The sequence below is a fragment of the Prosopis cineraria genome, unplaced genomic scaffold, assembly GCF_029017545.1.
Source record: "Prosopis cineraria cultivar Desert tree isolate PC_DT_omini unplaced genomic scaffold, ASM2901754v1 PC12, whole genome shotgun sequence".
In the NCBI taxonomy this organism is placed as follows: Eukaryota; Viridiplantae; Streptophyta; class Magnoliopsida; order Fabales; family Fabaceae; genus Prosopis; species Prosopis cineraria.
Genome location: NW_026555343.1, coordinates 38,061,175 through 38,199,896, shown reverse-complemented (window position 1 = coordinate 38,199,896; position 138,722 = coordinate 38,061,175). Strand labels below are relative to the sequence as shown.

Sequence of the window (138,722 nt, the reverse complement as noted above, 5' to 3'; positions counted from 1 at the left end):
TGAACTATCATGACTAGTGAACCATTTACCTCTGTGACTTGTATTTTTTTTTCTTAATAAACAATGCCAATGTAGAAATCTTTGAGTTGGAACTTAGTAATGACTAGTATGCATATATCTCCTTTCAACATATCTAATTGAAATTTTCTATTTGTTTTCCAGATAAAGGAAGATGGAGATAAAGCAAAGACAACAGTAAAGAGATATACCGTATCATTTCATACGCGCTGCTCTCCTAGCCAATTTGGTGAAGTAGCAAAGTATATTAGAAAAATGAGAAATTAAAAAAAAAGGTTGAGAAGCTAGGATTCCATAGACTTCTTGATGTGTCTTGTAAAAAATTCAAAGAGATATTTGTAGAGAGTTGATGCATGCCTTTGACCCCTAACTTGTGAAATATGCATAAGGGAGAAAATCAAGCAAATAAAGGCCAAAGATGTGAATGACTTAATAGGCTTACGTAATAAGGGTAAGCAAATTACTAGGGATGTCAATGTGGATGATAGAGCTTTTAAGAATTCGAGAAATACTTACTATAAAATGCCTTATAAGGAAATAGCTGAAATGATTATATCTAGAAAGGAGGTAGCTAAATTTCAGTTACTTTTTGTAATGTCTACATTAGAAACCTTGCTATTGCCGACCACAAGTCTTGAGTTAGCGATCATATATTGAAGGTCGTTTATGAGACACAAAAGAAAACAAGCTCATATGATTGGGCTACATTCATTTTCAATGAACTTTGTAAGGAGGTAGAAGACTACAAGAAATAACTGACCAAAGAGAAGGGAAGGATGAGGAAGAACATTAGGGGATGTATCTACTTTCCAATAGTAAGTGTGTGTTCAATTTACATTAATCTAAGGTGATAGCCTTTCAAAGTTTTCTATGTAAAATTTTTATGTTTATACTGATTTGTCAAGATTTTAGGTATAGGGCTTCCAAAATTTTTCAGTTGGCCAAGGTTGTCTAAAAGCCATAGATGCTCTGAACTATTAGGACGATGATAAAGTGAACGCAAGAGTAAAGTTGGAGAAAAAGAGCAATCAAGGCATCTTGCATAAGCTAACTACTGTAGATGGTAGTTCATTTACTAAGGTGTATCAAGAATCGGCATTTGTTCACCCAGTATGTATAAAATAGAGTACAATAGATAGATATATACGGTAAATTTTACATTATGTTTTTTATTTTGTTTTTAGCCATACTTGTGGGGTGCACATTATGACATGATTACAATCATGGGATAACACTGCGGACAAGAATGGGTATACGATGCCAACATATTTCCATATATGCATTCTTCGCTTTACATTTTCACTCTTTCATGTACTACATATTTGTTGTTGTCTCCTATAAGACTTGTGGTGCATGATGACCTTTATAAGAAGAAGGTAGAACTCTTATGGTGGTTACTGAGTCATCGTAACAACATGAAGGAGCCTGAAGCCATATCCTTGTTAAAAGAATCGCAAGCAACGAGGAAGAGGAAATAGAGGATTTGATAAAAATTTAAAATCTAATTTTATTGATAATCATATCCTTTTGTATAGTTAGCCCATTTGTATAATTAATCTATTTATTAATGCTGATTACAAGTTTGTAAATATGGCTGTTTTATTAATTGAATGTCGACAAGTGGTTATTACTTTATTGACAAGTGTGTATAAGTATATTGACAATGTAATAATTCATCATTAACAAGTGCTAAGGCACTGGGTGCTGTCATTCCCTTTGAAAATCAGCTAGTTAAAAAAACTCATTGACTACTTGGCGTTGATGATTGACAAGTAATAATAACTATATTAATAAGGTAGTAATTCGTCATTGACAAGTGTTAAGGTAGTAGGTGCTGTTATTCCCTTCAAAAATCAAAAAGGTGTAAGAAGTTGTTGACTACTTGACATTGATAGTTGACAAGTAGTAATAACTATATTAACAAGGTAGTAATTCACCATTGACAAGTGCTGAGGTACTAGCTACTGTTATTTCCTTTAAAAATCAACCAAGTGCAAGAACCTGTTGACTACTTGACGTTGGCAATTGACAAGTGGTTATAATTATATTAACAAGCTATTTATTCTCCACTGATAAGTTCTGACACACTTGGTGCTGTTATTCCCTTGAACAATCAACCAGATGCAAGAACCTGTCGACTACTTACTATTGGCTATTGACAAGTGGCTATAACTATATTGACAAGGTAGTAATTCTCTATTAACAAGTGCTGACGCACTTGATGCTGTTATTACCTTTAAAAATCAACCAGGTGCAAGAACCTATTCACTACTTGGAGTTGGTGATTGACAAGTGATTATAATTATATTGACAAGCTACTTATTCTCCATTGACAAGTTCTGACGTACTTGATGCTGTTATTGCCTTCAAAAATCAAACAGGTGGAAGAACCTGTTCACTACTTGGCATTGGAAATTGACAAGTGGTTATAATTATATTGACAAGCTACTTATTCTCCATTGACAAGTTCTGACAACTTGGTATTGTTATTGCCTTTAAAAATCAACCAGGTGCAAGAACCTGTTAACTATTTGACATTATTCATTGACTATAAGGTATCACTTCATTTACAAGTTATGCATTTGCCATTGACAAGTGCTAATACATTAGGTGCAATAAATAAAAAAGTCAACAAAAAACAAATTCCAGATACATAAACAAAAAAATACACTTGTTGGTAATATTTTCTAGCATGGATTAGGATTCTTCCAAGTCTTAGAGGTATGACCAATCTCATGACATCTTCCACAATGATAAACCTTTTTATTTTAGAATTGAGATTTTCTTTTTTTTTACTCTTTAGCCTACCCAGCAGCCTTCTAGTCATTGGTGACTCCAAGAAGGTTTGGGTAAATAAATTTGTCACTGTCAATACTTATAGACGTGGACAGTCATGTGTAGCTACCGACTTCATGCTGATAGCATATATCTTTTATTGAGCAGTAAACTTGTAATATTCGTCTACAAAATTGTACACATTGCCATGAACTAGCTTAATTACTGGACAAATATGTGCACAAGGTATTCCACTCATTTGCCATGCTAAACAAGAGCATGTAAATGTTGCAAGATCAATACTCAAATGTATTAGTCTACTAAGTGATATAGTTTGCATAGAGATCAAATTTTCTTCATAAATTTATACATGTAAATTTTCAACTCTCACAACTTGCTTCATAACTTTTGCCTCAACATTAAGCTCGACACCGTGTTTCCAATTTCCCATAGCCGCTTTGCTAGCAACCATCTTCTTTGCCAATTTCTCTCTATGCTCATGTATCAAGACATCGATATTATGTTTTCTCTTTCACAATCCAAGCATTAAAGGATTATGCAAGATTAGTTGTGATGTTATCCTATCATTTATACCCAAACTTACATTGAGCCCATCGATCTATATCCCCTTAAGTTTCAACCCATTATGCCAACCGTGGACAAAACATTCTTAGATTTCTTATTGCAACATTAAATTCAACCTCATGCCTTACATAGGAAATTGCATCAAGCAATTTCAACGCATCATCTTTCATGTTGCTTGAGATATGCCTCTTACCTCTATTGATTTTCATAAATGCTGTGCTAAAATTTTCTTTCACATGATGGTAGCAAAATGCATATCTCTCACCACCACCAAATATAGCTTGTACGGCATAAATAATTGCATTATTCTGATCAGAAACAATTATTAACTCCATTGATCTTGTTATGTCTTTGACATTTTGAAAAAACCAATATCAATCTTCTAATGTTTCCCCACTAATAATGACATATGCTACCAAAAATAAGTTATTATCAGCATCATATGTACATGTTGACAGCATTGTTCCCTTGTATGGACCGTTTAGATGACATTCGTCTACATAAAGTATGGCTTGATAACCTCTTAAAAAACCAGATATAGAGCATCTGTAAGTAATGAATAGCCTCTAAAATCTATTTTTTGAGGCATTCCATTTTGCAACTGTCATCGGATCAGTTTTCATTAATCGATCACAAATCCAAGGGATTATACTATAAGAATCTTCTACATGACTATGTATTTCCCGCAATGCTTTTTCTCTTCCCTTATAGGCTTAACTATAGTTCAACCGCACACCATACTCTCTATACAAGTCTCTTGCAAGTTTATTGGCACCTTTATCTATATTAGACGTTAGAGCATCAACCACGATTGATGATGTTAATTTTGACCTTGTCGAATGTAAACAATTAGGTTGTCTTGCGCATTATGGGTGTGACTGTTGTTGAATTTTGTAACCCTTAAAATCTCATTATCTTTCCCTATTGAATATGCTGTAATGTTCCATTCACGGCCCTCCACCTTATGATATGCAATGATCTTGTCTTTGTTGTTCTTCTTAAACTTGTATGAAAACTTGTAAGAGATGCTATACTTGTATAATGCTTGTCTAAAGGCATCAATATTAGGAAAAAATTTCCTTTTACCTACTAATAAATCTTTCCATTTCATAGAATTCATTTCAGGTATTGGTGTAGGTACCATTTTTATAGTGCATGCCAATTCCGAGTTTTCAATCTCAGGATAGATACTTGGTGGAGAGAAAGAGCATCCATCTGAAACTCTCAATAAACTATCAATCCTGCATTTAATAACAACATTAGAATTGTACTTTTTAACATTATTTACATTAACACAAAATTTTACACAACTTACACATGTTGGTACTCTAATGGGCAATCTGTTGATGCTTCTATGGTGTCATTCCTATTTGCAACTACATACACATGTCTACTTTATTTGTTATACTTGATTAAATATTCTACTCCATCATCATCAACTAGATCTACAAGTGTGCTTGCATCAACATTGACCGTAAATTTTAACTAGATTATATTGCTTTTATTCCCTATAATTGATGATATCATTCTTGTCAACTTTTCATATGTTGTCCCTTCCTTTATTGTTCTTGTTCTAACACTCCCCCAATATATTTCATACATCTTTGGTCATCATCTTGAAAATGCTCGCCCATATGAAAAGAAAACATAATATATGTTCTTCAAAAGAACTTGCTATCTTACAAGTCAACCTGTACCACAGACTGTATATTGATAAATAGACAAGGTGTATTGACAACACATTTATCCAATATTGACAAGACGCAGTGTTGTTTAATAGCAAAAATTTTTCAACAAAACAAGTTTACCTCATATGCTTGGAAATAATATATAAAATGTCCTATATAAAAAAACATAACATAATATATGTTTTCCAATAGTACTTACATTCTTACCGGTTAGCCTGCACAGTACATTGTATTGACAACTATTTATCCCATATTGACAACACGACAAAACACTATTAACAATATGTAGAGTTATTCATATCAGATATTTGTCAACATATCAGTGTTGCACCAGATTATTTCATATATTAGCTATGCAAACTAAATGATCACAGGTTTACCTAAAAAGCATTATCCTACCCTTAAACAATAATGAAATTATTAATGCACAAGAAATCGCTTACCCAGTTAACAATGGATATGCTACTATTAATCAATAATTTATGTAATCGTTTACGGCCAACAATTGTTTACCTAGAAAAATTATTTTCTGTCAATCAAATGTTGCTGTTGTAGAAGAAACACTCCCAACTCACTTAGATAAAGACAAGGGCTGTAATCATGGATATGAGGAAGTGAAAATGATCCTACTGTGATCAATAATCATAAATATGCAGCAACTTTTAGTATTGCTGATCATGGGTTTTGTGATACGTGCGCGTGTAAGCAAAATCTTCTTTTCAATGCTAGAGGGCAAATGGGTAATTTTACTTTTATACTTATTCACCCTTAGGTCCCTAAAAACCTGATAGCTATTTCTTGAATTCATGGGACCTCAGCGTATTTTAAATGCTTTCATGGGACCTTACACTGATTTTTCCTTTTCTTAATAACCAAAGGAACAGTAAAAGACAAAACAAGAAATAAACTAAAGGCAGTCAAAACCAAAGACTGAACAGCTGTACCAGCCAGGCTCTAACTCCTTATGCAGACAAACAGCATACACGCCATGGAAAATTTCAAAGTCATTATCTTGCCCCAGAGCAATCATGGCCAAGGAAATCAGCGTCTCCCTTTTTCTGTTTGTTAATCTTCACAATTCAACCTGCCAATCCCTTTGCAAAAGTCCTCGGATCTCCTGAATTAGCGCCGAGTCTTCGTGCATATCAGAACCATTCAAACTGATAAGCTCCATTGCCGTCAAGGAATCACACAATATAACCATTTAAAATAATAATTATCATGTTCCGTGGTACTCAATTATCATTTTCATATTTGAAAGGATTTTTCTATCATTCTCCCTTATTTTTATTTTTGTTGTACTACATACACCTAAAATTGAGTTGTATGTTATACATAGCGTAACAAGATTTGTTTTTTTGGCCAAAACAAACGAAACATTTTACACCCGTGCACCGGAAAATAGAGAGGTTGAGAGATTTTAATGAACTCCATTTAAAAAAAAATTGAACGAGTAAGGTTGAAAATTTTTAATTAATCTTTTTACAGTTTATCTCTATTAAAAATTTTCAACCGCATTTCTCAATTTCTTAAAAGCCAAACTCAAAAAAATATTTCCTCCTCTCTGTCCCCTTTTAATCAAACCGATAGATGGCAATTCCTCAAGTCGTATGCGAGTTTGATTCCATCACCTATATAGTCAATCCTCACCTTTTAAGATTTTTCTTAATACCTTATGTTCTCTACTTAATAAAATTGCATACATCTTAATTTATATAGTTATACTTAATATACTTTTATTTATATAATTATAATTAATATATTTGCTATGGAAAAAGTATATAAGTTTTTTCTTAAAACATGCTACACTCCATTCTCATATAACTAATTATAAGGCATGAAAGCGAAGATAAAGGTGGTTCGAATTATAAGTGGCATAACCAAATGTTTGAAGTATTAATTTTTTTTTTTTTCAATAATACCTCTCAATCCCTGCTATGCCATTAATTCCATATTTTAAAATAAGAGAGATAAATTATTCAAGTTAACTAGTTAGGATCATTAATTTAATGGTAGCATTAAATCAGTAAATGAGGCATGTTAAGAAAATAATATTGATTTATGAAAAACCTAATGAATTTATTTTTTAACCATTTTTAATACCAATGTGTTAGGTACTAACGACTTGTATTTAAAATAGAAGATATTTTTTATGGCTTAGACGTGTCTTTTTATTGAAGGTAATTATGTTTAAAACACACAATCTAACACAAAATATAGGCATTTTTACTAGAAAAAATTCTAATATTAATTTATCACGTTATAAGAAACCAACCAACCCATCCTACTAAACTCAACCTTATTTAATTTGATGTAAACAGAACATTAAAAGCTAGTGTAGTTTATTCTTCAAATGCGATATATAATATCTGGTTTAACTTCAGGTAAACGTATCGTCAAAATTACAAATCTACATCCTCTTTAAGAGGGAAAAAAATGAGAAAATAACTTCAAATATAAGCTTGTATGCATAATATATATATATATATATATATATTTAAATCCATATATAGCAAAAAAACTTGGATAATTATATATAGGCCTTAGATAAAAAAAATTAATTACTTACAAGTCTCATTTACTTGTAAATACTGACAATTCACATGTAATGTAAATATAGAAATTTGACTTACTGTAAATAAACTAAAAAAATTAATTTTTTATTTGGGACCCGATTATAAATTTTCCTTGAAACTTTATGATATTAATAAGAATAAGACCTAAACGGAAAAACTTACAAATAAGATATTTTGAGAAGAGATGGATTTTCATGTGGTATTCTGGTTTTAAAAAAATATATAATGTGACTTTGGAATATATTGGATTATTTGTCTAAAAATTCTAACATATTTTATTATAATAGTACTCCCTCTGGTTTTTTTACACCACAGAAAAGCTTTCTAGTTCTGTTTATAACATAGAGTAATTTTTTAATCATATCTGTAAATCATGTTATTAAATTTTTAAACATTGGTAATAGAAAGTGTATCATCAAGGTATATATATAATAGGAATAAAATTTAAAACTTATTAAATTTTTAAAAAAAGTTAATAAATTTTAAAATTTTTCTTGATTCCAAATAAATTTTAAAATTTTTCTTGATTCCAACTAAATATATTAAAAGTTACTTATAAGAAGATCACACAAAGTATTATAAGGAAAGAGAATTTCTACATAGACCTGATGCATCACGTTATATCTGTGCTCCATCTAACAAAATTGTACCAATTTGATTAAATAAGATCCGATGTGTCATTATCTAAAATGACTTTATTTTTAAAATAGAGTACATGTTTAGTCTCTTTAATTTCTATTATCATCAATGGCAAACTCAATTTATATTTAAAGTCATGAGAATAACATTTTTTTATTGGATGCAATACAGGTGGTGCACCAAATAGGTCCATTCAAAATTTTCTTTGTAAGGAAATTGGAAAGAAGGGTCATGCTATTAAAATTATAACCTTAACTTATTGAAGCACATTAGTCCCTTTTTTTTCAAAATAATTTAATTTTCCCAAGTATCATTCATGACCATAAAAAACATATAATAACAACAACAAGTCTTATTCCACTAGGTGAAGTCAGTTATATGAATTGCATGATATCATTGTACTCTATCATTAACTAAACTTTTAAGAATATTGCTAATTAAGAAATCTTATTCAACAACTTTCATAAGTATTATCTTTGGCCTTTATCTATCTCTATTTACAAAACTCAAGATTATCCATTCTATTTTCCTTACTTGTGCCTCCCACGACCTTTGCTATACATATCTAAACCATCTCAAATAATTTTTTATCATTTTTTCTTAATAGATGTCACGCTCAATTTTTCTCGTATTTGCTCATTTTAAATTTTAGCTTTTCACTTATACCCCCTATATCTATCTTAATATTCTCACATCTGCTACTTTAATTTGACACTCCTCTTGTCCCTTTGAAAACTAACATTCATTACCATGTAACATAACTAATTTTATAACAATTCAATAAAAACTTCTGTTTAAATTTATTTGGCACTTGTTGATCATAAATAACTCTTTTATAACTCATATCTTATGTCTAACATCCCATTAATTTCTCCATTATGTCAATTAATTACTTTCAAATATCTAAATTTTTTTACTTAAAATATAATTTGATCTCATAATCTCAATTTCAAATTATTATTGAGTGACATCTAATCAAAATTATAATATAAATATTTATCTTACTCATACTCGAGCGGAAACTTTTCGGCTCCAAAATCCTCCTCCTTCATAACTTAAATTTGTAATTAATTTCTTCTCTTATCTCCACAACAAGAACTATATATCATCCACAAAAAACATGAATTTGAGGATTTTCTCTTTAATATATTCAGTCAAAATCTAGAACCAATTCAAACAAACAAGGAATTAAATGTGATCCTTGATGTAGTGTAATTTTTATAAAAGAAGTCCTAGTTGTTACCCCTCCATACATCTTGTATAGCTCTAATATAGGTTATTTAGACTTTCTTTCGCAGCAAAAGACCCCAAAGGCTTTTATAATTTTAAATACGGGCAATTAGAGGGTAAAAAAGGGTAAACTGCAAATGAGAAATATCTGGAGGTGCAAGTAAATAAGTCTTCATCCATAAAAAGAAAAAAAAAGGTAAATGACAGATAAAATATTTGTAGAGGAGGTGTAAGTTTCTACTTTCTAGATTCCCGGCCAAAAAGGAAAAACATGAAACTATGTGAAAATGTGAATTACAGATAAGATATTCCTGGCAAAAATAAGAAATAGGAAAAAGATATATTAAGATAAGCATAAAAGGCCCTCTAGTCCGTCTTGCGGATTTCTCTTCAGAGCCTCGTGCGTAGTGTTTGCTTTTAGCGGCGGCATCGAGAAAAGCAGGAAGACATGCCTCGCAGCTGTGTAATAATGGGTTTTCTCTCTCGTCCTCTCTTTTGTTCTTTCAGTCTCCTGAGATACAATAATGCGGAAGAAGAATCATCAGAAGAAATGGGCAAACAGACTCGAGTTCCCTCCGCTCCACCATCCCTTCCCTCTTCTCAGTATGTCGGCCCCAACTTTCTAGATATAATGTTTCAATTATTTTATTAAAATTTTAATAAATCATCATCAATCTCTACGCTATAAATTTGATATAAATAGTCTAATTCTATATTAATTTTTTTTATAAATTTTACAAATCAAGTATTTATATTATTAAAATTTAAAATTTTTAACTTATAATTTTTTAAGAGAAAATTAACTCAATGACATCAAAAAATACAACTCTCATGAATTATGAATGAGAGTTTTGAATATTTTGAAATATGACCCATTTATAAAATCAATTAAATGTGTTTTTCTTTTCTTATCCTTAGGATAAATTTATTATTGAAACAGAATATATCTAATTTAATTAATCTTCAATTGATTGGATCTTTCATTTTTATCATCAAAAATCATATTGTACATGATCCCTCTCTAATTTATCATTTCTAAATATTTTCTTCATGAAATTGTTTGATCTGATTTTCTTGGATCATCATATTCATCTCTCGTACAGTGCTTTTCTTCACCAAAATTTTTGATCTGATTTGCCTAGATCACCATCTTCATCACAGAGCTTTCCCTCTCTCTCCCTCTTTGTTTTTCTTAGATATTACAAAGAGAACATTAGACATTGAAGAGGAAACTCCATTACTGATTTGCGATACTACATCATTGATATACAGCTGTATATCAATGATAAACAAATTGATTAGTTTTTGCTGATATGGCTTATATATCAGTAATATATAATAGTATATCACTGATATACTATCGTACATCAACATAATCAGACAATCAAATATAAATTTGTATATAATTAATGTACAGTCATATATTAATGATGTAGTATTACAGATCAACAACACAAAAAAAAATACATAATTATTTACTCAAAACAAATCAAACATAATCCACAAAAAATTTTCAACTCTTAGCTTATCATAAGGAATCAAATACCTAAGATAATAAAATAAAAAATCATGAATCTGTAGCTCCATTTTTCCGCTAGTGTCCTTCATTCCGTTGAGTACCATTGATGTATCTCACCTTGCATTTGTCTCTCGCCGTCGTGACTGTGGCTCACTCATACTGCTACTATCTCGCGTTTGTCTTTCTCGCATCGAGTTTCATCTTTTCTCTCACATTTGCCTCTCTCGTTTCAGATATTTCTTGTGTTTTGAATCTGTTAGTATTTGAAAAAATAGATATTAAAAAGAAAAATTTTACAAATTAATTATAATCTAAATATTAAAAAAGTTATTTTTAAAATTTAAGAAATGATAAGCTATTTCTTTTACATGGTCTTATAATGTGGGTTATACGTGCAAAAGCTCCTTTTTTAAAATTCTTTTAGAGAGTGCACGCTTTATTTTTAATATTGTATTATAAAAATAAAAATTTATAGAAATTATAAAAAAATTAGTTCTGCTATGCCTAGATATTTAATATATATATATATATATATAGAAGTTTAAAATTTTTTAATACTAAATTCTAACCATTTACATTAAATTTAGAACCTTTAGGTTATTAGTGAAATTTATTTAAACTTTTTATTTTAATAAATATAAAATAAAAATATTAAATTTTGATGGTTCAGGAGCAAGGTGAGATTGAAGGGGCAGGAAGTTGGTTTCTCTTCATTTTTTTTTTCTTTATTTTTTTTTTCATTTTTTCTTCACTTCTCATCTCAACTATTAAATTTATTTTTAAATAATTGAAATGAAAAATGAAGAGAAAATAAAAAGAAAAAAAAAAATAGAGAGAAATCAACTCCGGGGTAGAAGAGGGACGGTGGAGTGGAGGAGCGTCGTGTATATGTCGGAAGAATTGCACAAGCAACTATCAAGAGCTTCTTTGAAACCTGAGCCATGTCACAGGATGTTGTCTGTACGGATTCGATTTTCGTTTTAGTTGGTGGATTTAAATTGAGTAAAGAATTAAGAGTCAAAAATATTTTTAAAATACGCTCAAAAAGTCAGAAATAATCTTAAACTTGATTTATGATCATGTTTACCTCTTAACGTATAAGATTCTTTTCCCTGACACCCTGTCGTTATCTTGTCCTGATGTCCGTTAGTGTGGGCTAGGATATTCACGGAACAGAACGGAACCAGGACACCCGCGTCCCGTGTCTCGTCTCAAAAAAAAATTAAGATTAAATTTTAGTCCCGTATCCCGTCCCGTTTCATTAAGAGTCGAGACGGGATCGGGACAAGATCGAGACGTCCCACCGTCCCGATAAATGGAATAATATCGAAAAAAATTTGAATAATAACGTTCATTAAAATTTTAAATCATATAATTTATTTAGTTTAAAATCAAAACAACACAAGCATATAAATAACAATAATTTAAAATCAATTATTGAATTATATTAATCATAACTACATATTATAATAACAAATACAAGTGATTTTTATGCTATAAGATTAGCAACAACAGGTAAGTCAAACACAACATCAAATCATTATTCTTTTACTTTAGTGAAGATGTACTAAGCTAATTACTCTTCTAAAAATAAGCAAGAAATATGTTATAAATAAAGGTTATTAAATAGATAGATATAAGAATAAATTATATTAATATAATTAATATATTATAAAGAAAGATATCGTCATATTTACTCCATGCCATTAAAATTATCAATATAAAAAAACTTTAGTTTTAAATAAGAATTGCAAGTATTAAAATTATAATTAATATAATTAATATAAGTATAAATTATATTAATATAATTAATATATTTAAAATAAAAAATAATATATATAATATTCGGGACGGGACGGGACGTCCCGATGGTAATCCCTTGTCCCAAACCCCTTTTCTGTCCTGTTTCGATTATTTTCGGGCTGAGATAAGACCCGTCCCGATATGATCGGGACGGGTACCAGGCCAATCGGGACGGGTCTAGGCTGAACACCCCTAGTGTGGGCCCACTTTTAAAATTTTTAATATTTTTATTATAAAATATTACTTGCTGCCCCGCATTAGTTTTTAACATTTTTATCCTCTCTCTCCTCTCCTTCTTTTTTTCCCTCCTCTGCAACTCGCCATCTGCTTCTTCATCATCCATGCTCTTCTGCTCAGCCATATGGCGAATGTCCTCATTAACACACTCAACAACGGTGGGGGAGATCCTGTTTAATAATTAAGGAACCAGTGGGAGTAGTCGAAGTTGTGAGCTCCGCAAAGGGTGATGACATCAGTGCCGTCAAAGTTTTGGGCATTGAAAGCGCTGTGGAGGCTGCCGGTAGAGCTGAAACAGTCATCCTCTCCACCATTATTCTTTTGAATTCTGATGCCACACTTCATGATGCCGAAGATGGAGGTGGTGACTTGTAAATGCAGCAAGTCGTTTCGCTCATAGAATCTACGCCTACCTCTGTCTCTTTCCACCAGTAAAATAAGAAAATTAAAAAAAAAAAAACCAGTGTTTTAAACCACCATGTGACACCATTGTTTCTTCTCTATCTCTCTAGAGCGATTTATTTGATACAGGGTGACGCTTGTAAAGTGCCTTCATCCCTGGAATGCTGTCGATCATCCCTCACTCGGGTCCATGCATGACTGTGTGTTGTGGTTTACCAACTGCCTTGCACCTTAGCCCGTCTCTGTTTCGAAGGGAAAAAAATAGGGGAGAATAGAGATGCTTCAATTCTTCACAAAGGACATCAGCTCAACAATAGCACATGCATGTAGGGTCCTTCACGTGGAGGAGAAAGAAAGTGGGGAGAGGAGAGAGAGGGTGAAACTATACTCGGTGGCTGTTGGAGATCGTTGTTGGAGGAGAGAGAGGAGACGGAGGCAGAGACATGATTATGTGATGATCAATGGATACTGTCACCTCCTACACAGCTGCCTGAGCTAAAATTCAAGCTTTCAGGTATGAACACGAAACATTTCAAGTGCCAAACTGTCTGAACTAAAATCCAAGCTCTCAAGTATGAACACAAAACATTTCAAGTGTCAAAGGTTCAAACACCTTTACACCAATTACAGTAATGGAACAGCATCACTAAACATTAATTTAAACCACAAGGCTTCTTCTGCCATTCATGTCGCTGCAGACAAGACATCGGCGAGTGGAGGGAAAGACAAAAGGCTTACAGAGGCATTAAATTACCAAGGCTTACACACGTATGAAGACACTCAGATATGGTGGTGGCGTCTTTGAACAACTTGTTGCAAAGTAGGCAGGTCATGCATGCTACAATCGTTTCCCTCTTCACTTTGACTAACTAATTCGCCATGATTTCTTTATTAGCACAATCTGTCCTCTCTCGTCCATGTATCATCCACTCAATGCATGCTATTGGTACGCGCATACGCAGCCAAAATTTACTTCCATCTCGTTATAATCACTTGCATTAACCTGAAGAACACAATGACCCAGAAAGATAATGAGGGACGAGAAATTTAGAATATAATCCATCTTGTCCACGTATAAGATTGCCTTATGCATCCCACCACCAGCATCTCTATCACCACCCCATGCGGCACCACATTGCTCGCCTCGTGCATGGAGTCTGTGCATGTGCGAGTAGGGAGTATGTGCTGTGAATGAGAGAGAGAGAGAGAGAGAGAGGAACTTGTTCTGTGAGGAGTGGAGGAGAGAGGAAGTGCGTGGAGGGGGGAGAGAGAGAGAGAGAACTAGTACAATTAACGCCGTTGTGTTGACTGTATGCAGATTCACTGAAGGACGAGGAGGAGAGAGAGGGCGGGAGAAGGGGAAGGATAGAGAGATAGAATTTTTTATATTATTAAAAATATGAAAAAATAATAAGACCCACTAAATAATATTTTATAATAAAAAATATTAAAATTTTTGAATGTGAGTCCCACTAATACAAAAAAATAACTAACAAATGGCAGGATAATAGGACAAAAAATATTTAAAATTGAGAGATATAAATGATTTATAAATGAGTTTAAAGTTATTTATAACCTTTTGCGTATATTTAGGGATAAAAATGACCCTTTATTTTTTAATAAATCTTTTTGAATTTTACACTTATCCAAGATGAATTGATGTTAGGGTTTCTTTGGTGACGGTTAATCGGCTTTCATTTTTATTTCCATGTGATTAATTCTGAAAAATCATGTGGAGAAGATTGATATTTATATTTCCTACATACACCAACACTTTACTGCAGAGCCAGTTCTTAGTCCAAAATCTTATGTGTCAGCTTCATTTGAAAAGCTGCGGCAAGTTTCTGGGGTAAGATCCCATCATTTTCGGTGATGTGAATGCTAAGAAGTTCAGGTTTAATAATTTTAATTGTATTATATTCTTCATAATATTGTCGCAAATCAAATCATTCAGTTTTTGTGATCAGATCAAATCCAGGATCTTAGAAGTTTTGTGACCATTAAAACTTGTCCTTCCGTGAGACTTTGTTAGAATTTTTTTTATTGTAAACAAGGATCTTTTTATTGGACATAATATATTCAAAGCATGCTTATTTATTAAATATGAACACAGCTTGTCTTGAAAAGAATTCAAATCTTATTCTGACATTATAAATGAACGACTTTGCTAGCTTTTTCTTTTTTTTTTTTAAATAAACGATTTTGCTAGCTTTTGTTTGGAGGTTTCAGTATTTTGAAAAGCTTGTTGTCATCTATGCGATGATGTACGTACGACACTCAATGTTTTTAGAATTTTGTACATATAATTATAAACAACGTCTATGTCACAATGCTCACTAATGAGAGAATGCAAACTAAGCTTATCAGTGAAAAATTGTGCAGTCAATGAGAGAATTATCTGTAGTATTGTGCTTGTATTTGAATATTGTGATATCAATTTCAAGCTACTGAAGGGATTGAAAATAAAATCGAATACAACTTTTGATTATTAGATAACTACACATAAAAGTTGAGAATAAGAGCTCAAATTTAAGATCTTTTATTAATTGTTAGCACTTTTTTCACTACCGAAGCACACCTAAATCTATTGGCTTGGATTTTCCCCTCTCCCTAATTAACCAAAACAGCACCAAACATGATTAAAAAGAAAGGAAAATTTATATCATGTGAGAGATCTTTTTAATTATTAGTATAAACCTTTATTTCCAGTTTCAACATTAATTTCTCTCTTTTGCTGCAACATCTTTGAATTACCAAACCAGATTGCTCATTAGCTGTAATTCATGGACTGAAGCATTGCATGCATTCCCATATCCAGATAGTTTCAACATATATAATAAAGAAAATGTACATTGATGTTTTCGTTCGTCATGATTTACTTTTCATCTCCAACTTCAGATTCATTAACAACAGAACCTAAATGTTCAATGAAGGATTATAATAACGTGATTAGTGTCGCGCCCCAAAACTTAGGGGTAACTGGCACAGGACATGAATATAAATTCACATGCTTTAAGTCTCAATTCAAGAAAACTCTAATTTCTAAAAGTAAATGCATGTATGATATAGGACAAAATTATTACATATATCTATAGTTTGCATGCTAGCAAAAGTCATAAATTTTATAGAAATTTCAATAGAACTTCAAAAAATTTGACTTTCTGAAAGTTCTGTAACAACAATTTGACAACTAAAATGACAATAGAGATCTTGGTTCCTATCAGTACACTAATAATATAGGTAGTAAATAAGGATTCTCACTATAGTTTATATGGAGCACCTAAAATAAAATAGAATTTACAAAATATAGCATATAGATTTAAGCTTTATAGTGAATAGAGATTAACCAAAATAATGCTCCAACTCTAACTTGGTAGTAAACCCCTCAATAATCATCTGAAGGTACAAGATCAGCTACATTATTTGAAATTAAAAATTTTTAATGAATAACATCTCAATTACAGTTGATAGAAATAATGAAAAATACATCAAGGAGTTTTTAATAAACTTAATAATAATCAATTGGAAATAATATAAGCACATACCTCATATATATATATATATATATATATATCAATAGTTATGTGAACATAACAACTATGAATGCATGAATTCAATCATAATTTATTAAAAATTTGAGTTTCATTTTAAACATAAACATATGTTTAAACACTTTAAGAATGATTTAGCTCAATATAAAATCCAAATGTGTTAAAAATAACAGTTTGCTTTAAAAGATCAAATTTTAAGAAAACTTAAGTTTCCAAAATTCACTCTTTAGTAGAGCTTGATCAAAATGATTAACAAGCGTGGACACACAATCTATGAGGGTAAATAACTAATAAGTATAGCTTAAAACTATGGAAACAAGCGTGAGCAAAAAGCCTATGAAATCAAGTGCAGGTACAAGACCCACGAAAACAAGCGTGAGTACTATACTCACAAATAACCATCCCTCCATTCCACATGTGTTAACCATCGCATGGGGCTAACACCTCATAAGCACCCTACTAGTTAGGTGTACCACAATGCGTCAAGGGCTAATGGTACTACCGTCAGCAACCAGTGTTTTGATTCAATCCCACATTTTTAATCAAACAAGCATGGATCGATAAAATCAATATATTACCTCTTTTCAACATTTTTTATCGTACTCAGTATAAATGAATTCATCTATATGTATATCCCATACATGAATCATGATAGTTAATCGTTCTTGAAACATAAAATCAACATTTCCATGTATGACAGCTATTAATAAAATTAAGATTATGAACCATAATAATAAATACGTAAATTAATAAATAAATAAATTAAAATACTCTATCATTTGTTCTTATGAAATAAAAATAGTTATGTAAATAAAAGAGAAGGCACATGAATATGTTAAACCAATACTTTTATAAAAATGAATTGCTAAAGAGTCGTTGGAATGCTTTTTACTTACCTGAAATGTTTTCAAAATTCAAAATTCACTTCTTATAATTTCAATTAAATTTCTTCTCTTCTAAACACCCTATAAAATATATTAAGGTTTTAATTAACATCGAACAAGTTTAAGAGTTTCCTCCCAACATTACCACCCCTAATTATAATAGACTTGAAATTTTAGAAATAAGACTTTACACATAAAAATTACTCAATAACTAATGCTAATTACTCCATTAAATTAAGATTTTTGTTAGGACATCAAATGTGCATTATTTTCAAACCACCCAATAAAGTCTTTTAACATTCAACTAACTACACACATACCTCCACCATCACTTTATTGTTTAATTCTTTTACAATACTCAAGTCAGGTTCAATAATCATTAACGCTCAAATTAGATATATTTCTTATATGTGAGTTAGTTAAATTCCAAAATATATATTCAAACAAAATTTCTCTTATCAAACATTTTATCAAACACTTTATAAGCATTAAGTCATCAACTATTACCGACTTTTCTCTCATCAATTCCAACTCCCAAAATTTTATAATAAATGTATTTAAATCCATCAAACTCCAAAACTATATATGCCTCAATAGAAAATTAACTTCAAACACAAAGAAGTCCCAATCACGGTTAAAGGAAAAAAAAATTAAAATTCCACGACTTAGCCAATAACACACGCACGGAACAGCAAAAGGGAAGAGAACTTAAACTTCTATACCTCATGTTACCAACCAGAGACAGAAAATTGAAAACTCTTACAGCTACACCAGAACAGCAACAACGCAGAACAAGGAGAAACCTGAACAGTGAGCATCGAAGAGAGGTGAAGACCGATGGCAAAACAGAGGAAGAGAAGAAGGCTGCAAGAACCCGTACTCCGACGGCAACGATGGGCACGCACAGTCACCGGTGGCCGCTGACTGAACGATGGAGGAAGGGTGACGACTCGCAGCTGCTTGAACGGTAGAGGAAGATGAAGTCTCCAGCGCGCGCGCGCACGGAAGCCGCTGTTGAAGGGAAGAAAGTTGAAAGGCTGAACACGCAACATCTTCACCACTTCCAGCAGCCACTCACAACGGCGAAAATAGCTCAAGTCGACGGCAACCAGGAAAACAACAACTGGACTAGAGAGAGATGGTTCAACGCTGAAGAATGAGAGATTCTATGTCGGTGAAGAGGAGGAAGAATGAACTTTCTGGCGATGCTCTGTTTTTTCGCACGAGTAGGAGAATAAAAAGCTTATGTAAGAATAACTGAAAAACTTACAGGAAAGGACCCTAAACTTTTTCTGTCAACTAAAAGACATGGGGCCATGTTTGGTAAATTTTTCTAAAATTAAAATGAAATGAAATTTATCTTTTGCTCCAAAAAAAAAAAATTGAGCCCTGTACCTTCAAGCAAACTACTATTATGAGTTTTATTAGACCACCACTTTCCATTTTTTTTATAAAACAAAAAAAATTAAATAAAATATAAATTAAAAGAGAAATTTATTTAAATCAAAATTTAAGCTCTTTATACTTTTATCAAGACTAAAAATGAAATAAAATCCCTCTCCTTACATTAATAAGATTCGAACTTGAATTTAATAAATGATTTACTGCCTCATATATCACTAGGCCACAATTTTACCTTGTTACATCTGTTCCAAAATTTTTAAATAAATACATAAAAATTTTATTATTAATGTTAATATATATATATATATATATATTTTCAAGGCTATTACAATTAGATTGATCTATAGTATACATAATTAATAAATAAAACAATGATTACCTAGTGGCCCAGAGAACTCATAATTAACCAATATTAGTAAATAATTAATTTATGCAAAAGAAGATTTTCGTAATTAATTTTCGTAATTAACCATGGAACTAACCCAATGACTTATATGAGTTCTCTTATGGTTTCTTGATATGACTGGTAGACTTATGATTATCTCCAAAAGAACTACTCCAAAGCTATAAACATCACTTTTCACTATCAATCTGTTTGTTATGTAGTACCTATGAAACAGAATACAGAATAACTTAGAGTACATTTGTAACATAAGAATAATATTGGATTAAAGAAAACATGCACTTATAGAGTTTGTTTATTATATATTGAATTTGGCGGTTTCCAATGTGAAACCAAAATGCACTTAGAATAACTTATTCTCATTATCGTTTTTTTTTTTAACACAAGAACAAAAAAAGATTAAGCAAGATAATTATTGAAGGACTTACTCAGGGTCTAGATAACCAGGAGTACCAGCAACAACAGTTGACACATGAGTTCCATCATCAGTTGGGATAGTTTTAGATAGACCAAAATCAGCTATTTTTGCTTTGAATTTTTCATTCAACAATATGTTTGAAGATTTAATGTCTCTGTGGATTATAGGTGGCTTGCATCCATTATGTAGATACTCCAACCCTGGGCCAAATTTTATAGCAAATACCATTCACTTAGAAAGATTTTAGAAGTGAAAATTGAATACACAATAATTAATTAACTTGGTTCATTTTCTGACCTAGTGCTGCATCCAGTGCTATAGAAAGTCTGTCTTCCCCCAGTGCTATACAAGGTCTGTCTTCCCAAGTGAGAAACTTTGATTTGCCACCTTTTCCTGCAGAATCGAACTCCATAACTTTCTATACTTACTGTTATCCATATTCAGACTACTATATTGAAATTGATTTCCACCAACAAACCTGAGAGGCACTCTCGTAGGTTACCATTAGCCATGTACTCATATATAAGCCCCTTACTGGTTTCTTCATTGCAATACCCAATAAGGGAAGTCAGATTTCTGTGATGAACTCTCATTAAAAGTTTAACCTGACAAGCAATTTCACAACCATGCTTAATTAAAACATAAATACATATATACCTAACGATTTAAAAATCATGTGGTTTTGGTACACCGTTAATTTTTTTTTTTTTTACCTCTGCTTGGAATTGTTTGATGATGTAGAGAGCATTTTAACAGCAACAGGAGTTCATCGATGTAACCTAAATAAACTGCTCCGAACCCACCTTTTCCAAGAATTGTGCTGAAGTTATTGGTCATTTTGAGGACATCAGAGTATGAATATTCTCCATTTATGACTTGCAGAGATGTGTCTTTTTGTTCTGCAACTTTTTCAGCTAGCTATGAGGTCTCAATTGGGCCTGTTTAAAATTTGACATCACAAAAAAAATAAAAAATAAAAAGCTTTTAATGGCTGGTTCTTTCACATGAACAACAAAAATTGTGTGTCTGTGTGTGCATATGCACATATGACTGATAATTAAAGACAGCCTCACCTCTTGATTTTCTCCTTTTAAGGGTAAAAAATATTGCTGTTGAGGCTATCAGAAGTATCAGGACTCCACCAACTGATGCCACTATGGGAATAATAGTATTGTTCTTTTTCTTCTTATTGCATGGAGGAGATTCACATAGATATGGATTTTGTCCAACACTAGCATGGAAAGTCAAAGAAGTTATTATGTTCATATCTGTCAATAAATCTTGCAAGTATTCTATAGCTCTATTTAGAAGACATCAACAAATAACTAATTAGTTGATTCAGCTTTGCATTAAATGGGGGGTGGAGATCTAATGATCTGTTAAGGAGAATATGATATCCTGAGAACAAGATGACAAAGTTAATTCATTACTTGAAACACTAAAATTAATGGCATATTTCATATTAAGTTGATTAAAATACATCACGAATAAAAGCCAAGTGTGGAAGGTTTAGTGAGGAACCGAAATCCGTGGATAAACACAAAAATTAGTGTCGGATAAATGTCGTAAGCCATCACCATTTTGTCAAGAATTATATGTTTATATGTCACTAAATTTTATACAGTGATAGATTAGTAGTGGCAAAAAATAATTAAACTGATCAAAATACTTGTGTAAAAATGTAAAAAAAATTCACGTTATACATATAAAGATGCACATAAAAAATTCATAACAATTACTAAAATAAGAATATTGAAAATTTTAATATAATTTTAAATTAGGAAATAATTACTTGAAGAATTGATTGTATAAAATGATATATATTAATTGATATTTATGTTAATGCGTAATTTAATAATATATATATATATAATAAATTTTGAATAATATGCCCGTAGAGGCTGCGGTTTTATTATAACTCTAGTGAAAAAAAGTAGTGCACCGAGAGATGAGTAGCTTAATTGACAAAAGATGATAATATGGATTATGGCATAGGAGCTACAGGTGGTGGCATGAATAGAAGGTATATGTTGAGATGCACAAAATGAATTTCAATATAATACTAGAATAAAATAGTGATGGGAAATTCCAGCACTAAATGAGTGATGCGATAGTTATGAAAAAAATTCATCATTAAATTCAAAACTATTGACTGATTTTGTCGTCAATTTTTTAGTAGTGATTTTTTTATGTATGGAGATTAAGAAATATGAATATTTATGTGCTAAATTCATTTAAAACAACTTCTAGGATATTAAGATTTTAACAAGAACCATACCTTAGTGACAAAGAACCTTTCTTTGATTTTTCAACCAGATCAGAGGGAACAACACCTGTGAAGTTGTTGTTCTCAAGATTTCTGGGGGAAAAAAAAATCGAACTATATATATAACATCCTTTTCCATTTTATAACCCATGAGATCTGATTATTAATGACAAGCAACTTACAAGATCTTCAGGTTTTGTAGTTGAGACAAAAAGCTAGGCACCGGTCCATTTAAGCTATTGTTTGATAAATCCCTGAAAATATTCTCCCCCTTAAAAATGAGATTTTCTTTATTGTCAAAGAAGAAAATAGGGGGGAGTTATAATTCTAGGAAGAAAAATTCTCAAAAATAATAAAAAATTACTATTTTTGAACATTTTCCTTGCTAATAATCTCACCCTTCATTTTCCTCATTATTCAAACCGAATATGAAGGGAACCAAAGAAATTATGGGAAAAAAAATCAAAAAGAAGAGTAGACCAAGCTAGTATAAAAAAATACTCACAACATCTCTAACATGGTGAGATTTGAGATGGAAGGAATTATCTGTCCTGGCAATCTACTTGAAGACAAATTCCTGTTTGGCTTTTCCAATATTATTGGAAGTTTCTGATTCAAGTTTCATGAAGTAATAACATTGATTTTGGGAAAACAAGCTCATAGGGTTGTGATTCTAGGGGAATTCTGGCCATCATGAGTACAATTTAGGCCTTCCCAAATGTAGGCCACAGGACCACATGGATCTCCTTGCCAATTTCTTGTCACCCCATAAGAAGACTTGATTGTTGTGATTGCATCAACTGTTTCTCAAAATTACAAGTTAGTCTATATCATGTCTCTTCTCTACTAGATTATTTGAAAAACTAAAGAATTCTTAGGTGAAAGTCAATCTATAAAAGAAAAGTAGTCTAATTCAAGCACATGAAGAAACAGAAAAAAATGGATATTATCCCAAAAAAAAAAAAAGAAACAGAAAATATGGGCCTGTTTGTTTGTGTTTCCATTTTTTTTAAATTGTTTTGCAATACAATTTTAAAATTTTATTTCAAAATAAAACAAAAAGAAAATTTGTTTAATTTTATTAATTTACAAACAATTTTAGAATTAAAAAAATTGGTGGATAGTGATGATTGTTGATAATTAATGATACTTATTTATGATAATGATCGGTCACATTGACCGTATTTTTAATATTCAAATGTAATATGTTTTGAAAATAAAAGAAATAAAAACAGTTTTAAGATGTTTCCATTTTTTAAAAAATAAAAACTTTTTTGAAAGCAATTAAAATCAAAATGCTTATTTAAATGATTTTTTAATTTTTTTTAAAAAAACTATTTTTAAAAATAGAAACCAAACTTGCCCTATATATCTCTAACACATCTATTCTTGATTCTACCAGAGAGTTCATTCTAGAGTTTATATTTGCAGAACATACCATCTCCTTCTTCTGTTTCTGGTTGTGAAAATTCTTTAACTGAATAAATTTCAATGGCATTGAGAATGGGAGGGAGGGTTGAAATCTCAGTCTTCTGAAGCAAAATCCGAATTATTTTTCCCTTGGTAGGATACCTGCTGAATATAGTGTTTGTGTAATTGTACTTAGGTACAACATCAGCAAAAAAGAGACCATCATTTAGGGAAATGTTGAATGATCTTGTCTGATTCTTTTCTAAGACTTGCAGCTCTGTAAAATGCATGTAAACATAGAATTGGTCTGTCGCATCTTCTGGCTCCCACAACACTAACATTGGAGCACTTTCATTTAGTGGCGTGGCTGCGGTACTCATAACAGTGGCTGGTGGTTCGTAATGAGTTTGAACTAAGGAATCTGCAGTAATTGAAGCACTTATTTGCGTCCAGTCCGGCTTGTAGACATTATAATACCAGAAGCAATCGTAAACATCATCACGATACCTGTGGCAAAGTAATTCTCTTATCAGATATTTTTTTAATATGTAAAGATGGAGTAAAGAACCACTAGTTTAATCTGCTAGTTAAAAAGTTGATTTAGAGCATACTAATAATTGCTTATTTTTACTTTAAAAAATACCCTTAGCCTTTTTTTTGTGTTTAGAAAAACTAATATAAACAATAGCAATAACAAAAAGCCTTATTCTACTGATTAGGGTTGGTTATATAGTTTGTACAACATCATTGTGCTTTATCAACAAATTAAAGTAGTATAACATGTTTGGATACTTCAGAGGTTAAAATCATGATTTTGTAAAAATATATTCAAACACCTCTATTACATATCAAAATTAATTATGAAATCAAAACTATTGTTTTCTTAAAAATATCCAAACACTCTTAATATATGATAAAATTAATTATAAACCCAAAATCATGGCTTTCTTAAAAATATTAAAACACCCATATAGATACCAAAATTAATTATGAATTCAAAACTATAATTTATAAAATAAAGCTTATATGGATTTTGGATAATTTTTTTATGAAAGTATAATTCATTTTGGCATGTATATAAGGGTTTTTGTATTTTTCTAAGAAAGCTATAGTTTTGGGTATAATTGATTTTAACATGTAATAGTGGTGTTTGGAATTTTTTAAGAAAATCACAGTTTAGAGTTTATAATTGATTTTGATATGTAAGAGGAGTGTTTAATATATTTTTTCACAAGACCATGGTTTTATAACCTGATTTCAATTACGCTTTTCAAATATACTTACAATCAATTTTATAAGTCAATTATACCATCTAACCGAATTAATTATATTCAAAATTAATTATGTTAATCAATTTTTCTATAATTAATTTCATATAACGGATATACAAATGCATCCAAAGTAATGTTAACATGTTCAAAAACACCGATTCTCAAGAGTACAACTGAAAAACTCTTTTAGATGTATAAAAATGGGATAATGAAATTTTTGTTTCTCAAATTTGCCTTTAGTTATTGATTTGATGTTTGAAGTTCAGCCTTTATTAATCAAGTTTTTAAAGTTTCATGATCACGTACAATTAATCCTTATGGTAAGGAGAAATAACACGATAAGAATTATTTTTGTATGATTATGAAACGTTAAAGAATTTCCAATTGATAAAGATTAAATTGATAATTAAGATAAACTTAAGAAATTAAAGGTTTCATTGTCCCTATAAAAATCAAAGTAAGGATATTTACCTGTAAACTTCGTTGCTGGTTGAGCCTAAATTCAACCTCAATTGAAGTGACAAGGGTCCATCAAACTGAGTAACATAAGTATCATTTATCAAAGTCCTTGATTCTATGGCAGACATAAATGGGGTTCCAAGGCCTGTGTCCACCAGACAGATTTGAATGTAATCTAGTGATGGAAAATGTATGATTTCAGGGATTACTAATTGAGATGCATTTGTTATTTTGACTGTTTCCCACAAGTTAGGCCCAAGATGAAGATCAAAACTTGGTAACTCATTCAGGCCATCATAATTCCCATAAAGAAAATTAGCCCTGATCAGATATTTAGAGCCCCTTGTGATGTTTATTGTGTAACAGTTTCTTGTTCCTTGAGGAAAGCTTCTTAAGTTCCAAAGTTGCTGTTGATACATGCTTTTGAGCTCGCTGGTTATGGAGTTACTCACTCCAGAATTTATGAACTTGTCATCGGATATGTAATTTATGCCTGTTGTCTTCTCATCGTAGGTGGACTTGGCAGGTGCCCCACAATCTATGCTTATGAATCCTGAAACATAGAGGCAGAGGTTAATTAATTATTCTTGTTATTAAATATATGGTAATGTAATCAAGTTCATAAGTTTTTTTTTTTTTTTGGGTGGAAAATTACCTGACTGATCCTGAGATTGAACCAGAACTGCAAAAACCAGACAACCTGCAAGAAAAGAGAAGAAGCTCTTTGTCATTCCCATAACTTTCTGCATATTCTCTTTTGCTTAATTAGGAATGCAATAACGCGAGCGACATTTGTTGTTACTTATACAATAAAACTATGTTAATTATATGTACACTTGTGAAATGGTCAATATATAATAATGTCATCATCACCCTAGGTGGCATAGGGCTTACTTCTTTTAAAAAATCTTAAATGAATTTGCTCAAAAAAAAATCACAAGTACACGCACACCTATAATAAGCACTTTAAAATAACAAAACTTACGTACTTGAACATTTATTTTAATCTATGCTTGTGTATATACCCTTGAAAAAATGAGTTGTTTGCATTCAATACAAATACATAACATGACATTTACACCGGCAATTCAATAGAAGTTTGTTTGGTGAGAGTTGTATTATTTCATTGATTCTTTCAAGAAAAGTCATCAGCCAATTTGATTCCATCCCCATAAAATTGCATGGTTGATGAAAGAATGGAATGAAAAATCCCAATATCTTGATCGATAATTAAGAAAACGGACGTAAATAGCTCACTTGCTAATAATCGACATAGATTAATTGTGTTATCTACCTCAATGTTTTAACCAGTGTAAATTGCAGACACGCTACCACGCTCTTATATAATATTTTCCTCTACTAACTGATGAAATTAAATATTTGAACATATGCTAGGAGATGTTAAACTTGAAAATTGAAAGCAATATTAAGTATACAAGTTGACGTTCCAAAGCAGCTCATACTCTTGATGTTTACTATTATTATTTTTTTATCTTCTACTGATCCTTCCTCAATCTACAACAAGTTGATTGATCGGCAAACAAAATATTTTATGTCATCTTTGTTTGCCCCTCCCTTACCTATATGCCTATATGGCCTACCTTTTTTCATTTGAAGAAAAAAAAAATTATCGGCATATGACAGAAGTGCCTTGATTAAATTAAAAATAGTTATCATGTTTTTTATCAAGTGGTTAAGTTTTTTTTTCTTTTAAAACAAATTGATCAACTGTTTAGTACGTTTATTTGATGTAGTATACGTTTGGCCAAAAAAGAAATATGTAATATACGTTAACGTTATTGAAGAAGAATAATTTCAAGGCGTTCGTGAGTTTTTAATGACTAAAACTAGCTGCTTGATAAATTTTTATGAGGAAGTGCTGGCATGTACACTACATATGTAGTAATATAGCAATTCTTTAATAATTAAAACCATGTGATTTCAACAAAATCTTAAGAGGAATTTGTCAAATATTACGATAGAGAAGCTGACTTGAGATTAAAATGCATTAGTCAATTTCATTATCGCCATCTAATTGAAAATTTCAATCGATTAATTGTAGTTTATTGATGAAGTATTATAAATATGACATAAATTACAAAATATTTATTAGGCTATAAGAGCAAATAGGCCTCTAAACTATAGGGTTATAAGTGTTTGAAACCCTAAACTCATTTTTTATATTATATTCTCTTTAAACTTTTGAAAATGATATAATATAACACCAACTCTTAACCAAAATTAACTTTGACCATGGGCTGCAAGAAAATAATGGAAAAGATCTTAAAAATTATAGAAAATAACCAAAAACTTGCAATAAAGGATCCAAAAATTATAGATAAGAATCAAAAAAATTAAAGGATTGAGAAAATTTTATTGATTGTTTAATTTTGTAATTTTTGATATTTTTTTCTGTCATTTTTCTGGGCAAACAAGTCCTTCCACCAAAAGAGTTGACCTTTAAGGAGAATTAATATTGCACAAAAAATAAGTTTAAGGTCTCTAGACCTATAAGGAGTGGCTTTGCTCTTTTATATACCCTATTTATTAATAAGCATATTGTTAGCTAAAGAAGACTAGGAATCACATCAATCTATTAAATTATTGAAAACTTACTTCCATATGAATAAAAAATAACATTTTCTGGCCCTTGCTAATTGCTACTTGTCATGTGAGACATTTGCAACATAAAATATTACTCTCAAAAACAACATTAATGCAAGTTGATGATCAATTCATAATCATCAAATAATAGATTTTTACTAAATCACCAGCTTTTCATAATAACTAATTTGAGCCTTAACTTATTCAACCTGTAATCTGTAATCATTCGATCCATTCAACCCATTTTAACAACTACTATAGTATTCACATTTTACTATCCCACAAATTAAAACATATTCAACCCATTTTAACAGCTATAGTATTCATATTTTATTATCCTACGAACATATGCTTGATCTATAAATAAAATACTCCCTCTTTCTCAAATTATAAAGTACTTTTAAACAAAATCATATATATTAATATAGCTCATTAAATACACTTTACACCCTATTTTTTTCAAAACAAAAATATAAACTTTTGAAAATATCATTCATTTAATACTCCATTTGTTAAAGAGTATTAAGGAGAGAGAATATATGAGAAAGGTAATATTAAAAAAAGATCAATAATAAAATATTATTGCTGTCAAAGTGTCTTATATTTTAAGACGCCGAATCTCCTCCAAAAGTGTCATATAATTTAGGACGGAGTTAGTATTTAAAACTCATACCATATGTGTTTCATTGACCATGGATTTCATGTATATAAATATGAAGTTTCAAATTGATTTGATAAAATCTTGATTAAAACTTCTGCAATATAATCAATTATACATAAGTAATGTATTATAAATACCACATTGCAATAAAACAAAATAATTATTATCTACTTGAGCAAATTAAAATTTGAATTATTCAAACAAAACTTATAATATCTTGGATTTAATTCCTAGATTAAGTTTTGATTGTGTGAGGGCAGTTAGAGATACTTAATAGGTTGATTGATTTTGGCTTTAGCATTTGGATTGGATTCAGAAATAAATTGGGCCACTGGAGCTCAAATTGAGAAGAGAAAATAAGAATTTGGCTCACTTACAATGTGGCATAATGCATTTACATCACGGCATAATGTCAAAAATTAGTTCTTTAAAAACACGCAAGAAAGCAATTGAAATAGAAAGATAGAAACAAGAAATAAAGAGAGGCCGATGAAAAGAATATTTTCTCTATTAGGGTATTAACATTTGTGCATTTTAGAGGTGATTAGAGCTTGATTTTACCTATGTATGCCTTCCTTATCTCTTTAACTTCTCTTTTCACATTTTAGAAGTAGGATTTAAGGTTAGGTGATGATGATTTTCGAATCTAGAGCTATGGGTCTGAACCCATTAGTCTAAATGAGATTAATAAGGCTTGTTTAATCTTTCTATACCTAGATTTGAAGTTTTTATAAGGTTGTAAACTTTGGGTCTAGGGTTTTGGACAAACCATAGACACTTTGATGACAATTTTGGATTGTTTATGATTTAGTTGATATTATTTAAGTTAATAGGAGCTAAATGGAGTTAATAGGAGTAAATAAACTCATTGAATATGAGATTATGCTTATAGTTTAGAAGATGAAAGTGGTGTTTATGTGTAATGTTAGTAATGATTGTTGTCATAAATTGTAGATTAAGCTAGTTGTACACCATTTGAGCCCAACCCTAGGTCGGAAGCAAGTGGTATTAGGGGTAACCTTTAACTTCTCAAAAGTTTGAAATAACCAAGGAAAAATCTAATTAGTATTATTGCTTACTAAAAGAAATTGTAGGCATTTGTGAACTTGAATTTATGTTTTCTATATATATATATATAACTCTATGAATTTTCAAATTGTTTGCATTTTGAAAATATGTAAGTAGGGTTTATATATAAAAGTAATTGTCAAATATTAAAATGATGATTTAAATAAACTCTTTAATTTGGGAAAAGTTATTGATGAAAATCAACATGATGATGATAATTGAATATGCTATGTGATAAATTAGCTCGTGATGAGTTTGCATAATCATATTGATGGCGAGAGTTTACCTTAGAAAAGCAATAATTTGTGTTCGTGGATCGTACCAATACCATGACGCCTCAATGTTTGGTTCTTGACTTTACCCTTAAACCCCACTTACTGAAGGTGGTAATAGAGATGACCCTCAAACCCTAACTAGCGAAGTTAATAATAGGGTTTTGTGACACCCTGTATTTGAGATAGGGGAATCTATGATCAAAGCCTTAGTCAGGTCACCTCTCATGATTGGAGAGCTTAGACTAGCCTAATCATATGGGTCTAGCTCCTGATTATTTTGTAGCTTATAGATTAAGTAAGTAATAATAGAGGTTTGGTGAAGATTGATGATCATACATTGCATTAATTGAATAATTTATGACTAGCGATGTTTTGTTATCTCTAATAATTGCCTACTTTACATGCCTATGGTTATTTGACTTGTATGAGTATATTTTAGACTACAAGGAATACTAAGTAGTTGTATTTAGGGATGTTTAGCTTGGACTCATCCCGATTGGCCCATATCGTCTCGATCATATTAGGATAAGTCTTGTCCTGGCCCGAAAATAATCAGGATGGGACAAGAAAGGGGTTTGGAATGGAACAGGACACGGGATCACTATCGGGACGTCCTATCCCGTCCCGAATATTATATATACATTATTTTTTATTTTAAATATATTAATTATATTAATATAATTTATACTTAGATTAATTATATCAATTATAATTTCAATACTTGCAATTCTTATTTAAAACTAAAGTTTTTTTATGTTAATAGTTTTAATGACATTGAGTAAATATGGTGATATCTTTTTTTATAATATATTAATTATATTAATATAATTTATTCTTATACCTATCTATTTAATAATTTTTATTTATAACATATTTCTTGCTTTATTTTCAGAAAAGTAATTAGCTTAGTACATCTCCACTAAAGTAAAAAAATAATAATTTAATATTGTGCTTGACTTGCCTGTTGTTGCTACTCTTATAGCTTAAAGATCACTTGTATTTGCTATTATAATGTGTAGTTGTGATTAATGTAATTCAATAATTGACTTTAAATTGTTGTGATTTATGTACTTGTGTTGTTTTGATTTTAAACTTAATAAATTATATGATTTAAAATTTTAACAAACGTTATTATCCAGATCTTTCTCTGATATTATTCGATTTATCGAGACAGTGGATGTCTTGATCTTGTCTCGATCCCGTCTCAACTCCTAACGGAACGGGATGACTTTCAAGATAGGGTAGGACACGGGACTAAAATTCAGTCCACATCTTTTTTCTGGGATGGGACACGGGATGGAGGTGTCTTGGTCCCACCCCATCCCGTGAACTCCCCTAGTTGTATTTACCTCTCATTTCACATTTTACAAGCACTATCTCTAGACAGGACAATGGAAAGCCTCCTAAGCCTTAGGAACTGATTTTCTATTGTAATGCCTTATATTTCTTTTGGATTATGTGTAATTATTACAATATTACCAACTAGGACTATTATGTGAATTACTTGCATCATTTACATGCTTCTGTGATTGGTTAGTTATATTTTGTGCCTTAGGTAGGTCAAAATGTATGTGCTTTTAATGCCTAATTAGGACCAAAATACTTGTATAAGTATGTTTATGATAAATTGATGGTTGTAAATGAGTATTTTGATGATTTGAATGATGAATACCTCTTACTTTTTAATGAAACCAGAGATGAGGAGTGAAAATGAGATTTATTTAGACTGTATTTATGTGTTATGGTGTGTTGCACCAATTGTTCTAGGTCATTTCAATATGGTCCAATTAGTTATGTGAGTTTTTGACTTAAAATGGGTTTTAGACACCCTATTTGTGAAAAAGTGTTTAAATGTGGTTGGTTTGTGTTTGGGTGTCCAATCTCATGATATGATATAATTTGAGAATGAAATCATGCCATTACCTAATTCATAGAATAAACTTTTTATAAATACTTAAATTACCTCAATCGAATATCGGATAGAGATTTGGGGTGCATCAAAAGTTCAGTCAAAAAGTTTGTGATGACAACATATTGCCAGCATTTAAACACCATATGCTGCCATGACTTTGCTGCAATGGGTTCTACATTTTACACTGCAATGTAAAATGTGTATGCTGAGGCATAATGTCAAAATGTTGAAGTATGCTTGATAATGTGTCATATGCTGTGGCATATATGCATTATGTCACAGTGTATTATGATAGAAATATTGTTTTGACTTTTTTTATTCTAATTTGATTTGTTATCTTGTATAATTTACATGCTCCCTATTATTTAAATACTCTAATTTTTACAAACACATTTTAAAAATGATTTATTGGAATCTCAATCTTAAATGATTTTTAAATAATTTATTTAACCATTTTTCTTTCATATTGAATTATTCGGAATAATTAGCTCCTAAATATTTTAAGAGTATTCTTGATAATGTCAAACGCGAAAATCATAAAACTTTTTTCCTAACCCACGCATACAACATAGTCAATCCCAAAGTCTATCACCTAATTAACAAGAATGAGACAATTTCCACGTAAGAAATTGCACACTACCCCAGCATCAGAATATATATATATATATATATATATAAACAAAAAAAGAGAAATTAGACTTTTGGCATGAATGAAGAATCACTTTTAAAAAAGTGTATATTATACGAAAAACACTACTAACACTTGCAATAAAAGCATCTGGGAACAGTGTTCCCAATCGTTGACATTGATACTGTACGTGAGGTAAATAATGATTTTTTTTTTAAATACGTGAAACCAGAAAAAAGAAAAGAAAAGAAAAGAACAGGCGACTGGCAGAGATAAAATATTTCTGGTAAAAAAATTCCAACATAATATAATCTTATTATTCCTGAAACATAAATATAACTTATTTATTTTATTTTGTAACAGAAAGACCCCACTAGCTGCTTTTATAATTTTAATTTGTGCAACCAGAGGAAAAACAAAAGGTGAATTACAAAAAAGATATATGTGGAGGTGTGTTAGTCAGTCCTTATCCATATATATAAAAAGAAAAAAAATGTGAGACCATAAAAAAAAAAAGGTGAAATATTACAGATAAGACATTTCTGGAGGACCCAGGTGTGAATGAGTTTCCACTTTCCAGCCCAAAGAGGGAAAAAAATTGAAAATTTGAAAATGTAAATTACAGATGAGATATTTCCGGCTGAAGATAAATAAAAGGTAAGATATTTCTGGCAAAAATGAGAAACATTTGTCGGGGATAGGTGTGAGTTTCTAGATTCCGCCCAAAAAGGAAAAACATGAAAATATGTGAAAATGTGAATTGCAGATACGATAATTCTGGCAAAAAAGAAAAAAGAAAAAAAAATAGATGGAGATGGGTATAAAAGGTTCTCTTCCATCTCGTGGATTTCACTTCAGAGTCTGGTCCTAGGGTTTGCTTTCAGCGGCGGCTTCGATAAAAGTAAGAAGACATGCCTCCCTCTATAAATAATCAGGCTTCTCTCTGGCCCTCTTATTTTTATTTCTCCGATATACACTGCAGAAGAAGAATGAGAAGAAGAGGCAAACACACTCAGCTTCCCTCCGCTCCACCATCCATTCTCTGCCTCTCTGTTGTATCTGGAGTGTTCATATTTAATATTTTAATTTTTTATTTATTAAAATAAATTTATAAAAATTTTAATAAATTTGGTAGTCTAAAATTTAATATGGATTATTTAAATTTAATATTAATTTTTTATATTTTTTATAAATTGATTATTTAGATGCATGGTTCAAACTTAAAATTTTTAACTTGTAATTTTTTATAAAATATTTTTTTTGGAAAGAGCATGTGAAAAGATTATCTTTATTTTTAATATTTTATTACCAAAATAAAAATTTGTAAAAATTATAAAAAAATATTTAATATGAAATGTGCTTTGTCTGAATAATCAATTTATAAAATTTTAAAAATTGTTAACGTTAAATTGAGGCCAATTATATTAGATTTGAACTATCCAAATTAGTGAACAGATTTAGTATAATTTTTAGTTAAGTTTTTATTTTAATAAACAAAAAATAAACATAAAAATTAAAACAGGAACGTGCAGAGTGAAGTGGAGGGGCAGAGAAGGGATAGTGGAGTGGAAGAAAGATGTGTATATGTCTGAAGATTTCCACAGGCAAATGTCAAGAGCTGCGTCTTTGAAACCTGAGTCATGTCACAGGACGTTGTCCATAAGGATTCGATTTCGGTTTTATTTGGTTGATTTAATTTCAACAAAATCTTTTTGAAATTCTTTTATTATTTTTTTAATAACAAGGGTACTCCATTAATTGACTTTTATTTTGATTTCCATGCGATTTAATTGTCTTTAATTCTGGAAAATCATGTGGAGGAGATTGACGTTAGTTAGGGTTATTTCAAATTCGCGACAAAACACACACACATTTCCTACGAACAAGAACACCTACACTTCACTGCAGAGGCAGTTCTTAGTCCAAAATATTTATTAGTGACATAATATATATAAGGAAAAACACACTTATCAATCCTTATAGTTTCATCGTGTTTTGCTTTTAGTTCCCATAGTTTTTTCAGTATTTTCAATCCCTATAATTTTAAAAAGATTGGATGATATTTATTTTTAGGTTCCTATAGTTTCAGTTTTTTCACACTCTTTAGTCCCTATAATGACTAAAAACACTGAAAAAATTATAGGGACTAAAAGCAAAATTTAATGAAATTATAGGGATCAAAGATTATGTTTTCCTATAAAGATTGTGTTTGTGTGTGTGTGTGTGTGTAGCAAAATTTGATGAAATTATAGGGATCAATGATTATATTTTTCTATAAGGATTTTGTGTGTGTGTGTGTGTGCATGCGTGCGCTTAAGGTACTCCATTATCCAGCATGACACGACTTTAATTTATTTGATTATTCTTAGCATGTTCAAATGTGGTAGGTTTAAGAAGTGATATATACATCAGATATACTCCGTATGGTACTTAATATAGGGTGAACTTAACCAGTTTTATTCTTATTAAATAAGAAATGATAATTATATTCTTAGAGTTGCTTAATATATATATATATATATATAACTTTTCAATTTTGTCATTCTTTGCAATTAATAACCATGTTAAATTGTTATCTAAAAATTCAAATGATAATAAATAAATCAGGGGTAATATAAAAAATATTAATTGCTTTAATTTTATCTTATATTAACAACTAAAATAGCTTTCAAAAGTTGCCTTGTATATATTAAGAATAGGATGTAATAGCTAGGCTAAATAAATAGGACTATATAAGAATAGAAGGATTCATAATTTAAAGTAAAGTACTCCGTAGGCACAACTTCCAAATATCAATATCATAAACTCGAAAATTTGGGCTTCATAAATATGCATAAAACTTGAGCTATGACCTTTTAAAATGGAAACTTACAGAAAGAATATAACGCAGCAATTGGATTTAGTTCATGCTATATTGGATCTAAATGAATGAAAGTAGGAGACATTGATCAATGTTTCCCGATTAATTATTATCTTTTTTTTAACCAGATGATTATCTTGTTTTAAACTTCTAATCGTCACTTCCACGGATTATAAAATTTTAATGTTTTTTATTCCAGCTCGATGTCCTGGAAAATCTAGGAGTTAGGCTAATCTAAATACTCACTGTATTGAACTATTATTATCAATAGTGGCCTCACAAATAACTCAAGGATACTTTTGTCATATTTATTTAATATGACTACATATTTCAAAACTCAAACTTGAAACCTCATCATAAGCAAATTCAGTTACCTCAATCAAAATACCTTTAACATATTTATTTATTGCATATTAATTTATACTTTTATATATCATGCATATATGCAAAATTCTTGTATGGACATGATTCATCATGTCATCCATGTTTATCCAATAAAATTGCACCAATGCAATTAAATAAAATCTTGCATGTTATTATTTTCAATGACTTCATTTTTGTAATAGAATGTCTATTTAATTTTTTTATTTTTTCTCCTCTACTATGATTAATGATAAAATTAATTTATATTTAATGACATTTGAATATCATGTCTTTATTTAATGAAACATGGATGATGTGATGTATCAAATCCATACAAAAATTTATCATGCATTTTAAGTTTCCAAAGGGATCGGATATCAATTTTTAAAAGGAATAATGATAAAGAGGTTTCAAAAGAATCAATTAATTTAAGTTAGGTCTCAAGTGTTAAACTCTAAAAATTTGCAGCCCAATCTCTTAATTTTGCAACTACATTGTGAAGAATTTGCAACTTATTTTTCAAATCTTAACATAGTTGAAGAATAAAATAATTTATTTTTTTTGTTAAAATTTAAGATATAAGTTGTAAATTTATCACAAGGGAATTGCAAAATTGAGAAATTGAGTTACAAATTTTTGAAATTTGACACTTAAAACATAACTTAAATTAATTAGTCCTTTTAAGACCTCTCTTTCATTTTCCCTTTTCAAAAAGACTATATCATACAAAAGGCTGGAAAAAATTTAATCTCTTAAAATGAAAAATAATAATCACAATAATAAGTATTAAAAATAAAAATACGAATTCATCTGTGCAAATTTTTAAAAAGAAAATTCATTAAGTCCATAAAAAATTAGAAAAAGCAACAAAATCAACTATTTAAAATAAAAATTTAAATCTAAAAAATAAATTTTATAAAAAAAATAAGTTGCAAATGTAGATTCAAATAGTTGAAAATTCAAAAGTTTAAATTATGAATAATACATTTAAATTTTAAATTAAACTCCCAGTTTTAAATTAAATTAGAATTTGTATATTTACAATTTATTTTTCAAAAATTTTTATCTAGACCCGTCATTAATTCTCTTTTGGAACTTTCTGTCATTTTTTATGAATAGTAAAGCAATAACTGCAATTCATATTACTATCATTTAACATCTTAATTAGATAAGCCAAACGGATATAATTGTACAAGAATATTTATTCATGTTCCGGCGAAAATACATCCCACCTAATTAATCGGTGAATTAAATGAGCCGAAGACATTGAATACTCTTTGATATCAATAATACCTTGAATAAATTAAGGCAAAGTAATATACTTCCTTTCAAATTATAGGGCAGTTTTAAAGGAATTTTTTTATCCTAAAAAATAAGAAATTTTAATTAGATTAAGGTTTCATTAAATATATTAATTTTAATAAAGTATTTTTTGAAGTTTATATTTTTATTTTGAAAAGATAAAATTTTTAAATGTATTTAATGAGATTTATTGATATGTAAAATTTTATTTAAAAATATCTTATAATTTAAGATGAAAAATCAGACACAACACTAAGCAGATATTTTAAAAGGATATAGATAGATGGGATCCTTCACGCCTTTGATCGTTTCGTGTTTGATAAGTCTAAGCAATTCTACGAAATTTTCAAAAGGGTCAATTCATTCTTCTCGGTTTCAGTGTCCTGTCTAGGGCTTTACTTCTTCACTCTAATCAGCAGCTCTTACAGTAGAAGTAGGAAAAAGACTGACCCAACCATGGCCAGTCTCAAAATCAAACCGCGCAGAAAAGCTCACCAGCTCGACGGCGGCTCCGGTGGGAATGGGATACTCCGATTGCCGGTGGAAATTCTGCGGCACATTGTCTTTTTCTTACCCGTTGGAGATGCAGTATCACTGTCAGCTTCTTCAAAGACGTGGCGAAATGTCTGGACTTCTCTTCCAGTCCTCAACCTCAACTTCGATCATGACGATGATGTCGTCACTCTCGACGACTTCGTCGCTTCAATTGACAACGTTTTGTCAACCTTAAGATCTCGCAGCGCCATAATCGAGGGCTTCTCCTTGACGATGAATCCGTATAAAGAAGAGGGTTCGAAATTGGAATCGAAATTGGAATCTCACCTTGATGATTGGCTGTCTTTAGTTATGAAAAATTATATCAAGGAGATCAATCTTAGGGTTTCTGATTCTTCGGACAATGTCTTCTACACTTTACCCCAATCAGTTTTCACTTTGAAATCTTTAGTCAAACTTCAGCTGATAGGTTGCAAATTCCCGCCTAACATTTCGTTCGCTGATCATGATAATGATAAAAAATCCAGATTTCATGAATTTAACTGTCTTAGAGAGATAACCCTGGAAGATGTTATTGCTCGTGATGATCAAATCCAGGACATTGTGGATCATGCCAGGGACTTTCTTGAAAAGCTGACTATTAAAACGCATCCTCCCTTAAAATTTCTGAGTCTGGAATTCTTCTCGAAGCTTGATTTCATTGAAGTAAACGTTAAGACATTGCTGTTAAATCATGCTATGAATCTGGATACAGTGATTCTATATGGGATTCGTAGAGTATATGCTTTTGGGGTATGGAACATAAAGACATTAAGATTCTTAACATGGGACACCAGTGCCTACACATCGATCAAAACATTTATCTCCAGCCTCCCTCTTGTGGAGACGATACAACTGTTTATGGATCACAATGAGAACATACAGATTCAAAGTTCTCATCTTCAGACTTTGTTTTTGTATGAAGGTCAAAGGTTTGAGGAGCCTATAGTGGTGGAGATTGAAGCTCCTAAACTCAGCAAAGTCCATTTCACTGGCTTTTCTTTTCCTATGATTACATTACTGAGAAGGACTCAGAAAGTTGAGCTTCATCATTTTGGTCATCCCCTTGGTGGTATTGATAGCTCTCAACTTTACAGGCTTGGAAAGTTTTCACGAAACGTGATGCAGCCAATGATAGAAGTACACTTGCATCGGATTTTTATTGAGGTATATATGTCAATTCTTTTGCTTTTGCGTTAATTGGTGCAACTTTTATTAAGAGGCATTCTTGCACATAGCTTCAGCGCGCGCAGCTAAATCATTTTTCTTTCTATTCTAGATGTTGAATCCCATTCTCTAGGCTTGCTGTGATCTAGTCATGTTGCCAATTAATTTACAATATTCATTGTTGCTATATTATTGCGATCAATATTAATGATCTATCATTGTTACGTTTCTCCATAGAGATTTATTTGATATATTTAGAACTAACGTAGTTGAATTAGGAGAATCTCTAAGGATCCCATATGATGATTTAACGTAGTTATTATGATATGAGCCAAAAAAGTTATTGTTCTTCCGCCTTATGTTTAATTTGTGTGTCTGAAGAATTGGAGATGATAAAACACATATATAGCTAGCAAATTAAATTCTAGCTCGGTAAATTATTAACTTCAGTGATATGAATAGGTTTACCTTTTCCTGGAATGTATATTGACTTTGATACAACTTTGAATGGACAGAATCCGCTAAGTTTGCAAGAGCTAAAAGAACACGCAGTGGGCTATCATCCAACAAATGTGACCATGGTGGTCCTGGAATGCATTCCACCAACTTCAGATTATTCATATTTTCTCGATGCCTTGTTCTGGACCTGTCATCCCACTCGTCTAATGATCTTGATGAATAAAGAAGAAACCATAAAATCACCTCACAAGGCCGGTTTCATTCGAGTAAGTGATGCCAACTTCAGGAAAAAATTTTATACATACAATGGTATTTTATATCCTTGTATTTAGATTTCATGAATCAATATATAGTTGTGTGGTTGCATTTCAATTAAGAAAAATTGATCATGGCAACAATTGATTAACAGAATGTGATGATGTTTGGATATAATATTTTGTGAAATTGATTTCAATAAGATAAAATTGAAAGTGCATGTTTGGATGCATTCAAATAATCAATTTTAAAGGTTAAAACCATGATTTTGTAAAATATAGCCAAACACCTTTATTAGATGCCAAAATCAAACAAGAGCCCATAACAATAGTTTTCTTAAAACTATCCAAACATCACATACATGTCACAATCAATTATGACCCAAAATCATGATTTATATAATAAAATTTATATGATTTTTGGTAAATTTTTGTGGAAGTGTAATTGAAAAGCTAAATTAAAAATAAGTAATAATAGCTTATGAGATAACTGTGGTTTTAAGTTTATAATTGATTTTGGCATGTTTAGGTATATTTTACATATTTTTAGGAAAATCATAGTTTTGTGTTCATAATTATTTTTGACATATAACATGGGTTTGGATATATTTTTATAAAATCATAATTTTACATATTTTCAATTTTATTTTTCAATTCTGCTTTTCAATTTGGCTTAGAATCAATCTTATTAATCAATTTTATAAATTAATTATGTACCACATAACATAATCAATTATATTGAAAATTAACCATGTTAATCAATTTTTTCATAATTAATTTTTTCTAGTAGATATCCAAACACTCCTGAAAATATTTGGATGACTTTTTAGAATCAATTTTGAATAATGTTGAGGGCCCATTTAAATTTTAGTTGGGTATAATTGATTATAAAAATAATTAATTAATATGATTGATTTCAATTTTAATTGATTATGTTATAACACAATATATTTAGATACTATTTTTTTAAAATTAATTTTAACGATATAAATTATTATAAAGGATATTGCTTTTTCAAGATTAAATTATGGATAAAGGTGTAGTTAATATTATTAAATTTGTTAAACTTTATTTAAGAAGTAAAATATTATTTAACAGTAAAATTGAATTTAAAAGCAACCTACCAAAGTTTATTTCAAAATGTGGTTCTGACTCAATAATTAATTATCAAATTTTTTGATTGTTTAGGTAATTTTTTAAAAAATTGATTATTTGCCCCAAAAGTTGATTATACTATCAATCCAAACAAGTTGTAAATATATTTGATAATAGTCTAGTCCATCAAAATAGCTAAAATCATTTAGATAGACATATTCTAAACTTTATATAATAATCTTAACCTATTTTCTAATTACTTGATGTGTAACTTTTTTTATCTCTATATTCACAACTCCTACCAGTTATATTTGATTCTCAAAATAGAGTTTTGAAAGCTAAATGGAGTTTGAAAAAATTATGGGTGTTTGTTTACTCTTTTCTCTCTCAAAACTTTAGTTTTGGACCCATAATTGATTATTATGGGGTATCCAAACAAGTTCTCTCCTTGAAAAAGTAAACTCAAATTTGAGTCGCAGATTTTCTATAGTCGAAAATATTCAAGTCTATCAGTTTGATATATGTGTGTAGATTAATTTATGTATTTGGGAAATCATGATTGGCCTAGAAAAGTGTGATTTATGTGACCAGTGGTCATGTGGCATCAAGCTCCTCTAGTTAGTGGAAGGTCACAGGTTCAATCCCATTCCTCTTAAGTAAGCTGTTAACTTTTCCCCTTTGTAAGAAGAAGGAGAGGACAAAAAGTGTGGTTTATAGTTTTTTTGGTAAGTCAATAAAATAGAACTAATAGAGTCTTTTAGAGACTTTGTATAAATAGGGCTAAGTGATTAGAGATGAAGGTGAAGAGGAATATCAAAGAAAACATATAGTAACAAAATCTCCCAGTATATAATATAAAATAGCTTTTGTGTGAATCTCTCCAACAAGGTGGTATCAGAGTTGAGATTTAATTAATGACCCAGGTTGAAAGAGTAGAGGGTGTGAGATCTTAGATGAACAGGTCAGGCTACTGTAGTAATAGCAGCTCAAAATCAAGAGGATCAGTGAAAGTTGTGATATCTCTGCATTTGTTCAAAATCAAATCCTTTAAATTGTTTCTCCAATTCAAGAGAATATGTTGATCGAGTATGTGCGTGTGTCGATCGAGTGACAACACCATCTATATATTATAACCACATCCAATATAAGCTATATATACTTACTCAAGGAATTTCTGAAGAAACTGAAACTCCCTATATTGAAGTGAAAAAAACAGTCCAGACGATGAGCCACTTCTTCACATGAACACTTTGAGCACGGGGATTTCAATTTCTCCAACAATTCCCTGAATATTACGTTATATTGAAAGATCACAACAACAATATGCTCTTCTTCTTCCAAGCCAAGTTGTTCCCTTATGTTTTCCATCATGCTTCTTTTTATGAGTCATAAATTTCTAGGTTTGAAATTAGATATATACGTGAATCCTTTAATCTTTGTTCGTGTGAATTTATGTTAATGGGGCAAAGTAGTTAGAGTTGAAGGTGGGAGAGGAATACCAGAGAAATTGAACTGAGTGAAACATAATCTCCCGGCAGTATATATAGTATAAAATTGTTTATTAGTATAAAATCCCTCTTCTCAAGTATTATTGTTTCTCTCCTTCCAACATCTAAATTTCTGAAGCATTAATTAATATCTCAAGTGTCCTGTGTCATTCAAGAGAGACGCATAACATATGTAACACCGTTTAAGTGTTAATTACTTCATACTCCATAATTATAAGAAGTATTGTATCATGAAGCTTCTTGTCTTGTCACATAATATCAACTAGTCTCCTAGCTTTATAGGTAAATGTCATGCCATGGAAGGAAGTCTTAAATAATATTACAGTATCCTATGCTATCCCCATTTTGTTATAACAATTCTAGAAATTAAAATGAAAACTATTCCATACTATAGTTATTGTGCTTTTGTTATCTACTTACATACAGATAGAAGGAATATCTCACAAAATCATTGTGTTTTCATCCTATACAAAAAATATTTGAAATTTATTCCCATATATAAACAGTTAAACACAGAGTATACAAGAGACATGAAATTATAACTGTATCTTCTGCATATTCATCATTATGAACATATATAAGCAGGTTGGATGTATAATATTCTGTGGCATTGAAATTTTGCTGATTATTTGCTTAATTTGTTGGTGATATACAATAAATGCAGTACCTTGTAGATGAGTTGGTGAAGAGGGAAACGAATCCAACATGCTGTGTTGAACGTAACAGACCCAAATGCTGGAGGCATTACATAGCAGACGTGAAGTTAGAATTGTACAGAAGCTCGCGTGAGTTTGATGAGGAGGAACTCACAGATATACCAGTTGAAATGGCAGAAAACGGCACTTTCTCTATTGTTGAAACCACTAACAAAGGAATTGTTGTCCAATTTAGGCTTCTCTGGTTGGGATTTCCAGTTTAACAATTTCCTTGTAAAATGGGTAATAAACTAGTGGGGTATTTAATATATATATATATACACACACACACACATCCTCTGCAAGTTCAACTAGTCATGAAGATATATATATAGCTCGCATGTGTTTGTGCGTAACATTTGTACGTGCATGGCTTAACTTTTAATATTGAATTAGGGTGGAAGTTTGTGACATGATTTAATTAATCTGCTAGATTATTATATTCAGGTTGGATTTGGGTCATCATTCATCATCGAGAACGTTTTTTTTTAAAAAAAAAATGTGTATATTACTTCTTCACAAATTTTGAGCCAACATATGGGAAATTGTCAAATTGATTTAGTTTTTTAAAGACATATTGTACTGTGGTCAAAAATTGATGAGAAATGTGATGACATTGGATAGAACAGATTCTCCCTTTTGATGAAAGTGGTGATGATTTTTTTGTTGTTGTTATAATTAGTATTCTAATTTTTCATACATATGTTATTTTCTAACAAAATTATTTTTATTATCTTGAAAGAAAACGCATGCAAGATTGAAAACATAACCAAAAAATTCAGGGAAAAACAATGGCATTAATATACTGAAGTTCTAATTGTAAAAGGTGCCAGGTTCAACACAAGTGGAGTACTAAGAAGTAAGAACCATTTAAGTCTTTTATAATGACATTTTTATTCCTATAATGTCAAACTAATGCTATTTTTTCACCTACTGCACAAATAAATTTTTATATGGTTGAGTTTTGAGGTTTAGGTCAAGGATTTGGTGGAGTCCATATTAATTAACAATATTGAAGATCTATCCAAAATTCTCAATCTCTGTAGACTTTATTATATGTAAGACATCCTAATCAGTTTAAATTAATGGTCAATATCGATAAGAAAGCATAAAGAGCACAATATTTTATTGGACACCCACACAACGGACAAACAAAAAAAAAACATTAATCCATAAACAAAGCTGAATAATGATGGAGAACAAATTAAGGAACTAGCCACACATTAATCTAAGTTCCGATCGATTTCTCTTCTGAATACTCATGATCTTTTCTCAATGCTTTGTTTTGGATATGAAATCGAAATGTTCTGGCGCTCTCAATATATGGCCGCAGAAGAAACTATAAAATTAATCCGTTCAAACGGATTTTAACATGATTCTAAACGTACTGGAGGAAAAAAATATTTAAAATTTTCGAATCCAAGGTAAAAAGAATTAGAACGCTGTCATTTTATTTTATTATAATTATAGGATCAGGTTGTCGTGATTAATATTTTAGGTTTTCTATATTTTTGCTTGATAACTTCACTTGTATATTAATTTGAGAAGAAACTATATATAACTTCACGTGCATGGCTAACAGAAGAAACTAGCTAATGGCTCAGTTTGAATCAAAAAAATATTTTTCTAATTGATTTGGATTGGATCCGAGTTGAGTCGTCATTATTAAAAAATGCTAAAAAGCTTTAAAAAAGAAAAATAAAAAAACCACCTGTATTTTTAAACCCTTCATAAGGATATAATATTAGTTGAAAATACTTTTCAGCTTTTAAGGAAGATGTTAATAATAAAGTTGGTAATTCGAGTCGACCCAAAAAAATTTAAAGTCAAACTTAAAAAAAATTGCATTTTTTTTTATGTTTGGCCTTATTAGATCCAGCCCAAATAGATATTTAATTTTTTTTAAATATATAATAAATGTTAATAATTTTTTTATTTTTTGCTTATCTTATATTTTGACCATATATTAGAGTACATTCTGATAGATATTTTTTTAAAAAATCTTAATGTTTTTAATATTTTCTTATTTTTAATCTATAAAATACTTAAAGTAATATTTGAAATATTTTAATATTGATTTTTAAATTTTAAGACCCACAAAAAAAATTTAAAAAATTTAAGTTTTCTAATTTTTCAAGTGTTTAAAAAAGTATATTTTATATTATAATAAAAATAATTAATTTTAAAAAAGGAAAAAATGACAATTCGGATAATTGGGCTAGCTCAAATAAACCCTAATGTATTTGGGCAAGGCTTGCTATATGGGTTTTTTCATAAGTTCAGCCGAATTGAACTTAACTCAAATAAGCTCGACTTTCCTAAATTACCAGCTCGAATTAACAATGATAAGTACAAATATAAATATTTTTAAACCTACTCGTAACTGATTCAATGAAGATCCATCTATGTTTAATAAGTTATGAAATTATAATTTATAATGTCGCTTATTTATAGTCATGTGCTGCTATCTATTAACAACTAGACATTTTGTGAATTTCTTTCTTATGTATGTGTGCGTGTATTATATAAATATTTTATATTATCTTTTATTTATTTATCATGTTACTGGTTTAATTATCGATATAATTGGTCAGACCATAAAAACCAAGATCTACCAACATTTTTGGATAAACGTACAGTTCAGCTTTTAAAACATTGCTTAAAACAATTCATCATATAAATTAGGCATACTGATTAACTTTCCAAAAAATAAAACGGGGCTTCTCCCCCTGAACGAAAACCATACATAATGAATAAATGCTAGTACCTTTACTGTGTACCGGAAAAGATCAGATTGATACTCACACATACATGAATAATGCTAGTACCTTCAACAACAATTAATGAAATTAATGCAAATTAAACTAGTATCAAATAAAAGAAATTAGTGATATAAATGCAGTTGCATTCATACCTCTAGAAAAAATACTCCCTCCATTTCAAATTATAAGACATTTTTAGATAACATTGCATATAAAAATAAATCTTATTAAATATACCTTATAACTTTATTTTTTTGAAAATAAAAATATAAACTTGCAAAAAAAAACTTTTCATTTCATACTCCACCTATGAAAGAATATTGAATAAAGAGAATATAATGAGAATGGTAATATTTAAAAAAATATAATTAAAAAAATTATTCTTATCAAAATGTCTTATATTTTATATGATCAAAGGAAAGGAGGTATTGCATGTACATCATATGAATTGCGTCTATCATTAAAGACAAATCATATAATGATGAACCAAGGAAAAAATGAAGTCAAAGTAAGTCATTTAGAATTTACAAGAAAAAATGGGAACTTATTATTACTAATATCACAACGGAATAATACCCCCATTTAATTAGTGAATAAAAAAATCAGGATAAATATAACCTTATAGAATCATTTCTTTCATGTACCATGGTCAATATTCATCCCACCAACTTAATTGATAGATTAAATAGGTCTGAAGACATTGAACTATAAACTGTTCTGTTATATTGCTGATAAGATGAATCAGTGAATATTGCAAAAATACGCCAAAAGCAGGGGGGAAAAATGATTAGAATGCAAATCAGATATTTTTATTTTAAGTATATATATTGGATCTTTCACGAGTTTGGTAAGATAAAAAAAGTACTCTGAATTCTAGAAACTCACTTCGTTCTTTGCATCAGTTTCAGTTCCTCGGACTTTGCCCGGTCTGTGTCTGAAGTCTAATCCAGGTTTTCAGACATGCCTTCTAAAAGCAGAAAAAGACTCAAGCTGAGCAGAAACTCCAGAAAAACCACCCTGCTCGACGGCTCCGATGAAATATTCCGGTTGCCAGACGACATTCTTCAACATCTCTTTTTTTACTTGCCCTTTGAAGATTCAGCATCCTTATCGGCTGTTTCAAAGACTTGGCGACGCATCTATAATTCGCTTCCAGTGTTCGAATTTAGCTTCGATCTTGAAGAACATGGCACTCTCGAGGACTTCGTCACTTTAATCAACAAATCTCTGTCAACCCTAAAAAATCGCAGAGCTATAATTGAGAACTTTTGTCTGAATATGGATCTGTCGGGAGGGAAGGGTTCGATGTTGAAATCCCACCTGGACGATTGGCTTTCTCTGATCATGAAAAATTATGTGAAGGCGATAGATTTAGGGGTTTCGAATTCTTCTGATAATATTCACTTCACTTTACCACATCAGTATTCACTTTCTCGAAATCTCTAGTCAAACTTCACTTGAAAGGTTGCAAATTTCCGACCAACATCTCACTCACCGGCGGCAATGACGACGACAAGAACGATGATAGAAAATCCAGGTTTAATGAATTCAACTGTCTCAAAGAGATCTCTCTGGTGGATGTCGTTGCTCGTGACGATCAAATCCAGGAGCTTGTAAATCTTGCAAGAAACTTTCTTGAGAACCTAATCATTGCATCGTCTTCTCCAATGGAACTTCTTGGGCTCGAGTTCTTCTCGAAGCTCGATTCTATTGAAGTAAATGTTAAGAAAGTGTATTTAAATCAAGCTAAGAAATTGGATAAGGTTGCTCTATATAGTCTCAGAAGAGCATATACTTTTGGGGTTGACAATATAACATCATTAACGTTCGCGATAGGTAACAACAATTGTGTGTTCAGATCAATTCAAGCACTTGTCTCAAGCCTCCAATTTCTGGACACTTTAGAATTGTTCATGATGCGTAGTCAAAGGATGAGGATTCATAATCGAAATCTTAAGACATTGAAGCTGTTTGAAGGTCAAAGGTTTGAGGAACCTTTGGAGGTTGAGCTGGACACTTCTGAACTCATGAGAATCGATTTCTATGGATTTTGTATTCCCTTCATTACAGTGTACGGAGAGAACCAAGCACTTGTGTGTAATCATTTTGGTGGTCATCACTCAAAGGGTGTCGCTGGATCCCAACTTCACATGCTTGGCAAGTTTTCACAGAACTTAATGCAAGCAATGGTAACAATACGCTTGCATCGGATTGAGATTAATGATGAGGTATGTTCATTCTTTTGCTCCCCCCCCCCCCCGTCAATGCAATTGATTTAAGAGCCATTCTTGTATATATATGCAGTGCTCATACAGTCTCATGAATGATTCACACATAAATGTAATCGAGAATGATAGTTAGATTCCAAAACTCTAAATTAATAAAAGTCAACAAAGTTTATGAAAAAATTAATTGAAAATATTGATCCAGATAATTATAAATCCAGGTGTTTCAATTACAAAAAAAAATATTTACATATCAAATATAACTCTTAGATTATAACAGAAATTTATGCTTGTAACTGTTTGAATTGATATTTATAATTTATTTTGTAAAAAAAATTGTTAGAGACTTAATTATTATTAATTCAATATTTTACGACCTAATTATCATTCTACTATGTTTAGTGTCTATTATACACGTCATTTTTAATTAAGGGATACGTGGTTGTTGGAAGGACATTACATGAAGTGAATTGATAGAGAATAAAATAGATTGAAATGATCAAGGTCATCATGATTGATCAGATGGATGTGGGAATGATAGAAAGAGGAGCACGAAGTGATAGCTATACGGAGGTGAGAATGGAGGTTAATGACTATTCATGTCAATTTATATTATCGACTACTCTTTATCACTTCATAGTTCTCTTCTCTTTGTATCATTATTCTTTCCCTATCAACTTAGAACCTTATGTTAGTTTATTTTATTGATCTACTCTATCAACTCATTTCATTCTACTTCTTCCAGCAACTAAATTTAACAGGCACTAAGAGAATCAACATATGTAAGTTATATATAACTCTAATATGAAACTTTTTGAATCTTATTTATTGTGTGAACTTATGGTAATAATCATCAATTTGTATCTTGTAAGCTGATATGGGCTGTGTCTAACTTAAGTTTATATCGTATTGTTGATCAATCTCATTCACACACCATATTATGAATCTCATTCATTTGCTATTATGATTCTGTGAACTTTTTTAGTCTTTCAAGAATTGAGGGAGAGTTGCAAAAATAGTACATTATACTGTGTTTGTAATGATCATTTTGTCTTTACGTACGTGATTGAGCATTTCTATTGCATGCATGCTAGCTTATCTCATGAGTCCACTCTTCCATTTTATTTCTATATAGCTAGAATTTTCACATGTTGGGTTTACTACAATTAAATTTGATTAGCTCCGTGCAAATACTTGTGCCCTTTAATTAATACTATTCTAAATTAAACTTGATGAACTTCTCCCTTAGGCTTGGCTCTGTAAGCGTATGGATATGTGCGTGTGTGTGATGGTAATAAAGGTCTTCACAAAGAACTGAAAGTAGAAAGATTGGACATAAACTAAATTATTCCTTTTCAGTCTAGCTAGCCAAACAATCAATCCAAAATGAATTCTGCAAGAACTTTGTAAAATGCAGATAAACCATGATAGTAATGAGAATCAAAGCAAGCAAATTGAGAAGCACCTTAATTAGGTTTCTAATCCCACTTTAAAATAATTCAATTTCTCCTCATCATCTAGTATAATATAAACTATAGAATTAATATTTTTCGTTAGGTATAAATGCCTTTCAATTCATTCATACCCCTATGTTCTAACTTAATTCTATATCTCATATGAAAGGTTAAGATTCAAGTATGCACAATCCTTATCGTGATTACCTAGGGCTAGGGCCATTGAGTGTATTTTTATCACAATTGCAAAATTAGACAAGCTCTAATTCTAGGTTACTTAACCAATGGTCTGCTTGCAATTTTCTTTTCTCAAGGGCGCATCCCAACACTTAATTACCCACACACACAAGAGTTGGCCAATCACTAGCGGGAGAAAGATAACCTAGATTAAACATATATAAAAGCATCCATTAAACAACAATAGTCAAGGAAAAATCCAATCGCAATGCTTAACATATAGATTCATACCCTAGAGTTTACATAAGTCTAGCCACACATGGCTTGAAATACACGAAGTTAAACTCAATGAAAATCTCAAAGATAGAATACATATAAGAAGAAAAAGGGCAGCATAAATTATCACTCAAGTAGTTTCCCAAGACTCTCAATTCTCCAAATCTAGCCTCCAAATTAAATTAAAGGCATGAGATCAGCTTCTCACAATGCCTCTTCAACCTTAGACAACTCTCAAAATGTCAAACTACCTCAAACCCTAGCTTCCTCTGCCTTTTAAAACCCAAAAATAATAAAACTTATAGCTTTTGGGTATGTGAAATTAAAGCCATATGCTTCAGCGAAAGAAATTACCATGGGGTTTAGAAGAAGTGTGCGGGCGCATATGTTCTACACTGTTTCTATTTTATAATTAAGCTTCCTGTATTGTTACCGTCATTATTGCCAATTAACTGATTTACATTCATTTTCCGCATTGTTTAATCTCCATTAGAATCTCATAATATTTATATATTTCTTTAAATAGAATCGCACGTAATTACTAATTGCCCTTAAGAGAATATAGATATTGGAAGCTTATAAATTTTCCATCCGTCTCAACAACAATATAGAGACCGAGTTGGTAGTTTTAATTTTCTAAGATTCTTAATATGATTAAGGGTAAATTAATTACTTGCAACGTTGTTGTTTAAGATGTGCATGATCATATTTTGACGAAATTAAATCTTATTCTCTCCCATAGTATCATTTTCTTTGAAGATATCTTTAATTAGGTGTATGTATACGGTCAACAATTATAGTTCAATAACTTGAATGTCATGAATTTAACAAGTGATTTTGTGTTCTGACTTGACTTTGAAACGAGTTTTAGAATGGACAGAATGTGGTAAAAACTCTGGAAGAGTTAAGAGAAGAACCAGTCGTGCACCGTCCTTCAAGCCTGAAGATGTTGATACTTGATAATTGCATTCCAGAGGCTTCAAACTACACTTCTTTTCTCAATGCGTTATTTTGGACTTGTCATCCAAGGACTCTGGTTGTCTTGATGACTTCGGAACAAACCTTAAAATCCCCTCATAGGGCTTCTTTCATTGGCGTAAGTCATAACATAATTTATGCTACGTACACTGTTATTTTAATTTAATCCTCGTATTTACATGTCAGATGTATGTGTTCCTATTATTCCAAGGTTTCTCCATCATGCATGATGCGCATATATAAAATATAGAAGACACTTTAAATATTATAATACATTCCACTTAAAAGGTCGTATTATTTAATCATATCTCCATGGTGCACCTTCTAGTTTTGCCACCAAATGAATATGAATTCTCTCAACTTTACTATCATACGATGCATGGAGGAAAATCTCGAATATTAGATATATAATGCCCCTTTTGGTTAATTATGACAACATATAGAAGAAACTAGCTAGACATGTTATTTTAGTACATTACATCACATCAGGGACAGCTCTAGCTAGGGGGCAAGCACCATACTTCTCTTTGAAAATTTTTAAAATTTTCTTCACTAAAATTGCTAAAATTGATTCTAGCCTCCATGTTTTATGTTATTACAAAATTTGCCCCCCATGTATATCATGAAGGATCTGTCCCTCCATTACATAGAGTTTGAAGCACAGGATAATAAAGTTGTCACGATGTAACCTAGTGCTCACATGTTCAAGACATGAAAATAGTCTCTAGCAAAAAATGTAAGATATATAAAGCTACATAATAGACCTAAAATGATCCAAGCCTCTTGAAACTAGATTTGAATTCAATAATTGTACTTAGTATTTGTATAATTTAAATCATTAAAATCCATATCAATAATTGTAAATTCATATTCCATTAAGATTAATAAATAAGTCAATTTATTCGAATCATTGATATGGATCAATGACTTAGATAGTACAAGCATTCAATGCTTAAAGTCACCAAATCCAAATCTATTAAAATATAATCTTGTATTTACGTGAAGTCTTGGGAGAGTAATACTATTCATAGCTTATAAGTAGAATGGTAAGCTATAGATTCTACATTATCTATAAATTGATTCTCTTTGTACAAAAATCAAAGTATATAATATTTATTATATTCCTGTCATCTATCAATCTAAATATACAAAGACTGGTTTTATCCCTAAAATCACTTTTTTGCTCTATTGATGATGTATGAGAGAAGATAATGTATTGAAATTGAAATCCGTATACGTTCACGCATTCATACATTTGAAGGTCCATCATAATAAAACTATGTATAAGCCCACATCATTTTTTTTTTGTGTCTCCGATCTCCTCTCTCTCTCTCTCTCTCTCTCTCTCTATATATATATATATATATGTATCATCTCTATGTCATCCATTTTTGTGAATGTAAGGGAATCTATAATTAAGTTGTGTAGGCATATATACGTACGCATGTATTGGACATAGTGTGATTAATTAATAATATTGCTCAACTTGTTGGTGCGATTTACAATGTATTGCAGGACCTCGTTAATGAGTTAGTGATGAAAAGGAAAAAGAATCCAACATGCTGTGCCGAGCCTAACAAACCCAAATGCTGGAGGCATTACGTAGCGCAAGTGAAGTTTAATGTCTACAATTACAGCATGCTGAAGGAGTTTTATGGTGAGGAACTACCATACCTCGTACCTGATCATGATGATGATGATCAAACGTCAGAAGATGACGAGATGATGTCTGAAATGTCAGAAGAAGATGATGATGATGAGATGGTGTCTGAAATGTCAGAAGATGATGATGAGATGATCTTTGGTGATGATGTTGATGCCACAAACGAAGATGAAGAAGAGGTAGAGGATGAAGAAGAAGACGAACAACTTGTTGTCGAATTTAACATTGTGTGGGAACCATATCCATATCACTGGTAATTAAATTCGGTAACTAAGTTCAGGTTCGGCTTGAAGACAGATGGCTCTTGCAATTACATAATACGTTGTATGTCAAACTAGGAATATGTACTGTGCGTTAGTGTTCGTCAATGCTCGTGTTCTTCTTTTCGTGATCTGTTGTCTTCGTGTGTCTTCAAATTGACAGTGATCAAGTGTACCGTTTATACTTGTTATGAACTATTTGTGTGGTTTGTTTAATGTTAAATCAGTGTGAAAGTTTGTGACATGGCCTTCTTTTTTTTTCTTTTTTGATTGATGGGCGCATATTATTTTATCCAGTTTTTTCTTTTTATTTTGATTCTGACTTCTCTTGATGAACACAAGCTATAATGCATGTCTATCTAATTATAAAGAATCTAGAAGCCTGGAATTAAAAATGAAAGGTGCTTAGTTTACTGGTCGAAAGAGTGACAATATTTTATTCTGAGATCTCAAGTTTAAATTCTACGCATCTGAGTTAGATAAATTAAAAATGCTAGATGATGGCATCCCAAAACATCCAGAGAAATTTGATTTTTGTTAAATGGTTTCGTTTTTTGTGAATGGTTGTGTGCTAATAATAATAATGTGAAATAAAATGTCTGTCGTCGTAAGTAGTTAGCAGTATGAATGGCATTTCTTTAACAAATGTAATTAATATTTTTTAAAAACTAAAACTTAATATATTTATAAGACATTCTTTTGGTTTAGATGTTAAAAAAAATAAAAGACATTTTAATGAATGATTAATGAGTTTTTTTTTTAAATACTTTCAATAAATATACCACTTAACTATTCACCTTTAAGGAAAACACACTAAATAAAGGCAGACATAGGAAGAAAATATTCATTTAAAGATAATTAATTAATTTATTGGGAGGTATAATTTGGTTTAAAATATCTTAATTTTTTTAATGGAGGAAGTAACAAAAGTAATGAAAATGAAGAGAAGGAAAAAAAAGTGAAGAAATGTGATTTCATTTTATTATGGTTGGCTAACTAAAAGAAAATATAATAATATTTATTTCAATAATTTTTTTTTGACAAACTAAATAACTTATCTTTTAAACAAGTGTGTAAATACTAAATAGAAAAGCATGGCTTTGCGCTGTGGGCGTGAAGTGTGTCATGCTATAAGTCAAAATTTAGTCTTCTGATTTTGATATCATAAAATTTTAAAATTAATTTTGTAAATCATTTTTGGCCCATTCACTTATTCGTTTGAAAAAAAATAAAATTTTTTTAAAATATATAAATAATAATTTAATTATTTAAAATGTCATAATTTTTTAAAAGTTTTTAAAGACTTTTCTTTCATTAATAAATTTATTTAAATTATCAAATTATTTTTATTAAAAATAAATAATTTATAACTTTTTTTATATTCGTAACTTTTTTTATTATATCCGCAGCAATGCAATAATAAATTTTTTATATTCACAACAATACAATAGTAAATAAAAAATTTAACATGTAAAGTTATAATTTATTATTGCATTATTATGAATAAAAAAAAATTACAAATATAAAATAAAATTGTGAATCATTTATTTTTTATAAGAATAATTTGATAATTCATATAAATTTATTAATAACAAAAAAATACTTAAAGATTTAAAAAAATTATAATATTTTAAAAAATTAAATTATTATTTATATATTTTAAAAAAAATTATTGTCGTTTTTTCTATTCATTTTTTCATGTTCTTATTTTTTGGCCCATTTCTTGCGTGGCATGTGTGTATTTATTTATTTATTTTAAGTTCGCGTCTCGAGTCTTGACTCTTGACGTGGCGTGTAAAATTTTTTTTGACACGTGACGTGTGGATTATTTCGCTACTGCGAAACGACACAGTTTCCGCGCAAACGCCCCTGACTCGTTACATGATATGGAAGCTGTGTCAAGCAAGCGTGATCATGCGCTGCGAGGCCGCGATGGCGACACCTCCGATGGGGCTGCCGGGAAATCCATTGTTCGACGGAGCTGCGCCGCCGCCCCCACAACCGCCGGGGACTGACATGACTGGAATATGCTTCCGAGATCAGCTCTGGCTCAATACTTACCCTCTCGATCGCAACCTAGTGTTCGATTATTTCGCCTTGTCCCCTTTCTACGACTGGACCTGCAACAATGAACAGCTTAGAATGCGCTCAATCCATCCTCTCGATCCGTCTCAATTATCGTAAGATACATACCATCTGAATCCTCATCGTGTAAGTGGATCTGTCCGCATGATTCACTCGTTTACTGAATGTTGGGATTAACTAGGGTTTTAGGAAAAGTGGATGAGACACTAGTTGGGAAATGAGTGGTGTAAGAATCTATGTTTATTGAGGATAACATTCTTGAACCTGGAATTATTCTTGAGCTAGTCTATTTGCAGCGGAAATGTGGGAAGGAGAAAAGTCGGAAGCTTGAATCTTCTTTTTTTCTTTTTTTTTTCTTTTTTGCATAGATAATAATATTTTTTGGGAGTGGTTCTTAGATGTTTCTGCCAAAAGACATTTTCCTTTCATCAGAAGAAACAAAATCACTCTGATCATCGGTGGTCTGATTTAAAGACTGAATTCTGATTTAAAAATCACATAGCACTCTTGGAGGCAGCAACACGAAAGCTATAGAACTGTCACTTAAAGATTTCAAGCAGAATATATATGAAAATTCGAACTAATGATTTGCATATGTTGACGTGAAAGTCAATTCGGATGTTTTAAGATTCAGAATGCTCCTTTTCGTGACATTTGTGCTGGGGGAATTTTAACTCAGACTAAATCAATAATGAATGACCATAAGTCTTGTTAGACATACGTTAAGTCTGAACAAGACTGGCAATAGTCCTAATGCAATTGTGTCAAACATATGTTTCATTATTCACCCTACATGACTGCCTAATGCAAAGACAAAAGAGCCAGGAGTGAGATGGGGATCATGGGTCATAGACGGCTGTACATTGTTCATTTATTTGGGATAAAATTATGCTGTTCTTTTTGTTATGATTATTTGGTTGATTTCACTTATGCATTTAGCCTCTACATGAAAAGAAATTTAATCTTGCTCCTTGATTCTAGAAAATATTATTTGGACTAAATCATGACTGTCACGCTCTTCAGGAAAATGACAGGCATAGAGTACATGCTCTGTGAAGTTATGGAACCTCACCTTTTTGTTATTCGCAAGCAAAAGAGAGATGGCCCTGAGAAAGTTACACCGATGCTAGCATATTACATCTTGGATGGTTCAATATACCAAGCACCACAACTATGCAATGTCTTTGCTGCTCGAATTGTAAATTAATATTTTATATTTGATTATTAGAATTAGGAATGACCTTGACATGTGATTACTTATTTGCAAGAAAAAGCGGATATTGGTAATTGTGAAAATTACAAATTTCTTTTGTCAATCCTGAAATTCTGACTTCTGGTTTTTCATACAAAAGCAGCAATAGCCTATTAGGTTCTGAATCTGGATGTTAAAAATGTGGCTTACCATTTTAAATTTTTTGTGACATTACAGCAACAATATATCTATTATGCTTTATCCAATCAACTCAGTGCAGTTTCCTATCTTTTTCTCTTTCTGTTTAAAACAAATTGAGAGAAAAGGTTTTGCTCAAATCCTTGCTGTGCTTGTTCTTGCAGGGAAGGGCACTATATCATATACAGAAGGCCTTTAGTACGGCTGCATCAAAGTTGGAGAAGATAGGATACGGTAAGTAGAGTTTTGTTGTTTTTTTTTTTTTTTTAAATGGGGTGGGGGATTAATGTCGGACTCTGTTACTCACTATGATATGTATGCTCCATTGATCAGTCTTAATTTGTTCTGGCAATGAGCTATTGCAATGCCATTTTATACCCTCTCACCCTCAAAACTTCTGTCTTGCTGAAGAGAATAAACTTTTGAAGAGTTTGGACTATTGGGATATTTGTCTATGGATTACCAGGATAAGTGTTGTTAGAATGCGGCATTTAAGCCATGTGAGGATTTACTATTGCAAGCATCTGAGGAAATGCGGCTAGCGTTACTTTGCCATCCAGTTTTCTACACCTGTCATGTTCTGCCTGCCTGTTTACCATTTCTTGAAGTATATAACCATTTAACTAGTTCAGTGCTGACTTCTGTGAATGTTACTTGAATTTTGTTTCCTCTTTCTGCTTCAGTTGATTCTGAAAATGAGCCTGTAGTGCCAGAAGCAAAGGCTGGTAAAGAGACAATCGACATAAAAGAAGTTATGCGGGTGGATCACATTCTTGCATCCCTAAAGCGTAAGGTACGTTGAAATGATAGGGGTTTTCCATGCTTCCTTTGTTGAACACCTCTTTGCAGGTGAATGTTAAACAAAGGGAAAGGCTTAGGAGAAAAAATTCATGTCCTTATTATCTATGAAATCAAGTTGTGAAATAATATGAAATGTGCATGCTGGTTATCTTTTGTTATCTTTTTACCCTGTTGGTAATGTCTCTTTCGGGCTGTTGTGAATATGTTGAATGATGTATACATTTAAATTTCAGTTGAATATAAGTCATCTTTGTTCTGAATTGGCTGATAAATGTCATGTCCCACTTTTAATATGGAACGTAAAATTTTGGTTTGTCTTGACTTGGATATTATTAATTTGCCGTTCCAGCTATCTCCAGCTCCACCTCCACCACCATTTCCTGAAGGTTACGTTCCACCACCAACTGCAGAAACTGAGAAAGGACCCGAAGGTCAAGAAGCAGGAGAGTCGCAAGCTGCTCTTGTTGATCCTATAATTGATCAAGGACCTGCAAAGAGGATGAAAGTTTGATATAACAAGAGAAAAACTGCAATTACTATGGAGATATTGGTGCAAGAAGAAGGTGGTTATTATTAACGGGGTGGCCTTTGCAAGAACACGATGGGCTTCGCGTGACTGTATGTGTTTAATCCTATATGCTAGATGATGTTCTGGCTTCTGATCCTCACCATGGTTAATAGTCTAGTAGACATGATCAGCTAGGCTCACTGTAATCTGAGAATGCATTTCGGCTCTAGACAGTGCACTAATTGATAGTATAGTTAGAATCAATCTTGAGTCCTGGGTATTTGTGCCGAACCAAAGAGGAAAAGACCAAGTTTGTAAAAAATATAGTTTTTTCCATAGAAAATTTTGTCACCTTGGCACTCTGCCGTCTGGAAGTATGGTTGATCTCAGTGTAGCTGCAGGGCCGTTTCAAGTTTAAAAAAAGGCCATGGGAATTTTTATTCGGGATTATTTTTCAATGAGCACTTAGCATTTTAAATTATTTTATACCAATTTTGTGCCTAAAGTAATTAAAGCTTAATATATTTGCTTCTCATGTTAACTATCCCAACATTGACCATTAAGAATTTTGATTGAGATTTAAATTTGATCGAAAGTGTTATCTCTCATGTCAATTAGATTTAAGTTATGATGCATTATCATTTATTTTAGGAACAAAATTGCTATTAGCAGAGAATGTTTTAGGAAAATAGTGTCATTTAATTTTTGAAAAAAATTATGGGAAAGGTATTCTTTTTTATGCAAATTTGGGGCATCGATATTTTTGGTTTGAATTCTTGGATCAAATGAGCTCAGGTGTTTTTTTTTTTTTTTTTCTCTTTCCTTTGGAGCATATGAAATCACGTGGCCCGAAATAATCCACTTGAAAAGTTGAAAAGACGTTGGAAGTGTGAGTGGGAGTGGATGATAAGCTGTAAGCCAGGAAGCAGCATGAGAAATCTGGGATCTCAGAGCTGCTGACTGGTGGAAAAAGATCGTTGGAGGCAGCTGGACATTGATTTTTAATATTTATATTGTTTCAATTTAGTATTTGAAAAATAAAAAAGTAAATTAACTTTTAAATTATATGTTTAAAAATATTTGAAATTTAAAATTTATTTTTTATATAATATTTTCTTTTAACTTGTGAGAGTGATCCATTCTAGCTCTAACCATAAATAAAAATTAAATTTGACCTTTAATTGACCAACAAATAATTGAAGAAAACATCAAAATTATAAAAAAAATGATTAATAAAATTGTATTGATCTTTTATTGTAATTTTTTATTTTTGTTTTTAATGTTTAGATCATTTACTTTTATTTTTTCTTTTATTTATTTTTAAGGTTCTTTCATGTTATTTTCAATTAATTAATGATTAAAATTAATTTTATAAATAATAATAATTATATTGTATCGTTTTTGAAAATTAAAAAAATATTGAATAAAAATAAATTAAGTCATCCCCAACTTATAAATTAAAAATCAATTTAGTCAATATCCTTTAAAAAGAACGGTGCCTTCTCATTATGCTTTGTCTTTTGCTTCTGGTTAGAAGGCAATCAGTAGTAAGTCTAGTAGTCATAGAGTGGGAAGCAGTTTTTTTAATCTCGTGTTGATGATTCCCTCAGCCCCCACATGAATAAAATACTTCTAAATCCAAAGATATTTTTATCTTCTGCTCACCCCATTGCTGGATTCAAGATTTAATAACGAGCAAGTCTGGATTGATAACATAAATTACAGAGGCCAAAAAATGCATATCACATATATAATAGTAACACAATCGGAAAATTAAAAGCTTAGAGGGTCATGACATGACTCTCACCAATCCTGCCTTTCTATGAAGTGGCTCTTATATAAAATATACTAAAAGCACATGGCACCACAGCAACGTCTCTATTTCTATATGTTATCTTGTCTCTTGAGGCTGCTGCTTGGTCATCCCTCATCCATCTCTATTCCTGTAATTTATATTTCTACCAGAATCATACGACCATTTTGTCAAATGTGCCAATGCTCGCTTCTCTCCAAATTTCTTTTAAATTGAAAAACATCCATTTTACCACTGCTAAGAGCATCTGGATCAACTAGTAAAGGGTTGTTTTTAAGTTATCTATAGTGGTTTTAAGGCCGAGTCCTGAAAATATAATAGCATTGAATCTACATGGTAGATCCCACACCACTTAAAAGGGTCTACAATGCTCCATCTAAATTAGTCTAAGATTCCATTAAATTTCCTTAACTCGATTTGGGGCAGATCCAAAATATCGTGTGTGTGTGTGGGTGTAAAGAATCAAGAAATGAGAAGATTGTATGAATATTTTGATGGAGTTGGGAGAGGAAGTGGACAAAAAGGAATGCAATTTGGTGAGGCATCCAGCCTGGTGAAAGAGACTCCACATCTACGAAACTGCTGAAGTCACTTCCTTCCTTCCATTACGTCCCTTTCTAATCCACTTGTTTTCTTTCATTTCACTTTCCTTCTGTTTTTTCATGTCAACTTGTTTCTATGTCAAGCATTTCAGCCACTTCTTTATGAACTTGTATCTTCCACTGATTAATTTATAATAACAACTTAGCCATTAATCATGATTTATGGGAGTTATTCAGTCTTGTATGCTTGGACAAAGCATATGTATTTGATTCACATTTCATGTTTGTTTAGGATATGCTCTGATAGGGGCAGAGTCAAAAAAATTTATTAAAAAAAGCCAAGATAACAAAGCATATATAATAAGCAAAGAAAATTAAATTTATATATATTATTAACATAATATAAATATTTTAACGTATATATTTATATTTTAATTATATATATAATAAAAATAAATAATTTAAATATATTATTGAAATTTAAAGTTCTATTTAATCTAAAAAACTCTATATTAACATGGTAACGATACTCAATTGTTACAAATTGTTGTATGTTGATGAGATCTAAATATATCATAGTAAAAACTATTCATATAATAAATTTCAATAGCTTGATTGTTACAGGAAAAAGTAATTTTTTTCTAAAAAAATATATCTTAACCATAACCTCTTAACTTTTGAATAAATAATTTTATGGTAGATATCAAGCATATGACATTCAATATACCTTGGGATTTTTATTGCAATTCTTGACAAAGTTTGTTAATAATAATTCTCATAATTTCTTTCATCAAATATAAAATAAAAGTAAAATTAAATGACATTAATATTTTAAGAGCAATTGTAACATTATCTTGTTAAAAATAAGTGAATTTTATGACAATTATATCTTTAAACTACTAAAACAGTTGGATTATACATGCGTAAAAGACTATTATATGATTGAAATAAAAATTGTATTTAGTGTCTTAAAACTTATATAATGTGCTAATTTATGGAGGTCAAAAATATATAACTCTTATATTTTATTAAAAGAAATTAAAATATTAGGGAGGCCATGGCCCATGTTGGTCCCCCCTTGTCTCCACCCCTGTAGCTCTGAGATGATCCATTTTACATTTCGTGTTATGTGGAGCATGATGATCTCAATTCTTACTCTAACTTGGGTTTTCATAAAACATACTCTTTCTGTTAAAAAATATAAGATATTTTTTGAAGGGTCAAATATTTAAAAATGTAAGATCTTTTTAACATTTTAAGATATAATTATTATCTTCTTTTCAAAAGTATCCCTATTAAATAAATCAGTTTATATTTATCTTAGAATAAAATATCCTATTAAATATGATTATATATGGAAAGACAGTGTTGGGTTAAAGAAAAGTGAATACTTTATTGAAAGATAAGATTTGATTAAATATATTTTATATTTTTTAACAGAGGAATAATCATCTAGATTTTAAATCTATATCTATATATTATCTACTAAAAACCCCATTAGTTTTTTATAAATTTATTATTATTTTTTTACAAGTAGAAAAGTTTTGAGAAAATTATAATAGAATGTGGGGCCCAAAATACAGCCTTGATTAAAAAAAGTAAAATTAAAAGTAAAAAATAAATAATAAATATGACAGTTGCAATGAAAAATGTGAGTATTGATATACAACAATAATAATAAATGGTAAAATAAAATACAAAGCTAAATAAAATGTATATTTTTATAAACATAGAAAAATGTTACATATGAGAGAGGAATTATTTTTAAATATGATGTATTTAATAAGAATAAATTGATTTTTTCCTTTTTTAGACAAAACTAATTACTTAACTCATTTCTTTAATTATAATGAGGTGGTTAAATTAAAAGTGACTTACATATACAACGGGAGAAAGTGCTATAATATTATATATGCTATTTGTTTAATTTTAAATCATTATTTGATATATACATAATTTCTATTTATTCTTATTTTTGGCTATAATTGTAATTTATGAATACAATTGTAACATAAATTATAGTATAGCATTTATTATGGTATAAATTTTATTTTTTTCGGATAATGAATGAGCCAACAAATTCTGGATTCAAGATTTTTTTTAATATACATAAGACGCTTAAATAATTACTCTTATGATAAGGGTACCATATTGCAAAATAGAAATTACTACCTAGATTTTAATTTACACAGGACAACCATGATGGATTCAGAAATATTTCTTGGGGGCAAATTTTTTCTTTAACTAATTACGGGGGAAAACTTAATAAAAAGAATTTTTTTTAACTTGATTTCAAAATTTTCTCACATATTAATCAGAGGAAGAGTACAAATGTTTTAGCGAATTGTGCACTTTAAAAAAAATTAAATAATTAATTTTTTTTAATTTACATGGGCAAAACTATTTTTAATATAGAATAAATTATTATTTAAATTTTAATTTATTTAAATACATTAAATAAGATATTTTGAGTACACAAAATAATTTATTTTTAAATTTATATATTTTATTTTTATTTTTTAATATTGATATGCGTGGCACGGATAATAAATCTAGCCTAATACACAGCAAAGTTTAACGGGGTTTACTGTTCAAAAAACTGGAATTTACTGTTCATAAACATTTTTTGAACAGTAAAACTCTATTAATTTTTTTCGCATTTATTTTTTATTTATTTATGGGTGGAAATTTTCTTAGGAAATTATAAGAATGTGGGGGTGGGCACCATAATTAAAAAGATGGTTGAGGGACCCTTGGTTAAAAAAAAATAAGAGTAAAATTAAAAGTAAAAAATATGAGAGTTACAATTAAAAATATGTAAGTATTGATGTGCAACAATGACAATAAATGATAGAATAAAATACAAATTTAAATAAAAATTTATGTTTTTATGAATATAGGAAAATGTTACATATAAGAGAGAAATTATCTTTTAAATATGATGCACTTAATAAGAATAATTTGAATTTTTTTCTTTTTTACACAAAACCAATTATTCTACTTATCTCCTTAATTATAGCAACATGATTAAATTAAAAGTAACTTATATACAGGATAGGGGAGAGTACTATAATATTAGCTATGCTATTTGCTTAATTTAAAATCATTATTTAATATATACGTAATTTCTGTTCTTATTTTTTGCTATAATTGTAATTTATAAATACAATTATGATATAAATTATAGTATAGTGTTTATTATAGTATAAATTTTATTTTTCTTATGATGATGTATGGTTTCATGAATATTTTTTAATATATATATATATATATATAAGGTCCTTAAATAAGGGTAATATATTGCAAAATAAAAATTATTAGTTTGATTTTAATTCATGCGGGACAATCAATGATGGATTCAAGAATATTTGTTGGGGGCAATTCTTTTTCTTTGATTAATTATGGAAGAAAATGTAGTAAAAAGTATATTTTTTAACTTGATTTCAAAATTTTCTCACACATTAATAAGAGGAAAAGTAGAAATGTTTCAGGGGATTACACGCTTTAAAATAAAATAAATAATTATTTTATCTTTAATATATATGGACAAAGCTATTTTTAATATAAAATAATTATTATTTAAATTTAAATTTATTTAGATATACTAAATAAGATATTTTGAGTACACAAAATAAATTATCTTTTAATTTATATATTTTATTTTATTTTTATATTTTAATATTAAAATATCTCATGTATCGAATGGGAATGAATCTAATGTAAACTAAAAGTATCTTTAAAATTAGAATATTGTCAATATAAAATTCATCATTTAGCAAGGCATAATAATTATTTACAACTTTCTTAAATAAAAAGCTTGATTCTTTGATTCTTGTGTTAAAATTAATTTTTAAAAACCAAATTAAATAATAGACCGAAAAGGTCAACAAGTCATAGTTCTCATAATTTAATCAGTGATCGAACTGATGACATGTTAAATAAAAAATAATATTTATATACATATATGACAATAAAAATACTAATAATACCATTTTCAATTTAAAATTGTTCAATCATAATATATTAAATTTTAGTTTTTTCATTTTTTTTTCATATGTATGTCTTTTTAGTTATCTTATTTGTTCCTTTAAAACAATTGAGCTTTCAATTTTCTCTGCGCTTTCATTTATATAATGCCAATAAATAAATTTGCACTCAAAAATTTTCTATAATAAAATATAAGTAGGACAACATTGATATTTTTAAAATGAATAAACAAATTTTATTAGTAAGATAAGAGTAAAAAGAAAACAATGGCTCAAAATAGGCCATTCATTCCGAGTTTCAAATTTTTGCCTGGTTTTGGAAAGCTGTCCGGATCATTGTAGACTAACTCAAACTAACTATTAAAATAAATTAAATGATTGAACTTTACTATTCATTTAGGTTAGTTCAATTCTCAAAATATTGGTTAAAAGAAAGGTCTCTATGACAGTTGCGCGCAAATAATATTGGTAAGTTGAACTTATAATTCATTCAACTAATAACTTGTTCAATTTAATGAAATATTTTATTTATGATTAATTTAAGAAGATTCAACTAAAATTATGATTTTAGCTCTTAAATAAATATTTTGATGTGTTCAATGATAAGTATGATTTTTAGTACTTGATGAATGAGACTCGCATACGCCTCTGAATGGAGGAGATAAAAGTCAAAGTCCTACAAATAGAAACCAAATAGGCTCATCCATCGTACTTCGTACGTGTAGAGATCTGGGGAATACTATCACACGCGCTAGTCGTGGATCGTGACACGTGTCCGGCTGCAAAGGCCGCGTCGGTTCCTCCCTTCATGGGTCTGGCAGCAAAAATATCAAGCGTCATCTGGTAACAACACGTGTGGGATCCAACTTTGACTTGGTGCCACGTCACTGGGCCCCACAAATCCTGGATATTATGAGATCCAACGCAATGCTGACTCAGACCTGATAAATAACAAGTCCCCGCGGGCCCCCACATTTGAGTTTGAATTTCTGCTTGTTTAGCATGTTGAAAATCAGTAGCCAATAAATTCTTTCATTTTTTTTATTATTTTTATTCTAAATAATTACTCCCTGATTCTATTTATAAAATAATGAAAGAAAACTTTTTTATTTTATTTATAAATTATTTTATTAAATTTTTATTATAAATTTTTTTATTTAACTTTTATTGAATGTTGGAGAGAAAAAATATATTATTAAAATATGCATATTTAGTAAGAATAAAATTAAAAAAATTTTAAATTTTCAAACAAAATTAATAAATTTTAAAATTTTTTTTGATAATAATGAAACGTATTGAAAATATCTTATAAATAGAATCAAAAAAGTATATAATTTAAATTAAAATTTTATCATAAACGATCTAAAATAAAATTTATATATAATTTGAATTAAAATTTCTATCATAAACGATCTCAAATAAAATTTAAATGAGGCAATGATAACATTTTAATTGCTTAGATTAAATTTTTATTATCAAATGCAACATATATAAATATACATATATACACCTTTTGCAAAATTAAAAACTTTTTTTAAAAAAAAAAACGTTGATATTTTAATTTTCTCATATAAAATTAGTAAATTACAACATTGACCCATTGATAATTAGATATTCTTCAAAGTTCCAACCTTTGACAAGATTCGCAATCTCAGGCACAACCGAGGGTAAATATTAGATTTCTTTTAACTGACTAATTATATATATATAAGGTTTGAGATTCGAATTCTTAGTTACTTACTTAAATAACAATAGCTCTCATCATTCACACCAATTTTAATTGATCATTTATTTATTGGTTGAAGAAGTGGCTTAACATTTTTTCCCTCATATAATTATCTTACAGTTTGAGTATAATCTGGGCTCATTATAAGCAACTCTAGCAAGAAAATTAATTCATAAAATCTGAATCATCACAGTTAATGAATATAGAATTTTAGTTGATAAAATATGAATAATGTGATGCATTGAGTTTATATAAAATTTTTTCAAATGAACAATGGTGTATTCATTTTTTATATCTATAAATGAATGTTCTATGCATACTAAAGTTTAAAATAAATTCTTTTAATTGTAGTATTGAAATCCAGTTCAAGTCCATTAGTTAAACCGATAAATTGTTAAAATAACATTTTGAAATGTTTTATTAATGACAATCTGATTGTGGTTGGACTGATATTTTGATCATTAATTGGTATATCAATGACTTGGCTGGTTGATCATTCTGATTTTCATGGCATTTTGCGCCAAAAAAGCTCTTAGAAAGAGAATAATAAACAAAAATAAAAAATTACGAATAATAAGATTGCATTTGACATATGTGAAATATATTAAGATCTCAAGTCTGAATTTGCAATATCTGTGTACTTGTTGTGAGGCCAAAATTTTGCGGGGAACAAAACGGTAATAAAATTATAAAACACGACATAAATGTTCATGACATAATAATATATGGCAGAGTTTTTTTTTTGTAATTTTTTCTCCCTCTAGAGGGAAGGAAGTTTTGGAGATTTTCAGGTGAGGACTCGGGAACTTCCAAATCTCAGGGAAGGACTTCCGGCCGATTATAAATAGCGTCGATCAATCTCTTCCATATCCAACCATTTCCTTCATCGTCTCTTTCCTCTTCTTCTTCCTGCTTTACTTTTCTTGCCATTTTCTCTCTCTATCTCAAGATGACTATTCTCATTGATCGTGACGATCTGCTTGGTAATTTTTTTTGTTTTGTTTTTGCTTTGAATCTCCTCTCTTATTTCTTCGTTTCGTCTTTCTGAATCTTTCGTTTCAAAGAAAATTATGCACTGTGTAACTGCAGATCGTTCTGTTCTGTTCCTGGAATTTTTGATTCCGATCAACTGGATCTTTCCTTTTTTAAGATTTTCTGTTTTAACGCGTTGATTTACTGCGTCTGTTTCCGTGTTCTTTGGAAAAGTAAGCCGATGAGGCGATGATTTTGAAATGTGAAGTTTTCCCGGAAAATGGCAGGAAACGAAGCAGAGCAAAAGAAGGCATCCATAAATGAGAAAGAAGTGGGATTTGTGGTTCCACAGAGAAACTCATTTGGCCATACATTTAGGTTCATCTCTCATTTTTCGCAGCAGTTCAATTTATTTTTTATCGTCTATTACGTAAAACCTTGATTTTTTTTTAATTTTTTACTCTTTTGAATCCTTTACATTTTTAATCTAAAAAATTATTTCCCTCTTTTTTGGCCGACTTACAGAATTTAATTAAATAATTTTGTGTTAAAATATGTAAAAGATAAAACAAATAATTTTTGATCATCAATTAAAAAAATAATAATCAAGAGCTTAAAATATGTTAAACGGCTGAGATTGATCTTACTTCTAATCTTGACTTAATTTTTGCGGAATAATAATGAACAACCTGACGAAAATTGAGACCATTAAAAAAAATAATGAATTAATACTTAAAAAAAAAAAAAAAAAGGACAAGCACGAGCCGTTTCATAATCAGCTTGTTTCATAACCTAGTTGGATTTTAGATTATTTTTCATTTTCCAAGAACAAGCATATTTAAATTTGCCCGAGACAAGTCGAGCCAATAAGAAGCAAAACAGAGAAATACAAATCGCCTAAAAAATCTATAACTCTCGGTCTAACAATAATTGACATTTTTATTGAAATATTAATTATTTTAGTATTATTTTCCTCCATTAAGGAACAAAAATAATGATTGGTGGAACAAATATGCCTAATAGTTTTACATTTTAGTTAAATATTATTAAATTTTGATTTTTAACCCATATAATTACTTTGAAACTGAGGAACACTATTCAGAGAAAAATAATAATACTAATACAAGGGTATAAGTGAAGACAAAGCGATTAGGATTTAGCTTCAAAAGAGTTGAGAACACTGTTAGAATAATCTGATGACAAGAGGCATGGTTGATGATGGAGTCAGGGACTATGGTGCTGAGAGTGAGAGACAAGAAGGAGTGCAGAACTTCTACAGGAAAAACCACACATACCAGACCTATGACTTTGTAAGACTCCTATTATTACATATGTTGAATTTATAATAAATTATGGTGTGAGAAAATAACCAAGTGGGAAAATGGAACAGGTGAAGAGGATGAGGGAAGAGTATGGGAAATTGAACAGAGTAGAGATGAGCATTTGGGAATGCTGTGAACTGCTGAATGATGTGGTTGATGAGAGTGATCCTGATTTGGATGAGCCTCAGATTGAGCACTTGCTTCAAACTGCTGAAGCCATTAGAAGGGACTATCCCAATGAAGATTGGCTTCACCTAACCGGTCTTATTCATGGTATTAAGATGTAGTATCATGCTCACTTATTTATGTATTAGATCTCTCTGGTGTTTAATGTTGTTCCACTTATTACAATTTGATTATATTTTTGGTTGATTGCAGATCTTGGGAAAGTGCTTTTGCTTCCTAGTTTTGGAGGGCTTCCTCAGTGGGCTGTTGTGGGTATGGTATTTTTCTTCATGAAGGTGCCATATGAATTTCTGGTTTTGAAGGGTTTCTTTTATTTATAATTTGAGCTTTCTCTTCTAATCTTTCTGTAGGTGATACTTTCCCAGTTGGCTGTAGATTTGACAGTGCCATTGTTCATCATCAGGTAATTTTTGAATTCACTTTTCTCTCATCATCTTAAAAAGAAAAGGCCTTTTGAAATCTTGCTTATGCTTTTCATCAGTACTTCAAGGAAAATCCTGATTATAACAACTGCGCATACAACACGAGATATGGAATCTACTCTGAGAAATGTGGACTCAACAATGTCATGATGTCTTGGGGACATGATGACTACATGTATCTGGTAATTTATTTTTTTAAAAAAATTTAGATCATATAGGAGAATCAATGGTATTTTTATTCATCAATTATAAAATAATTAAAAGCTTTTGGGATTTTTTTCCCAGGTGGCAAAGAAGAACAATACTACTCTTCCTTCAGCGGCTCTGTTCATTATCAGATATCATTCATTCTACGGTAAGACCAGCTCAGAAGAAAAAGAAAATACTTTTAACTCTGATAAACTTACATGCGCAATCAAATCAAAATATTACCTCACTCACAAGTTCATTGCATACTCTTTTTTGTAGCATTACACTTAGCAGGAGCATATAAGCACTTAATGAACGATGAAGATGTTGAGAATCTGAAATGGCTACATATTTTCAAGTAAGTACTAACACAAAAATGATTTTCAAGTAACTCTAAAGTGATTGGTTTATGTGTTTCTAATTACATTCTTCTATCTTCGTTCATCTGCAGCAAATATGATCTATACAGCAAAAGCAAAGTCAGAATAGATGTTGGGGAGGTTAAACCATACTATCTCTCTCTCATTGAGAAGGTAAGATCTCAAGTTTAAGATTTAATATAAGTGATAATGAAACTTTTAGTCTTTCAAATTTAACTTAATTATTAATTTGATCTCTTAAATTTAATTTTTATCGGTTTGATCCTTTATGTTTACATGAATTATCAATTTAATCCTTATTATTTAAAAAGAGATAACAATGTTAAAATATGCTGACATGAATAATAGAATATTAATAACAATCATGTAGACTAATAAAAAAATATAATTATTAAAATTGGAAAAAAACAGACTTGGAAAAAAAAAAGAACAAAACGTGGTGTAAAGGACTATATTGATCAAAATTAATTTAGTTATATATATATATATATATATATATATGCCAAGTCATTGATAAACAATATACTCTACATGTTAGATTAATTTGAGATTCAACTTGCATTTTAAAACTTAAAGAAGTAACATGATAACTTAAAAAAATGTAAGAGATTAAATCAATAAAAATTAAACTTGAGGACCAAATTAATTATTGAGGTAAATTTAAGGGAATAAAAGCTTTGTTATCTCCTTCATATATTATATTTGTTTTCCTTTTAATCCCTTTTGTTTTATTTCTAATGCATCATTTTTTTCTGGTACAGTACTTCCCTGCGAAGCTGAAATGGTGAAACATTGGAGATATGAGGAACAAGGCCAACTAGTTAGACTGTTAAGAGTATATTAATCTATGGGAGTAGATCATGGAATAAGCTATGGTGTAATAGTAGAATTAACTTGTGTGTTTTAGTGCCAGAAGTAGAATGTTATGTACCACGAGTTTGTTGTAAGCATCCTCTGTGAAATTTGCCATCTGTATGTGATGGATTATTAAAATGTACCTTTAAGTTTTTAATTATATCACGTCAGAAATAAATCCAAGTATGAGTTCCACTCCAGTTCAATTTTTGTCGGGTTAAATTTTATCGTTGTTAATCTCAAATAAAATTACTTTCCCAATGTATCTTTTTCATTGGCAAAATGTGAACTTATGGATATTGATTTCCTTCCATCTCACTTGATTGTTTAATGGATATAGAGTCAATTAATACTTCCTCCTTTTTTTTTATATATAAGAGAAAAAAATTATATCACAAGGTTTAAGAAAATTAGTTAACCATAATAATTATGTCTGAAAATAAAAAAATTAGATTAAAATGTCCTATGTTAATCAACATAAACATACATTAATTATTTCTCATTAATGTAGGAATGATTTAGAAAATATATAATGAATACTTATTAAAATATGTGATTTTACTTATATAAAAAAATAAAAATAATAGTTTTTTAAAAAAATAAAAACGGAAGGAGTATATAAAATAGAACATATAAATTAATTTAGTTTTACATCCCTCAAGAAGAGAAGTTATTACAAGTATTCAGAAACACAAGGGTGGGTGGGTGTGTGAATATTAAGCCTTCAAATTCAAATATAACATCGCATGGAGAGAACATTCTGGCTGGCCATATATTAAGGGATATGTTTGAATTTCAATTGAATATAATTAATTATAAAAATATTGATTAATATGATTAATTTTTGTCTATCTTGATTGACAAAAAAATTGATTATTGAGGCTAAATAATTGATTTTCAGAAAAATTATCCAAACAATTAATTAATTTGATAATTGATAATTGAGTCAAAATCATGTTTTGAAATAAATTCTGAAGAAGTTGCTTATAAATTTAATTTTATTATAAATAATATATTAAATATAATTTTATCAATAATTTAATTTTATAAAGTAATGTCATTTATGATAATTTGAACAGCTGAAATCAAATTCACTATTCAAACAAATTACATTATAATATAATCAATTATAATTAAAATTAATTATATTAATTAATTATTTTTATAATCAATTATGCTCAATTGAAATTTAAATAGGCCATTTCAATATAATTTTAATTGATTATGTTATGTGATATGTATAATTAATTAATAAGATTAATTTTAATTAAAATTGAAAAGCAGAATTGAAAATAGGTAAAACCATGGTTTTATAAAAATATATTCAAACACCCTTGTTATGTGTTAAAATAAATCATAAATTCAAAATTATATTTTTAAAAAATATCCAAACACTCATTGTACATATTAAAATTACTTATGAACTCAAAACTATAATTTTCTTAAAAATATTCTTCTCGCATATATCAAAATCAATTATGAATTCAAAATTATAGCTATCTCATAAGCTATTATTACCTATTTTTCAATTCATACTTTCAATTATACCTTTTAAAATTTATTCAAAATCATGTAAATTATTTTACAAATCATATTTTTAGGTTTATAATGAATTTTGATAAATATAGAGGTGTTTAGATATTAAAAAAACATGATTTTAAGTTCAAAGTTAATTTTAACATATATAATGAGTATTCAAATATTTAAAAAAATATAATTTTAATTTTATAATTAATTTTAATATATAATAAAGGTGTTTGGATATATTTTCATAAAATTATAACTTTAACTTATAAAATTGATTATAAACCTATGTAAACAGGCACTAAGCCAATCATGAATAAATATGTAAGAATATCAGCCCCACTTTTGACATGACATCTTACTTTGACAAAGCCGTTGGTTGTTTTTTTTTTTAAATTATTATTATTGTTATATTAGGTCTACCTACGAATTTTTATACTTTGTTGACGCTATGAACAGTAAAATTCCTAATTTCCTTGCATGGGTTTTAATTGAATATAGCTAATATTTCAATTTTCCTTGTGAAAATTAACTCTATTTTATACAACTCATAGATGTAGAGCCTCAAAGGTACGTGAAATTAGGCCCCACATTAGTGAGAAGTGTATAAGATAAGTAGCATATTCCATCATCATTTGAGTAACACTAATGTAAAGTGGTTTTTCTATTTGGCGTTTTTCCTTTTTTTTAAAATAAAAATGAAAATAATGCAGCACAGTACAAGGAAAGCCAGAGTTTTATACGAGAAATCATCTGCTATGAAATTAATGTTGGTATAATAAGTCCTTCAAAATAACTCTCTCTTCAATCATAGTGTGATCAGTAATCTGGACCACATGTTTGTCCGTGGGCCTACATAAATTAGGCTTCACTCTGAAAGTCCAAAACAAATAGCACTGGGGAACAGCACGACTAGCAAATTTCACTTGGCCAATAAAAAATTAGAAAAGTTACATCCAACTCTCTTTCGAAAAAATTAATCACAAATAAAGATCAATACAAAATAAGTTGTTATTAAAATAGAAACATAAATTATTTTTCTCGAATGAGATTTATTGTTAGTTTTTATTTGTGATTAATTCTTTTAAAAAGAGGCTGGATGTAATTCTCCTTAAAAATTAAGTGTCTAAAAGGTGAATTTCAATCTGCTTACTTAAACAGATTTACATATTCACTATCGGCTTCGTTCATTTAATATTGGTAGAAATTTTCCCATGTAATATCTGAACCCGAACTCGTAAGGAATCAGTGAAAACTTGATAACATTAATTTCCTTTTATTGAAGGGCCCATTAACATTTGTTCACAACCAATACAAGAAATGCCCCAAAAATTTGTCTCATCAAATCGATCCTTCTAAGAATCTTTCAATGCCTTGTCTAGTCTTGTTTTTTTTCTTTTTAGCCAAGCACACAGCGCCTGCTCCATTTCCAGGCTCAAATTCAAGACCTATAGTGGGGGGTGTGGGAGGTCAGGATTGAGCCGGGTTGAGATATTTTCAAATGAAAACTCTACAACTAACGATACTGCATTTTCAGGCTCAAATTCAAGACCTCTAGTTAAAATAGTATATGTCCCTTATCAATTGAACCAAGCGACGGTGGTTTTGTCATGTTTGATTGTGTCAACAAGGAAGTAATCTTAGCCATCTATTGACTAAGTTTACTTCTATGTCAATGACTCAGTGGCCAACAATGACCTTTATCGTAGTCACATCAAGTCAAGTGCCAATTGCCCTGAACATGATAGGCTAAGTAGTTGGTCCCATGTACCTGGCCAATGGCAAGGCGGCGCAAAGTTGCATCTACTTGCATTCCCAACCTCCTACATTGTCTATAGTCAATGTAATTAGTTGTAGCATTAATTGAATTGCTAAAGACTGAAAATACCCACAACGACGTTTTGACACATTCTCAACAAACAAAAAAGTTGATCATTCAAGGTTCTTTCCCTTTCAATCTTCCAGTAGTGTAATTGGGTCCTCAGAGCTCTGACAGTAGTTTATTTAAGGCGGAAACCAGGGTACAAACCAGACGGTAGGCACTGCATCACTAGGACATGAAGTTTCCACGTCAAGTTGCAGCATTAACGCTGAAACTATGTTTAACTAATTTTTAATTGCTTAGCGTGTATTTTCCACACTTCAAGACTAAAGAGTTATCCAGTGAGAGAGAGAGAGAGAGATTTTGTTGGCAGATAAATGAGGTACCTAGTGACTATACAGATATCTTGCTGGCAGATAAATTCCTTAACTACCTAGAATAACATGTACAGAACAATCCATATGTTTGTTGCCTTTTATAGTTAAAATTATCATTCTTCTTCTTAGCACAAAGCATATGCAGGTTCAATAATATTCTCTTATAGGCATTCTCACTGAGATTACATGACTGGGAAATTGAGATGCAACTGGGCTTGGTGCTCTTTGTTATGGCTTGTCTCTGTATCAATATTTGCGATTCAAGAAGTTGATGGAAAATCCATAGTTCAAGCTGCAGAGAAGAACTCTGTACATCACAAACATGCCAGAAGGAAGTTAGATGATGTTGGTGGTGAGTCCTTTCTTTTACCTTCTGGCTTCTGTTCTGAACTTAAATGAAAATCTACACACAAAAAATATAGACTTTCCTGTTGTGTAATCAAATTGTTCTGATGCTAACTTGTGCAAATAATTTCAGGCTCTATTGACATTGACTGTGGCCTACTTGATGAACTAGGCTATATTGATGGCAAAACTAAGATACCCTACACTACAGATTCAAAAGTCATTGACACTGGAGAAAACCGGAACTTATCAGTTGAGTTCATTTCTGAAAGTCTTCAAAGAATATTTGAAAATGTAAGCAGCTTTCCTGAGGGTAAGAGGAATTGTTATACTCTAAGACATCCAGAAGGCAGAAATACTGTTTACTTGTTGAGAGCTTCTTTCATGTATGGCAACTACGATGGTCTGAATCATCCGCCCAAGTTTGATCTTTATATTGGAGTTAATTTGTGGGACACTGTGAAGTTTGACAATGCCTCTCATATTGTAATAAAGGAGATTTTACATGTGCCACCAATGGATGTTGTACATGTTTGCTTACTGAACGCCTATGAAGAAACTCCTTTTATATCAGCATTGCAGATGAGGCATCTTCACAATTTCATTTATGCTAACAAGTCTCAAACCTTAGCTTTATATAAACGTCTTGACTTTGGTTCCACAACCAATGAAATAGTAAGGTAAGTTTCTTGTCAGTCAAGTCCGTGGAAACAGTATGTTGCACACAAAACAGTAGCATAGATGTTTACTTTTAGAAATACTATGATAAAATATTCATTGACATAATGTCGATATATCTTTGTTGCCCCTGATCTCTATTATACAAGTAAAATTTCAGCACAGATAGGTAAGGAAGTGCTTTGTCTATGTTTCAGCACAAGATGTCCAATCATGGAGGCTCTTATGCCATACAAAGAGCCAATTCAACCTAGAAACTGAAGTTATTCAATAAAATCTCAAAAGAAATTTTTATTATAATTTCTGATATAAAAAAATCCACTTCAACTTCTGTTGCTTCATTGTAGCTTGGTAAAAGTGGAATTTAACTTCGTTGTTGATTGACCTCATGCAGGTTTGAAGAGGATACTTATGATAGAATTTGGTATCCTTACAATTTACCTCATTGTCAGTCACTGAGTACTAGAGTGACCATTGATTCCCTGAACAACGCATATCGACTGCCATCAACAGTAATGAGAACTGCTGTAACCCCAACTAATGGTAGTGATCCCCTGGATGTTCAGTTTGACACGCGTGATCCTATTTCAAAGTTTTATGTTTATATGCACTTTGCTGAGATTAAAGAGCTACAGAAAAATGAACGCAGGAAATTCAACATCACATTGAATGGAAAATTGTTGGATGAGTCTATAGACTATGTAATTCTTAATTATTTGGACCCTACCACAATTTATAATCCACAGCCCATCACAGGACCCAAGCTCTGGTTCTCTTTGAACAAGAAAGAAAATTCCAGCCTTCCTCCCATTCTCAATGCAATGGAGATTTACTTTGAGAAAGATTCATATCAGGAACCTACAGCCCAAGAAGATGGTTAATTGTTTCTCACTTTCTTGACAGATCTTTTGCACTTTCTTTTTTGGCTTGTTCAAACCTCGATTTGATCTTCTAAAGATGACCCCATTATCAATTGGCTCTAGTTCACCCTTGATGGCACTACAAGTGATGCATATACAATTATTTGTTTTCAGTATCTACTGCACCATTGATTTGGAGGTCATCTTTGAAGCATCAAAATAGGATTTTGGTCTTTTAATAATTATTCTTAGAAAGTAAAATAATTTCTGCATCCAATGCTTATGAAAATTATAGTTAATGCCATTATTGACATCAAACAAGCGTACACAATTAAGTCATGGCAAGGAGATCCTTGTGCACCAATGTACTATTCCTGGGATGGAGTTAACTGCAGCTACAAAGGATATCATGCGCCTAGAATAATTGAATTGTAAGCATTTTTCATCTTTAAATTCAAATTGATATTTACCATACTAATCAAATCATTATGTTGACAAAATTATGTGAACTTTATGCAGAAATCTATCCTCCAGCAACTTGTCAGGAACAATAAGTCAATCATTTTCCATGCTTAAATCCTTAGAATATCTGTGAGTTTGAATTTAATAACATCATGACTTCAATCAAATATTTAATATAAGCAGTATTACAGTACTTTCCATTATGAATACCAAAAATTCCTCAAACATTTGTTGCCTGTTATATACGATAATTTTAACTCCAACAGAACTGTGCATGCACGTATTTCAGGGATTTATCAAACAATAGTTTATCCGGATCACTGCCTGATTTTTTCATACATTTGCCACACTTGAAGACTTTGTAAGTTGTAGGAGATTCTAGTTGCTTCTATAACTCACTTAAAGTTCACAAGGACCATCTGACATACATTTCCTTGCAGAAATTTATCAGGAAACATGCTCTCTGGTGAAATTCCTTCACCTCTCATGGAAAGATCAAATAGTGGGTCACTTTTGTTGAGGTTTGTCTTCGTTTAGTATCATAAACTTGATACCAGTACTGATCACCTAAGTATGACAGCTGAGGACCTTCAGTGTGTTTTGGTAACAATTGGAAGTACCCCATTAGCTAAAGAATGGACACCCAAACACACACCTTTGCTTTTTCATTCATCTTTAATTATTTAATTGACTTCCTTCTTCAATAACTCAAGAAAAATTGTTCTGATCACAGCGTGGATCGAAATCCGGATCTGTGTCTGAAAGCTCCATGCAACAAAGAGGACAAGAGTACTTTTCCACTGCATGCGGTCATAGCCATTCTTTCATCCGTAGTATTTCTAATTGTATTGGGTGTTGTGGTCAGCATTATTTGGAGAAGGAAATTCAGCAAAAAACCAGGTCTGCAAATTGATATTTGTTTACATCCGCGGCTAGATTGAGAGTATTATGAGCTTTAAAACTGCAATGTTGTAACTTGTAAACAATCACTTCCGCAAGATTCCAAATAATAATAAAAAGATTCAAACATTTTAAGTATAATGTACATCTCAAATTATGCTAATCATGAAAACCAATCAATTTGTTTAATAGCAAATCAGCCAGTGATATCACATGAAGAAGTTGTGCTAAAGTCAAACAACACACAATTCACATACTCCCAGATAGTGGATATCACCAATAACTTCGAGAAAATGATTGGAAAAGGAGGATCTGGAACTGTTTACCATGGCTCCTTGTCTGATGACACACAAGTTGCTGTCAAAATGCTCTCTTCTCCAGAAAGCAGTAAGCAGTTTCAGACAGAGGTATGATCTTCTCTCCTTGAAAAATTCTGTTCATTTTGTTTTTAAAGAATTGTTCCATTAAATTCTAGGAACCAAATCACTTACATTAAGTTTTTCTGTATTTGCAGGCAGAACTCTTAATGCGAGTTCATCATAGAAACTTAGCTTCCTTCCTTGGATATTGTAACGAAGGTGGACACACTGCAATCATATATGAATTCATGGCTTATGGGAACTTAGAGAAGTGTCTTTCAGGTACAGTCATTTGTACAGGGGATTCATACTTGCATAATTAAGTAATCTTGGACTAAAAGAGAATCTCACCACACTTCTGTGTCTATGATAATGAATAGGTTCAAAGAAAGAATTATCAAGTTGGAAAAATAGGATTCAGATAGCAGTGGATGCCGCTCAAGGTGAGCTGTGAGACTGACTACTAATAGTATATTCCTCATTTTAATATGATTGGAAGGTGATTAATATTGGAAGTTACATGTTTAGGACTCGAGTATTTGCATCATGGCTGCAAACCTCCAATAGTTCACAGAGACATAAAGACATCAAATATTTTGCTGAATGAGAAAATGCAGGCAAAAGTTGCTGATTTTGGGTTCTCAAAGTTCTTTTCAGCTGAAAGCGAAAGTCACATGTCAACCGGAGTCATTGGAACATTCGGATACCTTGACCCAGAGTAATTTGTTTGTAATGCAAAGATAGACTGTGCTTTTAATTAACCAGACTCATAAAAACAGACATTTTTAAGTTGAAGTTTCCCTGAAACATTTCTGCATGTCACAACGTACAAACCCCACTTCCTTTGACATCTTGAATAAATTTCTTTTATGAAAGAAATTAATACATGATATGTTGATGACATGTTTCAACTCAGAGAATTCCCAAGCTTTTAGGTTACTCACTTGTTTCAGTGCAATATAGAACGTATTTGACCAAATATCTTAGAACTGAGAAGTTATAGCATTTGGCAAAAGGTGAACTAGAGAATTTTTAGCCCTGATCTGATAACTTGGGGTATGCTTGGATTGAAGAGAATAAAGAAGACGGGAAGGGAAGGATTGGTTTAGACTTTAGACATCTTCCTTGATTTAGCTTTAAACTGAATAATTGCTCTCTTCCGATCTCCTCACCTTTTCATGTTAAGTTGCAATATTTACTTTCAATAGTACAGACATGACCCAGATGAGTTTTCTCATGCAGGTACTACTCATCATACAGGATTACAGAGAGAAGTGATGTTTACAGTTTTGGCGTTGTGCTTTTGGAGCTTATTACAGGGCAGCGAGCAATAATAAAAGGTCAAGAAAACACTCATATTGTGAATTGGGTTACCCCTTTTGTGAAAAGAGGAGATCTGCAACAAATTGTGGATCCAAGTTTGCAGGGAGATTTTGATTTTGGTTCCATGTGGAAGGCTGTGGAAGCAGCATTAGCTTGTGTGTCTCTAACCGCTATACAAAGACCATCAATGAATTATGTTGTCCCAGAACTAAAAGAGAGCTTAGAAATGGAAGCAGCACGTGAGCAAAAATGGGGTACAAATGAACAAAGGCTGAAATCAACCAGTTCGTTTGACATGCATGTAGTTGATCTTGAAACTGCCTCTGGTCCAGAAGCAAGATAGTGGGCAAGAATGCTCTTTCTGATAATGATACCCTATAGAGAATCTTTAAAAGTATAGTCTGGTAAAAATCTTGATATCATTATGTACAGAAGAAATCAATATGTATAAAGGAAAACGCACCTAGAAACAGAAATAAATAAATAAATCTATGTATGTAATTGTACATATTTGGGTAGTCAACCCAGGGGATAATAGTTTTATAACAAGACCAATTGTATTTTCCTTACCTTCCCATACCGTCTCTCTGTTCTCTTTATTTTAAATTCTTCTCTTTCACTCTCAGTATCTTGTAATCATGATCTTCATTGGATTAAATAATTCAATTGCCTCACAACAATGAGTATTTTGGGTAAACAGTTTAGGAATTATTGAACACTGAGAAGCCATTAACACAGAGCAAGTGTTTCCCACTAGAAGGTAACTATATAGTGATACTCTCAACGAAATTTGTATCTATGAATGCTTACTATACATTCGAAAGTGCATTATTTGTTCAAACACAAATTAGTGTCCGAAAAGATCCTAAATGCTAATGTAACATAGTACAGTGGCATTCACCTTCACCCTACTAATTTTAAATGCCTACAGTTAAAAGGGGGGAAAACTACAAGTAGCTACTAAGTTAAAATGAACTGTGTGATGCTGATCTTCTTCCAAAGCCATGTTTGGGTTTGGAAGATGCACCAGAGTCTTTTAAAGCTTCTGCATATTTCATTAATGGGGTTTTCTCTACGTGTACTGTATCAGAGTAAGGATCAAGGCAATTTTTAAAATCTGCCGAGTGCCCTTTATTCAGGCTGAACTTCTTTGAGATTCCCAGCTTAGTGCCATCTGAATTTCTGCTGTCTTCTTCCTTCAAAATCGCCAACCTGTGGAAATCAGAAGAACTTCTGAATATCCTGTATGGAGTGTCAAGCTCTCGCCTTTGACACGTGTCATTCCCAGTTGATACGCTTGAACAGAACTGTGGGGAATTACTATCTTGAGATCCACATTTTTCCGCAGGTGAAAGCTGAACACGATGGTGCTGGCTATCTTTGCCTTTGATTAGTCTTCTAAGCTTGTGGAAAAACTTGTTCTTGCTTGAAGTGTGAATTCTGCGAACAGATGAGTTTCCAAAAGGAGAAGAATCATCAGCATCTGTAAGAGAAGAAGCCTGAGAAGAGGACCATTGGTCTGAAGGTGAGTTAAAGTCCATGGTTGCTTCAGATTTTGCATATTCAAGTATGAGCTGTTTTGCTTTCCTCTCAGAGGTAGGGCTTAAGCTTTTGCTCAAGTCCCTTGCAACAGTTTTACCAGGTGGAGGCTGATAGTTTCTGAGCTCATATCGTAAGCAAGCATTAATCCACCGAAGATAGACCAATTCTTCAACATCTGAACATCGATCTGCTTGAAGTTGCTGAATTTCCTTCGTCAAGCTCTCATTCTCTCGTTTAAGACGTTCAGTCTCTTCCTTGAGAGCATCTTTCTGCATCCAAATCCAAAAGTACGAGGTAAATTTCCGTCCCTCTGAAGAGGCAGGCAAGTGCATGCGTGTAGCAAGCCATATCATTTTTAAATTTGTAAAATAAGATAGGGGGGAAAAAAAAAATATATATATATATATTATACACTTTTAGTTTAAAAATATAAAATATTTTTAATTAAATTTTATTCTTTAATAAAATAGTTACTTATTTTTTAATTAATTTTACCTTTTTATATTTATTCATATTAAACATCCTACAATAAATATAAAGTTTAATAAAATAGTTACTTATTTTTTAATTAATTTTACCTTTTTTATATTTATTCATATTAAACATCTTATAATAAATATAAAGTTATTATGAGGGATACTTAAAAAAAAAATAATAATTATATATTAAAAAATTAAAAATATTTTATATTTTTTAAGAAGGGAGTATATAACACAGCAAGTCAACAACGTCAATATGTATTAAAATATAAAAAGTTTGCATCAACGCTTCTTTACAGTTGAGTGCCGATCATATACGAAAGCCATAGCTCTGAAATATCCAAATAACACCTTAGAATTTAATTTCTTTTATTTAATCCTAATTATTATAGTCTTGTCAATGTTTTGTTTTGCTGTTAATTTTGCTTTGTTATTTTATTATTTCTGGAAAGGCAACTACAACTATTTAATTTAACTTAACATTAAGTTAATAGCAATTTACATGCCTCGGCTTTGGATATAGCATTATCACCAAGCTCATGGCCGTTGTTTTATTATTTTTATCACAGTAAATTATACACATTCAAATCATTAAAATAATATTTATTTATAATATTAATAAAATTTACCATAACATTTTAAAATGTTTAACATAAGGGAATTAAATGAATAGTTTCATAAACCATAAGAGTTCAGTTACAATTTTTTTTAGATATAAGAATTAAATTCATAAATTTTTATAAGATTGCTCCAATAGAAGGATGTTTATGAACAATTAAAAATAATATTAATAAAATATATTATAAGATTAATCAAGCATATTTAATAATTTTTTATTAATTAATAGTTAATAAGATTAAATAATTTTGTAAGATACACATATGCAGAATCCATGCTTGGTTCGTGCCTCCATTTCCATGCTACCAAACGGGTCATAAACGAAGGAAGAAAGCTGGAATAAAATGAAAATCTAGTTTACCTCTGGATCTTCGAGAAAAGCATTTGCAAGGATCTGAGTAGAATCCAATCTTCGAGCCAATTCTGAATTCTCTATCTGCAATCTCAAATTGGACTTCCTCAATTCTTCTGCTTCACTCTCTAAATCTTTCAGCTTCTGCAACTTCATCTGTAAATTCTCATCACTACCAGCACCTTTGTGATCTTCTTGCAATTTCAGAACTCTTTGTTGAAGGTTCTTTATCAATTCCCTGTTCTCTTCAGCTTCATGCTTAATTTTTTTCTTCAGCAGCTTCGCTTTCGCTTTCGAACGCTCAAGCTCTGCTACAAGTTTCGCATTATCGGCCATTTGTGCTTCTAGCCTCCGATTCTCAGACATCAGATTCTCGACCTTCAGATCGAACATTTTTGCCTCCATATTGCTAATCGCCAAGCGATTTTGAAGCTCCATCACTGTTGTTTCTTTCTCTCTAAGTTCGTAGTAATCGAGCAATTGATCCTCAAGACTCGTTTCTCTCTCTTGAAGCATTCTGATTATGTTCTTGAGGTTCTTCATCTCTCGATCGTAGTCATCCTTTTCTGGAGTTACATATGCTTTAGGAGGAGATCCTAATTTTGACCTACTATGCGTGGTGTCACTGATCACCTCCTTGATGAACGGCTCTTCCTAAAATGGAGGTAATATAGTGTAATTCCCCAATTTGAGCTAAATGAAAGCCTGAGGATCCTCTTAATAATGTCTAGTTTTGAATAAATTTCTCGTTGGAACTTACCGTATGCAGAAAATGTGCATCTGAAAATTTGTTGCAAGAACTTGATCTAGACACTCGCTTTATGGCAAGAGGAAGATCAGAAGTTTTATCTGAACTAATGTCGCCGTCATAACCTGGGAAGTGCATTGCACACAAAACATAATGTAACTAAGAATTTAGACTATTGCATCATTCCAGTCAAGAAAATGAGAAAAGCAAAGATACATAGATAGATAGAAACCTGAAGTATGGTCTGAGTGGCTCTTTGTATCAGAAGAATTGAGTCTTCTGATTCTGATGCGAGATAAGAGAAATCCAGCTATAGAAAGAGTTAGAGCCAACCCTACTTTCAATAGAATAGGCTTTACGTCTCTACCCTCTCTCATCATCATTTTTAAGAGCTTCAAGCATCTAGAGGTCAGAAGAATCTCAGGTTTTCCTTGTCTTCATCATCATTCTCTTCTCCATGAGAACAAGACATTTTGCTGGCTTATGCTTAATAACAATCGGAGATCAGCAGTTCGATTAAACTTGTTTTATATCAACGAACCGAGAAACTATAAATTGAAGCAGCTTTAATTCACACAACAATCTGTCTATACATCATTGATTCTGCGCCAAGAAAAAGCACATGATCATCAATAATGAAACTGAAATGATCACGAAACTAAACCAAAACTAAATTCCAATCATTCAAAAACTCGTTCGTGGTAGACAAATACCCAAAACCCACCATGCCATTTCAAATTATTCAGTTTGAGATTATATTCAGGGAAAAAAACTGATAGGAGATTTACCTTGCATAATTATCGTATCATATATTTCCTGGGCCTTTTGATATTTTGTCTTGTATAATCGATTTTGATTACATGTTTGCTTCTTCCTCTGCAGAAAAAAATGGCTTTACCTGCAAAGGCCCTGATTTTTGTGTTATTTAGCTGGGATGGATATGGGGATGAAAATTGGGTTACAAGGAAAGATAAACAAGAATGAAATTTGAATGACATGTCATTTGGAGAACCAAAATAATTAATCAACTAGTTGTAACTTTCTGGAACTTTTGGCGAAGATCAAGATTTGCTGGCAGGGTTAATATTTAAGACCAGATTTAGCGTCGAAATAAATGGAAGCCCTTGTTAACCGCTCTTTTAATTACAGTTCAACTTCCCCTCTATTACTACCATTTTTCTTTCGTTTTATTATTATTTTTATTTTATTTTATTTTTGGCCAACTCTTTGTCATCATACTTGCTTCAAAATGAAAAAAATGGGACTTTTCCTAAAAATATATAATTGGACAAGTTGATCCAGCAGACTGAGATCTGGAATTTGTTTGGCATACTGGATAAAATAGAAGAAAAGATTATTTTAAAAGTAAAAAATAAAATCTATATGGCCTTTAAATAAAAATTATAAATGATTAATAATGGTAAAAAACTATTTTAAAAATATACATGAAATATTTTATATATAATAAAAACCATTACAAATGCTAAATGAAGCCTAAAATATAAGCCTTGCATGAACAGTACTTTTCCGACTCTATGGTTTGAAAAGCGTAGTTAATTTCAGTACTCACGTAATTAGAATTACTGTTGTGATTAAAATTTAAAATACGGCTTCATGTTACAAGTAAAAAATAATCGCTTGAAGAAAGGGAAAAACAAGTTAATCTCCCCCATATAAATATTAAATAATAGTCACCGAAGAAGTTAAAAAATAATATTTAAAACAAATGGTCTTATATTAAAGACGATAGAAAAGCGTCTTACGATTAAGACTGAATGTAAATATTAGTCATAATAATGATAATGATAATATTCACCAAGCACCCATAAAATGTAATTGCCCTTTTTGGTTACGTTCCTTGCAAAGTGAATAGAGGTCATCTTCATCTTTTGCCAGAATGTAAAATCTTCTACATCATATTACCAATTTGTGCGTTTTGTTTGGTTGCTTCATCCTCATTTCTTACCTCAAAGTCTCAAAACCATTGTAACTACGAATCATGCAACCCGTTATTTCCTAAAATTAGACAGTAGATCTCATGAATGGCATGGAATATGATGTGAAATGCACTATTGATGATAATATGACTTTTTACTGACCTAATATTCTTCAGGTAAATAGATATAAAGGTTTGTAAAAAAAATATATCGCCATAAAGGTTCCATTTGCCACCATATGCTACAATTTGTCCGGAGCTGCCATCCGTTTACCCCCAGCATAGTGGATATTTCAGTTTTTCTTAACCTTTTATATTTAATTTGGAAATAAAATAAAAAACTATAAATTGATCTACATAATTGTTTTTTTTTTTGGACCTGGATCTACATAACATGGGAGTATCGAATAAAATTACATGATGGTCTATATTAAATTACATTGCTTTGCACAGTTGTGTAAGTGTAACCATAATATTTCCGACACTGACGAGAAAAAGAACCATGGTATTTCCGACAGAGTGTTCTCTGACTCGGCCTCAAAAAATCACTCGTGTTGGCGCTCATTTGGCGAGCAAATCGGCCCGCGGGTTTTCATGGCGCTGCTTTCTCCAGAAAGGCAAAAACTTTTGAACTTTCAATCGATGTTTTGTTTGTAGTTAGCCTTATAAACCCCAAACGAATACTCTGTAAGCGTAAAGTTCGCTTTACAATTCACATGCAAAGCTCTGTCATGAGAGTCCTCAGAGCTGTCTTCACCACGAAGCTCCACCTGCTCTACCCCGTCAATCTCAAACGCCTTTCAGCTCCTTCTGTCGCTTCCTTTCGTTCCTTTCCAAACCCTCGATTTTCTCGTTACTCCCATTTCACAAGCAGTCATCAGATAGATTCGAGCCTTGGCATTGATACCTCAGAAGAACCCAAGACCAATTTAAAAGCCCATTCCGAAGAAAGAACAACTTGGTCGCGATACAGTCATTTACCTAAAGCCTCTAGTGATGGGCAGAATAATCGGTCCGACTCTGTGGATGAAGTTGAAAACTTCGGAAGCCAAAGGGCAAATGGGAGACTGAAGGAGGCGAGCTCAGTTCAAGGTACCGAACAGGATGGTGGTATTCGAAGGAGAGTTGGGATCAAGAAAAAGGAAAAAGGAAAAACCCATTGGGTTTGCACCAATTGTGGGTATACGACTGGGCAATGGTTCGGATTTTGCCGCTCGTGTAATAGTAATTCCACGATGAAAGAGTATCATGAAACGAAACTCAGTGATTCTGGCAAGGTTAGTGGCTTTTCAGTTTCAGAAAATGTCATGGGGTTGTGGCTCCCTCAGCAGGCAGGTGAATTGTGTCCTTTAAAATTGACGGACGTGAACCGTGGAGTTAATCATCAGGAGTGGAGAATTCCTTTGTAAGTTCATATTATTTTCCTTCTAAAGTTTGTTGTCTACTTGGGCACTAGATAGTTGGCTATCAAGGGATTTCAAATTAGGTGGCCTGAATTTTATTTCTAGTTCACTTAGCTTACTGTAATTCAAACTCAAGGACTTCAATCTTGGAGACGATTCTACTACTTGAGCCAAAGCTCATTGGTGCGAGGCTTTTATTCCTGATCAAAGTTAAGCTTCTCATAAGAGGAATCCATACATTGTCATCTACCTGCTTCTCATTTAGTGGTGTAATAATTAATTTTTATTACTCACTAAATATATTGGTTTTTTGCTCTCATATTTGGTGACCCCTGTTTTCGAATCTAACTCTGGGAAAGTAATCTGTTGGATTCTGCATTTCCGTCGAATCATTCTTTAAGATTTGGACTTGATATGAGAAAACTTAGGGAGGGGGGGTAACTGTTAACTAATTTATTAATCTTTGTTTATCTTCCTTTCACTATGCTGACTTCTAAGATGATTATGGATGGGACATTATTGTATGCTTTATATTTTTATTATGATCATGATTTGTTATTACACTCTTATTATACCGATCGTCAACGTAACTTTTTCATAGTTTCACTTCTTTTAGTCGTTTAAACTTTTTTCAAATTCATCCTCAATGTATGTGAAGTTTCTCATGCTGAGGTAACTTATAAAATTGCTTCATGATGGCATAGTTTTACTGTAGTAGAAGTGATAACTTTCGTTTGAAAAGAGTGCTTGAAAGATAGATATATACTTTATGAGTGTGCTGGTTGGCTTTTGTCTACATCACTGAAGAGATTTTGTATTCTCCATAAACACGTTATACAAATAGTTATTGTTTGGATTACAAAATGAAGGACCTGTGCATGTTTGTGCACATATGCATGAATGCCTGTACGTCTAGTTTTAAAGAAACTGTGGTGCTTTTGTCTTCTACTACTATATGATGCAGTGTGCTTTGATTTCAGCTCTGGTCCTTTTGGAAATGAAGTTTCCAGAGTACTTGGAGGTGGTCTTGTACCAGGTTAAGTCCAATTCACTTACCTATGCTGATGTCCTGTTCACTTTTGAAATCATGTTATGTTCTTTCTTGTGAGTATCTGTGACAGACTGAGATTGAAAAGTAAATGAAATGGTGTTTTTGTTAGAAATACAAATGAAAGAACCTTAAACGCACTAGCTTCAATGAAGTGATTTACATGACATGCGATGGATGATTCTTCTGCTAATCCCAGTTGTGATAACTATATTAAAGATCTTAACTACCAGATACAAAAGAAAACTAATAGGGAAGAAGAAACAGTAACGCCAATTCCAAAAATCAAGGAGTTCTTGCACTTGTTGTCAGTAACTTCCCCAGTGGTTATGTTAAACTTAATCAACCATGGTCTTCATTAACTCCCACTCTTTCCCTACTGTTCTTCCTTCTTGAGTATGTGATGAGTGGAGGTCTATCACTCTGCTGCTCTGGATATGAGACTTAACAATCCAGAGCAAGGTGTTAAGCATCATGTCCTCCGATCTATGTATATTCCGGTAAGAAGTAAGAACTATATCACGGTCCTTTATATCTCCCTTAATTTGAGTTCATTATATAAGAAATCGTTTGCTTTACACAAACATTTTCACTGTAGCTTTTGTTTGAGAGTTTTGAATAGTTCAATAGAGTTACTGGTAATCCTGGTGATCACTGTAGCTATCACAGGCTAACTTTATCTGCAATTTTGGGTTTAAAGGCTCTTTGATTTTAGTTGGTGGTGATCCTGGTGTTGGGAAGAGTACACTTCTGTTGCAGGTATGTCTTATAGTTGGATCATGCTTGACAGAATCTCGATGTCAGAATGTCAGCTTTGTTACTTGACTTGTCAACCTTTTTTCTGGTCATGCAAGTTGGTTTTAAATCACCGACTCTGCTTATTAACCCCTTTTTTTAATTGCTACATTAAAGATTGCTGCAATGATAGTAGAAGGGTGCAAAAGTGATGAAGCAGCTCCAGTTGTATACGTATCTGGTGAAGAGGTGTATTCTTTTTGAGCCTCTGATTAGTTTACATCACATTTGTTATCATTAAACTCATTTTCATCATTGAATGACATACCTCTAGGGGGAGGATGAATAATTTATGAAATTACATTTATATTAAGTTCACATATATCATGTATGGAGAGCTCTGAACACAGAAATACAAATGAATCTAGGACGAACAGTGGGGAGCCAGAACAGGACACATTTCATGAACTAAGATAAAAGAACAGGACACAGTTCACATATATTATGCCATGTTCTTTCACTTAAGATAAAAGAAAATCTCCTAATGCTTTGAAGAGGGATTTATACATAGTTAAACTGTGGAGAATTCTTGGTAAGCGTTGTATGAATATTGTTGACTATTTGCTCCAGTCATCCTGAATCTTGTTATTCTGTATCATAAACAGGGGTAATCTATGTTTTGATATTTTTTATAATTCCTTGAAATTGGCTGCTGTAGTTTTGCTTAACATTTACTATTATTACTGTTATTTAGAATCTGTTGTTATTTTCCTGTGGTTTGCACTTTTATCAAGTCTGTTTCCCTTTGTTATAGAGTATTGAGCAAATTGGTAACAGAGCAGATCGCCTTGGGATTGAATCAGAAATATATTTATACTCAAGTACTGATATCGAGGTGCATTATCTTGGATTCTTTTGGCTAGTTTTTTATTCCCCTGATAGGGCTACGCTTGATTTACTTCTTCTTCCTTTGCAAGAATTATGATCACAATTTTGGGATTGTCATGTATTTGTCAAGCATTTTGTTTCAATTAGCTCTGAAATTCACCAGATTGGAGCTCTATAGTATGAATATATATGATTGTTTTTTTTTCTTTCTCCCTTTTTGATGGCATTAGGACATATTGAAGAAAACTCAGCATCTCTCTGCTCGAGCTGTAGTTGTTGATTCAATACAAACTGTTTATTTGAAAGGAATAGTTGGAAGTGCTGGTGGGATTTTCCAGGTGGAGAGTGTGCCCTATGCTTAATTCATTCCTACTTAATTTAATTTTCCTCCTTATTACTTTACATCTATTTTGTAATGGTTATAGTCAAATAACTTGTTCATAAAAAAAAAATTAAAACTTTTGAGTCAATCAATTCTACTTCTTAGGCAATCATGAATTCATTATAATTTAATCTAGGTTTAATTTTTTCCTTCTCCACGGGATCAATAGTTATACCTTTTTCTCTGAAATGAAATTCGGATTCCACAATACATGACATTTTAAATCAACTGTGACAGGTGAAGGAATGTACTTCAGCTTTGCTGCGATATGCTAAGCAGACTAACACTTCAATTTTCGTGGTGAGCATTCATCTACATTCATTTTTGAATTACCTTCTTGATAGATGGATTTTGTCAATATAGCATGTATGTCTACTATCATGTTTTTAGCTACATATTTCACAGGCCACTTGAACCCCAGTGCTTATCTAACAAGTAAAAGCCATGGATTAGTTTTTATACCTCCAACATACCCTGTCAGGTGAACTTGAAGTTATTGGCAATGAATATTGTATGCATGCATGCAATGGATAGCAATGAACAAATTTCTTGACCATTTAGTCGTAGAAGCTCTGATATCAAGTTTCTTTCTGGTCATGCTGGTAAAGAGAAAACAGTTTCTGTAAGGGAAAAAAAAAGTGCTTTTCTTTCCACGTTTGGCCAACACAACTATTTTAAATGGCAGCATAGTCTTTTCCCCCTCAATTGTGGGAGAGAAGCTAGGCATCTGTGGCAGAATCCAAAGCTAAAAGAAATTTCTGACACTTCATTGATAATGGCCTTTAAAATTTTCACATTCATGATTATTATGTTTTCTTTTCTCACTTTTCTTTCTTGAATTGTTCTTTACTTCAGATTGGGCATGTAACAAAATCTGGAGATATAGCAGGACCCCGTGTATTGGAGCACATTGTTGATGTTGTTTTATATATGGAAGTAGGTATCTTGTTTTGTTCCCTTTTTGGATAGTTGGTGGGCTGAGTTAAGCCATGTATTGTATTGTTTGCTACTTGGCTGTTAGTTGTTTCCTGGATTCCTTTTTTCCCTTTTGGATATACCAGTTGCTCTTGCCTTTTTAAACTTTCACGTGCCTCATGACTGAGTGGAGTCCCATAACTCCTGTGCCTAGCATGCATTGTAACATGGCATGAGAAGATAATCAAATTGTTGCAACAATAAGGGCATGGTTTCTAGTTTTCCACTAATCCATGACAATTTTTTCTTTTTCTTTTTCTTTTTCTTTTTCTTTTTTTTTTTAAATTGAGACGTCATGTTGACATGTAACGCACTTGATATATATTGCTTGAGTAACATCTGTGCATTTGGATATAGGAAAGTTAACAACAGAAATTTGTGTTGAAGACTATGATTTGAATTGGATTTATGTGAACACATGATGTAGAAATTGTCCTATATGTATTTGTCTGCTGTCATCTATTATAACACTTGTTGACTAAAACGACATTTGCTTCCTAAAATTTGGTTTGAAATTCCCAGGGCGAGAAATTCTCTTCCCATCGTATGCTTCGAGTGGTGAAAAATCGGTTTGGATCTGCTGATGAGGTACACAATGATACTGATAATTCAGCTTGAAGTCTATCCTTGACATCAGGAACATATAATGTTGGAGAATCACAATGAAATTTCCGCATGATTAATGTGCTATCTTGTTTTTAACTTTTTATTTGGTTCCTATCATGTAACAGCTAAATCTTTGTTAGGATCAACATTTGCTTTTATTTTTACTCGTTACACTATCCAACAACTGACTCATAGGCAGTAAATCTGCACCACTGTCGAACAGACTCATGATATGTACCATATAATCTTTTTATGTCAAGTCATTTTTAGTATGGGCTTCTATTTTTCTTACTGTTCTAATATATGATCTGGGAATTTAAATTATGTCTTACCTGCTCCTGTGATGTATATGGTTAGCTTGGAGTCTTTGAGATGTCACAATCAGGTCTCCGGGCTGTTTCAAATGCCAGTGAAATATTTCTAAGTGAGCAACACTTAGATTCAGATTTTTTAGCTGGGTTAGCTATTGCTGTCATAATTGATGGGTCTCGAGCTTTCCTTGTTGAAATTCAGGTAATTTTTCACCCTTCAAATGGATCAAAATTTTGGAAGCCCTCTAGTCCATTATGGTCACCTTGTATGCTTAGCAATTTTCTTTTGGGAAACATTATCACGATCACCCTTGTCATTAAATGAGAATGTTTTCCAAACCATTGCAAGAAATGATGATGCTTACACAACCCTGGATTTAATCATTGCCAGTAAATACATTAATTGCAATCTCTGGATTTGAATGATAAATGTTTCTTTTCTTTTCTTTTCTTTTTTTTTTTTGTCTTTCAACATTTTCTCATTTTCCTCTTTCTTATGCATGTTAGATACCTCCAATTATAGCTTTTCAATTGCCATCTCTTTATCTACTGTGTACTTTATAATATTGTCAGTGTCTTTTCTAACTTTTCCAACTTTTTTCTGTACAATTCTACCCTTTCTTTAACACGAGGAGACAATTGAGACCAATATCTAATGTATTTGCAGGCACTTTGTGTTACTGGCTCAACAGTCTCAAGGCATGTTAATGGCGTTCAACAAAGTAGAGCTGATATGATTATATCTGTAAGTATTTGTTTCATGATTCGCTTTCTTAGTTCAAGGACGACTCTCTATCTTCTCCTAAAATATATGAAATGTATTTTAAGGGTTGGTGCATTTTTTATTTTAAACGCAGATCTTTTTCATTGAAGCCTGTTCATTTGTGTTTTGATCACATGGCCATTCCTTAAAGTGTAGGTTCTTATGAAGCAAGCTGGACTTCGACTTCAAGAAAATGTAAGCTGACTTCTAAATCTGGTGTGCCCTTTCATGCTTGTTTTCTCTGTCAGTGCCCTGCAAGTTGGTTTTCTGTGCTTATATTATGTCAGTAATGATATTTGCACATGATTAAATAAACTGAATAAACTCATAATCTGAGGGTCAATAGGGCACTTTTCTGTGGGTTAGAATGATGTGGATGTGCTTTGCATCTTGGCTGTCAGAATTTACAGGGCATCAATATGAACAATTCTGGTGAACCCGAGAGGGATGAGATTGATCACTAGTGCCTCAAAAACCATTCACTTCTGTCTCCTTTTGTTCCTGATTGTACATGTTTGCCTGGGCATTTCCTGCTAATTTTAGTGTAAAAGCACTTGTCATTCAGAACAGTTGTCCATAACATTTTAATTTAACAAATTATTAGTCTATGTGCTCGTATAAATTGGAAAATGTAATATGTTGTGCTTGTTATTATTCTTCTAATTCGTAACCTTGTCTTACCTCTTTACTGTCAGGCTGTGTTTTTAAATGTTGTTAGCGGCATTCGGCTGACTGAGACAGCTGGAGATCTGGCAATAGCAGCTGCAATTTGCAGCAGGTTTGCGATCTTTAAATTTATGTTCAAATTAGTTGATCTGACAATGATTAATGTTAAATGATCAATGTATACTAAATTAAACAAGACTGTTGCAACACTTTTTTCCTCTTTTAGTTTCTTCTTCTTGTTGCAATTAGTAAACATCTCTGTTTTCCTTTTTGCCAGTTTCTTGGAATTCCCTCTTCCCAAGGGCATAGCATTCATTGGTGAAATTGGCCTTGCTGGTGAGCTCCGCATGGTGAGTTTATATTGTTGAGATTGCTAACTCGCTATTGTAGTATATTTAAAGGTGTCAATATAGAGTCCTCATTAGTCTAGACTGGTGCACTAATTATAATATGAGAAGCCCATTGTGTTCAAAATTTTGTATTTTGTATCTGATGACAAAAGCTTCTTCTGTGTGATTGAGATTATCACCACAAAACTTGGTATAGTTTTTTAATTGTTTATGAGATTCTCTTATTAAAACATAATGAGTAAAAGGACTTAATCATGTGATGCTAATTGCAAACACTTAGAACTACATCTAGAACTCTAAATTCTGTTTTTAAAATGAAAGCTTAAAGATGAGCGACCCTAACACTTGACTTGGCCATACCATGCAATGAATTTTACAGAGCTAGAACTTGCCAGATAAATGAATACTTCAGTACTGTTTAGTATCTTTAAAACATTATCATTATATAAATATCTTAAAATGCCACAAAAAGACATGATAATGCATATGTGATTGAGATTGAAAGACTGATGACAGAAGAAAAAGAGGTTGGCTGTGGTTGATCCAATTGAAGCAAGCACCCTCGTGAATGCATTTGTTATCGAGAGTCTGAGAGTACGCCATATTTACATATTGTTATTTGCAAACCATTGCTCACAATTAGCAAGTCAAAATTTGACCTGCTGTTTAATTTATGCATTCATTTAAGATTTTTTTTTTTTTTATAGGCACTTTAGGAAGATTTATCTGAAGCTCTTTTACATTTTCCTTCATGTATACAAATAAAAGTATAACATTTAGTTATTTGTTATCTTCAGCACAATATTATTGACCCTAATAAAAATATCCACGTGCCATAATTCACATTTAATTCAAATATACTTAAAAGCTTCGTTTTTTATGTGTTGGGGCACGCAGGTTTTTATTGCATTGCATCTTTATGTTGATGTTGTTCACAGGTCTCTTTATTTTGGCTTAGGTTCCCAGATTGGATAAAAGGGTCAACACTCTGGCAAAACTGGGTTACAGAATGTGTGTTGTACCAAAAGAGGCAGAAAAAGTTTTAGGAACGGATGGTTTGGAGATGAAGATCGTAGGTTGCAAGAATCTGAAGGAGGTTATTAACACTGTTTTTAAAGAACAAGAATGAAATGAAATTAGTAAATGGGAAAGTTGATTGCGTTCTGAAGATTTCTTTTATTGTCCTTTTAAATTTCTAGAAACTTCAATGAGTAAATATTTCATTATTTCTCTATAATGTACTGAATATAGATTACGTGCCATGATGGTGATACTATATACGACTTTCTTAATTTCATGTCAATTTTTTTTTTTTTTTTGCCTGCATCAGGAGTGTTTGGCCTTTGGCACATAGGTTACCCTTGTTTAGATTTCCTCACAAAACCTTACAATTCAACTCTACTTCTCAAATGGTGTAATCAATATGAAACACGAACTAGAACTGTTATTATTCATCAGGTTTAGCTGTAATGATTTCTATATGGTACTCCCCATTTGGTGTTTGGTTTTCTGTACTTTCTTCTCTTTCTCAGTTGATGTTTTTAGGTTTTATGAAGCTCGGTTGGTTGGTTGAAGATAATAGCCTTGCCCACATCCGATCAGTTATCACAACCCTCATCTGTCCTTTGGTTATCCTCTGCAAGCAGGCAATCACAACACACACAAAACTTACTGTGAAATTGAAATGAAATAATGAAATAGGAACCTATTCTGCACTTGTGGAAATTCGGTTTTGACCAAAATCCTAGGATATTATTGACCACAAAACAATTGAGAAAAATTATTTTCAGGTTCCATGCAAGTAATATGAATATAAAAGTCATGAAATCACAAAATTACTTTGAAATTTCATGTATTTTATTGAAGTTGTTGATTATCATTGGATAATTGTTAATTATTGTTGTTTGGTTGTCATTAATAATTAAACAGCTATCACTGCTCATTAATAACTTTCATAAAGCAAATTGAAACTCCCGTAAAGAATATGAGACGTTACAGTAATTGTATGATTTCATGATATTTTTCTATATTTAGATTGCTTGTGTGGGACCTGAGAGTGATTTTTTCAAATTTTTGAATGATGAAAAAGAACTTACATGGAAGGGAATATAAGCATGCCTGCCATGGAGGGGGCCAACAGTGAAGCCTGTGTATCCAGCCATTGCGCCATGAACAGCACTATGAGCTAGGAGGGTGCAGTATATATTATCAGATGCATTGCTTGGAACTGCACGGATCATGTATGTAGGATCTGCCATAACAGGCCCCAAAACAGAAAAGTGGCCCGTTAGAATATTTTGTTTATAAAAATGTGCATTTACTTTGCTAAAAGTGAACACAACTTACCGATGTACTTCAGGGTGATTGACATTTTTTGACTTTTTTGGAAGTGATCCTGAAACCAAACAAGAGTCCACATCACTGTTTCGTACTGTGGGATGTAACTCAAATGACAAGTGATAAAATGAAACCACTAACAATGCTGTTATGCTAATAACTGCATATTGCAACTTCACCTGTCTCTGGTCTGATCATCTTTAACAGACCAGAGACATGAAAAATGAAGTTGAAGGGGAAAATGAAAGATTTAACAGCATTGAACGCTTCAGGAGAATTGTTCAAGAGAATGTGCCTTGATTTTCTGAGATAACCAGAGACCAACATCTTGGAGCAACCTGTTTCCAGAAGCATCTTGCTGGTTCATAGTAGATAGGCTTTCAGATATCAGCTCCTGACCTGCACCTTCGGCAACTACTATAACCATGTGACCATTTTCTTTGAGCCTTTTCTCTATGAACTCAAAGAGTCCTCCGGGACCCTCCAGGAAAAATGGTGACTCCGGAATCAAACAACAGTCCACATCTCTACTTGCAAGAGTTGCATTCATGGCTATAAATCCTGAACCATAACAAATTAAATATGGTTAGAGCAAGACATATGAATGACAAAATATTAGACATTGATATTCTTTTAATTGTGCATAGGTGTTCTCCTATTAAAAGGAATTTTGTTTGAAACATGGTCAAACATGAAATATGAATACTTCTCCTAACAGGGATTTGAATAGTAGTTCGTTGCATTGATATTCCTTACTTTAGTAATACTAGACAAGGAAAATTAAGAACACTGGCTTTGATGATTTAAGTTGATATGGCTTGAAAATCAAGACTTTTCTTAGAATTTGTTTGAAATTAAATCTTATTTCTAGCATCAATTTTAGTGTAGCTAAAGTTGTTAATAGCCAAAAGAAAGAATGAAGCTTACCACTGTATCGTCCCATTAACTTGACAACACCAATACCATTCTCAAAGCTTTCTGCTTCCACATGAGCAGCATTAATAGCTCTCTGTGCCTCCTCAACAGCAGTATCAAAGCCAAATGACTTGTCTATAACCTAAATAAGATACCCATATTACATGTAGCAATGCAATACAGCAAAAAGGACTTCTTTGTGTGTGTGTTTGTACAGTTCTGGCTTGGATGAAATTTGAAGCATGCATACCGGGATATCATTATCAATGGTTTTTGGGATTCCAACCACTGCAACTTTCAGGCCACGCCTTCTAATTTCCTGTATAAATACCTTCCCTATATAAGACGTTTATTTCTACGTAAATATTTAAAATCTGATCTCTTCAAGTTTGTGATTTTTCTTTTCTTGGGTCTCAAGTTACGTGACTTGAAACAAATTAACCCATGTATTATTACCTCAAAAATCAGAGCAGCTCCTTTCTGAGTTCCATCTCCTCCAATGATGTAAACCTAAAGAAATGGAGCATTAATTCATTACTATCAGGGACCAATATGCATATCAAATATATTCAATCACATAGTGCCTAACTTTGTAGTTTGGATTGAAAAGAAAATATGAAGAATGTTAGGAGATAAAGGTAGAAGAAAAAACATTTTCTATTCCTAGAATAAAGTTTTATCTTTAATTTTTTCCCTCTTACGAGGTTATTCAAGTATAAGTAAATTTAAATAAATATAAAAAGTTATATAAATTAAGTTTAATAAATAATATAAAATAAAAGAAAAAGACTCATAAACTTAAAACCTAAGGTTTTGAAATAAGAAAGGGTGTTTTTTCATTAATCTTGCTCATTTGTTCTCCCTCCTTTCTTCTCATTCTGAAGAAATCTGTAGCCTAAAAGACAAGAGATGAGAGATGAACCTGATTGATGCCTCGATCCTGAATACTGTCAACAATCTTGGAGGTATCATTGCCTCCGCGTGAAGTGCCCAGGATGGTTCCACCACGCTTGTGGATGTTGTTCACTACCTTTGGGGTTAATGGAATCATATTCCGAGAATAAAATCCTCTGTATCCTCCCTGCATTTTTTCATGCACCGAATTAAAAAAAAAAAACATTCTAAAAACATTTGTACAAGATAAAATCAATACCTATCATTAATATATCTCCATAAATTATAAAAAGCTATGCTATTTATAAGCTATGAAAGTGCTAACCTCAATTCCAACGACTTTGTGGACCCCATACATGTCGTATAAGCCACAGACTATTTCTCTGATCACTGTGTTGAGACCAGGACACAAACCTCCGCATGTCACAACACATGCATACGTTTCCTCTGATCGAAAGCATACCTGCCAAACATTGAATTTTACTTGGTATTCTTATTATTTTAAATTGAATTTAAACGATTCAATAATAATAATAATAATAACTGGATTATTATTTTCAAACTGAGCTATGAAGAAGAGAAGAAAATTAGCAAACCTTCTGACTTGGTCCAGCGCGCCGGAAGTGAATCCCTCTCGGACTGTTCTTCTGTGCTATTATCTGTGATACAAAAGCAGCAAAATTCACCCAAACTAATAACTCTGCTATAGTGAGCAAGTGAATGTGACTGAATTATTTGTTTTTCCTTCTTCAGATTTGGATTATTTTAAATTTGATCTGGTCCATTTTAATTTTATTTTTTTAAAAAAATTAATACTTTTTAGTTATTATTTATACTATATTGCGGCGATTCAGAGGTGGTGGTGCTATAAGGTAAATTTATACTTGCCTGTTGCGCAACGGTGTCTTCCTCATTTACAAAATATTGCCTGCAAATCAACTAACTCCGTTATGAACTGATTTCATGGAGTAATTCACAATATAAGTATCAGAATGAAATTTGATTTCCAAGAAAATAAATATCAATGTTTAAGACTTAAATCATATATCACAATCAACCATGAAAACTTTTCAGATTAAATTTGATAATGGATAATTCAAACATATTATTATTTAGATTATTAGTAAATTAATTATACTTCTCTCATGCGAGAGATAGCGCACTTTGATCACTTGGGTCAAGAAAAAAGTGCTTCCATCCAGGAATAAAATGCCAATTTTGTCCTATAATTAAGTTATGCATCATTATTTTTAACTATTTTTTCTAAATGTTTTGCCACTAATTTCTGAAATTTAAAAATAAATATGATTTTATGTTTTAATGATGGGTATTCATGTCACTTCACCACTTTTAACTTCTTTTCCTTTCTGAATTGCTTCCTACCAGACTTCCAATTCAGAAAAGTGAAAGAATCAAACTTGGAATGATGACTTACTTTACAGCCGAATAAGAAGGAATATCTTCTAACGGATCAGGATAAGTCTGCATGAAGATTCACAAGCAACAAAAAAAATATAGTCAGTATATATATATGGTAATAAACTATATCTATATATATATATCATCAAAACAGAAAATTCCATTGGTTTCGTTGCTGGTGTTTTCCAGGAACCAAGCAAATTAAGGGCGAAGAGATATATATATATATATATAGAGAGAGAGAGAGAGAGAGAGAGAGAGAGTGATACAGGGAGGTGAGGGATGTAATCAGACAAGTGAGGAACATCTTCGAAGACGTAGCCAGCATCTCCGGTGACGATCTTGGGGAGAGCAGTGGCGGAATCCGCGGTGAAGTCGGTGGTGGTGGAGGAATGGGAGTTGGGAGAGACGGAAGAATAATAGAAATGTCGGGGAGTTGAAAGTGAAAAACAATATCCGTTGGAAGGATCAAAGCATTGGAATATGGGCGTTGTGATGGATGCACAACTGGAAATGGAGTCCATCGACTTTTATCAAAATTACCCCCCAAAGTCACCAAACATATACATGCACAATGCCCCAATGTGTAGTGTGTATATATACACATGTGCATGAGGGAAAATATATATATATATATATATATATATGAGTTAGATTTTAAAGTCTCATCAAGATGTTTTAGGTTTAGAAGAGTACTTATAAAAATATTCATATATCATCTATTAGTAAAAATTTTATATTGATAATAAGATTAAATTTGGATTTAATGAATAGTTTATGTTCACTAGGTCAATTAATGTCTTGATTATAGCTATTATATTTCATCAATATTTGAAAATTGTCAAGGCATTTCCTTTCGAAAGTTCAAAACAATTATTATGATTATAATTCTCCTTATCCTCCCCAAGAATTTGAAATTTGATATAGACTTTCTCTAGTAAAAAAAATGTAAGGTATTGTTAGTGTTTTAAGGTGTAATACCTATAATAAATAAATCTCTTTATATTTATTTTAAAGTGAAATGTCCTATTAAATACAGATAAATATGAAAAAAGTGATGTTAATTGAAAGACAATTAATTAATTTGTTGGAGAATAAGATTTAATTAAAAATTACTTACATTTTTAAATAATTTAAAAGGATGTTATATATCGTGCCACACAAAACATTTATTAAGTGAGTGACTGATGTTTATTGGATCCAAATCTCATAAAATTTAAATCAACAATCCTATGAATTATAGTTTAAATTTTAATTAACTAGACTAGTTAATTTCTCTGATTGTTGGTATGCACGGCCTTTAATTTGCTTTATTCATGTAAACAAAATGAGGGAACTGATTTTAAAATGGAACATGGGGGAAAGTAAAATAACTGAAAAATAATGTATAATGAGAGCTCATAGTAAAATGGACGATTTTATCAAAGATCATTAGGTGACATCGAGGCCACATCAATGGTATGTGTGTTTATTGGGAGTGTATTACTAAATATACAGGTTGGTATTGTTAATCATATTTCCTAGAGATACACACACATTTTCTTAAAATTTACACAAGTATTTTGTATTTTCTCTCTTATATGAATAAAAAAAATTTAGGTGAGTTCAATGAAACCCAAAAATTGTTTTTAGTTTTGATTTAAATTCATTATTATATTTTCACTAGGTGAGAATATATATGATTTAGTATTATTTGATTTTTTTTATTAAAGTTCCCCTCATCCATGTTTTTTTATTCAGCAATCTATAAATATTTTGGTAATTAAATACTCTTCGAATCATGCATGAAATATGTCATAATCCTAATAAATCCCCTATTTAGCTTACACAATTTTTTTGTCAAAAAATCATATTAAGGAGTTAATAATAAAACAATTACATTAAATGTATAAGAAATTTCATCAACTTGGATTTTTTTTTATGGTCTTTCAAGTTCTATATTTTAAATCTTATCAAAAGGCATGAGTAAAGTATTTCGCTTTAGAAAATAATTTATTATTATAAAAAGGAAAACAAGTTAATTTATTAAAGCTAGATGCCTCTCTCAACTGACATAAAGATTAAAATGACAATTAGTAACATTTCCCTATCCTGCAGCCTTTTCTTTTTGCTCCAATGAAGGACTAAGTAGTATATACATAAAATAGTTTTGTGACCAAAATTTAGATTATTTGTATATAAGTCTAAATTTACTTTGCGTGTGCATGTTGACTTGTGTGTTGTTATGAAGTAATCAATTTGTCATTGATACATTGATTAATGTTAAAATTATATATGCTTGATCTATGTGAAGTTTTAAAACAACATGTTTCATTCTTTTTGTTTTTTTAAAATAAAATGATGTAAATGTGATCGAAAGTCAGGAAAATGAAAATATGAAAAGAACGCAATTGATGTTAAATTTGAATCATACCCTAGCTATTCAAATTCTATAATTTGAAAGACCAGAACAAGTAATGCCAAAAAATTATCTAAGCTATATTTTTCCATCTCCATATTTTTTTTACTTTCTCAATTTTTCTATGTCAATCCTCTTACTGTTAAATTACCAAAACCATGATAGTCACATTTAAATTGGATTTGAATCTTTTATACTATAGTATACAATTGTTTCATTCAGTTTATTTCTTTTTATATCATGACAGTGTTTAAGTTATGTTTTAAAAAGTCAAGGTATTATATCTTGTGTAACAAAAAAAAAAAGTCCAAAAAGTTGAAGACGTAGGTGTTTCCTTGCATAAAACTCTTTCAAGCTTTTTCAATGTGGTGTTTTTTTTAATTATAATGTGACGTCAAATAGACATATATCTATTTTTACATTACTATTTCTAAATGTCTTTTAATTTTAAATTAAGGGTTAATTTTGTCTCTAAAATATACGCAAAGGTTCACAAATAATGTTAAACTTAACTTGAGGTTAATTTTATCTCTTAATTTTAAAAATTTGAACTCCCATTCCTCTAACATTATTTTTCTATTAAGTGGGTCTCACATTTAAATTTTTTAATGAGCCCCGCCATTCTTTTTTTTTTTTTTAAGATTTCTTTGTCCCAATCTCTTCCCTTTCAACAATCCTCATGCTTTCACCATGCCCACAAACTTATGCTCAAAGCTATAACTTCTACTATAGCCATGATGGTTCTCTCCCACTTCTCATTGAACCAATTCTTGCTCCTCAACTCATGTGAGACCACGAACACACGCCCGAGAGATTGCCACATAGGTGTTGCCATCCACAAACCACAAGTCGTTCCTTCAGCCGAGCAACCTAACTCTCATTATCGTTGTAACAGAAGCTGCTGTTGCACCCTTTTCAAATTCCTTTGGAAGCTCCTCATCGCCTTTATTATCATCTGACCCTTGCTATTCTCATCTTTTGGCTCACCATCTAACCACACACTTTCAAGTTTTATATCTTTGACACCAAGCTCACCTAATTTGACTACTCCAACTACACCAAACTCACCTAAGTTTTACATCTTCAAGTTTTATGTTGATTTTTGCCATAGTCATGATGTCACACACCAAGATCTCAAGCTTGAGAATCTATTCCTCAATGAAAATGAGAATCCCAAGGTCTTCAACTTCAAACTGTCTCAATATCTCAAGGATCTCATTCTACAAATGATCCCTGCCAGGCCCCCCATCATACTAACCGAAAAGTCTCATTGAAATTCCAATGTGCTTGGTGAAGTGAGTCAGGCATCGCATCAACATAGTGAATGGACAATGGACCTACATATGAAAAATCAAAGTCACAAGACCCAAAGATTGAAGCACCTAGTGGTAAGCTCGACGAGGCGAGGAGGTCAATGATTTAGGGTCATCAAGGAAAGCAGGGAATGGATGAGAGAGAATGGACAGTTGGAGGAGAGTATAGAGAGGAAGAGAGGAGAGGGAGAGTATGCAAAGAGGGAGGGGGAGAGAGAGTAATTTTTTTTATAATGAGGGAGGGGAGAGAGAGTAATTTTTTATATTATAAAAAAATTAAAAATGAATTATGGGACCCACTATCAAAATATTTTGTAACATAAAATATTAAAAAAATTAAATGTGGGACCCACTCCATAGAAAAATAACATCAAGGGTATGGAAGATCATATTTTTAAAATTAAAAAATAAAATTGACCCAAAATTAAGTTTAAGATCATTTGTTAACTTTCGCGTATACTTTAGAAATAAAATTGACTCTTAACCCTTTAATTTTATGTGAATTCAAATTCAAAACTGCACATTTAACTGGCTATACCTCTTTTAATTAAAATAAATATTTGTTAGATCAATTGTTATTGGTCTTAATAAAAAAGGCTGTGGCACTTCTCAATCTCTAAATCGTGAGCATGCCAAAAACCTTTTCAGGAGAGTTATTCCAAATAAATCTAACCATGGTCAAATCTCACTCATGCTAGAAAGTTTTATAAAAGGACCTAATGTTTGTTAGATTTTTTAATTTCATTAACAAAATGTCAAAATGTATTATAGTTGACATTTATTTATATATGCTTGGTTTTACTTTTCTCAACCTTTCAGTCTAGTGCACTACTATGTCAGACTTAAGATTTAGAAAAATTATTTGAATATAATTCAAACCTTAATAGACTATTCACACAGAAATTTAAATTCTAAAACGCATCGTACTTCCCTTTTAAACTAACCAACTAAACAATAACATAAGTTTAGTTGCATACATTCGGAGTTTTTTTTTTTTTTAGTTTTAAAAGTTTGAGATTGTTTACATATGATTTAGTTCGGATCAAGTGCTGTTAAGTAGTTTTTTTATTCAAATTTTCATTAAGGACAATAATTATGAAAGAATTTTCAAAAAATATAATCATAAATCAATATTTAATAGGAAATTACAAAAAGTATTCATTTAAAAAAAAAAAGAATTGACGAAGAAGTGAAAGGGGAAAAATGATAGTAAAAAGTAAAAATAGAGCAGAATAGTCACCGCATGCAAGATCGCTCACCGTAGGGATTCAATTGAACCTATTCCTCAGACCAAAAACCTCGCTTCTCTTCGCTTCCTAGCCACCTTCGTTCTTCGGTGTCTCGCAAAACCTCGAAATACTGAAATTGGTGAGGCTGTGACCTCGAAGGATTAGGGATTTACTCTGCAACCGAGCTCATCATGTACAGAGCGGCAGCTTCACCGCGGAGGTCTCTCAAGGTGAGTGCCCACTTTTTACGACAATGCTTTGACTTTCTGTTTAGATGCCCATTGAATGTTTTGTAGCAGACAAACTGGCCCTGAATAACTATGGCGTTTGATTGACGATGTCAGCCTCAAATGCATGACTGTAAATTTCTTTTCTTTTTTTCTGGGGAAACCTGACTGGTGTGTTTGGTTGAATGCTTTGGGATAATAAGACATGTTATTTGGCCAGTGATTCTTTTGATGCTAAACCTTCAAAACCCTTGTTTCCACGCTGAAGTTTGTGCGTTGCCTCGATTGACAAATCCTAAATCGTTTCAAACCGAGGCAGATAATTTTCCTTGTGTAATGGGGAATGTGAACTTCTAGCTCATTTTATTTGTTTGCTTGCGTGTGTGTTGCATGATGTCATCTTATGTAACTGTAGAGGGACGTTTTGTTTTGATTAATGTTCTGTTGGTATCAAAAAAATTCTGTGGCTTTAGGGCCGTGTGATTAACTTGGGGACTACTAGATTTGCAACCTCAAGTGCAGTAGCTACAAGGCCCACCTCTGGAGGGTTTTTTAGCTGGCTTACTGGAGAAAGTTCAAATTCTCTTCCCCCCTTGGATACGCCACTTGGGGGTGTTGTTCTTCCAGCTCCGCTACCAGATCATGTTGAACCAAGCAAGACCAAGATCACAACTCTCTCCAATGGTGTTAAAATAGCATCAGAGACGTCATCAGTATGTGTTTCCACCCTTTCTTTGCATTTTAATTTTAGTGACATATTCAATTGAGCTTTATATACTTTGTTTATAGGATTGTTGCCTTGACTTCTTTTTTGTTTTTGTTTTTTTTCTTTTTTGGGGTTAATTAGAATCCTGCAGCTTCCATAGGGTTATATATTGACTCTGGTTCCATATATGAGTCACCATTTTCAAGTGGAGCATCACACTTGTTGGAGAGAATGGCTTTCAAGAGCACAACAAATCGTAGCCACTTTCGCATTGTGAGGGAAGTAGAGGCAATTGGTGGTAATATTGGTGCGTCAGCGTCTAGGGAGCAAATGGGCTACACATTTGATGCTCTAAAAAGCTATGTTCCTCAGATGGTAGAATTACTAGTTGATTGTGTAAGGAACCCAGTCTTTTTAGAGTGGGAGGTCAAAGAAGAGGTATCTGTTATGTATGAATTTATTTTCTCAAAGATATTATTCTTATTCTTACAGTCTCTCAGTCTTTAGCAAGATCGTGCACCATCTTCTGCAGAGAGGCAGGGGTTTACCATTTTTATGGCCTTCATGGATAAAATAATTTTGGGAAAATGGCAAACCATTAGTGTGCCTGTTTGGATAGCCCAAAACGTGGTTTTCTAAAAATTTATCCAAACGCCCATATTTTGATTAAATCAATTATCTAGTTACTCAACTGAACGCCCGTGCTTTCATTGAATCAATTATGAGCCCAAAAATTCAACTATGAAGGCTTTCTCATAAGCAGCTCCCACATGCTTCTATGTTTTGATTAAATCAATTCTGCCCAAAATTGTGCTTATAGATCAATTTTTATCTGAATCCCATTTTACCCAACGCTAATTCAAACACACCTAGTGTCCATTGAAATAGGTCATTCCTTTTTTCATTAATTGGGTAACAATTTAGTAACTTATAGGTCCTGAGCATGGGAGAGAAAGTGACTTCTTGTTCTTCTAGGTTATGTAATTGGAGACTCCTAGCTAACCCCTCCATTTCATTAAAAGGTGTAATATTTATAAGCCCTGCTTTCTTCAAGCATTAAGATCATTTTTGTTTTGTTTAAATAGTTTTGCATGAGGAAAATGCTAACGACCAATCAGCGGTTTGCTTGTCTTCTGATACTGGAATGGTTGTTAATAATTCGGTGAACCCTGCCAGTCCTTCTAATCTTGTTGAATGATCTACTGATACAGCTGCAAAAGGTCAAAGCAGAGCTTGGAGAACTTTCAAACAATCCTCAGGGCTTGCTTTTGGAAGCAATTCACTCGGCTGGTTATTCTGGTGCATTGGCTAATCCTCTTTTGGCTCCCGAATCAGCACTTGATGAACTGGGTTGCAGTATTTTGGAGAAATTTGTTGCTGTAAGACCTTTTATTCTTTCTGAGACTGGATGCAAACTACTACTACTAATTTATTCCATACTTATATTTCTTCTGCTGTTCTTGCCCTTTCTAATTTCGATTCTGAATGTTGGGTGTGAAAAATTAGGAGCATTACACGGCACCAAGGATGGTACTTGCAGCATATGGGGTTGATCACGGAGAACTTGTATCTATTGCAGAGCCACTTCTCTCTGATCTACCAAGTGTTTCCCATCCCGAAGAACCAAAATCTATCTATGTTGGAGGTGATTTTCGTCGTCAAGGTGAAGCGGGAGTGAGTATTAGTTTCAGATTTACCTCCTCAAATCACATCTATCATATTCCTCTATGTTTTATGTATGTGCTTCAGCCCACTTTCAAATAAAATATGTTGATACTTATCTACTACAATATGCTGCAACATCAGGGTGCTCATATTGCTATTGCTTTTGAAGTGCCTGGTGGTTGGCATGAAGAGAAAGATGCCATAGTTTTGACTGTTCTACAGGTGCGCATTGTTTAGTCCCTTTGGATTCAAGAAATACATTTTCTTTTTTTAAATGGCACAAAAATAGAAAAATGGTATGATGAAGGGATGCACAAAAATAATTGTAAGCACTGCAGATGCTTATGGGAGGTGGTGGCTCATTCTCTGCTGGGGGGCCTGGAAAGGGGATGCACTCAAGGCTATGTAAGTGCTTACTTTTATCGTCTTGTCCCAACCTACTTTGGTCAATTTTACTTATTAAATTAGGTCTTCCCATCAGAGATGAGTTTTCTTTCTGCTTACCTCTAATATAATCATATCATAGTGCTTATTTCTTAGATATGCATCTCAGGCTTTTTTTTTTTTTTTTTAAGTTGATTTTATTATGTTCATTTGAATCCAGATCTTCGTGTCTTGAATGAGTATCAACAGATTCAATCCTTCTCTGCATTCAACAGCATCTTCAACAAAACTGGATTGTTTGGCATTTATGCAAGCACCGTAAGCACACCCTTTGCTTTCCATTCATTTTTTTTTTTTTCCTCTCAGGCTTATATTTTTGAATAAAAATGAACTGCCATTTGTTGTAGATATTATTTATGTACCTAAACCAAATGCTGATAGAAGATAGACTTCTAAAAAAACTTCTCGGTTGAAGTGACCTGCTGATAGAAGAAAACTAGTTTGTGGCTATCAAATAGCATGCCAATGACCTTATAATTGTTATACTTGAGCTTGCAATTTTATCTTCACCTGTTCTGTTTGCTTTTTATCTGTTTGTGAATTTGTAATGTATTAGTTTTAATGTTTACTGTTTAATATTATTTTCCTGGGCTTAAGTTATTTTTTTTCCTTTTTTAAAAAAATGTGGCGGTAGAGCTCTGATTTTGTGTCAAAAGCTGTGGATATAGCAGCCAAAGAATTAATAGCAATTGCATCTCCTGGACAAGGTTTTGCCCACATCTCATATTTTCTATACAGTTTGTTTGTGAAGGCCCCGTTTTCTTTTAACTTAAATTTACATATCCTGCAATGGCAGTTTCACAGGTACAGCTTGATCGTGCCAAAGAATCCACTAAATCTGCCGTTTTAATGAATCTGGAATCTAGAGTATGCTATCTCCCTCCCTGCCTCCCTCCTCCTTCATCCCGAGTTAATCTAATTGTGATAATTTTAAAGATGTGGCCTGTGGTTTTCTTTTGTTTAGACCCTCATTTTCACCTATCTCTCACCCTAAATAAGAAAACTCTTATAGCCTATGATTGCATATTTTCATGGCATGAATTTATCTCGTGGGTTTTCATCTGTTTCCCTCTTCCACTTGTTTCCTGTCGGCTTACAAATTGTCACTTTTGTAGATGATTGCGTCAGAGGACATTGGAAGGCAGGTTTTGACTTACGGAGAAAGGTATACAATCCATGAATATGCCTTTTTCCTCACGCTTCCATTCCTTAAGACCGACTAAAATTTACCCCCTTTCATTACTTCCGTGTCTTCAACATGCAAATGACACTTATCTTCAAAATATCTCTCGACTAATAGATTAGGTTCTTGTTTGCCAAGTTTTATTAGATGATACGACCTTAAGTTACTTATAGATGTTTGCACGAGTTTTTAGTGAAAAATCTTAACGTGTGGAGAATCTGGAAGTGTTCTAATTGGAAAACTTGATTGTCCCTGAATTTTGTAATTCTCACATTTTTACATTGTCATGGAAATATAGTCTATGTTTGCTAAAGAAAAACATAAATTACCTCCTTTCAGGAAACCTGTGGAGCATTTCTTGAAGGCCGTAGATGAAATCACGTTGAATGACATAACCAAGATTTCCCAGAAGATTATTTCATCACCTTTGACAATGGCATCATTTGGGGATGGTAAATAATTTTAGAATTTCAGTAAAAAATAATAATAATAATTTTAGAATTTTCCGTTTATCTGGTTTCTGGTAATGACAGTTCATTCATCATTGAGTAATGAGACTGTCTTCTCCTTTCCTTTTGGCAGTTCTAAATGTCCCCAGCTATGAATCTGTTAACCGCAAGTTTCATGCAAAATGAAAATTGCATGTCATCATCAAACCTGAGACAGCATAATTTCTGGGTCACATGTCCCAGTAATTTCCAGCCATATCAACCATCTCAGCAATGCTGATAATAAGTCCCAGAGAAGAGAATTTGTTTTCGTGCTGATCTGAGGAATAATTAACAGACAATTTTTTTTCCCTTGAGAAAAACTGATTTACCATTATTGGTTCAAAAAGTGAGAAGCTGCAGATGCATGATCTGGTGGTTGCTCTGCTTGTTAGTACTAAGCTTTTGAACTTGGAAGCTCAAGGTAATATGCTCTCTTCCACATACCATGAAGACCCAATGTGCAAGTAAAGATCAAGTGATTATTGGTCACTAGAAATTTTGAAGATAATGAATTCATTTTTGGCTATCTTTAGTCTTGGCCAGAGAGATTTTTTTTAAAGCTTTGCATTTAGAATGCTCGATGTTTTCATATATTCATAACTCTGCAGGTGCCTGCCTTATCCTTTCATCTTCTCCCGTTGACACTATCTACTCGTCAATTATCATACTATATTTTTACATAATTTTAAGTTAAAAAAGTAATTTAAAATTTCACGCAAAGTTAATATACTATACTCGTAAAAACTCTTCATATTAGTTATGGAATCAGTTTGTTGTATGACATATATATATATATATATATATATAAATAACTCCAATAAAAGTCAATATTAATAATTAATAAGATATTGAAAATATTATTATTGTGTTATATTAATACAAATTATTTCCCCCGAATTATAATTTTAATCCTCAATTTTTTTCTCAATTTCTCTCGTAACATTTTTACTCTAGTTATAAAAAAATATAAATGGTAAAATTGTAAGAAAGTGATTAATAATTTGTCTTTTATGCAAAGTAATTTATAAAAAATAATTGATTTCTTCTAGAATATAATTTAGATATAAACTGAATGGAGGGATTTAGCTTGGATTAGCGTTCACAATTTATGAAGTGATTAGGCAGTTTTTGTGGGACTCCACTAATTCTTCCAATTTATCATACAAATAAAAATTAATGTAGGAGTAGTTCTTGAAGTGTTGGTACCTTTAAGGGCGGTTTGTAAAAATTTCTGGAAGTGTTTCAGTCTAGAGATATATTATGCTCTGATGAGTTTGTTATATATATATATATATATATATATATAAGGGTATATGAGTAGGTTTTAAAAGTGTTGTTAATAGTAATAAACATTAATTAATCTATATTTTTTAATTAGTTCTATATACTATTTAGAAAGTTATAATGTTCTTATTTACGACACATTGTGTGAAGTACAGATAATAATTGATTGCTTGATGTTTATTTTCCAAAAATGTGACTTATCTTACATACGGAACATCGTCCATCGTACGGATATGGCAATGGGGAAGTGAGCGTCGTGGCAAGGGCACATCCAAGCACACCAATCAAGAAAATTCTGTTCTGTCGTTCCTTTGCCCCCTCTCAGAAATTCTATTCGGTTCTGTTGTATTACCAATTTCAATAACTGTTACCAAAAACTAGATGATGTTTTACCCCGACATGTTTAGAGAAATAAACAATTGTGTTGATTGAGAACTTTTAAAATTCTACTGCAAGTGTGCAGATTTTTTTAAAAATTTTGATGAGTTGATTTATTTTTTAGATATTTTTTGTAACGTTGTATTAAAATAAAAATGGAATATGTTTGGTAATGTGGTTGAAACTTGAATGAAATCATCGCAGGGAAAATGGAAAGAAAGGGCGAGAAGTAATAACAGAATTTCCTGGATTGGTGTGCTTGGATGCGTTTGGTTGAATGGAAATTCTGTCCTTTTTTAAAACCCTGTGACGCGGTGCATTGTGGGATGTCTAATCATTTTAAACGGACAGGATTTGAGGCCGTTGAGGTACGCTGAGAATCCGGCTCCTAATCTAATAACGTTATGTCGTTATGTCATGTGCAGTGAAATGGTTGCATTATGTTGTTTGGCCTATTGCATCATTATATTCCAGCTCACCTCACTTTCATGATTCTCGTGACGCTTCACGAGCGTAAGCTTGTAACGTGTTCAAAATGTCGTCCTCTCCATGCTTTGGCCTAACAAGGCATGGTGGGATTTACAAGGCGAGCGACCATATTCTACTAACAAATGTTTCAATAAATTGCATTTAAGTCCTATAAAAAAAAAGTTTAGTATCGAAAGATTTTATAAATTTCATAAACTATTTTTAAATTTTAAATTCTATGTATTGATAATTTGATTGAGGGTATTGACAATTGAACAATGATCATTTACAACTAGTAAAGTAAAATAATAATTTGTTATAGCAAATTGTAAATAATCATTATCAAATTATCAATGCGTAAGATTTGATATTTGAAAGTATTTTGTAAAATTTATATGATGTCTCGATAACAAACTTTTTTTTGTGGGATTTGAATGTAATTTTTTCTTAAATTATAATTATTAAATTTTTTAAACATTTTAAAATTATCAAGACATATATTTTTAAAATATTTAAAATAATTCTTGTAATTAGAACACTCTTCATGTATGTCATTTCAACATTCAAAAATTTAAATTTTGATGCTTTTTGTTTATCATTCAATAAAATCTCTAACAATCAATTGATTAAATTAAATAATTATTATCATGTTAGGTAGAAAACTTATTAAATGAGTGAATTTCAATGGTTTTTTTTTTTTTTTTGAAAAATTGGAAAGTAGTATCAAAGGTTTCCAAACATAAGCTGAAACAGAGATCATATAGGGGCTTTGCTATGGACATTTGTGGAGAAAGTTAAATCAATCTCGGCTTTGATGACTGAAGCTCTAGCTTTGCTGGCACTGGACCTGGGAAGAGATAAACTAGTCTTTAATTTGAGAGTGATTATTTGGTGCTTGTCAACTGTGTTCAGGGTGGAACTTCGCTGCTGATTCTAACGAGGACGTGGGCCCATACTTTCATTGGAAGCCATGGAAGCTTCACTGTCTGTGTAAGCAATCTTTCTCATACAGCTGTGTTCGATCTGGAATTGGCTAATTCCCTTTTAATTCGCCTCTGTTTTCTCTGTTTTGTTGCTCTTGTTTTTGCTTCTTGTTGTTTCCTTCTTATTGTAAGCTCTTGAACTTCGTTTTTCATGGAATGAAGCTTCCATTGGCCCAAAAAAAAAAAAAAAACAAAACATATGAGCTTAAACTCTTATCTTCATTTAGTTACTGTTCATTAAAATGGTCCAAAAATAAAATGATTTTTAAGTTTATTCCAATTTAGAAGCATATTTTTTAAAAAAATCCTAGGTAACGGTAAATATGGGTGATTTTTGGGGGAAAAAACTAATTAACAGTAACTAAAATGTGTGACAATCAAATTGTTTTAGAAAGCAACTAATATATAAGATGGGAAGAAGTGTTATCTATACGCATATGGGGATGCATTTTATGCTCTCCAATTTTATGATAACTTCAATAAAAAATGACTCATTTAAAATGAAAAAGTATATAAATTGAAACACCCAAAAACCTTAAAAAAATCTCTTACAAAATAGAAAGGAGCTGAGGGAGTGAGTGGTATATATTTATTGAAAAGGACATTATCAGACACGTCGAAGTGTGATTCCTTCCTGAGCCACAACATTTGCTGATATCTTGGATAATGATTCAATGGTTTACATGGACGTTGGAGCATGGGATTATATTACAAATAAAGGGTTCATCGTTTCCCCCCCCCCCCCTTTTGTTTTCTAGTTCATGGAAATTATTACAGGATTAAAGGGCATTTTTTTATATTTTATTTCTAGGAATGCTTTGCATCCTATAATAATAAGTTGAGCATTTTTCTTTCTAAATTATTTTTTAAATGAACAAAAATTTTTATCTATTAGTGATCTTTTAACTTTGTCATTTTCTATTAACATAGTATGTCATTTGGTATTAATTTATTTTTGAACTCTTTCTAAAAATGCTAGGCATCATGAAGTTTTGTTAAAATAAAATTTAATAAATATTATTTAAATATTTAATATTTATTAAGAAAATTAATATTGATTGGGTCTCTTAAATTTTCCAGATCATTCTTTGTAATTTTTTTTGTTAACTAATGGTCAAATTAATGGATATTTAAAATTGAAGTGTCACTTATTCTTAATTGGTATTTTCATATAATGCAATATGTTTTCAATTTTAAAATTTAAAAAAGAGTTACAAATTTAACAAGACAATATTAATTTTATCTGTTTATTTGAAGGTTCATTTCCTCCTTTAATTTTTTATACAAAGTTATAAAATATCAAAATATTAAATTTGAATTGTGCAATAGTTGGCAAAAAAATTACAAAGAATGACCTAAAATATTTAAAAGACTTAATCATTATTAATTTTTTTATAAATTCATTTTCTATAATTTATTTGAAATAATAATTATTATTATTATTATTTACAAATATTCACACACTATTTACAAGTCATCTATAGCTATTAATATTTAAAAAATAATTTATAAATTTTTTGTGAATATTTAAAAATAATAATATATAAAGTTAAACTTTAAAATGTTAAACATTTTAATGTAGTATTTATTAAATTTTATTTTAACATAATTTCAGGTTGCTCGACACTCCTAAAAAGAATTAAGAACATGTTAGCATCAAATTAAAAGATATGTCATGTTAAATCAGTAGAAAACGACACAACTAATGGGATGGGCGGCCAAGGCCCCCTCCACTATACACCTAGATCCGTCCCTAAAAAACATAACTTTTAATCTACATACTTTACTCGTATTTTATTATTGATTTTTATATTTTTTTGTATTTAAATTTCCATATTTTTATTTTTATTGTTTTAAGTTTCTCTATGAATAAAGTGTGCAAATTTTGGAGAAATCTAAAATAATAAAAAATAAAAATTTAAAAATCTAAAATGCTAAAATAATACAAAGATTAATAATAAAATGCAAGAAAAGTGAAACAACATAAAGTTTTATTTTTTCAATAACAAAAGTTTGCGTTGCTCACATTCCTCCAGGGGAGAGTCAGTTCTTTTTTACCATATAATACTGTTAGCAGGGATCTTTGCACAATTGCTTTTTTAATTTCGATTATTTACTTAGAATAGTAATATATACACACACACATATAGATATAAAGATAATCGCCATTATGCTCTGGTAATTTAAAAAGTGAAGGCGTTTGCTTCTTCAAAACCTAAATACGTAAACAGGTTGAGCTACAGTTGATGTTTCACGTAACAGTGAAAATAAGTCAATGTATCTGTAGTGATTAAATAAATTATCATGTATGATATTGAAAGAAAAAAAATAAAATAATATATTCACAAATCTCTCTCTCTCTCTCTCTCTCTCTCTAAGCTGTGGCTTTTCAATTTTCACAGCAGTTCAGGCAGGAAAGGGCTCATGACCCAAAGAAAAAAATTATAGCCATAGATATATTAGATATTGGTAAAAAAATTCTAGATAATTATTAATCACTCGGTAATTTGCATGTGTAAAAAATTAATTGAGCCAAATATCACGAGTTTCACAACAAAAAAATGAACCTTTTTCAATCACTTTTAAATAATCATGTTCTCGATTTAATTATCATTATTTGTTTTCAATGTTATTAATTACCTCTAAATTGCAGTCATCATTTAAAAAAAAAAAATCAAAACCAATATCAGTCATATAAGATCACACGTTTTAGCTTATTGTTCCAAAAATATATAGGGGAAAATGTGCGTGAAAGGAACAGACAAATTAAAGAAGCTTATTTAAGAGAGAGAGCAAAACCAAGGCGAATTCAATCCTCCAAGACTTTGCTGATTTCTCTTGCATTTTCTAAGCTACGAAGCCATGAAGGCCCTAGTGGCTTTTCTCCTTGTGACCTCCATTGTAGCAACAACCCATGGCTCGGAAGAAAAACCCTACCAAATCCACCCTCTCCGCCTGAAAACCGGCTCTGGCAAAGACGGCGCCACCGTGCAAGGCATAACCTGTGCTAGCTGGCGGCTGGCCGTGGAAGCCCACAACATCATAGAGTGGTCCACCGTCCCGGCAGAGTGCGGAAACTACGTCGGCAACTACATGGTAGGTCAACATTACAGACAAGACTCCAAAGCAGTTAACAGAGAGGCATACTTTTACGCTCGCGCTCTCAATCTCACTCAAGACGGCAAAAACATTTGGGTCTTTGACATCGACGAGACTTCCCTCTCCAACCTTCCTTACTACGCGGAAAATGGTTTTGGGTATGTGTCTGCGCCAGTGTGTATATATTCTTCTGTCTTCCTTCATTTTCATTTCATTAATGAATATATGGGGTGAAGGGTGGAGCCATATAACTCGACCAAGTTCAACGCGTGGGTGGACAAAGGGATAGCACCAGCACTACCAGAGACGATCAAGCTGTACGACAAGTTGCTGAATCTGGGCATTAAGATCGTGTTCATCACTGGAAGACCACTCAGTCAAGAGAAAGTCACTGCTTCGAACCTCAAGAACGTTGGCTACCACACTTGGCTCAAGCTGATCCTCAAGTAAGTAATTCATGAGTGTGTGTGTGTTCCGTGTAGCTTTGAGTACTGTTATATGTGTGTGTGTGTGTGTGTGTGTGTGTGTGAGATTATATGGATTTGAGTTTGGGGTTATATTATATATATATACATATACAGGAATACGACGGAGTACCCGGGAACGACGGCGGTGGTGTACAAATCGGCGGAGAGGAAGAAGCTGGTGAAGAGTGGGTACAGAATCATCGGAAACACCGGAGACCAGTGGAGTGACATTCTGGGTACTTATACGGGCAATCGGACCTTCAAGTTACCCGACCCGCTCTACTACATTAGTTGAGAATTGAGATCCGTATCACGTTACTCCAGCAGATCAGTTTGGAGCATTATAATTTGCATGAGAGAGAAAGTAATTAATAAGGATTAGTAATGTCTCTTTCTATATCTGTAGAATCAATAAAGAAATTCCAAGTTGATATGTGTTGCTGTGTAATGTTTCCATCCGCAAGAAATAATGAGGCTTACCATTTTGCTCAAGAGTTGATGTTAGTGTAACTTTCTTTTTCTTTTTTCCTTTTTAGAAAATTAAGTATTTAACCCCTTTAATTTTTGCTTGGTAATTACAATTCAGTTTCCAAACTTTCTTAACCCAATCCCTTCAGTTTCATCCATTTTATAAATTAGTCCTCACATGCACTTTCACAAAATTTTTAATCAATAAGGGGTTGCATTAATTGTTTAATTAGTCTAAGAGGCACGCATCAACGGATTAAATGACTAAAACTTGCTGGATTGAATTGTATTGAGCTAAATTTTATGAATTAAATTCTAAGCAAGTCATAAAAGATTAAATAATTAAAGGCTTGTTTGATTTTATTTTTAAGAATTATTTTTTGTTTTTAAAAATAAAAAAATTATTTTTGATTTTAGATTTAATTTTTTTCAAAAATATTCTCATTTTTATTTCTTAAAAAATGAAAATATCTTAAAAAAAATTATTTTTGTTTTTTTTTTTTTTAAAGCGCATTACATATTGACTATCTGAAACTATTTGAGATATAATCAACCATTATTATAAGCCATCGTTATCAAATGAATTTTCTTTTCGTTTTGGTCTAGAAAACAACTTTAAAACTTATATTACAAAATAAGATTTTGAGAACAAATAAATGGAAACACAATTAAATAGATTCTAATTTTTTTCCTTTTTATTTTTAATTCCACAAAGGTATTCTATGAAATCTAGGATATTTACCACAATCAGCATAAATTAATCCGAACCCTCACTATGCAAGAATGTTATTACTAATTGAAGGCGGCTTCATGGGTAGCTAAGGAATGTCTTTGACACATATATTTAACCTAAATACATATCTAATTTGAATCCCACATCTCATGATAAATTAATTTAACTTTCTCGAGCTAGTATTTGCCGGTGTAAGTCAACCACGTCAAAATGGTCCTATTCGTGTTCTGCAGATGAGGCTGAGGCCAACTACAGCGGAGCCAACCAAATGGTACTGCGAAGCGCCACAAAAATTTGAACCAATGACGAACGATAAGATATGTAGGGGCCAAAAAGGAAAAAAATTAAAATTAAAATATATGTAAAAGTTTCAACTGGACAATTTCGGAATTTCCTCTTCGTTCTCTATTTAAAAAAAAAATTATGGACAGAATCTGAATATCCTAAAAACAAATTAAATACTCCAACCATGTAACTTTGTTTGTCTTATGTGACTAAATAAAATAATATAAAAACCATAAAGACATGATATTGGAATTTAAAAGGTAAAATTTAAATGAGTTAAATCAAGAGACTGATTAAAATTTAAAACAAGTCTTACTGTGTCTTAAAGATTATTAATAAATCACACAATGATAAACAACAGTAACTGTTGGCAAAAAAAAAAAACAATAATAACTCGTCATGGTTATGATCATCTATTTCAATTCTTTCACTTTCAGCATCCTTTTGGGTCACCAAAGAATCTTATACAGCGTATATGTCAGGGCACTATTCAAGTGATGATAGTAAAAGTAAATATTTGTATAATTATAATCATAATAATGTGTTGTAGAATTACAAATATTCATTATATGTATAACTTAAACTAGCCCATATATAATTACAAATTTCGAGTCATACATATATTTTTTTGGCGGATTAATATTATTTATTTGTAAAGTTTTGATGGGTTAAAAGGAGCTTTTTCATATCAGAAAATGTAACAAATAGACTAATGAGTTTAAAAACGGATCATGTAAATATGAAAGGAATTTTTTCTTTATGAGGTTCATATTACTTAATGATTCATAATTAAATTAATTTTTCATGTATTAGAAAATTTCTGAAATTATATAAAATTCCATTTTCCCGATAATGAATTTTGGATAATATCTGAAACAAGTATGGTCCTCTCTCTCTCTCTCTCTGATTTTGAGATCATATCATTACTTACCCATGTCATGCTAGGGTTTGTCCATTGCCAGATTTAAATTGTCTGAAGTTGGGATTGGTGAATTTAGGTGAGATTTTTTTTTTTCCAGTATTTTTGCTCATTTCATTGTTTTTTATAAAATATAAAATCTTCTTTTTCTTTCTTAAAAGAAAAGAAAAGAAAAGTTGCCATCATCATTGAAACAATAAAATAGTATGTTTTTTAAAAGAGACGGCACGTCACTGTGGGACATAATAACCAATATTTGAAAAACTATAAATGTTGTTAATAATTAAATTGCATTATTGCAATATGGATTAGACCTATAACAAGTTGATGTTAAAAAAAGATAGAATAGATCACATTTAAAAAATGTTAAACTCTATTTAACACCATTCCTAGTGTTTTAAAAAAAAACAATACTTTTTTATATTTATATATGCTCTCTAATAATCAAAAAATAATCTAATTTTCGATTTACTCTTAATAAATAAAAAAGGAAAATCAAATTTAATTTTTAAATATTTATTCATAATTTATAGTTTTACAGAAAATAACTTTAGATAACTTTAGATATAGATTCAATAAAAAAAAAATAGTAAGTATAACTTAGTCAAACTTTTCCAAAAATTTATTATGATTTAATTTAGAACTTGCTATGGGTCATCTCCTCTTAATACGTGTGTCAATATTCATAATATCTACGATTACTATCACGCACCTCCACTTAATTAGCCGCAGTTGGCGACCTAATTTTAATTTAAGCTCATAAGGATGGTTCACTTATTAAATTATTATAAATAGAATTTGATAATTTTATATATTCATAATTCATAAATAATCTTGATTTTGAGAATAATTAAGTTACCTCTTTTTACTTTGGAATGATGAAATGTCATGTTAGATATAACTATTTAAGCTATGTTTGATTTTACATTGAAAACCACACTATGGTCTTTATTTGTAAAATATGTGAGAATTAATTTTGGCCCCCACTTTCTTATAACGTTTCATTTTTGGCCTCTTCATGTGTCAACTTCTAATTCCATCCTATATTGGTATATTTAGCTGAGCATGAAAGTGCTCGAGTACATATTACTAATTAGCAACTACTCCGTGGAATACGGAATACGAAATACCATACAACTACATTAATATTGGCCCTTTAGCCTGCTTCAACCATTACATGGGAACATCCAACGATATATATATATATATATATGTTACTTAAGGTATCTCACAATTAACAATCGTGAGATTAATCTTTTAAAAAATTTAAGTGATATTTAAAGAATTATCCTTTTTTAAACAATTATTTTTTCATATACACTTCCAAAAATTAAATTTGGAATGATGTATGAGGAGCCCAGACTACTATTACCTATACTACACCTACCTAATTTGAAGGATATATTATTTAGTAATTACTAATTAGAAATGATCTAAAACTTGCAATAATAACATTATATTTTGGCTTAAAAGAGATGTTTATGTGTAGAAAACAAACATGAGAAAAAAAAATAGCAACTAAATTTGAATCTAGTTAGAGTTAGTTCTTCACAACACATGGCAAACCAATATTAAATTTTTATTTGATATAAAAAGACATGTCTGTGTGCAATAAAAAAAAATAAAAAGACATGATTGAATCACATGCATGTTATATATTTAATATTTTATAGTAGTGATGTATGTATATGATACGCGGGTCGGCATGCATTGATTACTGGCTTGAAGATTGTGTGTTTTGTTTAATTGAAATAAACATGCGATAGTGATGGCTAACTTCGTTAATCAGCCCTAAGAAAAAATTATTATTCTTGAATTTGGTTTATGTGAGGCAAATCAAAGGAAAAGATCAAATCCTACCTAACAAATTAATTAATACATATAGCACATAGTCCTTGTCTCTCAATTATTCCATGCCCAACAGCAATTCCAAATTAACAAATTATCATGCACGTTATCCTTTTGTCGCCATACATATATACATACATACATATATATATAAGGGAATCACGTGAATTAATTGTTTTATTATCTACTCATTGACATGTATTATTTAATATTGATGAATTTGTCTAACTTATTTTCGTTACCTTTGACCATTTCAAGTGTCACGGATGTTTTTATTCCGTCCACATCGATTCGCATGCTCCCAGGTAGCATGTCAGAGAATTATACCTACAGTCATGCGTGGGTTTCACAATTTTTTCAAGAAATGTATAATTTATAAAAATAAATTGTTCATAAACATGCATGCATCAGTAGTGCTCTTTGATTTTTTGCAGTCTTCTTTTGAGCACCTAATGCATAGAAAGATCTTAAAATTACACTGCTGCAAGCATACAATAATAATTTTTAGTCTTGTACTTTTCATTAATGTATGTTGTTTGAAATTATGGACAATTATGGTTAAATAGATATACCATTTACATTCAATATACTTTAGAGGAGATTAATATATAGTGTTGGTCGAATATGTTCCATGTGTCGTCTCACCAAAAAAATTACGAACATGGATTAGGAGATGAAAAAGGCTATTAACTAGCATACAATAATAAAATCTAATTATGTTAGCAAAAATATTATTATTCTATTTTTTTCAGAGGCAAATATGCTACTCCTTTCATCATCATCGGCAAATAATTAATACTTCCTTAAAATTCTAAGACGAACATGATTTCGATACAAAACAAAAGCTTTAAAGTAACAGATATTTTAAAATTAATGACTTAAATAGAGAAGCGGCGTAGCATGTCATTTATTTTATATATGTTGTAATTGAGATTTGGATTTAAAATAGTTCTGATAAAAAAGAATTTAAAATTTTTTTTATTTTAATTATGAGTTTAAAAATAAAAATAAATTAAAAAATAAAATACAAATTGTACGGATCGCATCCAGATAATTCAAAGCTATCAACTAATAATTGATCAAATTGGTAGATTGATAAGATTTGAATTATATATGTTTCCTCCAAAGTATGTAGAGCCTTAAAAAAAGTACATGCTCAAGATTAACGTCTACAAAAATCACATGATTCAAAAGGAAAAGATAAAAAAATGATGAAGACAAATAATTATTAGTGTATTAACATTAGCTTTAAACTTTTAGATGATCATTTTTCAAATATAATTTCTTGAAGATACATGGGTCCGCTTTTACTTATCAGTTAAAACTGGAGCTACCATGTGATTTAAATCTTGTAATGTATGCCAATGGCCACTAAACTATTCATGAGATGGTTAATTATGCGTAAATCTCAATGTAATTAATCCTGATTTGCCTTGTTTGGCCGGCCAACTATCACACCACGTGAAGAATATTCCTAAGACTCTGTCCGATAGCAAGAAAAGAACTATATTTAAAACGCAGGAAAATCTTCAAGAAACCACTATACATACTGTACTTGTGAGCTTCAACTTCATTTCATATCCAATGGGGAAAAAAACCCTAATAATTCGATCAGTTCTTCAGCCATGATCAGAACAACCACAATAATGGTGGTGGCTCTTGTGTTTCTAGCCTCCATTATGGCGGCCTCAGCCTCTTCGGAACCCTACCTGATCCATCCTCTTCGACTGAAAACTCGGTTGGGTTCTTATGGAGCTTCTCTTCAGGGAATCAACTGTGCAAGTTGGAGACTTGGGGTCGAAGCTCATAACATTATAGACTGGAAAACTGTACCCAAAGAGTGTGAAGGGTATATCGGGAATTACATGTTAGGTTTCCAGTACAGACAGGATTCTAAAGCTGTGGCTCGTGAAGCTTATTTGTATGCAAGGAAGCTCAATCTCACTGGGGATGGTAAAGACGTTTGGGTCTTTGACATTGATGAGACTACGCTCTCTAATCTTCCTCATTATGCTAGACATGGCTTCGGGTACGTCCTATCCTGTATTCTTATATTCTTTTTAATTTGTTGTTATATCATACGGTGTTCCAAAATCGCAATAGACTCTAACTAATCTAAATCAAGTTGAATATATCGGATCGCAGTGACATATGGTAAAGTTTTCCCAGTGAATTTTTTACGCACTATACATGGGCTCAAATCCGAGATAGATATTGATTAAGCTCATTATATTACAAAATAATAATAATAATAATAAAACCTATGAGAACACTTCTTTTAGCTCTTGATAGCACTGACTATACAAGGATACTTTAAAAACTCTCAGGCATATCTATGGGAGCACTTTTGCTTAGAAGCAAAACACTCACTAGTAGTGATTATTACAATTCAGAGATGGCCCATTTACAATAAAATTGGTCCATGATTCACAATGAGTAACCTATCATTGTTGTTGTGATTGTTTGGACTTGTTTAATTTTAGAGTGCGTGTGTAGGGAGGGTGTTGTTAGAACTAATTAGAATGAGAAATGAAATTATGTGATGTGGTGGAATTACTGTTGTTGTTGATGTTTAAAAATGCATGGGAAGGGTGGAGCCATACAATGCGACGTCGTTTAACAAGTGGGTGGAGGAAAAGAAGGCACCGGCACTTCCAGAGAGCAAGAAACTGTACGGCAAGTTGCAGAAACTGGGCATCAAGATCGTATTCTTAACAGGAAGGCCTGAGTCCCAAAGGAATGCTACAGCTTACAATCTTCGGCTTGCCGGCTTTCGTTCCTGGGAGAAATTGATTCTCAAGTAACCTCCTTTTTCTTTCTCATAACTTTTAAATATCATCGTATCATAAAAAGGCGAAGTGTAAGAAAATTGATGCCACAAGAGTTTAGATGAATCATATGCATCTAGCTTAAATAATGAAATTAGGTTCGTATAATACATATATAATGAAATTAAAACTCTACACTATAATTGATGATTGATTTAGAAATAATTAAGGAAAGAAAAATAAGCGGGAAGAAATCTGGGTGGTTTGCAGGGATGGATGTGATTGATAATATAATAATCAAATTATAAAGTGAAGTTTCAAATGTATATTTAATTAATTAGGGTGCTAGACGTTCAGGTAACGTGCTTAATTAATGGAATATTAATAATAAAGTTAAAAATCTGGTAGCATGAAGCATGAGATCAGATCGGGGAAGTTGAATAGAAACAAAAATAATGATAATGGACGGAGTTAGAGTTACTCGGAAAGTAAACGACAATGTGTGTTGGTGTGTGGTTGCAGAGATGGGTCGTATGGAGGGAAAACGGCAGTGGAATACAAATCGGCAGAGAGGAAGAAGGTGGAGGAGAGTGGATACAGAATTGTAGGGAACATAGGAGATCAATGGAGTGATCTTCTGGGAACCAATACCGGCAAACGTACTTTCAAGTTACCCGATCCCCTCTACTACATTAGTTGATCTGACATGTATCGTATCTGTAATGTGTCTCTGTTATTTCCAATCATCATGCCATCATCTCTACGTACGTTCCGCAAGTTTAATTAATGTTTTGTGTCGCTTCACTCTGTCATTGACCAAAAATTGATCAAATATTACGGACCAGATGGGTTCACAAATCTGGATCATCAAGATCAAATTAAATTTCGTCCATATTTTAAACGTGTGTGTGTGTGAAGAATTTCAATTCTTAATCTTAAAAATGTAAGGTATACAAGATACAAAAAAGTTGGATGGATATTTACGTGCTATGTATGTATGTATGTTAGAGATCTTGAACTAAAAGAGTGAAAGATGACAATGACAGCAATTATCACAACCTAGCAAATTAAAATTTAGACTCTCACAAACAAAAATACTTACATTTAGTATACAGCCATACTTTAATCATAATTATTTTTAATAGAAAAATACTTGCGAGCTATGAAAAAATGAGACTACTATATATTTATTCATCTCGTCAATACTCTTATAATTTCATTCTCAATCTTACAATGAGATGTATTATTTCTGCCTCCAGATAAAAAAGGTAATTAATTATTAGATGTCATACAATAAGCATCAGTTTATATAGTGTTTAAGTGGGGGAGGCATTTATATTTAATGATTTGTCTTGAATATAATTACTTATAATAGGAGAATACCTATAAGTAATATATATATATATATAGTATTAGGTAAAAAAAAATTGTATGGTAGTGAAAATTTTTATAAGAGCAAATGGGGTACAGAAGAAAAACTGAGCGGGGTGAGAAATGATTTTTTCTTTTTGTGAGATTTGAATTTTTCCAGATACATTATACACATACAACGTGAGTCCCCACCCATGAGTCGATGACATTATAACGCTTGAAAAGGAAAAAGTTGGCTTCACAAGTTAACTTAATTCATAAATCAATAATGGCTGCATGAAACTAGTTCAGATGGTAATTAGGATTTAGTAGGGCATGAATGGAGGCTAAAATTCAAATGTTTAAATTCTTCCAGTGTATTAAAGAAATCATAAATTAATAATTACATAGCTGAATTTATGCGTTACAAATAGAACATCCACTATGTGACAATATTTTTTTTAAAAAAATGTCTAATATAACTTACTCAACCCTTTGGGGAACATCAAAATATCAGCCAAGAAAAAAAAAACAGCATTAGAAAAATATCAGGGAAGTCATTTTAACATAATGATAAAATGGGCCGAGTAATGTGTTCAATTGGAGGAAAAATTTGGCCCACTCAATCTTCAATAGTAATGCTTGAGCTTATACTCATTTCAGGCCCACTACGCCTCAAAATTTTTAGGGTTTTGTGGCCTCCTCAATTCATTTTCTTGTGTATGCACAGGCCCGAATCTCATCCATCGTCCCTGAACGTTTCCTCTGTTTAGCTGATGCTCTTTTGATCTCTGGGTTTCGTAGCTAATAGTTTCGAATATTTGGATTTTCGATGTCTCGAATTGAGATTGGGATGCAGAGATTGTGTGTATCGGTATTGTGCTTCGATTCCATGCACTCTTCCGAAAGTGTTCTCTGCTACACAGATTTAGGGAAGAAGGGCAGTTGGGTTTCATCTTTGTCATTGGATTTCACAACAATCATCTTCCCTTCATTTTCCACTTTCTATCATTCTTTTAACTGGGAGGATTATTGTGAGAATGGCCTTGTTAACATCTAATTCAGCTCTAGCAGGGATCTCAATGTTGAAATCCTTATGCTGTTGCTGCACGGCAATTCTGCAGTTTGGAATTTTCGGCTTAGGAGCTCTCCGTACTCCCTGAACAATTCACGGAATCGTGGTCTTCTAACACTATATAATATAAATCATGTGGATAAAATCTGAGTAATGATGTCTATGCTACAATCTTCGCAGTTTTGTTCTTGTGGCAGAGGGTCGATAACTTCTCGAGAACCTGCTGTGTCGAGTGAGCCGTATTTCTCTGGACTCGAACCCAAACAGGATACAGAATATCAAAACCATCGCATGAACCCAGGTTTTTCTATCACATCAATATATATAACATGATGATAAATGAATCAAGGAGCATTAAACAAGATAAATGATATTAAGCATTAAATTAATTTTTTTGGCATACAGCATAAAATCAAAATATTATGGCCTGAATATAGCTCATATCGTGGCCCAAAAGAGAAGAATATAGCTTATACTATGCAAGTTTTGGGCAATGGGTGTGTTGGGTCTGGCGGGCGAATCAAGATTTGAAGAGGCTCTCCGTGCCTCAAACAGCAGGAAAATGCGGATAACCAAAAAAAATCCCAGGCTTCAAGAGCCGCTGGATAGGGATTCGCTCTTTCCTTTTGCCTTTCGTTTAGAGAGCTTGTGGTTGGATCAGATCATTGACAGGAGCAACCGAGCAAATAAATGTGTTGAAGCAGAACTTGCTGCAATTTGCATAGCTTCAGGCCATTCTAAAACAAGATGGTATTGTTTGAAGAAAGTAAATTTTAACAGGCTGTTGAGCTGAGTTCTACATTGGGATAATAGTTTCGAATATTTGGATCATACCAAGGAAGCCTGATTATGACTCTTATGCATATTTAACATGGGATCATGTTGTGAACAAGGATATCTCAAGCGTACTTTATTAAATCTTATTAATAAATTGGGACAAATCAAGTTCTAAGGGAAAAAAAATCCAAATTATGGTCCCTAAATAGTAGATAAGCATCACTGATGATACGCATGCGATTTGCAGTCAGAAATTATGGCAGCCCATTTTAAATTTGATAATATAATGGACTATACGAACAGTCTAATTCGGAAGAAGCTGGCTTGCTTCCTAGCGTCGTGAAATGTTGAAGGGTCAAATATTCCAAAAAGCTATTTTTCTTGCCGGCGGGCGGAAAAACTCACACGGCATAATCGCCAGAAATATCTCCATCTGCATTATTATTAACGGGAATATGAATGATTTCACAGTTTCGCACTACCCCGGTGCGCTGACCAAAACGTGATCATCATTTTGTGTCATACTCCTTTAAAAAAAATTAAAGTATTTTTATTCAAATCTTAACTCTAAATAAAATAATTATTTAATATTTTTTATATTTAACTCTATTTTAATAGAATGATTCACTTTAAATAAATATAAAGTGATTTATTTAATAAAAATATTTTTTTAAAAAAAAATTATTAATTTTAAAAGATTAAAAATATTTATATTTTTTAATATTTAAACTCTCAAAAAATAATATATATTTTGATGAATTTAAAATAAAAATCATACCCATTTTAGCTGGCAAAAAATCATATAACTTTATTAATACAACGAAAAATCATATCATATTCCCTATTAAATTATTGTTGACTTTGTAATGGCCTGATGTGAGAATGGAAAGGGAGGTGAGAGAAAGGAGAAAGTGAGGGAAAAAAAAGTTGGAAAGCTAAAAATTCTTCACCAATAATTAAATATATCTACAACCGAAAAATCCTAAAATTATTTATAGAGTTTTTAAAACTTTAAGATGATAACAAATCTCATCCTAATCCTACACTTAAGTAAAACATAATAAGATAATTTAGATTTACTGATATACTGTTTTATTAAAAAATAAATAAAATATAAAATAATATTAAAAAATATAAATGATAAGAAAATTTAATTAAATTCTAACTAATCTAGGAAACATTTTAAGGGTATAATTATTTCAACTTATTTTATGAAAAAATAATTATTTTTTTAAATATTTTATAGTGTTTATGATGTTTGTTTAAAATTTTTAAAATAACTAGAATAAAAAATATTTATGATTATTTTTGAAGATATCATAAAATTTTAAAATAATTAAATAATAAATTATTTTTAAAAAATAAAAATAACTAACCAATAATCACTTTTTTATTATTGTAACGAAATATAAAATAACGCCTATCTTTTATAAAATCTCTACAAATTAAATTACTTATTTTTTCATCTTAAATAAACCAAACACTAATATTAATATATATAGATGTGTGTGTGTGTGTGAACAGAAGTAAGATTAGACGTTGAAGGGAAGTGTCCGTTGTTGTGAGTGTTAATGGAAATAGTAAGGATAAGTGGATGGGGTTCAATTCAAATATAGGCAAATTGCCCACCAACGACTACAGAGATTGTAAGCATCATCGCTTTGTTTCTAGTTTGGTCTTCAACAAGTGAAAGTTTGTGCTAATTGTGTTAAGGCAATAAATCTTCTCACCCGTGTTGAAGTTGAAAAACATTATACTGTTGATGATCATTGATTATGCTAGATTTTTGTTGTACAAGATTAGTTATGTTTTGTTGAATTTCATGTTTATAGGGACAAACTGATATTTCCATTTCCTATTTAGTCATGCCTCTTTTCTTTGTTTTTTTTTTCTTTTTCCTTTTGGGTAAACAGTCCTGCTTATGTTTCTACTGGTTTCTTTTCTTTTTTTAATCAACTTTCACTTAAAAAAAAAAAAACTAATCAACCTCCACTTTATTGAGAATGATGAAAAATATGAAGAGATGGGCTTCTAATTTGAATTAACTGTATCAAATTTTTTATTAATGTTACCACCTTTTATTCAATATTTCTTCTATGTTATTTTTGAAAGAGTTTTTCTATTAGAAAACATAAGACACTTGGGTACATAAAAATTTCATTAAATATATATTATTTTTTTTTTTATAATTAATTTTTTTTAATATATTAAATGATGACTATTTTTAAAAATTCATATTTTTATTTTGAACAAATACAGTTGTTAAGTATATTTAATAATATTTATTGATATGTAAAATTTTATCGAAAAATTTCTTATAATTTTAAGAAGGAGGGAGTATATGCATAATTATAATTATAATAATAAATATTTATATCAAATCAAATTAAAATTAAAAAAATGATAGTATTAAAGAAATATTAAGTTGAGGAGACATAAAACTAGACATTAAAGCTAACTATCATCGGATGATCAATAATCAATCAATTGTATTAATTAAAAGATTAAAAAGATTAGATATTTTAAAAAAAGATATATGTTTAAATTTGAAAATAAAACTTAGAGGCAAAAAATAATGAGTGACACGACATATGTTCTTTTTCCTCAAAAAGTGACGTCAGTTTGAATAAAATTATATTTAATTATTTAATTTAATCATTTAAGTGATTGACGGATCCATCGTGATTGTATTTAATTATTAAAATTTATATTATATTATTATTACTATATTTATCATGAAAAGGGAAAGGCAATAGTTCGAACGCGAGAGAGAGAGAGAGAGAGAGAGAGGGGGCAAAGAGGAAAGGATGCACGAGAAACGAAGAATCCAATTAATATCTCAGAAAATTCAATTACCCGCGAACCCCACCCACCGCGATCTTCCGGCTCGCTCCTGATTCCGGTCCTCTCTGTTTCCTTCTCAACCTCACCGACGCTATCATCCTTCTCGGCTTCGTCTCTGTTTTCCCTTATTTTCCATCCTTTGATCCGATTTGGTTATAACATTAACATCTTCATAATTTCTTGCGGGAATTCCCCCTTTTTTCCACGGCCCTTCTTGGGATCTAGGGCTTTGATTTTCTCCACTTCCGCTCGCATTAGGTCTTTCCTTATATTATTATTTGTTTAGATCTTTTCCTAGTGTCGGTGTTTCTTGAGTTTTAGGGTTCCGATTTTTTGTTTAATCCGATTTTCGTATTCGGGGTTTGTTTTGAATTCCCGTTTGGAACCAGTGGGTTTCTATTTCATTTTCTTTTCGTTAGGTTTTGATAGGACCATTGTTCTTCGAAAGAGAATAGAAAAGGAAAAATCTTTTTACGAGGTTGAGATGAGTAACTCCGGAGGAGTGACGGCTTTGTCGCAACCTTTCCAGTCTGGGGCGAAGCAATACGGCGTGACGAAGCCGATATCAATGGCTGGGCCGACGGCGGTTGATTTACAAAGGACCTTGGAGTTAGAGAAGGTTTGATTTTCCGTGTTAAAGTACCTTACTTTTCGCAGGTCTAAACACTAGATGTTGAATTATTGATAATTTTTTTCTTCGGCATGGAAGTTTCTGGTTCACTCTGGGCTATATGAGAGCAAGAAGGAGGATGCTAGGAGAGAAGAGGTCCTTCATCGACTTGGACAGGTGATTGTGCATCTCTTCATATTTACGGGTTCTCATTTTGATGTGTTTTTAGAGCAAATATACCTTCACATTGTTGGCTTACGGGGATGGAACTTTTAATGGGTAGCCTTGGTGTGTCGTCGCATAACTGTTAAGGGCTTAAATTTTATTGGGATGGGCGGTGCTGGTCGTGAAGTGTTAGTAATCATGATCTGTATGTTTGAAATTTGAATTGATCTGGATTGATGTTTCTATTTAGCATGAAGGAATATATTCTAGTTGTTATTTTTTTTCCGGCAAGATATTCTAGTTGTTGTTTGCATGCATGTTGAAGTGATTCTCTACTTTTCTCTTTTATTTGTTGTAGTTACGGAGGTACTAATTTTGTCATGTTATGACAACCCGCTGCTTCTCCCTCGCCACTCCTCCCCCAAATTAATATTAACTTTGCTGTAAAATTTTTGTTTGTTCCAGATAGTAAAGGATTGGGTGAAGCAACTTACTCGACTAAGGGGATACACTGATCAAATGGTGGAAGATGCAAATGCTGTCATACTCACATTCGGTTCTTATCGACTAGGCGTGAGTTTGTTTGATGCTTTTTTGATGTGCGGTGCATTTTGACTCTGGAATTTGCCTTGGAATGACTGCTGTGTCATCCTTAAGCCAAGTTTTTTTTTTTTTTTTTCATTTCAGTCTTTCAGTCTCTCTGTCTTGTAACTCCGGGCAATGCTAATGCTGCTGCCCTCTCATCCATGGTGATAAATAGTGTTTAGTGTCTAGTATTACATTGAGCATGTTATCTGAAACATGGTAATGTAAATCAGAATGGAAAGTCATCTGTTTCCCTCCATCTATATCGAAAATACATTACTGACAAAAAATTTAGTTCTATTTTTAATGCTTCATCAATGCCAGTAAATGCAATGATCTAAGTTTTGTCTATTTGTAGAAAATTTAATGTCGATAGCCTATCAATGATTTATGCGTGTAGTACTTTGTTCCAAAGATATAGATTGGGGAATTCAGTCTCCTCTATCTTGTGCGGCATGTGACCTGGGATTTTTAATTACGTTTGCACTAAACTTTGTCTGGAGTAAGTACTTATAGGCTGTAACTCAATGTCATTAAAGAACTCACTTCTAGCACACTTGCATAATTATTAAACTAGTCCTTTAGTTTCTATATCATTCATCACCGCAGATTCAGAATTTACCATAACATTCTGATATACACTCTCTGCTAACTAATCACTTTTAAGGAGTTAAACAATGCCTCTTTCTTTCTTTGAAATAATATCCATAAATGAATTTTTATGGTGTAGGTTCATGGTCCTGGGGCAGACATAGACACGTTATGTATTGGACCAACCTATGTGAACCGAGAGGTAAGTTGGGAATGCAAATGTTATTCATATGTGCGCTTTGTCTATATTATCATCTTTTTCTTGGGTTGTAACTTTTTTTTTTCCCCCATCAGGAGGACTTTTTCTTTGTATTGCATGACATTCTAGCTAACATGGATGAGGTGTCGGAACTGCAACCAGTTCCAGATGCTCATGTACCAGTTATGAAATTCAAATTTGATGGAATATCAATTGATCTCCTGTATGCCAGTATATCTTGCTTGGTTGTGCCAGAAGTAAGTGTTTAGTCTCAGTTTCCTATTTCCACTCATTGCATGATTAAAATTAACTACCTTGTATCTGAATTGCAACAAACATTTCCTTTTAGTCCATCATGTGTTTTCACTCATTGCTGCTAAGGTGTTTAGAGATTTTTATTATTTCCTTTATCTTTGGAAGTTAAAATGGAAGACATGTATTCTGGATGTGGCTTTCCTAATGTGTATTATTTTGTCAAGATGAAATTAGAATGATGACTCTTGTTCTTTTTTTTTTCTTTGGATGTTTTGGGATTTTTATTGCCTAGTCTTTTTTCCCTTTTGGTTTTGGAACATCATTTATTTCCAATTATGAACAGAACTTGGACATATCTGATTTATCTGTCCTATACGATGTGGACGAGCCTACTGTTCGAAGTCTGAATGGATGCCGAGTTGCAGATCAAATTTTAAAGCTTGTTCCAAATGTTGAGGTAATTTATCTGTCTTCATTTATTCCTGAAATGTAGGAATTGGTTCCTTCAGAAATGGCTTTGTGGTAAGAGGTAGGTCTTGCTGTGTCCATAGCCAAGTCCAATTAATTTTTTCTGCATGTTCTGGTTGGTAGCACTTTCGAACAACTCTCCGGTGCTTAAAACTTTGGGCTAAAAGACGAGGCGTTTATTCCAATGTGAGTAGCTTTTTTTTTTGTCCTTTGTTTTCCATGTAGTTTGTGGTTAATTTTACTTGCAATCCCCATCCATACAGTTAATGACTAAGCTCTACCTGTTCTGAATTTTCCACCATTCTTTTTATAACGCTCAATTCAGGTGACTGGATTTCTTGGTGGTGTGAACTGGGCCATTCTTGTTGCTCGAGTGTGCCAGCTCTATCCAAATGCAGTTCCAAGTATGCTTGTCTCTCGATTCTTTCGGGTGTATACTCAGTGGCGCTGGCCAAATCCTGTTATGTTATGTCCAATTGAGGAGAATGAACTTGGATTTTCTGTTTGGGATCCTCGTAAAAATCCTCGTGACCGAAAACATCATATGCCCATCATTACTCCTGCCTATCCCTGTATGAATTCTAGTTACAATGTTTCAACAAGCACACTGCGTGTTATGATGGAACAGTTTCAATATGGCAATAAGATATGTGAGGTAAGGGTGGGTTCAAAGATGCTGGCTATGATTTAGGTTCTAAGCCTTTTTGCCATGTGTAACTGATGCTGATACTTTGTTCTTGTTTAACCAATCCAGGAAATAGAGCTGAATAAAGCCCATTGGAGGCGTATGTTTGAGCCATACCTTTTCTTTGAAAGCTATAAAAATTATCTGCAAGTTGACATTGTAGCAGCTGATGCTGATGACTTGCTAACATGGAAGGGTTGGGTGGAATCTCGACTTCGGCAGCTGACTTTGATGGTATTGTATCTTAGATTTTTGTGGCAAGCAATGAGGCTAGTTCTATATGTTCCATTGGATTGAAGAATTTTGCTATGATGACCACAAATACCATCTTTTCTGACTCATTGGTTGCTATCAAATATTCTTTGCAGATTGAACGTGACACTCTTGGGAAGTTGCAGTGTCATCCTTATCCTCATGAGTATGTGGATGCTTCTAAACAATGTGCACATTGTGCTTTCTTCATGGGCTTGCAGAGGAAGCAAGGGGAGATTGTTCAAGAAGGTCAACAGTTTGATATACGGGAGACAGTTGATGAGTTTCGGCATTCTGTTAATATGTACATGTTCTGGAAACCTGGGATGAAAATACACATTTCTCATGTTCTTAGAAGGCAAATTCCATCATATGTTTTACCTAATGGTTTTAGCAAGAGATCTCGACCATCAAGGCCAACAGCACAAGTAGAAGAACCTGCTAAATCATTTCATGTAGATGAGGTGTATGGGACTGAACATGTTGAGGGAAACCGTAAGAGGAAAAATGGGGGCAGGGTGGGTGAGAAGCATGGTGTTGCTGTAAAAAGGCTTTCTAGTAGTCCTTACAGGCAAGATTCAGTTTCTTCAGATGTTTTGGATAAGTCATCGGATAGCTTGGGTAGCAGTGCAAGAAGCAGAATGTGCCAGTTTGAAGTGAACAGATTTCAATGTTTGGCTTCCAATGGTTTGTCTATTGGTGCCATACCTGATGGTCAAGAGTTGAGATCTATGGAGAGCATTGAATTGTCCTACAGAGGGCAAAATGATATGAATAAAGGAATGACATCTCCTGAACAAGAACCTGAATCTGCATCAAATTCAAGTGTCATTACATCTGCCACAAGTGATGGTGGTTCTTCAGAGGATGTTGGGTTTGAATCAGTGGCAGACTATGGCGGGAATAACATGGGAGTTGAGGGGACTGTTGGAGAAGGTGATGAGCTGGCCTCTTTGCAGGATGTTACATGTGGGAGAGAATCTGTTGCACTTCTGGAGAATGCAATTACAAGTGGAAAAGGATCATTGCAGCGATGGAACAGTACGAGGTTTTATTTTCCAATTTCTTTCGCACTTCTCATTGCTTATTGATTTGTTTTTGCCTATGACTTGATCTATATATCATATACTTATATTACACTGTTTGACCATTTTATTCCCCCAAAAAAAAAAATGTTACTCGTGCTATTTAAAAGCTCTATCAAATGAATTGGCTGAATGTGTGTGTCCATACGGTACTTGAGGGTTCAGTGTGTGTCATTATTTTTGCATATTGTATTCTTCAGTTGATTATCTGATGTCGTGCACTGACTATTTACCTTTCCTTCTATAAAAATCTGTGTTAAATGCTGCAGTAGGAAAGGTGGTTGATTCCAGAGGGGCATAGATGGCTCAAGTTGTACAGAAGCCGGAGATAAGGCATGTTTTTTTGAACAATCACGACTGTTTTCGAAGCAAGTCTGTTCGTAATTTGTCTTTATGCTGTCGATTTTGTTTTGGTCCATGACAGGAGATTCAGTTTAACACAAATAACAAGGGAGATTGGAATGTAGCATCAACCAAGTGAAAATGACTTTAACATCAATTTCTGGATAGATCAAAATCTGGAGTGCGTGAGGGGGACAGCTGTGAAAAGAAGAAAAACCCATCAAATTCGGGTAAGTACTGAATTTAAATGGTGGCGTTCATTGCTCTTAACTCTTTTCAGGCACGCTTGGCCGTTCCTGCAACCTCAAAAATGTGGAACTTGTCATTAGCTGAAGAACTTCCAGCTGTGACAACTCGCTACATCTGTACAGCTCATAATCTTTTGGTGCATTATGGGATTTACGTCCTCTCAAGAGCTGGCTAGGATTGTCTGTGAACATCAGTTGGTGATCTGTCTTGTGGCAGATTTGTGACCTTTTTCTTGTGCGATTAGCTTTTAGTTCTATAATTTTTTTGGAGGGAAAAACAAGCAAAAAAGAGGGTGAGTTGGGGCTTGGCTACGTGTAGGGTTTGGGTATGAACTAGGGAAGATACATGGCAGACAAGTGTTTTGTAATTTCTGGCTTGACATAGTATAATACACCGTTATTTGACCTGTATGTTGCTTTTGTTTTTCGCATGGTCTGTCTGGTGCGCACGAGAAACGAGAGTTTTGGGTTTAAAAATAAAGGAAAAACGCATTCGTCGGTCTTTCTAATCTCATCGTATTTTTATTTTTAATTCTTGTAATTTTTTTTCCAGTTTTTTAGTCCTCGTAGTTTTTCTGAGATTGAGTGATTGTTATTTACATCTCTATAGTTTTTAGTGTTTTCAGTCCTCAAATGAAAATATTGAAAAAAAAATATATATGGACTAAGTGTAAAATTTTGATAAAATTATAAGGATTAATAATTGTGTTGTCACAATTAAAAACAAAACTAAAAACTGCTACTCCATATAGTGCCGAAGCAACTGTTTAAAATGGTTAATCAATGTATATATGAAGAAAATCCCAATCAAATATACTCATGTATGGTACAATGTGTATCAGAGAAAATGTGTATAAGAGAAAATATCTTTGCCAGTTACAAGATGCGACATTTTTGTGAGTGTTTCCATGTATATTGAGAAAATATAACACCAGAAATTCGGGAACTATTTTAACCATTTTTTTAAAATTACAATTAATTACGTTCATTTGATAAGGAACAAGGGAAAGAGGTCCACAAAAGTCAGAACAAAGAAAAAATAAAATTCCCTCTCGTTATTTACCTCCTTTACGCAAAAATCATTGAAGATTATGAGCTTTCCTAGCCAAATTATTTGCAGTACACAGGCTTCCCTAAAATAAATTTGTAGGAAACATGCCATTGTTGACAAAACAATTTGCGCTTAGCTTCCTAGATGATGTCCTAGCAAGGGACGTAGAACCTTTCCATTTCTTTATTATCATTCTCTCCACTTCTCCAAGATCATTCATCAAATCTATGATTAAAATATATTCATTTAGGGCCCCGTTTGGTTATTAAAGAGAAATAAAATGAAATAGAATGATTTATACAGAACAAAATAAACTAAATTAAAATTGTGGAATGATAGAGAGATTGAGTAAATAGAAAAATTAAAGTTATGTGGTGATGGAGGAGTGGAAATGGATATTCCCATGAATAATGTCATAAATCCTTATTCTCACATTTCTATCACTCCAAGGCTCTCTATCACCATTTTATAATTTTCATCTCCCTATCAATACACAACTTTATTTTAATCTATTTTATTTACTATTAACACATTCCTTTCCTTTTCATTTCATTTCAATAACCAAATGAACCCTTAATGCAGTCATATTAATAGTTATAATTGGAATGTAGAGGGAAAATGATAATAAAAAAAAATGGAGAGGTTCCACGCCCCTAATAAAAGTGTTGCATATCCTACTCGTTGATGGTGAGATTAATTACTTCAATACAATCGTATTAGACCTCCACCAGTTTGAAAGCCCTAGTCCAATGCAATTCAAGTCTTCTTATAACTTCTCAATTTCGGAAATGGGAGGTGGAAATACTCCCACATTACAACAAAACCCAGTAATCACATTTAGTCAATAGCTTCAATACCATCTCTTTGCTTAACCATCACCAGTGAAGAGTACATATTTTATGTTTTGCTCATTAATAAATAATAACTAGTAAGTGAAGGTACTACTTCTACAGACTTAAACTAATAAACTTGAATCTCACTCTCGTTATCATTCAGCCTTCAACATTCACTTACCTTCAAACCAACTCAAAGCTTTCCTCCTTCCTTTTTCCCAATCTACAATTATGATCCTTTCTTCAAGAACAAACAAACTCTGTTCAGTTAATTCTTATCAATAGAAAGCACATATTTTAATTTCATAAAAAAAATTGTACCAATTAGGGACTTCAAAAATTAATTCATGTTATATATATATATATATATATATATATCATTTGATAGGAATCAAGGGACAAGTCAGAATCCAACATTTGGTATCTTTAATTTATTATAAGACATTGTAAGATCAATAAGTAGATCCAGAGTTAAGAGAATGAAAGAAGCTCTAAATTCATTAATTAAAAATGTTTTAAATAATCAAGGAGTCCTGAAGGCAAATAAAATTCTAGAAAATCCAAGAAAGACTTTTAACATATTGAGCCTAATCCAAGATACTAAGGCCCGTGAGTCCAATTAATTTAGTTATTATTTTTTCTAAAATTTTGAAAATTAGTTTATATCATTTTAATTTTAAATTTAAGTTTAGGAAATTTAGTTTATTTTGTTTTAAATTCAAATAAGGATAAAATATATACATTAGGATATAATCTATCTATTTAGAATCTCATATTAGCTAGTATTACGTCGTTTAGATTTTTAGAAGCCTATTTAAATAATTAAGCCATTTGTATTTTTCATACTTGAGTGAATTTTTGAATTAAATTTTTTCAATTGTGAAACTATTTTAATTGGTGTTGTTCTCTATAAAATGACACACCATGAAATCTTGAGTTATCATGAGCTATCATTCGATTACCCCATATCATTTGGTATTCAAAGCCTTAGTGGCCTTTTCAAGTTGTGTCCTTCCATCATATTTTTGTATTGTATTTTTCAATATTTACCATACTTATTTTTCTCATTCATTCATTCCCTCTTTCATATATCATTCATTTTCATTGTGTTCTTTATTATTTATCGTATTTATTTTTTTATTCATTCATCCTTTCTTCGATATATCATTCATCCATTTTTTCATCCATTCTTTTATAAAAAAAAAAAAACTCTTTTGATTTGTTATTGATTTTTGCATCTCTTTCCTTTACATAGTTAGATTGAAACAAAAGGTAGTATGCTTCATAGGAAAAAGCCAACATCGTTATAGAAAAAAAAAAGAAACAAAAAAGATTATGCAAGAAAAATTGAAAAAAAAAAAAGAGTTGAAAAGAAAAGTTGATCTGAAAAAGTTTTTTTTTTAAAAAAAACAAGATAAAGAGAGCGAGATTCAGTCTGATAGAGAATAAGTTGATTATATATATATATATATTTGATTTAACGAATCTTATCATATCTTATGTACCATATCTTCTTTTATCTTATTTTATCCACCTTATCCACATATCTTATCTTATCATATTCTATTAATTTTATTTTATCTCACATACCTTTTCATATCTCATCTTTTACATTTCCTTTATAACTTAATGTTCGTTTCACCATAACTATTATCTCAAACTATTATTTCTCACCTAGAATTTTGCCAAATTGGAATTGAGTGAAAAGTGTTTAACTTCACGTTAAAAAGTGATAATCATAAGTGACATTTTATTGAGTAAAACACATGAATGAGTGTGCGATGTTCAAGTTTTTTACTTTGCTACACTAGCCTTTCAGGTACATCATGAGTAAGTATTCCTATTCAAGGGAACACTCTTCTTAAAAACTTAAAGTTGATTATGCTAAGCCTCTCTATGAGAAGCTTACTAAACTTATAAGAGAACTTAAAGAATTGAAAGTTTCCCAAGGAGATGAACATGATGGTTATAGTGAAGAAGAAGTTCATTCTAGGAGGAGAAAATCCCAAGCTAAATTTGGCCTTTCTGACTAAAAGGTTAAATACCCACAATTCAAGGGTAATCTAAATTCATATGTCAATCTTGATTAGGAATTTAAAATGAAGCAAATGTTTCGATTACATACCTAGTAAAAGGAAGGTAAAAATCGTTACCCATCAATTTTTTAATTATGTACTAATATGGTAGGAAGATTTTTTATTGAAGCACCAAATCATCAATAAAAAACCTCCAAAGTCTTAGGAAAAGATTAAAAGGTACTTGAGAAACAAGTAAGTGCGTAAGTACTTGAGAAACAAGTAAGTGCGTAAGTACTACTATAGGGAGTTAAAAAGGAGGTTGTGGTTGTTTAGCCAAGGTTCAATGGATGTGAAGGAGTATACACATGAGCTTGATGAACTTAAGATGCGAGTTGGAGTACATGAAGATGATAAAGCTTCCAAGATTCAATTTATTAATAGGCTTAGGCTAGAAATTAGAGGAAAAATGGAAACGTAGACCTTTATAAATAAGGAAAAACTTGTGCATAAAGCTATCAAAATTGAGAAATTTTTTTGAGAGAAATAATCAAAACTTACAACTTCTAATTACAATATCTTTAAATCAACCTCCAAACTAAAGGATGCTAAGGCTTAAGAAGAAGCTAAGCCTATGCCCGAAGGCTGAGACCAAGGAAGAATTCAAGTCCAAACATGATGGCGAAGGTGTATCAACTACTAAAGCTTTGGTTACCACCTGTTCTCTACAAGTGCAACCTCAACTACAAAGAGCAAGAACTCAAGAAAAAGATAAATTCAAAGACTAGCTCTAATTCAAAGTAGATAGAATCCATAACAATTGTTGTCCTTGAAAATGAGCTAGAAGTTGAATCAATAAAGGAGGAAGAAACATTTAATGTTGAAAAAGAACAAGAGGAAGACGAATTTGATGATACAATGATGAAAGTTGATAATAAATATTCAAGCTCACCATTTGAAGATCCTCAAAAGTCAAGGATGACTCTTCTTCAAGAGAAGTAGAATGATGTCATTCTAGGTGGCTTTCAAGATGGCATCTTATGTGGCAATCAAGTCTTAAATGACAATATATGTGGCAACAAGTCCTAGGTGGTATACTATGTCACCTAGTTATCCAAAGTTGAGTCATCTAAGTAGAAGAAAGCTCGATTGTAGATATTCATAATTAAGAGGCTATAATATGTATTAAGAGCCCAAATCACTATATTAAAGGTTCAATACATAAGTATGCACTTGAAGGAGGCAAATTTGGCCATAATCTTACTTTAAGCCTAAATGCATATTCTACGTCTTATTCTCCTTTTGAGGTGAAGGCTTTAGTTGAATGATGAAATGAGTAGTATGCTAAGCAAGCTAACAAAGGGTATGAGAAAGTTGTCTCTGAACTTGAAGATTGGATTTGGGTGTTTAGGAGATTTTTAAATTTGAGGAAGATAGAGTTGCATCCAATAGGCAATGAACCTTTTCAAGTATAGAAATAAATTAATGATAATGCCTACAAAATAGACTTTTCTAGCTTCTATGAGAATGTGTTAGTTACATTTAACATTATAGACCTTTCTTTATTTGATACATATAATTTGAGGATGAATCCTCTTCAAGAGGGAGGGAATGATAGAAATCAAGAGATGAGTCAAAATCCAACATTTAGTACCTTTAATTCATTGTAGGGCATTGGAAGACTAATGACTAGATTCAGAGCTAAGAGGATGAAAGAAGTTCTAAATTCATCAATTAAAATATTTTAAATAATCAAGGAATCATGAATGCAAATGGAGTTCTATAAGACTCAAGAAAGACTCTTAATGTATTGAGCCCAATCCAAGATGGTTAGGCCCATAAATTCAATAAGTTTAGTTATTATTATTTTTCTTAAATTTTAAAAAAATAGTTTATCTTATTTTAATTTTAAATTTAAGTTTAGAAAAATTAGTTTATTTTATTTTAAAGAGTTAAGGTTCAATTTTGTCCCTGTACTCAATTTTTAAGAGCGCTAGGCACCCTATACCCTTAAGTATGGCAAA

At 31.6% G+C, this 138,722-nt stretch overlaps 10 protein-coding genes, 1 long non-coding RNA gene, 1 other non-coding gene and 2 pseudogenes across 21 annotated transcripts; 11 read left to right on the top strand and 3 right to left on the bottom strand.

The window, feature by feature from the left end:
- Nucleotides 1-18,672: 18,672 nt before the first annotated feature.
- On the bottom strand, nucleotides 18,673-26,324 carry LOC129289330 (probable LRR receptor-like serine/threonine-protein kinase At1g05700; annotated as a pseudogene).
- An 11,343-nt stretch (nucleotides 26,325-37,667) lies between these two features.
- LOC129289329 (uncharacterized) lies at nucleotides 37,668-43,147 on the top strand. The gene is made up of 3 exons (XM_054926093.1): nucleotides 37,668-38,912; nucleotides 39,428-39,637; nucleotides 42,893-43,147. Exons 1-3 carry the CDS (start codon nucleotides 37,668-37,670, stop codon nucleotides 43,145-43,147), a joined length of 1,710 nt encoding a protein of 569 aa, XP_054782068.1.
- Nucleotides 43,148-54,604: 11,457 nt separating this feature from the next.
- On the top strand, nucleotides 54,605-57,983 carry LOC129287820 (mediator of RNA polymerase II transcription subunit 6). The gene is made up of 5 exons (XM_054924068.1): nucleotides 54,605-54,898; nucleotides 55,827-56,001; nucleotides 56,358-56,427; nucleotides 56,877-56,986; nucleotides 57,344-57,983. Exons 1-5 carry the CDS (start codon nucleotides 54,633-54,635, stop codon nucleotides 57,503-57,505), a joined length of 783 nt encoding a protein of 260 aa, XP_054780043.1. The 5' UTR covers nucleotides 54,605-54,632; the 3' UTR covers nucleotides 57,506-57,983.
- An 8,344-nt stretch (nucleotides 57,984-66,327) lies between these two features.
- Nucleotides 66,328-70,095, top strand: LOC129287552 (inositol oxygenase 1-like). 2 transcript variants are annotated; one of them, XM_054923757.1, is made up of 11 exons: nucleotides 66,328-66,552; nucleotides 66,776-66,919; nucleotides 67,770-67,851; nucleotides 67,932-68,136; nucleotides 68,242-68,301; nucleotides 68,400-68,452; nucleotides 68,531-68,653; nucleotides 68,757-68,826; nucleotides 68,940-69,018; nucleotides 69,112-69,193; nucleotides 69,802-70,095. In XM_054923757.1, exons 2-11 carry the CDS (start codon nucleotides 66,822-66,824, stop codon nucleotides 69,826-69,828), a joined length of 879 nt encoding a protein of 292 aa, XP_054779732.1. In that variant the 5' UTR covers nucleotides 66,328-66,552; nucleotides 66,776-66,821; the 3' UTR covers nucleotides 69,829-70,095. The 2 variants fall into 2 exon arrangements, with proteins under 2 accessions (XP_054779732.1, XP_054779731.1); XM_054923756.1 differs by having other exon boundaries at nucleotides 66,329-66,552; nucleotides 66,829-66,919.
- A 3,309-nt stretch (nucleotides 70,096-73,404) lies between these two features.
- On the top strand, nucleotides 73,405-79,235 carry LOC129288548 (probable LRR receptor-like serine/threonine-protein kinase At4g29180). 5 transcript variants are annotated; one of them, XM_054925181.1, is made up of 14 exons: nucleotides 73,405-73,623; nucleotides 73,786-73,970; nucleotides 74,097-74,643; nucleotides 75,036-75,517; nucleotides 75,797-75,932; nucleotides 76,021-76,092; nucleotides 76,253-76,324; nucleotides 76,404-76,484; nucleotides 76,697-76,863; nucleotides 77,056-77,270; nucleotides 77,378-77,504; nucleotides 77,603-77,665; nucleotides 77,751-77,940; nucleotides 78,465-79,235. In XM_054925181.1, exons 2-14 carry the CDS (start codon nucleotides 73,805-73,807, stop codon nucleotides 78,886-78,888), a joined length of 2,742 nt encoding a protein of 913 aa, XP_054781156.1. In that variant the 5' UTR covers nucleotides 73,405-73,623; nucleotides 73,786-73,804; the 3' UTR covers nucleotides 78,889-79,235. The 5 variants fall into 5 exon arrangements, with proteins under 5 accessions (XP_054781156.1, XP_054781154.1, XP_054781155.1 ...); XM_054925179.1 differs by having other exon boundaries at nucleotides 73,764-73,970; XM_054925180.1 differs by having other exon boundaries at nucleotides 73,405-73,686.
- Nucleotides 79,236-79,284: 49 nt separating this feature from the next.
- Nucleotides 79,285-83,203, bottom strand: LOC129288550 (protein CHUP1, chloroplastic-like). Its single transcript, XM_054925183.1, has 5 exons — nucleotides 83,073-83,203; nucleotides 82,517-82,887; nucleotides 82,297-82,409; nucleotides 81,546-82,190; nucleotides 79,285-80,356 (listed from the first exon to the last, which is right to left on the bottom strand). The coding sequence occupies exons 2-5, from the start codon at nucleotides 82,665-82,667 to the stop codon at nucleotides 79,511-79,513; spliced, it is 1,755 nt and encodes a 584-aa protein (XP_054781158.1). The 5' UTR covers nucleotides 82,668-82,887; nucleotides 83,073-83,203; the 3' UTR covers nucleotides 79,285-79,510.
- On the top strand, nucleotides 80,285-83,297 carry LOC129288551 (uncharacterized). The gene is made up of 3 exons (XR_008588031.1): nucleotides 80,285-80,381; nucleotides 81,454-82,201; nucleotides 83,167-83,297. It is a non-coding gene; the product is annotated as an uncharacterized LOC129288551 (long non-coding RNA).
- A 1,392-nt stretch (nucleotides 83,298-84,689) lies between these two features.
- On the top strand, nucleotides 84,690-93,838 carry LOC129288358 (uncharacterized). Of its 3 annotated transcripts, XM_054924881.1 has the most exons (15): nucleotides 84,692-85,625; nucleotides 86,604-86,659; nucleotides 87,372-87,430; nucleotides 87,584-87,655; nucleotides 88,221-88,301; nucleotides 88,525-88,632; nucleotides 88,914-88,976; nucleotides 89,532-89,612; nucleotides 90,174-90,239; nucleotides 90,615-90,770; nucleotides 91,236-91,313; nucleotides 91,488-91,526; nucleotides 92,027-92,109; nucleotides 92,275-92,347; nucleotides 93,306-93,838. In XM_054924881.1, exons 1-15 carry the CDS (start codon nucleotides 84,937-84,939, stop codon nucleotides 93,474-93,476), a joined length of 1,875 nt encoding a protein of 624 aa, XP_054780856.1. In that variant the 5' UTR covers nucleotides 84,692-84,936; the 3' UTR covers nucleotides 93,477-93,838. The 3 variants fall into 3 exon arrangements, 1 of the variants encoding a protein (XP_054780856.1); XR_008587985.1 differs by lacking the exon at nucleotides 93,306-93,838 and having other exon boundaries at nucleotides 84,690-85,625; nucleotides 91,483-91,526; nucleotides 92,275-92,300; XR_008587984.1 differs by lacking the exons at nucleotides 92,275-92,347; nucleotides 93,306-93,838 and having other exon boundaries at nucleotides 84,690-85,625; nucleotides 91,426-91,526; nucleotides 92,027-92,045.
- LOC129289328 (ATP-dependent 6-phosphofructokinase 6-like) lies at nucleotides 93,795-98,436 on the bottom strand (annotated as a pseudogene).
- A 4,442-nt stretch (nucleotides 98,437-102,878) lies between these two features.
- LOC129287617 (mitochondrial-processing peptidase subunit alpha-like) lies at nucleotides 102,879-108,196 on the top strand. The gene is made up of 13 exons (XM_054923831.1): nucleotides 102,879-103,082; nucleotides 103,553-103,792; nucleotides 103,927-104,223; nucleotides 104,997-105,164; nucleotides 105,292-105,459; nucleotides 105,592-105,672; nucleotides 105,789-105,855; nucleotides 106,055-106,152; nucleotides 106,529-106,601; nucleotides 106,691-106,761; nucleotides 107,010-107,059; nucleotides 107,417-107,529; nucleotides 107,660-108,196. The coding sequence occupies exons 1-13, from the start codon at nucleotides 103,044-103,046 to the stop codon at nucleotides 107,710-107,712; spliced, it is 1,518 nt and encodes a 505-aa protein (XP_054779806.1). The 5' UTR covers nucleotides 102,879-103,043; the 3' UTR covers nucleotides 107,713-108,196.
- A 5,280-nt stretch (nucleotides 108,197-113,476) lies between these two features.
- On the top strand, nucleotides 113,477-114,739 carry LOC129288920 (stem 28 kDa glycoprotein-like). Its single transcript, XM_054925734.1, has 3 exons — nucleotides 113,477-113,938; nucleotides 114,017-114,226; nucleotides 114,362-114,739. Exons 1-3 carry the CDS (start codon nucleotides 113,544-113,546, stop codon nucleotides 114,540-114,542), a joined length of 786 nt encoding a protein of 261 aa, XP_054781709.1. The 5' UTR covers nucleotides 113,477-113,543; the 3' UTR covers nucleotides 114,543-114,739.
- A 5,324-nt stretch (nucleotides 114,740-120,063) lies between these two features.
- On the top strand, nucleotides 120,064-122,126 carry LOC129289552 (stem 28 kDa glycoprotein-like). The gene is made up of 3 exons (XM_054926329.1): nucleotides 120,064-120,529; nucleotides 121,091-121,300; nucleotides 121,791-122,126. Exons 1-3 carry the CDS (start codon nucleotides 120,126-120,128, stop codon nucleotides 121,966-121,968), a joined length of 792 nt encoding a protein of 263 aa, XP_054782304.1. The 5' UTR covers nucleotides 120,064-120,125; the 3' UTR covers nucleotides 121,969-122,126.
- A 1,344-nt stretch (nucleotides 122,127-123,470) lies between these two features.
- On the top strand, nucleotides 123,471-123,615 carry LOC129289735 (small nucleolar RNA snoR135). Its single transcript, XR_008588223.1, has one exon. It is a non-coding gene; the product is annotated as a small nucleolar RNA snoR135 (small nucleolar RNA).
- A 3,625-nt stretch (nucleotides 123,616-127,240) lies between these two features.
- LOC129288218 (nuclear poly(A) polymerase 2-like) lies at nucleotides 127,241-133,210 on the top strand. Of its 3 annotated transcripts, none has more exons than XM_054924717.1 (12): nucleotides 127,241-127,933; nucleotides 128,024-128,101; nucleotides 128,555-128,662; nucleotides 129,405-129,467; nucleotides 129,560-129,721; nucleotides 130,063-130,176; nucleotides 130,311-130,373; nucleotides 130,513-130,842; nucleotides 130,942-131,106; nucleotides 131,241-132,165; nucleotides 132,479-132,542; nucleotides 132,634-133,210. In XM_054924717.1, exons 1-11 carry the CDS (start codon nucleotides 127,799-127,801, stop codon nucleotides 132,508-132,510), a joined length of 2,175 nt encoding a protein of 724 aa, XP_054780692.1. In that variant the 5' UTR covers nucleotides 127,241-127,798; the 3' UTR covers nucleotides 132,511-132,542; nucleotides 132,634-133,210. The 3 variants fall into 3 exon arrangements, with proteins under 3 accessions (XP_054780692.1, XP_054780693.1, XP_054780691.1); XM_054924718.1 differs by having other exon boundaries at nucleotides 131,241-132,172; XM_054924716.1 differs by lacking the exons at nucleotides 132,479-132,542; nucleotides 132,634-133,210 and having other exon boundaries at nucleotides 131,241-132,322.
- The last annotated feature ends 5,512 nt before the right edge of the window (nucleotides 133,211-138,722 follow it).

Excerpts from the sequence above, each read along its gene's own strand:
- LOC129288358 (XM_054924881.1), top strand. The coding sequence starts at position 84,937 with ATGCAAAGCTCTGTCATGAGAGTCCTCAGAGCTGTCTTCACCACGAAG. Across the intron at positions 90,771-91,235 it reads CTTTCCTTGTTGAAATTCAG|GCACTTTGTGTTACTGGCTC; the intron begins GTAATTTTTCAC and ends ATGTATTTGCAG. Across the intron at positions 92,348-93,305 it reads TTGCTGGTGAGCTCCGCATG|GTTCCCAGATTGGATAAAAG; the intron begins GTGAGTTTATAT and ends ATTTTGGCTTAG.
- LOC129287617 (XM_054923831.1), top strand. The coding sequence starts at position 103,044 with ATGTACAGAGCGGCAGCTTCACCGCGGAGGTCTCTCAAG. Across the intron at positions 106,762-107,009 it reads TAATGAATCTGGAATCTAGA|ATGATTGCGTCAGAGGACAT; the intron begins GTATGCTATCTC and ends TCACTTTTGTAG. Across the intron at positions 107,530-107,659 it reads AATGGCATCATTTGGGGATG|TTCTAAATGTCCCCAGCTAT; the intron begins GTAAATAATTTT and ends TCCTTTTGGCAG.
- LOC129288548 (XM_054925181.1), top strand. The coding sequence starts at position 73,805 with ATGACTGGGAAATTGAGATGCAACTGGGCTTGGTGCTCTTTGTTATGG. Across the intron at positions 75,518-75,796 it reads ACCTACAGCCCAAGAAGATG|TTAATGCCATTATTGACATC; the intron begins GTTAATTGTTTC and ends TGAAAATTATAG. Across the intron at positions 76,485-76,696 it reads AGTGGGTCACTTTTGTTGAG|CGTGGATCGAAATCCGGATC; the intron begins GTTTGTCTTCGT and ends TTCTGATCACAG.
- LOC129287552 (XM_054923756.1), top strand. The coding sequence starts at position 66,519 with ATGACTATTCTCATTGATCGTGACGATCTGCTTG. Across the intron at positions 68,137-68,241 it reads CCTAACCGGTCTTATTCATG|ATCTTGGGAAAGTGCTTTTG; the intron begins GTATTAAGATGT and ends GGTTGATTGCAG. Across the intron at positions 69,194-69,801 it reads ATCTCTCTCTCATTGAGAAG|TACTTCCCTGCGAAGCTGAA; the intron begins GTAAGATCTCAA and ends TTTCTGGTACAG.
- LOC129289552 (XM_054926329.1), top strand. The coding sequence starts at position 120,126 with ATGATCAGAACAACCACAATAATGGTGGTGGCTCTTGTGTTTCTAGCC. Across the intron at positions 120,530-121,090 it reads TATGCTAGACATGGCTTCGG|GGTGGAGCCATACAATGCGA; the intron begins GTACGTCCTATC and ends ATGCATGGGAAG. Across the intron at positions 121,301-121,790 it reads TGGGAGAAATTGATTCTCAA|AGATGGGTCGTATGGAGGGA; the intron begins GTAACCTCCTTT and ends GTGTGGTTGCAG.
- LOC129287820 (XM_054924068.1), top strand. The coding sequence starts at position 54,633 with ATGCGCTGCGAGGCCGCGATGGCGACACCTCCGATGGGGCTGCCGGGA. Across the intron at positions 56,002-56,357 it reads ATGTCTTTGCTGCTCGAATT|GGAAGGGCACTATATCATAT; the intron begins GTAAATTAATAT and ends TTGTTCTTGCAG. Across the intron at positions 56,987-57,343 it reads TTGCATCCCTAAAGCGTAAG|CTATCTCCAGCTCCACCTCC; the intron begins GTACGTTGAAAT and ends TTGCCGTTCCAG.
- LOC129288550 (XM_054925183.1), bottom strand. The coding sequence starts at position 82,667 with ATGATGATGAGAGAGGGTAGAGACGTAAAGCCTATTCTATTGAAAGTA. Across the intron at positions 82,410-82,516 it reads CCACTCAGACCATACTTCAG|GTTATGACGGCGACATTAGT; the intron begins GTTTCTATCTAT and ends TGCACTTCCCAG. Across the intron at positions 82,191-82,296 it reads ATGCACATTTTCTGCATACG|GAAGAGCCGTTCATCAAGGA; the intron begins GTAAGTTCCAAC and ends CCTCCATTTTAG.
- LOC129288920 (XM_054925734.1), top strand. The coding sequence starts at position 113,544 with ATGAAGGCCCTAGTGGCTTTTCTCCTTGTGACCTCCATTGTAGCAACA. Across the intron at positions 113,939-114,016 it reads TACGCGGAAAATGGTTTTGG|GGTGGAGCCATATAACTCGA; the intron begins GTATGTGTCTGC and ends TATGGGGTGAAG. Across the intron at positions 114,227-114,361 it reads TGGCTCAAGCTGATCCTCAA|GAATACGACGGAGTACCCGG; the intron begins GTAAGTAATTCA and ends ATACATATACAG.
- LOC129289329 (XM_054926093.1), top strand. The coding sequence starts at position 37,668 with ATGGCCAGTCTCAAAATCAAACCGCGCAGAAAAGCTCACCAGCTCGAC. Across the intron at positions 38,913-39,427 it reads TGCATCGGATTTTTATTGAG|AATCCGCTAAGTTTGCAAGA; the intron begins GTATATATGTCA and ends TTGAATGGACAG. Across the intron at positions 39,638-42,892 it reads ACAAGGCCGGTTTCATTCGA|TACCTTGTAGATGAGTTGGT; the intron begins GTAAGTGATGCC and ends CAATAAATGCAG.
- LOC129288218 (XM_054924716.1), top strand. The coding sequence starts at position 127,799 with ATGAGTAACTCCGGAGGAGTGACGGCTTTGTCGCAACCTTTCCAGTCT. Across the intron at positions 130,177-130,310 it reads AGCTTGTTCCAAATGTTGAG|CACTTTCGAACAACTCTCCG; the intron begins GTAATTTATCTG and ends TCTGGTTGGTAG. Across the intron at positions 130,843-130,941 it reads ATGGCAATAAGATATGTGAG|GAAATAGAGCTGAATAAAGC; the intron begins GTAAGGGTGGGT and ends TAACCAATCCAG.